The sequence below is a fragment of the Saccoglossus kowalevskii genome, chromosome 13 (assembly GCF_978046115.1).
Source record: "Saccoglossus kowalevskii chromosome 13, keSacKowa6.1, whole genome shotgun sequence".
In the NCBI taxonomy this organism is placed as follows: domain Eukaryota; kingdom Metazoa; phylum Hemichordata; class Enteropneusta; family Harrimaniidae; genus Saccoglossus; species Saccoglossus kowalevskii.
Genome location: NC_140653.1, coordinates 32301502 through 32416692, shown reverse-complemented (window position 1 = coordinate 32416692; position 115191 = coordinate 32301502). Strand labels below are relative to the sequence as shown.

The window sequence follows — 115191 nt, the reverse complement described above, 5'->3', positions numbered from 1 at the left end:
GGAGGATAGGCTAACCATTACACAACAGGAATTGTTCATTCTCAGATACAGGGAGGATAGGCTAACCATTACACAACAGGAATTGTTCATTCTGAGATGCAGGGAGGATAGGCTAACCATTACACAACAGGAATTGTTCATTCTCAGATACAGGGAGGATAGGCTAACCATTACACAACAGGAATTGTTCATTCTGAGATGCAGGGAGGATAGGCTAACCATTACACAACAGGAATTGTTCATTCTCAGATACAGGGAGGATAGGCTAACCATTACACAACAGGAATGATTCATTCTCAGATACAGGGAGGATAGGCTAACCATTACACAACAGGAATTGTTCATTCTCAGATACAGGGAGGATAGGCTAACCATTACACAACAGGAATTGTTCATTCTCAGATACAGGGAGGATAGGCTAACCATTACACAACAGGAATTGTTCATTCTGAGATGCAGGGAGGATAGGTTAACCATTACACAACAGGAATTGTTCATTCTCAGATACAGGGAGGATAGGCTAACCATTACACAACAGGAATTGTTCATTCTCAGATACAGGGAGGATAGGCTAACCATTACACAACAGGAATTGTTCATTCTGAGATGCAGGGAGGATAGGCTAACCATTACACAACAGGAATTGTTCATTCTCAGATACAGGGAGGATAGGCTAACCATTACACAACAGGAATTGTTCATTCTGAGATGCAGGGAGGATAGGCTAACCATTACACAACAGGAATTGTTCATTCTCAGGTACAGGGAGGATAGGCTAACCATTACACAACAGGAATTGTTCATTCTCAGATACAGGGATAGGCTAACCATTACACAACAGGAATTGTTAATTCTCAGATACAGGGAGGATAGGCTAACCATTACACAACAGGAATTGTTCATTCTCAGATACAGGGAGGATAGGCTAACCATTACACAACAGGAATTGTTCATTCTCGGGTACAGGGAGGATAGGCTAACCATTACACAACAGGAATTGTTCATTCTCAGGTACAGGGAGGACAGGCTAACCATTACACAACAGGAATTGTTCATTCTCAGATACAGGGAGGATAGGCTAACCATTACACAACAGGAATTGTTCATTCTGAGATGCAGGGAGGATAGGTTAACCATTACACAACAGGAATTGTTCATTCTCAGATACAGGGAGGATAGGCTAACCATTACACAACAGGAATTGTTCATTCTCAGATACAGGGAGGATAGGCTAACCATTACACAACAGGAATTGTTCATTCTGAGATGCAGGGAGGATAGGCTAACCATTACACAACAGGAATTGTTCATTCTCAGATACAGGGAGGATAGGCTAACCATTACACAACAGGAATTGTTCATTCTGAGATGCAGGGAGGATAGGCTAACCATTACACAACAGGAATTGTTCATTCTCAGATACAGGGAGGATAGGCTAACCATTACACAACAGGAATGATTCATTCTCAGATACAGGGAGGATAGGCTAACCATTACACAACAGGAATTGTTCATTCTGAGATGCAGGGAGGATAGGTTAACCATTACACAACAGGAATTGTTCATTCTCAGATACAGGAGGATAGGCTAACCATTACACAACAGGAATTGTTCATTCTCAGATACAGGGAGGATAGGCTAACCATTACACAACAGGAATTGTTCATTCTGAGATGCAGGGAGGATAGGCTAACCATTACACAACAGGAATTGTTCATTCTCAGATACAGGGAGGATAGGCTAACCATTACACAACAGGAATTGTTCATTCTGAGATGCAGGGAGGATAGGCTAACCATTACACAACAGGAATTGTTCATTCTCAGGTACAGGGAGGATAGGCTAACCATTACACAACAGGAATTGTTCATTCTCAGATACAGGGATAGGCTAACCATTACACAACAGGAATTGTTCATTCTCAGATACAGGGAGGATAGGCTAACCATTACACAACAGGAATTGTTCATTCTCAGATACAGGGAGGATAGGCTAACCATTACACAACAGGAATTGTTCATTCTCGGGTACAGGGAGGATAGGCTAACCATTACACAACAGGAATTGTTCATTCTCAGGTACAGGGAGGATAGGCTAACCATTACACAACAGGAATTGTTCATTCTGAGATGCAGGGAGGATAGGTTAACCATTACACAACAGGAATTGTTCATTCTCAGATACAGGGAGGATAGGCTAACCATTACACAACAGGAATTGTTCATTCTCAGATACAGGGAGGATAGGCTAACCATTACACAACAGGAATTGTTCATTCTGAGATGCAGGGAGGATAGGCTAACCATTACACAACAGGAATTGTTCATTCTCAGATACAGGGAGGATAGGCTAACCATTACACAACAGGAATTGTTCATTCTGAGATGCAGGGAGGATAGGCTAACCATTACACAACAGGAATTGTTCATTCTCAGATACAGGGAGGATAGGCTAACCATTACACAACAGGAATGATTCATTCTCAGATACAGGGAGGATAGGCTAACCATTACACAACAGGAATTGTTCATTCTGAGATGCAGGGAGGATAGGTTAACCATTACACAACAGGAATTGTTCATTCTCAGATACAGGGAGGATAGGCTAACCATTACACAACAGGAATTGTTCATTCTCAGATACAGGGAGGATAGGCTAACCATTACACAACAGGAATTGTTCATTCTGAGATGCAGGGAGGATAGGCTAACCATTACACAACAGGAATTGTTCATTCTCAGATACAGGGAGGATAGGCTAACCATTACACAACAGGAATTGTTCATTCTGAGATGCAGGGAGGATAGGCTAACCATTACACAACAGGAATTGTTCATTCTCAGGTACAGGGAGGATAGGCTAACCATTACACAACAGGAATTGTTCATTCTCAGATACAGGGATAGGCTAACCATTACACAACAGGAATTGTTCATTCTCAGATACAGGGAGGATAGGCTAACCATTACACAACAGGAATTGTTCATTCTCAGATACAGGGAGGATAGGCTAACCATTACACAACAGGAATTGTTCATTCTCGGGTACAGGGAGGATAGGCTAACCATTACACAACAGGAATTGTTCATTCTCAGGTACAGGGAGGACAGGCTAACCATTACACAACAGGAATTGTTCATTCTCAGATACAGGGAGGATAGGCTAACCATTACACAACAGGAATTGTTCATTCTCAGATACAGGGAGGATAGGCTAACCATTACACAACAGGAATGATTCATTCTCAGATACAGGGAGGATAGGCTAACCATTACACAACAGGAATTGTTCATTCTCAGATACAGGGAGGATAGGCTAACCATTACACAACAGGAATTGTTCATTCTCAGATACAGGGAGGATAGGCTAACCATTACACAACAGGAATTGTTCATTCTGAGATGCAGGGAGGATAGGTTAACCATTACACAACAGGAATTGTTCATTCTCAGATACAGGGAGGATAGGCTAACCATTACACAACAGGAATTGTTCATTCTCAGATACAGGGAGGATAGGCTAACCATTACACAACAGGAATTGTTCATTCTGAGATGCAGGGAGGATAGGCTAACCATTACACAACAGGAATTGTTCATTCTCAGATACAGGGAGGATAGGCTAACCATTACACAACAGGAATTGTTCATTCTGAGATGCAGGGAGGATAGGCTAACCATTACACAACAGGAATTGTTCATTCTCAGGTACAGGGAGGATAGGCTAACCATTACACAACAGGAATTGTTCATTCTCAGATACAGGGATAGGCTAACCATTACACAACAGGAATTGTTCATTCTCAGATACAGGGAGGATAGGCTAACCATTACACAACAGGAATTGTTCATTCTCAGATACAGGGAGGATAGGCTAACCATTACACAACAGGAATTGTTCATTCTCGGGTACAGGGAGGATAGGCTAACCATTACACAACAGGAATTGTTCATTCTCAGGTACAGGGAGGACAGGCTAACCATTACACAACAGGAATTGTTCATTCTCAGATACAGGGAGGATAGGCTAACCATTACACAACAGGAATTGTTCATTCTCAGATACAGGGAGGATAGGCTAACCATTACACAACAGGAATTGTTCATTCTCAGATACAGGGAGGATAGGCTAACCATTACACAACAGGAATTGTTCATTCTGAGATGCAGGGAGGATAGGCTAACCATTACACAACAGGAATTGTTCATTCTCAGATACAGGGAGGATAGGCTAACCATTACACAACAGGAATTGTTCATTCTCAGATACAGGGAGGATAGGCTAACCATTACACAACAGGAATTGTTCATTCTCAGATACAGGGAGGATTAGACCACATACAAGTTTTATACAATTCAAACAACGATTCTTTACCATCATGGTTTTTTATTCATCAAGATATTCCAACTGATAGATCCCATGACATGCTCACGGAATATAGAGTACATGTGTACCCCATAAACATTAAAATCACCATGATTACCAAAAATCACCCCAAATGGCATCTATTGTGTTGGTTACTCTGTTAAATCATTCAATTTACAAATATTCAATAAACAATAGAATATTACCCCAAAAAATGAATCCTCTTTGCTTTGCTTGTAGCATGCATGCATGTCAACTCTGATAACATAAAAGTATATAAATAAAGCTGTAGATTCTACTATGAAGGCAAGCATCTCAACACCTCCATTTAGAATAGACGTGTACATAAGGTTACAATACAAGATTTCAGTGGTACATACAGCAGTTACTTTTAAAATAAGTCTTGTAAAGAGGATACTAATACTTGCTTCAGTAATGCGTAAACTGATAAACACTCCACAGTAACAGACTTGATACCATTTTATTAGTAGTAATAAATTCATGGAAGCCACATCCACATTTTTTGTTCCACTGAGCGACATTTGTAGCAAATATTGTACATTGCCTCTGTATTTTACAATACAAGTTGTGTATCAAACAATTATACTTTGTTTACTCTTGCATTGTGAAAATTTCATTATGGTTGCAGTAGGCGATAGGAAATATGCGAAACTGCAGCATGGGTTGGTTACACTGGAACCATGTAAAATATTCTCAATTCATTGATAATTTTAAATGCTGCACACTCAAATCACTCTCCAGATAATTAGAGTCGATGCAAATCTACTTACAAGTTGTGCCCAATCGGCTAGCCAACATGCAGACCAATCTGGGCAAATTGTTGACAGCTTTGTTCTCCACATCAAATTCTGTCTTTTATGAATAATTGGCAATGCTTATGTTCATGGTCTCATTTAAATTTACACTAGTTTAATTACAATCACTGATGCTAGAGTTTATTGTAGGCTTGGGGAGAGGATGTGAATAAATTCATTAACCATTGTTGAACATAACAAATAGAATTGTTAGATACATTCAACTTTCTATGTTCTGTAGAAAACTTCCCACTGAACCCTGCAAGCATCCAGAGAGAGAGCTTTGGTTCTTCAGTCCATAAGTTTGACTTGTTAATTAAAGAAACTAAGACCTTGTTTGTGTCAAGTGCAAGCTCACCTCAGTGCTTCAATGTATCTGGATTTTATTATTTCTTGTGACAGTAATCATTGGTAGGCGTTCTGCTTCTAATTCAAAGTGAGAATGCAACTTCAGTAAGCTACTCTAATGACTGGAGGTGTACCATGAAACCAGAGAATAGTGTAACTGAACACATTACATCATTGCACAGAATGTCTTTTCAGACATTTGTCAGTTACATATTTTGAACTTCATAGTGTCTATGATACAGTTGTACCATGTTGCACAAACCAGACAGCAGTTTTTCCTTGTTCTCTGGTACCATGCTACCAACAGTACAAACAACAATTAGATGTGGAGTTGCTTTCAACACAATGAATATAGCACACAATCACCAGTTACCATATAGAGTACATAGCCATCACTCTTCCAGCTTTGCATCTTGTCAAAATATTAAAAATAGCATGCACATACAGCAGGAGTCAAATTGTGTAAGATATTTGTGTACAGACTGCATTTACAGCCCTTATAATATAGATCCAAGACATCTTAATTGCTTGTATTACTCCAGCATATACACATTCTACTGCCAGAAAAAAATCCAACTAACTTTACACCTAATAGAATTATAATAGCAATATGAATGTATTGACTACTGTTGCACAGTATCATTTCTCTTTACAATATAATTGACAAGCATAAAATGTGTATAATAGAGCAAATTAGGAAAAAAAACATTGTTTGGATTACATGCACGTTTTAAATTATAAATATGTATATGCAATTTGGTATCCCCCTTAAAATGTGGATAAACTGTTAAGAGTATGAGGAACTAGATTATGGCAACATTTTCTAAATGGAGATTGATAGAAACAATTCAAAACTCTGTGTCTACATATATTCCTTAACATAAAAATTATCATAAATTATCAAATTTTTGTCAGAGATGAGAAAATCACTTTGATCACACACACATGCATTTTTGTTTATCATTGTACAACACTGTGGCTGCCAACAAATGTGTAACATATGTGTGTTTCACAGAAAAACAAATATCTCCAATAAAATTCATGGAAGATTACATAAAAGAAAAGCAAAGCAGCTCAACAGCAATGGTGTCAAACTCTTACTTGCAGTAAATCCAAACACTGATAAAAAGAACAAGCTCATTATCTCCCACATAGATTCTCTATTTACAATTCCCACTTCCAACACCCACAGTATTTTTTTTTCAATAATTTCAAGTATTTTTTAAATATAACCATAGATAAGAGTCTGATGTTTACACATGGAATGAGAGTGCAGTTGTAACATTATATTCAAGCTTCCCATACTATACATACATGTTTGTGTCACCCACTATACAAAATGTTTTCCACAGAAACATGTTTGTTTTATCGTGTCCCTAGTCCATTAAAAATGACATTGAGTCATCATTTGATGAAGGAAGCAATAACAGCCCACATGACTTCATGCGCTCCACTTTTCATAGCTTCTATTTCAGGATCCAGATCCAATAATTCACGAACACGTTTCATAGCAATCTGAGAAATAAAGAGTAAACTCAGTTAGATCACTCATGGTTTTATGACTGATTATTTATTCCAGTAAATCATGTTTGTTTGTAGATTGTAAACGCCACACTGGTTAAAAAGGAACTGTAAAATACCCCCACTGGTATTCATATTTTGCTATACAAGTCACTACATGTAAAGTAACAACATTTTGTAGTTCAACAAAGTTTCAAGGTTTTAGAAAAGATGGCAAAGGATGTGGTTCTTGTATATAATCCACATACACTCATGATTAGTGCTATCGTAGCAGCTGTGGCTTGGATCGATACAAAGTCTCTAATCACTCATGTCTGTGGATGTCAACCGAAGCGAACATATTGTGGGATTATACATTTATCACATGCACATTTCACAATAGAAATATTAGATTTGTGGGAAGTATATCTATCAGCTTCCATTTGAATGTGTGTTTTAATTTGTTGCTAACATTTTTCAATAATGTTCCAATGACAGAAGATACACAAAGCTTCACCTCTGTCTGAAAATCACTGTGGGTTGAGCAATTCAAAGCCAGGCAGAAATCAAGACAAATATATTGCCCACCATAATGTTTGATAAATAACAGCCCATGTTTATTTTCTCTGGAAGTTAAGGTGATTTGATAGAACCACTTATTAAATTACTGTAAAACGACTAATTTTCACTGGGTTAAAATTTCGCTGATTTACCATTTCAGGCATATTCAGTGTGTTTTAAATTTACGGTTTTATCATTTAGATAATGTGTTCTATGCTAAATTTTACATATTCACTGGGTTTTAAGTTAGCGCATTTTTCGGGACAGCGAAATAAGCAAAATTAAAACCCAGTGAATAATTAACCCTTTTACAGTACTGCAAATACATTCATATAAATGAATATGGTCCACTTTGTGATTGCATGTATAAACAAATTTCAGTTACTACATTACTGAGAGTATGCAGAAAGTAAATCAACATCAGAAATTAACCAACTTCAAACTAGTTAGTCAATTACCTCATAATCATCATCTGTAAGTGGTGCAAATGCATTTTCAAGTACGTCTGATGCATGTGCAAGATATATAAGTGCCAGCATTCTTTTATCCATCCTGTGTGCATCATTCGTCCACCGACTCAACACAGCATCTTGTACACGCTTGATTAGACGTTGTTTTATTGCTGAATCAACAACAGGATGTGTGGTCATGTCAAATAGCAAGAAGTTTTGCTTCTCTGTGGTCAGGACACCTTTCTCCACCAGATTCTTAGCTAGACGTTCACGAACATTTCGTAGTTGGTAGCGCAGTTTTAATGGGTTCCATGTCTCACCTGTTACCAGATAATAATAACAATGTTATTGAATGAGTATTGAAAACCTCCCAATGTAAACCTGATAAATCAAAAGGGAAATAACATCTTAATTATGTACAAGATGCAAATGTATCTAGATTGGGACCGACAATTTAATTACTGGGACAGATGTGTTTAATTTGAACAATTGGAGATCACTACATGTATTCCAATATAAACTGAAACATGTATAGAATAGACATGTATTGTACATTACAGAAAACAAACAATACACTACAATGTCTATCAAGATGAAACTTAAACAAGCTTATACAAGTTTGAACATGTTTTCACCAGAAAAAATACCAAAAAAAACAACATTTTAGCTATATACCTACCTTACCTTGATATTATGAGGGTAAATGAAATGCATACATTAAATTTTAGGGTCAGAGGTCAACAAAGTTTTGTCCATGTAATACTAGTAACCTCTTGAAGGTACAGCACTGGCATCTATCCATGAAACTACCATAAATTACCAACATTTTTAGTCACAAAGGCAACGATGCAAATTTTGTTTCAGGAACACCAGGTTAAGTAGAAATTTCCTAGTAATGAGACCTAGAGAACCATAATTGTTATATATTAAATGAGCTATGTTGGACTACCTAATTTCTGTTATAACAAATTAATTTTTCTCAAGCAATTCAACCACATGCAACTGCTATCAAACCAATTTGATCAGTCTCCTTGAAATCTTTTTTTATTATTATTTATTTTTCATGCAATAATGCTTTAACAATGGAAACAGTTCCACAGTTTTTCTCCAACAAAATATTCCACACTGGGTAAGAAAGCCCAAAAGTTGTGTCTAAACAATTATGTCACACTTTTGAAAGAATTCTTTGATATTTTTTTTTACTCCTATTAAATAGGATGAATGCCCCCAAATAAGGTATAAGAGTTTAACCATTTGCAATAAATTGTACTCCCAGCCGAACCAATATAAGGATATTGACTTCTAAAATGTTTTTTGGGTTACCTGACAGGTGTATTTAAGTGAATGGTCAATTTGTCAGTATCACAATTATAACACTTATTATTGGTTTCTATGCAGAAGAGATGCTTTGAATAGGTTTCTACCTTAATGCAAACAAAAAATATCATTTCCTTATAACAATTCGGCCACTTTCAAAATTAATTATTTGTTCATGGTCTAATTAATAGAAAGAATAGGGTAGACTGACTGCTGAATGATTGTCACCAGTACAAAACTACACGTCATAGCTGGTGTTAGCAATCACTTTGTGAGAACAAAGTAGCACATCAAAACTTAATCCCACGTTTTCATGATAACTATTGCCATGTGTGGCTAACAGCAATGGGTTTAATCCTTCAGTACATAACTAGCAAGGATAGCCAATGCAAGCATGTGGAATTATCGACAGGTGTATCAGGTAAAACATCATTATAGGAGTTAACTGGGTATGGAAAAGTGATTGTCACTGAAGCATGTCAAGCAGGGCTGGCAGGCAGGCAAGCAGGTTGGGTCTGACCAACATCTTTAGTTGAACATAGGACTGCAGTGTACACACATCAATAACAACGGGATTGCTAACAATGTCTAGATCTGATGGAGACTACACTCCACTCTTCACACAAGGTGCTAGTCGCCATTCTCACATGGCAGAATTCATGCAACCATTTGATGAGATTGCTCTATATCCCAGATGGAAGAAGGTATGGAGTTTCTTACTTATTTGTATTTGTATATAATTTTTTATAATCAATGTCCTTGTATAACCAAAAATAAATTGTCATTGCTAAAAGTATTCTCACTTTAGAAATTATCAAATAATAATCTCTTTCAATTCGATACAGATGTGCTCCATTTAGCATCAATACAAGTGGTTTGAAGCTTACTATTTGTATGCAATAACTGACAAAATTAGAAATGAGATTTGTATACCAAATATTGCATCATATATGTGTTTACAGTTGAACTGTAACCATGGAAATAAATCACTCAAACATGACAAAGTCCATTAGTAAAGCTATTAGATGGTCCACAAACCAAAAGAGCACTCAACTTCACAATACGGAAGTGATTCGTCAAGCTCACTGATTCCATTATCAATATGTTTTTCCATTTAGCAAACCATAGATACACAGGTGCACTGAAACACACAGTATTGAATAACAGTTTCAAATATAGCTAATTCATGTTAAGCAAATCAGTACTTAAAAGAAGTCTATTTTTGTTATTATTCATCACTTAAATGTTTGTTTTTTTTCATGAAAAACCATTATGCCTTAAGTACTTAAGAGTCATTTAAGGTAGCGAGAGGGGAAAGATAATTTATAGTTTAATGGAGTTTAGGACTTTCCTCACCAGTTACTAAGAATGCAGTTATGGCAATGTATATGTTTTCAGAAAGCTGAGATATAGCAGAATACGATCATATGTGTTTCGTCTTGATATTTGCTCAGGGGATTAAGTTACGATCGTTCTCGTTAACCTCCTAAACAGAGTTTTTTTGTGGGATTGGTCGTTTCTCGGTGTTCTTTTTTTCTATGTTTCTGATCTTTTCACTGTTGCTTTATAAGATAATGATCTTTGAGAATGCGTCTCGAAATTGTTATGTGCCCCATAGTTCTGGAGATAAAGCCTGTTGAACTTTATGGACTGAATTTCACGAACGTCTCCATGTTCTCATGGCCGTAACTCAACGGCAACGGCTCACATAAACGTCCATGAGACATATTTTAGCCCATTTTGTGGCGAATAGATTGTGTAATTTGTACATCGTTAGCGTAAAGATAAGTGTTAAAAATATGACATCTTCAATAGTTATGATAGTCAAAAAATTGTTTCCGTAAAAACTCAATAAAACGTTTCTTTGAATTTTGCCATGGATAAACAGCTAATTTATTACCAAATGTTTGCCGTTTTGATCATACTTTATAAATAGACAAGTATATGATAGGCATGGACTGTTATATCATGAAAAAATTGCTGATTATTTCTTAAAAAGTGACAAAACTTAGCAGTTTCATCGAAAGTGTGTGCTAACTTGAGCAAGATGGCGTACCGCGCAGTTAATTTATTCAAGTCCCTTTGTTATGTTGAACAGCGTCAACAGTGCAATCGGTTATCTAAACATAGGGCGGGCCATCGTGACAGCATATATATATTGACTTATGGGATATACATGCCTTCAAGTACAGATATGTTTGCATTACTCTCTGCATTTGGAGAGTGTACCGTTATCGGATTTGTTATAATCAATTAGCAGCACCAATTGTCTTTTCTTGTCCACTCTTTTTCGATGCCAGAAAAATATCAGTCACGGAGTTGCATTTTTGATTCGTGCATTTATAGTAGAGATGACTCCCCCAGCCATGGCGGATGTTCGTTTTTTCTGCCAAAACGACATTCCCCTTTTTACAATGACAGCACATCAATATTTCACAGCCGATTTTATTTACAGACTGTAAATCTACCACGATGAGTGAACCAGCGTCTGTACCCAGGATTTCCATCTCTTCGGCGTCGCCTTCTTCGTCGTCTGAACTGTCAGTGTCATAATCACTCAAGACAATTTTTTGCGCCGAACTTTTGTGGACACTCATCTTCTTCAAACCACTCTGCGGGCTGGCTATAATACGAACCCAGGTCACTTTCATTTAGATACCATTTAGACGGCGTCAGACATTTTTCGGCGGCCAGTTTTTTTCGTCTTAGAACTTCTTCCCATGATATATTATGTTGAAAAGCTTGGAATACTATAGCGTAATGTTTGTCTGTGCTTCGATCGCGATCGCGTAACGAACACTACTTATAGATTACACAGGATATAATAAAGCCGGATGTGTTTAGCCACAACTAGATTTTTTAGAATAAACTGAAATTACGCACCAAATGCATCGCGCACAGTAAATTTGGACAAAAGATAAAGAAAGTACACAATATAATGTTTCATAGTCTGAAATTTTTTGAAAAATGTTTTTTTTTCTGTTTTTTCCCCTCTCGCTACCTTAAAAAACAATAGAAAATTCTAAACTTTGGATGTCACTCAGAGAGGACAACCAAAAATCAATAGAATGTAAATATCTTCCAGTACGAGATTCCAACCTTCATCTCAGAGTGCAACTTTATGGAATAATTTTGATCCAAATTATTCACTATAAGAATCTAATAAAACAAATTTTTAATCCAGTTGAGTACAGCTGTGAATGCATGCCTTAGCACGGAAACCTACATGGTCATAGTGACATAAAAATGGCAGTCAGTCAGTCATATTGAAAAGCATCAAAGGGAAAAAATAAGGTACACCTGCAACTCAATATGTATTCTCCTTCCAAGTCATCACAAAAACACATTCTGGTAATTACATAGAAGACATAACCATTTGAACCAATTGCTTCAATGTGTGATTTAGGCCAATTGTATGACATATTTGATCAGATCAAAAATTAAATTACATGAATATGCATGACATCATATACTGGTAATGTCTTTGAACCAAGTTTGACAGAAATTAGTTGACGCATGTCTGAGAAATGGCCATGAACAGATACATGCACGAATGACTCAATAGTCCATGAGTTTTAACATGCAGGCTCATTACTGTCAAAGATATGTAGTGTTGAACTATAACCAATGGACAGACACTACTTACCACTAAGTAGTTCAATCCATGTTTGTACAGTTTCTGGTACATCAGTCTCCTTTATATGTTTCAGGGATTCATCTAGGAGTACATCCCCTGTTGGACTGTCAGATTTGCATAACAACTTTCTGTTTAATAAACTTTTCCGTCTCATGCCAGCTTTTTCTGTTTCTACTCTTCCTTTGAAGCCTAATTCAACAATCATGCACCCTCTTAGTCCTGATGAGATGCAATCATTCCAAAATGATGTATATCCCTATAATAAACAAAACAATACTACATTATTATCTACTGAATTATTTACATATAAAGCTGTTGCTCAACAACAAGGACACAGCGAAGTAACATCTATCATATTTTCAAAACGTACTTGTCAACTATCGGAGGTAAAAATGCATATTCACATATTTGTTAAAAAGGCAACATTGATCAAACATTACAAACTTGTATACTCAAACAGTGACTCAGCAACTCACATTGCTCAATGTTCATTCTGTTACATTCAATGTACACTGTATTTAGTGCACTGATATGCAAATATACAGAACAGCCACAATGTATGATTGTAAAAATTAGTTTTTCACAAAAAGGCGTGCTCTTTGCTTAAGGGTACACATAAAACCCTCTACCCATGTGATTCAGTAAAATGAAATTTTAAGATCATTGATAATCCATGATCAATGGCCATCAACTGGTCGCCTTTCGTGTGCATGTAAAAACAAAAAAACCACAGATACCTAAAACATTGAATTTAATATAGAGTGATGGAATATTTATAAAATAATGCCTCAAACTAGAAGCAGAGAATAAATGTTGTCACAGCTGATTATGAATAAGCAACTACATTAGACAAAATCAGGCTTAATTCCATCCACAAGCTGATACACATTGCAGTGCTTTGTGCAATTAGAAATGTGTGAACCATTCATAGAATTAGTAATTAACTCATGTAACTCTTCACCCGTACATTGGATTTATTTTTTACTTCAAGACCAATAGTCCTAGCTTCCTCAAACACCAGTCACCATGGTCAACTATATTTATTTATTGTATTGTAACCCAGATCATCAGTCATGGGATTCAGCCTTCACCAGTCACAATGGTGAATTAGATTTATTTATTGTATTGTAACCCAGATCATCAGTCATGGGATTCAGCCTTCACCAGTCACAATGGTGAATTAGACTTGGCTACAATAAATTGTGTCATTTTTGACACTGTTGAGCTGAACTACAAGGACAAAATTTATTCTGAGAAAATGATCATCATTAATGTTTAAAAAGTTTTGTGTTGAGTAGCACATTTTAATTTGCTACATGAATCTAAAAAATATTTTGTTACTTTCTTGTTGTTTGCTATTAAAACAAAGTCTGTCCAGTCTGTGCAAAACATGTTTTTATAATATGTAGCCTTCTAGGAAATGCTAAAAGTCTGATATAATACAAGCCAATATCTCTAAATATGTTCTCTGATTAGAATGTATACTGGTGATTTTACAGGGATCAAACCACCAACATGTAACAATAATTTTATTACATTGTATATTCTCCATGTGTTGGAAAAAGATTACAGAAGTACTATAAAATGACTAATTTTCACTGGGTTTAAATTTCATTGATATACCATTTCAGGCATATTTAGTGAGTTTTAAATTCACAATATTATCCTTTAGATAATGTGTCCTATGCCAAATTTTACATATTCACTGGGTTTTAATTCAGCGCATTTTCCAGTAAGCGAAATAAGCAAAATTAAAACCCAGTGAATAATTAACAGCATAACAGTATTTGAGAATGAGAATCAACAAGTAGTTGGAATGCCAACAAATTTGCTTAGTATTTACAGAAAAAAAAATGCAACCAAGTTGAAGATATAAACATTTATGACAGATTAAAATTTACCAGTTACTAGTACATCATGTTATACTCGTAACAAATGGATGAACCTCTATATTTAATGACTGAATGTTTTTTTATTGCAACAGTACAGTATACACAGAATACTAAGGTTAATATACTAATTATATTGGTAGTGATTAATTTATGTACTTAGTAGTAGTATAGTATATACAATTACAGTAAATATAATTTGAAACTCAAGAATGCAAAATTGAAGTGATGTTTTTTTTTTTTAATCATGTTTGAACATATCTGAGGAAATGGGGAAAATGCTGACATGTGATGTCCTTTTCATTGTTTAATCTGCACATTGTACATGTACATCCATTTGTACTCTAGACAGACAAACATGTAAATAATTTAAGTACATCTCAAGTCACTGATATACATGTATTTGGTATTTTACTAACAAATAAAAGCAAACATCTATAAATTGAGTTGGACTGTTCAGCTCTATAAAGTGACTGATTATTAATATGTGGCATTCCAATCACATGGTATTCACTGATAACAGTTCTCACAACATGTTACAATCTCCTCCTTTGCATAACAATTTTAACATTTAATCCGTTAACAGCTGTTGAAATCAAACAAAATTTGTGTATTTTTTTTATTTTTTACTGCGTCAAAGTAATTTCAAGCCACTGTTCAAATAAAATAGATCATATCATACATGTATGCCTGAAACACAAAACATTTTTGGTATTTTGGTAGCTGTGTTACCGGTACATGATATACAGTGCCAATGATATGGTGTATCTACTATTTAGACCATAAATTAATAATACCTGATAGTCGAAATAACAAAAACAGGAAAAACTTCATAATCCTTGCCACATGGCTTTACAGAAACTCCTAAAAATCAAGAAAAATTTGGAAAAGCACTCACTAAAACTACCGGTAGTAAGATAAGAACTGAGCATCTGACATGACAAAATGAATAACTTGTTTTAGCAGATTGTTATTGTGAATACAATAACTTTCTAATCATACCAAGTACATGCATACTTGTATAAGTACACCACATTGACTGAATGAATATTAGACTACACTAATGTCTGCACATATTTAGCTATCTGAAGAAATTAATGATAAACTTGTCATAATAGCACAAGATATTGTCAAACTCACTTGTGTAGATACAAGTAAGGCCACCAACATGGTAAACAAATTGTTAAACAAATTTTTATTTGAAAAAAACTTACTAAAACTGTTACTAAGTAAAAAAAATTCAATAAGTGCCAGAATGAAAGAAATATATATATATTACTCCAAATTTGGTGGTGGTGGTGGTGGTGGTGTACAAGATTGTATCACATTGGAGCAAGTGGTTGATTTGAGAGAATTTGTGAATAGTGTAAAAATATTTATGTTTATCTCACACACAAAAATAAAACTGCTGTGAACTTTACTGAGCAAGAGAAAATAACAGAAGCGTCAAAGTTATCATACTATGTTCATTATGGGTCACAAAGACTACGCAGCGGTCGTCATACAACAACATGTTTATGTGGGTCCCATGCAAACTCGTGCTGCATGACGATCGTCATACCACGTGTTCATTATGGGTCCAATGTCAATCCACCATCACTACTGAGAAAAGCAAGGAATCATATTTTGTTTCATGAACCATATAATGGATTTTGTAATCCATGTCAAAGAAAGCTAACTCACTCGCCCATACCCGACTACTCACAAAAATGAAATATTGATTGGTTGCTGCAGTTTATGCAGCTCTCTTGGTCGTGGTATACGTTGCGGGGCGACCAGAGAGCTGCAGTTCCCTTCCCTAAAGAAATGCACAGATTTTTAAATATGCCAGTTATGTATCATTAAAATTGTGATTGTAATAAAATTACCTCGACTTGCAGGAAAAAATAGACAAATATGTTCTCACAAATATATCTGTTACTGATTACAGCAAGCTTTAAGCAAATTTGCCCGTGTAAATGAGACTATTTCACGTTAAAACTGTGCCGAAGTAAAACCTCCGATTGAACGCCGCCATTTTGAAGCTGACCTCTATCACGTGACTTGGCTCTTTTAGTGATGAGTGTAATCACGCGACTACAGCAGACTGCCATCGGTGCCTGTCTGGGACAGCGTTCCATGTGACGAAACAACGGCAGACGGCTTTTTATAATTTTAATTTCATTTCACCATTAAGTGACTCATCTTTTTTTGAAAAAATCAAATAAAGTACATGTATTATTAAAAATATTTTTTTCAAGCAGTTTTATTTATATAGTGTGAAAAATAATCTTTTAACTTGCCAACGGGTGTAACAAGTGACAGGAGCAGACAGCATGGAATTGACAAAGGACAAAACTGTTGAGTCTTTTGACCATATTTTTAAATTTGACCTAAAAGCTCAACAAGTAGAAGGTACTACTTGTATTTTAAATAATATACACACATTGGCCATATTACCAACAGGGTATGGCAAAAGTATGATGTATATTTTACCACCAATGCTCCTCAATATTATGCGGAAAGAGACAACAAGCCAACGGGGTAATGGGTTTCAGCTTTAGAACATTCACTAATGCATTGGTCAACAGTTTCTGAGGTTTTAAGTCTAGATGCAATGGATTGCCTGCGATACCCTTTAACTTTCTTCTGGAACTCATCTCCACAATGAATACAAGAACGTGCCATTCTCAATTTTCAGTTAAAATGTCAACTGTGCATGCTTCGTCATTGTCACATGACAGAGGTCATCTTGAAATCAGTCGTTCAATCGATTAAATTACGTTCGGTCTAATTATACACAGAAATATATACTTTTCAAGAAGAAATAGTCCTTCATTTTCGGTCAGTAGATACCTAAGATGTTTGTGTTTGCAAGGATAACTTTTATTCGTTTTAAATTTCATTGAAATCGTTCGATAACATCAAAAATAGCGTGCGCCACGGGATCTCGGGGCGGCGAACTGTGCGGTTCTCAATGGACGCGATCTGCAGCTCTATGGCCGCAACGTAATATCAAAATAGCTTAAGCGGCCAATAAGAGCTGCTAAACTGCAGCAAATTGATTGGATTTATGTTTACTACACAATGCACGTGCATGTATGATGTAGTTTTAAATAACGACCATATGTTTGTGAACTCGCCCATACTGCACATCAAATAAGTTGTATGTTATTCTACAACCAGTACGGTTGGGTTAAACTATGACCTGAATTGTTTACATTGGTTTCTTACTATCTATGTATGTTATAATGCTGACGAAAACGTATAATCTGCGAAGTTAAAACACCCATAGACATCAGGTACAAACGACAAAAGCAGTGGGTACACACTAACTCCACTATGCTGTAATTATGTTAGTTGGATGGTAATCCGTCCGACACGTATACACAGCTGTGCGCCATAGAACAGCAGAGTGCAATATTTACCTCGTTCGCCATACCGTGGCAGCCATGTTGGAAATTTGTCTAAACTCATAGACGTGTCACATATAAATTAAATCACTGTCCTGCGACAAAAATGGAATAAAGTAAATCGTGAACCAATCAAAAATAAAATCTTACTGTCAAAATATACCTCTCTGTCTTTCAAACCGAGTAAAAGTACTTCTTCCATCAGGGTGAGGCGAGTTTCTTTCGAATCGCCTAGGTCTTCCTCTTCATAATCGTTCTGGTTTTCCGTATCATCGTCGGCTTTGCTTTCGTTGGTCATTGTCGCTGTCTTTTTACGTTTAATAAGGACACCGGAGCCAGAGCCCGGCCTTTGCGATAACGACGTCATATTGATATTTTCCCCGGAGGAGCAACGAAAAAATGGTGTTCAACGGTCGACCCACTAAAAATTAAAATAAACACACAGACAGGTCGATCGGCCCAGTTGGTTATGACGTCATCAACATGGCGCTCATTGATTCGCAAATTTGCGAACAAAGCCGAGGAGTGCCGAGTGCACCGACAATAGTGTTACAATAATTACAATGGTAATCAGGTAATCCAACTTAACGGCGCATATCCATGTTACGCCAATCATTCAGCGCAAAATATTATCAATGTTTGTTCTGAAACTTCATCTTTCGTCATTTCAAAGTTAGGCACTTCCAATATGAGAAAATGACAAACTTTACCTTTTCATTTTTTTTCAATTACTGTAAACTGTTGCACAAATTCACCTTCTCTTCGCCGCAGACTCGCAAATTGCAAAGACATCATTGAATTTATTTCCGTTTCTCTACTTTTTTCATCCGGACATTCACTTTAACGCCATTTTATCGATGTTAGAGATGTCTATAGACGAACACTTTGACGGTTATTTTCAATTTGTCTACACTGCTTTGGGTTTTCTAAACAAAAAATCAGAATAAATCAATCAATCGATTTGCATAATTTGGTAATTGACGGTAACATATAAAACATTTTTGCCTACCATCTGAATATCTCAGCTTCGAATCATTTTATTTGGTCCTTAATCTCGTAAATGTATGGCGCACTTTGTACTTCAACTCAATTTTCGTCAAAAAAAAAACAAAAAAACTAGACTTACCTCGGTTGAAATACAATGTATACTGTTGTGCACATCAACTTCTGCATTATTTAACCGGCCAGTAATAGCATGATAGTCGCGCTGTGCGTACATGCCTGCTAAACTTTCCAATACGATTAGCGATTCCGTGTAGGAACTAAATTTATATAAACTTACTTGAAAATCCAAAATTATAAAAAATATTGATAAAACTATATACAAATATGCCACGCAATGAATCGCAGACCTAATTTGGGAATTATGCGAACCGGGTTTTCCGCATCTTGAATTAAGACTACTAGATGTTCTAAAAAAAAAAAATATGTGATACGCTTGTTCCTAGCTCTGAACAGGTACAGGGCGCCCAGCAAAATACCGTATCAATTTTAAGAGAAACGGAAAAGTGAAAAGACTTAAAATTTGGTGTAGCACTGACGCGACCACGGGACATAAATTGGCCCATATTATGTACAAACTTTTGCACGTTAGTTTACCGAATAGTTTCAACTCATATAAATGGAAAATTATTACTAATTCCAATTGTGGGGCTATGTGGAGTAAGAAATGGCAAGGTTCATAGATTATTGATTGAGTATCTTCTCTTTGGCACAAAATTAAAACTGTTATCGTACACAATCTACTGCATTCTGCCCATACTAACATGGCAACTATAATATGTGGTATGCCAAGCGTGGATAATTGAATAAACAATTCTTTTTCAATTTATAAATCCTGTTGTTGTTTTTTTTGTTTTTTGTTTTTTAAAGAATCACAAAACTTGAATGAAACAAACCGACTGAAAACAGTACTTGCTGAATTGGCTTTGAGAATATAACTGTGTTATATAAATAATAGATGCATCATTATAAGAACATAAGTTTTATGGAGTAATAAATTAATATTTATAATGCAAAATTATTATAAAAAGAATTTCCAATCTGAGCTCAATCTCTGTAGTTTACAGAGTTGTAAATAAAAAAAGTCTTCGCTGAAATGCGACAAGTTATTATTATTATTTCGTCACCCTCATAAGCAACTATATAAAGTAAATATAATAGTGAATTCTTTGCTAAGTGATATATAGATGTACTTAGTGGTAAATCTTTTATATAAAAATTTCATGAACAAAACATATTTAGGAGAATACAATTACAATTCTTGTCTTAATCGGGATGTTTTGTCTTTGAACGTCTTCAAGTTGGCGCACTAAACGAAGGTTCAACTAACATACAACTTGAGGATGCGTTAAAAAATATGAGAGTATGAAAGCATTGGTTACCAAACTAATAAATACATGGCGCATGTTTATGTAATGATGTCATATTCTAAATAATAGCTTGTTTATATTAGAAATATTAAAAACGAGGATTCATTCAATAACCCAACAAACAATGTTTTAAACAGAAAGCATATGAGTACCATTTACACAAATGATACACTGACAACGAATGTCAAAACATCGGAATCTTAACTCAGGGGTTAAAAATTACGAAATACCATATTTATTCATATGTTAACACAGGCTACATATTTAAAATTGATTCATAGAAAATGTACACAATGTAATTCAATTAAAGATTTATTGTAACCAAATTAACCAAATTTACATTGTGTTATTTTTTTTCTCAAAATCAAAAAGTCAGTTCAAAGTATAAACCAACTGAAAACAATTTATCAATATATTCACTACAAGCACTATTATTGACAAAACGAGCTGAGTATATTAAAACAGCAACAACAATTTCTCGAATGATTTTCATTATTAACAATTTAGCTTGATAAACGTTTTGAAATAACATCTTAATTAATATATTTAACCAAACCACGGTTACTAAAAATGTAATCGTGACCAAACTAAAAATGTACTGTTTCTTTACGGTAGTAATAATGACTATAATACCATATATTGTAAAGTCGGGATGTCACATTATTATTCATATTCAATCTGAATGTAACCGATTGTCGGCGCATGTTGCCAACAGGGTCCTTATTTGTTTTCTACGTTGATATATCTCGGAAAAGGAGATACCCTGCCGGTGGAAACAGAGGGTATTTACCGAATAGTTCTTTAATTTCGCCAACCTTTCTTTCATATCTCCAATGCCGAAAAGAATGGCCTTGATTTCAAAGATTTTTAGCAAACAAAGCCTGAGGGATGTCGTTGAAATATTTAATATAGTCTACGATAAGTTGTTGCTTTTAACCTTTCCATGGACATTCGTAGTGTGTCCCACCTTCAGTTAAACTGGAAATACTCCCCCAGCAGTGTCAATATCACAGAATACTGGAATATCATCAACAACTGATCGAGAGGAGATAATGATGTCGTTCGTTGATGATGTCGATATGTTTGTCGCCGATATGTAACTTGGTGTTAACGTTATCACTGTATGTATTATGTGTATCCCATAACGCACTGACTATACTTTGACACCGTGACGGTTAACCTAATTACATGTCATGATCAGCCTTGTAGCGCATGTCATTTCAGCATCTGTGACGGTGTTCACAGCCTGCCCGTGTCCTTTAAATGACACGAATTCACGTAGTGAATATACAATTTGTGGTCAACTGAGACTAGCACAGGCACAACATTAAAATGTGCAACATATACAAATAATAAATTTATAGTTTGTTAACTATTACAATACATTAACATATTTTTCCATGCAGACCGTGACATTGAAACAATAATTTTGTACATAGAAAATGAAGAAAAAAATCTTGTTTTGACAAGAAAATAATATTCCATCATGATATAAATCCAGCCTTGTATGATCAATTTCAGTTATATCATAAAATTTACTGATTAATTTTGCTAATATATAACATTTGACTTTTCATTTGAATAAAGCACAGTGTACTGGACTCACTATTTTTTTTTCAGAATTTCAACATCTGGGTAGACAACTAACAAACAAATTCTGCACTGGCAGCTATGTTGCTTGTTCTAATTCAGATTTATCATCAAATAATTTCGGAATGAAAATTTTATTTGTTTTATGAACTTTAAATTAAAGGCTCCACAAATATTTGAACGAGTTCATGACTAAACTGCTTATAGCTAGTGTGCTAATCGGACGGCTTTGAATTAAACGGACTCAAACTATAACCCAATCTGATTAAAATCTGATGTAGTGTACGGGCTTTAATTATTTTGGCTATAAATTTATTTTAATTTTATTTTTGTATTACTTTTGTTATTAATGCTTTTTTATTTTATTTTATTATTTTACTTTGATTTTTATACGTATGTAGGGCGGAATTAAAAAAATCACAAAATCAAAATCAAAATAAAAGTAAAATAATAAAATAAAAAGGCATTAATAACAAAAGTAATGAAAAAAATAAAATTAAAACAAGTTTATAGCCAAAATAATTAAAGCCCGTACACTACATCAGATTTTAATCAGATTGACTATAACCTTGTTTTATTCCGCCGCGGCTGTTGGATAAAAACTATTTAGTATAAACTTGGTTGGTTTCGACGGTTGTTCCGACTACATATCTTTCTACTGATCCATGCTTTTTGTAATTTGTATAACAACCCAATCTCGCGAAACAAGGTAAACAAAATCTGTGAGGTATGGTGCATAGCGCCATCTACGATCTCTTGTAGTTTACGAAACGCATGCGCGATGAACCATTTCCGTTGTAACCAAGGAGACTATTGACCTGCAAAGCGAGCTGAACGATCAGAAACTCTGTTTTGTAAATCATTTGTTTTAATTTGCCTTCTTTCGTGGCTAATTGTTATATTTAACCATGAGTACTGTTAGAACATATAACCCATCGGTCCGCGTGGGCAACTGGAATGAGGATATCTGCCTGGAAGAGGTATGTTTCAAAACATTTTACTTGAGTCAGTTCAGTGTTGTTACACATTGCCCGGGTCGACGGTTGGTAAGAAGGCAGCGATGTTCGTACTGGATTTTCTGTTTTTCAAAATTTGTTATTAAGATTTGTTATAATGATGTTGTGGTGCTTCCTATTTTTGTGTGCAGCATTGCCTTTTATGTTGGTCATGTTCTGCCAAATGCCAACTCCCTAACCCCGTTTCCCAGCCACCCACAGGATGGGGCTCATACAAGGAGCAGTGATGTCACCTTCCCCCGTTCGTAGCACTAGTACACAGGGACCCTTGCGCTTTGTCTTGTGCGAATAGTATATGTAGTGTTCAATTAAATTAATTAATTATAACTGCCATTGAAATTTATAAAGATGAATATTGCCTTTGTAACGCCAAGATTATGGCGAGTATGTAAATTATTTATCAACATAAATATCTATATTTAAAATTCAAACATATGATTTCTTCATGAAATGGAGAGAGGCTGTTCAATTTTCATGATTTTGGTGGTCTATTTTGATGGTTATCAAAATAACACCTGATGGAGTAATGAGGTAATGTGATTGGCTGAGCAGTTGCCACCTGGGTTTGTGTATAGAGATGAGTAGCACATACAATTGGCTATTTGTTGTTGTTGTCCAGTCATGTGAAATACATGGTGGTAATTGACAAACGACCCCCCCCCCCCCCCCCCATAGCTGAGGTGTGGTGGTTGAGTGCTCAAGTGTGGATTACATATACTGATCAATACAAACCCTGAACCGGATTTCAAATGAAAACAGTCAGGGTTATAAATTAAAAAAAGTTTGTATGTAGAAGTATGTTTTTAAGTTTAAACATGTTGGCTTGGTGTATGTATCTTTGTTACATTCAATGATAATCCTATTTTTTGTCCACCTTTGATTTTAGGATACAATGAAGGATTTCATGGAGAAACGAGAAAGAGGTCAACTTTTAATCCAGAAAGCATCACAAATGTCATCTAATATTCTGAAAAAGGTGAAAAAACTGTTCGAATATATATAACCAAATTAAACAATTTTTCATCACCAATAATAATATACTGTAGACTGTGTTTGGGTTGTACATATCTGTAATTGTGTTACAGACACCTGTTGAATATTGTGTTTCCAGGAAAATAATATGAAATATCTTTTATGTTTACAGGCTGAATTATCAATTACTCGTGATGGCTTTGTACATTTTGGTGATGTTGTTATGCTTATGAATGCTGGTTCTAAGGATGTGACCGGGGCAGAATTACGTGGAGCTACTACAATGGCTGTTAACATGAGTGAAAGTCAAATGCATGAAGCTGAAAGATTGGAAGGACCATGTGCTGTATCTGCTACTAAAAGACTAGAACCTACTGCCAGGAACACATTTGTTATAATGCCGTAAGTATCACTTTTTGTACACAAACAGTGAAACTATTATACTCAGTTGCAGATAAACAAACTCATAGATTCCTTATTTTTTATCTACTTTCCATGTGAGCCGGAGCAGACTGTACAAAATAATTTTGTAAATGGTACTAAAAGTTGACACTAGGGTTAATGCACTCTTTCTAGATGAGTGTTCGTTTGTTTGTCTGTTAAGTGAGACTGAATCCTTGGCAATAAATTCAGCTTCATTCATACTGATTCTATAAATATACTACACTGAGTATATTGTCACTTGATTTCTATCCATCAAACGGTTTGGTTTGCTTGAGGTGAATAACAATGATGAAATATTCACATTTTCAAGGGAATTCTAACAGTGCATATTTTATTTATTTGAAACCCAATTAATTGATCCAAACCATCTAGTACTTGTGTCAAATCTAGAAAGTAAATAAGCATATACCTAATTTGTATTGATTTTCAGAGTTGATGATTCTCCTCCTGGTGCACCACTGACACATGGACAGCATTTCATGATCTGTACTGGACCAGGACAAGGTGGCAATGTAGGTTATAAATAGATTAATTCAGTTAGTGTTTAACAATTAATATTAATCCCAGACTAAATATATTCATGCATCACATGCATCACTTAAAGCGACAATAGCTGTGATTTTGAACATTTTTTTGTTTAAATATAACCACAAAAAGATTACAAAATCACACCGAAATATTGTTTTAGACACAATAACATGACCCTATACAACATTTGTCATGTCACCTTTTTTACAAGTGTCTAGATTCAATGACCATTTTTTTTCGGTTATTTCTGTCCATGATTGGATAGAAAAAAGCGAACTACAAATACTCCAAGATTTTTTTGACTTCATTAAAAAATAAAATCGTTTTTGTAGGATGGAAACTTTTTGAGGTCAAAACCCCCCACCCCCAAACTAAAGGAAATAAGTTTTTATCCGACATCGATCTTTTGACGTCGTCCCTTAGTTACCATGGAAAATCAAAATATAGGCACATTTCATAACAATTAAAAAAAAAAAAAACTTCTTAATCTTTTTGGCCTAACCCACTTTTTTTCTCAAAATATTGTTGTTATGTCTACACTTTATTTTTATGTTCTTATCACATGAATTTTATTTTGTAAGCATCACCTCCTTAAATTGTGTTAATTATATTTCAGTTAAAACTTCACAGCGACATTGCAACCTTCACAAAATGTTCCAAAAAATCACGACAACAAGAGGTGTGTTTACAAGAGCAGACATGTTATTTATCTGAATGGAAAGTATTATCATTTAATCCTTTAATTAGAATGGAAACTGAAGGCTTACCAGTCCCTGTAAGTATCATATTATTTCGTGTCTTTATACCACTTTGTTCATCCTGCCAGCAATTTTTATTCTAAAATGCATCCAAGTCATGTATTTTTGCCATTCCTCAACTTGGTACATACATAGGACATTATGACACCTTGATGAACATTTCTGTGTTTTACAGATCATATTCAAAATAGCCAAAATATTGGCCATTTTATTGACGAAATGCTGTTCACATTCAAACTTTCTCATATAGAACTTTAATACACAGTTTCAGTTTTATTATTTATTAATAGCTATTTATGATAGGGACTGGGTTATGTGAATGTGTGTTTTCTTATTGCAACTAGATCTAGTACTGTTAGTAATTTTCAACTAATTGTTAATACATTTATATATTTGCAGGCTAACCAGAAACTTGTGATTGTTCACTGCAAGACCAACCAAGCCTTAAATGTTGTTGGTGATTATGTACTCAAGTAAGTCATTATCGGTGCAGCCAAGAATAGTAATGAAGTTGTCAATAATGTCAGTCAAGTCATATGACAAATGCTGGCAGAATAGAAAGTTTATCTTTGATAGCGTTCTAGCCCCATTACAAATGCAATAGAATGCATGTATGTGAGCCAAAAGTTTATTTTTGTTGTAATAGAAACATATAATTTTTGGACTGTCATGTCTAAATTTGATTTGGTTAAAATGATTATAATACAAACAACAACAAATTTTGGTATATGTATGTTATATTTATGTATAAGAAATGTGATATTAATTAAAACACTTGTGATAGTTTTACTAATAGCATATCATTTTATTTTTCTTTAAACAGGACACCCTTTGGTAGTGAATATGAGATTACTGCCAACACTGTTCTTGATTCACACCGAGCTGAAAAGGACAGCAATCATTGGATATTTTCATCAGGAACAGCACAGGACCCAACCATGCCAGAACAAATACTGCCTGTTGGGGCACGACAATAGATTGAAGGCTTGGTTGTGTACCAATGGAAGAGATGACATGTCAGATACATAGTAATGCATTAATATATTAAAAATACATATAGCCTGCTAAAAGCTTTCATGGAAATAGCAAAATCAATGGTGAAAATGAGTGTCAGAAGCCGATGTATTACAACCATAACAGGCAACATCATTGTTTTTGTTAGTAATAGTAAAAGTACAGGTAGTTTATGCATATATATATTATGTTTTTGAAGTGCATTACTTTTTTTTTAAATAACCATTGCAGCATATATTAACACTTTTAACAATGAATACCAGCAATGTATTTATATCTTTTAACTGTACATAGGATTACTAACACCCCAAATATGTGAGTTACTTTTATTAGTATTTTTGGCTTCTTTTGCCATATTGCCTTAAACTCGTAATTGTGACTACAGTGTAATGGTGTCAATCTTTAAAAAACAGAAGGAGATCAGCCAGTTCTTTTTGCTTGATTTTCTGTTTTATTAATTACCCAAAGTATTATACATGCCTCTGAATTTCTGAATTTTCAGTATTAATCTATATAGCTTTATCCTTTTCATTCATCCCAAGGTTGGAGAATTTTACTGATGCATTGAATTCCAACTTATTAATTAAGTCGATTGTATTATATTCAGCATTATACTTTTAGTGAATTTTAGGTGCAAACCTAAATAAGTATTACATTATACCATTGTCGTTTTCACCATCTAGTCAATGTGATTTTTAGGTGCAAACCTAAATAAGTATTACATTATACCATTGTCGTTTTCACCATCTAGTCAATGTGACTTTTAGATGCAAACCTAAATAAGTATTACATTATACCATTGTCGTTTTCACCATCTAGTCATTGTGACTTGTAGATGCAAACCTAAATAAGTATTACATTATACCATTGTCGTTTTCACCATCTAGTCAATGTGGCTTTTAGGTGCAAACCTAAATAAGTATTACATTATACCATTGTCGTTTTCACCATCTAGTCATTGTGACTTTTAGGTGCAAACCTAAATAAGTATTACATTATACCATTGTCGTTTTCACCATCTAGTCAATGTGGCTTTTAGGTGCAAACCTAAATAAGTATTACATTATACCATTGTCGTTTTCACCATCTAGTCAATGTGGCTTTTAGGTGCAAACCTAAATAAGTATTACATTATACCATTGTCGTTCGTTTTCACCATCTAGTCAATGTGGCTTTTAGGTGCAAACCTAAATAAGTATTACATTATACCATTGTCGTTTTCACCATCTAGTCAATGTGACTTTTAGGTGCAAACCTAAATAAGTATTACATTATACCATTGTCGTTTTCACCATCTCGTCATTGTGACTTTTAGATGCGAACCTAAATAAGTATTACATTATACCATTGTCGTTTTCACCATCTAGTCAATGTGGCTTTTAGGTGCAAACCTAAATAAGTATTACATTATACCATTGTCGTTTTCACCATCTAGTCAATGTGACTTTTAGATGCGAACCTAAATAAGTATTACATTATACCATTGTCGTTTTCACCATCTAGTCAATGTGACTTTTAGGTGCAAACCTAAATAAGTATTACATTATACCATTGTCGTTTTCACCATCTAGACATTGTGGCTTTTAGGTGCAAACCTAAATAAGTATTACATTATACCATTGTCGTTTTCACCATCTAGTCATTGTGATTTTTAGGTGCAAACCTAAATAAGTATTACATTATACCATTGTCGTTTTCACCATCTAGACATTGTGGCTTTTAGATGCAAACCTAAATAAGTATTACATTATACCATTGTCGTTTTCACCATCTAGTCAATGTGGCTTTTAGGTGCAAACCTAAATAAGTATTACATTATACCATTGTCGTTTTCACCATCTCGTCATTGTGACTTTTAGATGCGAACCTAAATAAGTATTACATTATACCATTGTCGTTTTCACCATCTAGTCATTGTGACTTTTAGGTGCAAACCTAAATAAGTATTACATTATACCATTGTCGTTTTCACTATCTAGTCAATGTGGCTTTTAGGTGCAAACCTAAATAAGTATTACATTATACCATTGTCGTTTTCACCATCTAGTCAATGTGACTTTTAGATGCAAACCTAAATAAGTATTACATTATACCATTGTCGTTTTCACCATCTAGTCAATGTGGCTTTTAGGTGCAAACCTAAATAAGTATTACATTATACCATTGTCGTTTTCACCATCTAGTCAATGTGACTTTTAGGTGCAAACCTAAATAAGTATTACATTATACCATTGTCGTTTTCACCATCTAGTCATTGTGACTTTTAGATGCAAACCTAAATAAGTATTACATTATACCATTGTCGTTTTCACCATCTAGTCAATGTGGCTTTTAGGTGCAAACCTAAATAAGTATTACATTATACCATTGTCGTTTTCACCATCTAGACATTGTGGCTTTTAGATGCAAACCTAAATAAGTATTACATTATACCATTGTCGTTTTCACCATCTAGTCATTGTGACTTTTAGGTGCAAACCTAAATAAGTATTACATTATACCATTGTCGTTTTCACCATCTAGTCAATGTGGCTTTTAGGTGCAAACCTAAATAAGTATTACATTATACCATTGTCGTTTTCACCATCTAGTCAATGTGACTTTTAGGTGCAAACCTAAATAAGTATTACATTATACCATTGTCGTTTTCACCATCTAGTCAATGTGACTTTTAGGTGCAAACCTAAATAAGTATTACATTATACCATTGTCGTTTTCACCATCTAGTCAATGTGACTTTTAGGTGCAAACCTAAATAAGTATTACATTATACCATTGTCGTTTTCACCATCTAGTCAATGTGGCTTTTAGGTGCAAACCTAAATAAGTATTACATTATACCATTGTCGTTTTCACCATCTAGTCATTGTGACTTTTAGATGCAAACCTAAATAAGTATTACATTATACCATTGTCGTTTTCACCATCTAATCAATGTGGCTTTTAGGTGCAAACCTAAATAAGTATTACATTATACCATTGTCGTTTTCACCATCTAGACATTGTGGCTTTTAGATGCAAACCTAAATAAGTATTACATTATACCATTGTCGTTTTCACCATCTAGTCATTGTGACTTTTAGGTGCAAACCTAAATAAGTATTACATTATACCATTGTCGTTTTCACCATCTAGTCATTGTGATTTTTAGGTGCAAACCTAAATAAGTATTACATTATACCATTGTCGTTTTCACCATCTAGTCAATGTGACTTTTAGATGCAAACCTAAATAAGTATTACATTATACCATTGTCGTTTTCACCATCTAGTCATTGTGACTTTTAGGTGCAAACCTAAATAAGTATTACATTATACCATTGTCGTTTTCACCATCTAGTCAATGTGGCTTTTAGGTGCAAACCTAAATAAGTATTACATTATACCATTGTCGTTTTCACCATCTAGTCAATGTGACTTTTAGATGCGAACCTAAATAAGTATTACATTATACCATTGTCGTTTTCACCATCTAGTCAATGTGGCTTTTAGGTGCAAACCTAAATAAGTATTACATTATACCATTGTCGTTTTCACCATCTAGTCAATGTGGCTTTTAGATGCGAACCTAAATAAGTATTACATTATACCATTGTCGTTTTCACCATCTAGTCAATGTGGCTTTTAGGTGCAAACCTAAATAAGTATTACATTACACCATTGTCGTTTTCACCATCTAGTCAATGTGGCTTTTAGATGCGAACCTAAATAAGTATTACATTATACCATTGTCGTTTTCACCATCTAGTCAATGTGGCTTTTAGGTGCAAACCTAAATAAGTATTACATTACACCATTGTCGTTTTCACCATCTAGTCAATGTGGCTTTTAGGTGCAAACCTAAATAAGTATTACATTATACCATTGTCGTTTTCACCATCTAGTCAATGTGGCTTTTAGGTGCAAACCTAAATAAGTATTACATTATACCATTGTCGTTTTCACCATCTAGTCATTGTGGCTTTTAGGTGCAAACCTAAATAAGTATTACATTACACCACTGACGTATTTACCATCTAGTCATTGTGACTTTTAGGTGCAAACGTAAATAAGTATTACATTATACCACTGACGTATTAACTATCTAGTCAATGTGGCTTTTAGATGCAAACCTAAATAAGTATTACATTATACCACTGACGTATTAACTATCTAGTCAATGTGGCATTTAGATGCGAACCTAAATAAGTATTACATTATACCACTGACGTATTTACCATCTAGTCATTGTGACTTCAGGACTTAAAAACCCTCAAATCAGCATTACAAAGTTTCTCAGTATAACAATTGAAATTAAATGGAAGACATCTGATTTGTTTAAATTACATTTGTCATGTCATGCCTTCAACAGTTTTCTTTGTCACATTGTGTTTGATCAGTATTTCATATCTGCTTCCTTCAGTATAAACTACCGATGTAATAAGTGGTGCAAATTTGAGTGTTTTGCAAGTGTTTTTATTCTATGATATCTTCCATAGTTTTGTTCTACCAACTCAGCATAACTTACCCTATGCAACTGAATTGTCAGCATTATATTTACGCAGAACATGGCAAAACATGCTGTATTTCAACCATTTACTGCATGTATTAACAACTTCCAATGTGTGTTATGAATAAAATTTACTTCTATACCAATAGTGTGTTGAATTTTGTTTGGGGTATATGGCAGAACATTTTGTTGATTGTTGTTATGAAATGTAACTTCTCAATGGTTTGTCCACAGCTTAGCGCAATTCTCACAACAAACAAGGCAACCCAGAATCGGTAAATTCTATCAAAAGTACATTGTTTACAAGCGTTCACAATTATACTTAAGTATGCATGGCATGTAAAGATGCCTGTTTGATTCATACCATAATAATCTTGTAAAATCACCATGGAAGATATTTCATATTATCTGATTTTAAGTAACTTGCAATATATCACACACATTGATTTACAAATTTCCTGTCAAGACAACCAAATAAAGCTATTTTATTTTGAATATCGTTATATATGACACCAGTTTAGGCTGAGTTGTCACAATCTTATGAGTATAACAATTTGTTTGATATATTACAAGTTACTAGTACTTAATTTAAAATGTAAAAGAGCAGTATACGTACAATCTAGTAAGTTGGCATAAACCATTATATGTCAGACATGTGTTCGGAGGATGCAATTGATTAAGCTGAAATGTATTTTGATAACAAACATAGTTAGATTTAGTGAAAAAACAAGATTCAGAATTGGATCCTTGACAAGAAACTAGTCACAGGAAGCCCAAAACGTCTAGCTATGCACCCTACTCTTAATATGATATCATTCCTCAATCATAAGCAAACAATGAGAAAAGCATTAGCAGACTTGTGCCTTTAACGCATATAGTTGACTATGCTTCATGATAATTTGTTAGCATGGTCGACATTTAGCATTTCCTGAATTTCATTTATTTTTCCTAAAATCAAAAGGTTTTGTTGGCTTTAATTTTTGCAATATACTTTACATATTTGTTGTAATAAAAAATGTTGGCAGCGAAAATTAGTAATAGGTTGTTCAACAATCGGTTCAGTTATATTTCACTGCATTTATGATATTTTGTGTCATCGATATATACAGTAAAATTAAAGTACAAGGGTAATGAACATTTTCAGTGATGTTTTAAACAATAACAAGGAATTCTCAACCCCATATATTAAGTGCTAGAACGACTTTGGATTTATGTAATTTAACATACTTTTATTTTCGGATTTTCTCATCGTTAATTGCTCCTCTTTATTGTGTTATTGTGTATATGTTTAAGGAAAACTTTCGATTATATATAAACGTATATGAACGTCGTAAAAACAAAAAGAAACACATTAAAATTGTAGGAGGGCGCTCTTTAAAAAACAGCTGAAACGGCATGGAAAGAAGTAAAGTCACGTTGTGATTGAGAATCGAGAATGCAAACAAATGTACTGTGTACTTACATACACAAATTATTGGTGGTAGTCTTGAAGAGTATAGGTATGTTTAATGAGTTCCTCTGGTATTCTCAATGTTCATGGCGTGTTATTTAAAGACTACTCTACTGCCAGAAACAATGGCCTTCTCCTGCGTTTTAATTAATTATACACGATCATTCCCCATGGAGGTAGAAAGGAGATGGTCCATCTATAGTACATGTGTCAGGTATTATTATGGCACAGGAAAGCTTTGTCGATTGGTAAATGTCGTCAGCCGTGAATCGTGAATTAATTTCCACGCCCACACAATGCAAATAACCCATGTCAGACAGTAATTAGTGAGATACATTGTAACAATAACACTAGAAATAAATGATGAAATCAGGAAATGGGAGGGTGGCACTCAACAACAAATTGACAGAGGAAATCACTTGTATATATATGATGTATATGTGGTATATGATGTATATGTGGTTGCCCCTTCTCGATGCAACTTCAGGTATCCTTTTTTATTTATTAACAAATAACATCCCACTGGAGCGGATGAAAAAGGTTACAAGTCAAGATATTAGTAAAAGAAAAATAACTACATGAAAAGGAAAGAAATATAAATCAAATATATTAGTTAAAAGAGTAAAAAAAAAGTAGCATATACTTGTTAAATTGTTCACTAAATGTAATTGAAATCAGATACCCATCTAATTCGATCACCAAGTCAATTTTACATGAACTCTATGAAAATATAAACTTTCATTTTTCATTGACAAATTTTTATTTATTTGTGTCTAAATCTGTGTCTAAATTTGTGTTTTCTATTTGCTAGCTGTAACCCTTACAAGAATCATGCCATAACTATTTGTCAGAAGTATGGCTACAAGAAAGATTCTGCAATGTGTGCCTTCCATCTTCCACCAAAATAATGTTACATTCCTTCCATCTGTCTCCAATGGATTACATGTGCATAGATTCAGTGCTGCAACATCCAAAGCCATTGACCAAGAAAAGACAGAAGAAGAAAGCACCAGATACAACCCCATCCATATCCAGATGTTATCGAAATCATTGCATCAACAAATATTCCGAGAAAAGTTTGGAGAAGTTTCAAACACAGAATCACAAGAAAAAAAAATAAACAAGAGTATAAAACATCTAAAACGACATGGATTATGGGGAAAGCAAAGTACTCTCTTACCAGAGGTTGATTTTCAACTTCCAGAGCTTTATGGAGATAATATAGAGGATCACTTTAGAGTTTTGGCTCAGCAACAGAGTAATACCTACCTTATGTTAGCAGAAAGTTTAGCTGAGGCAAAGCTTCCAACAATGCCAACTGAATGGATCAAAGAATATGGATGGACTAAGTATGAATCTAATGGTAGTACAATGTCAGTTGCATATCCTGAAGATAGAGCCCTTGTTTTTGATGTTGAAGTTTGCATGACAGAGGGAAAACTTCCAACCATGGCAGTTGCTGTTTCACAGAATGCATGGTAAGAAGCACACTGGTCAAATAAATTTATTGATGTTGTATTTGTAAATGTTCAAAGTACAATTTATTAAACAACACAGCAATTTAAAATATAGAAAGGTTTGAAATTAAAAAAAATGTAAAACTGTCTTGGTACCAGCAAAATCAGAAAAAAAAAACTACTGTATTACAATAAAAATTCATCCCACAGGTTAGCCAAATTATCCATGTTTAGCAAAACACCTATCCCACAGGTAAGCCAAATTATCCATGTTTAGCAAACACCCATCCCACAGGTAAGCCAAATTATCCATGTTTAGCAAACACCCATCCCACAGGTTAGCCAAATTATCCATGTTTAGCAAACACCCCTCCCACAGGTAAGCCAAATTATCCATGTTTAGCAAACACCCATCCCACAGGTTAGCCAAATTATCCATGTTTAGCAAACACCCCTCCCACAGGTTAGCCAAATTATCTCTGTTAGCCATGCTGGGTCTCATGAGTATTGATGAGGTCATTGAGAAGAAACCGATGTTCAGGGGGAAGAATGTGAACATCATAAACTGAAATGGGGGGCAGGATAAAAATCATTTGGCCAAACAAGAGAACAGGAGTACACAGGTGGCCAAATTAAACCATCATTGGATTATGCCATTATACTTGATCCCAGATGTAGTCTGAAACGTTAACAGGGGCTTATGTTATGGCTTTAGTCTGTCTGTGTGTCAGTTATATGTTTATCTGTCTGTCTGTCCATTAAATCATGTTCCATTTAATGACTGTATTAAATTTCAGGTATTCTTGGTGCAGTGAGCAAATCACAGAAGATAGATTTTCATGGGCTCAGAAGATAGGCTTAAAAGATTTGATTCCTCTAGATCAACAACAATCTGATGGAGAATGGTTGCCAGGAGTTGTTATTGGTCACAATGTTAGTTTTGATCGTGCACTTGTAAAAGAACAGTATTTAATGAAGGTGGGCGTCGGCTTTCATTGCACCATTACGTTCCTTACAACAGCACAAGTATTAGGGTACATTGTATGTGAGGAAGTAGGCCATTTGGCAACAGTATAAAAATATAAATTTTTATATATCAAAATGGCTGTTAGATTTCAAATTGACCAATCCAAAAAATAGTATTGTAACTTCATTGTAAGTTGTACTCAATATTAACAAGTGAGATTGACATCCACAATCAGCAAGCACGTCATTTTGAATAAGTGGGTGGTTGAAATTGCTTTCACTTTTTAAACCAATTTAATTCCTCTGTAAACTGAACATACTCATTCTCATGATTTTATTATAGTGATGTCACTAGCACTCAATGTATTAGTAAATTTTATAAATTGGCAGAGGTCAATTCTAAGGTCAGTTAAATGCAATATAAATAATTTATTCAACTTTTGCCATCACCATTAGGGTCCAAAAACTAGATACCTTGATACGATGAGTTTTCACATGGCAATATCAGGCTTAACAAGTTTTCAGAGAATACTATGGAATTATCATAAAAAGAATAAAAATGTTGGAAATCAAGACGTAAAAGAACACCTAAAAAAAAGTCAACAGCGACTGCAAGGTCCATTGGTAAGTCGAATATTTCCCATTACATAAAAAACCTTTGTTATAATATATGACAAATAATGTAATCTTGTTGACATCTGAAAAACATGACAGCTTTTGCAATTGACATATTGTTTATTCTGCCATTCTGAGCTACATCAATGACACTACTGTACTTTTTGCACATCACTATGCTTTTCTCAGATGATGTAGTTTGATTACTTTGCTTCTGTAATTACCATGGTAATTCAGGTTATTCTCATTTCAATACATTAATTTTTTATGGTGATTATGAGGTTATTATGAGGATACCTCAAAGTATGCACAAAGACAGTACAGCTGGAGTTTTGACCGACGTGCAGCGGGAGTTGATGCGCGGCGTACTGTCTGAGACCATACTTTGAAGTATCCTCGTAGTAACCTTATTATTATACATCTTTTCCTTCCAAGGATGCACCATAGGAAAGCCAAAATCCAAAATGTTTAGAACAGAATCAGCAAATTTCTTTGTGTGGAGTGCTGTCAAACCCTGGTGGCAGCCATGGTTGTTTTTATTATTAGAGGACACTTATGCGCGTAATCATTCCAATTTCACATTTCCTAACATGGTAAGAAGAAAATACCCTGTAAAATACTGCAAAATTACGGCACACTGTAACTTATGGTGACAGATGTATAATACCCCCGGTCATATAAATTATTTGTTTGTCTTATTTTTCATTGATCGTTTTTTTTTTCCCCAAAGTTGATTCCAGACATTATTGTATTGATTTTAAACAAAGATTGTTGTCTAACTTTCAACACATTTGAACATCACTTAATTAAGCATACTAGTTCTATTGTTTGTAGGTACATGACTGGGTTGAAGTGAGTAGTCCCAATAACCTTGGTGACGTATATAGTTTATACTGCGATGGTCTGGCTTTGGATAAGACTGAAAGGAAAGTGTTTGTTACTGGTTCCATTCAAGATATTCGACACCAATTCCAGGTAAAACCAAAAAAAAGATTGTCACATACTTTTTAATTTTATCTGTGAAAATACCTTTAGTGAAGTAAATTGACAGAGTGGTTTTAAAAGAACAGTTATTTGACAAATTAAATATTTCCTAATTGTTTTGCATTTGTGGCATGCAATTCACACCATGCAACACCTGACCACATTTACCATTAGGTCACTTAATATGACTGGATTCACATGACATACAACTCAAAATTGTTCATTGATTGTTTTGTAGGAATTAATGAGTTACTGTGCCAGAGATGTGAAAGCTACACATGAAGTATTTTCAAAAATACTACCTATGTATTTTGAAAGGTATGTCCACTGATGTCAACTTCACTTGAATGTCCAATTCACCACGTTCAATTACCCACCATAGACTCCGGTCAGTCAAAATGACTATTTTGAACTGTAGGCATTAATCTGCGATGATTCATGACGGAGAGAGAAATCTAGGTCAGGGGAAGCCCCATGACCTCAAGATTTTCCCCTTGTGTCACAAACCACATGACCGAGGTAATAAGGTTGCGCGAGTTTTTGGTCTGACTAGTTGTCACCTACGTGGCAGCCGATGCTGTGGCTGGTAGGATAAGCCTTTCTTATTTGTTTACCCCTGTGTCGTCTTTTTGTGTGCAATGCTTACAAGAAAGAGAAAAATTTGGGTGACGCATTTGGCCATGATTTTTGGATCTCTTTGTGTCAGCCTTTTAACTGTAATTCGTTCCTCTCATGCATGTCTTCTTCATTTTTTACCAATGTGTTGTTAGAAATGGATAGCAAGAAGGGCAACACGCCAGAGGCTCTTCACCTTTGTTTTTGTTTTTTTTTTGGTCACCAAAGATCGAGGCGATCGTACGGTAGTTGCCACCGGGAATTACCAGCTTGCAACCTACAGAGCAATGCTATTTGTATTTTGTGTGGGGCTCAGGGTTTTGCCTAGTGATTTTGTTTTGTATCAACTGGGGTTCCGAGGCCTGGGATGCTTTCCAAGGTCGCTTGCAAATTACCGAGACTGACCACGTCGCTCTAGTTTGTAGAAGTCGCGCGTACAGTAATGTGAGCATGAGTGAGTGGAGCTTAGCATGAGCACAAAGTCCTCCTGCTTGTCTACCGGTGCCTTGTATACTGCGGCGACATGTGAGAGGCCCGACAGTGGAGGTCTTGTGATTTCTCGGCCTCCCTGCTAATCAGAGGGCTTCATCGCAGTTTACTCCAATGGGGCCCATTGCAGATTCTTCTGTGGACCTGTCCTCGCACAGCTTGCCTACGAGATTTGGGCTTTGGTTGAGGACCTGCCGGGACAAATTGCGTCCCTTGCAGGTCAGGTAGATCAAATGCAGAGGGAGCAGGTTGCTTCCACTGCAGTGGCCTCTTGTTTTGGCAAGCCGGAAGCACACCAGCAGGCTATATTTGCATGCATGATGCTTCCTCCTGGGATCCCCCCGATCCCAGCCCATTCTTCCCATTTATTTTTGGGAGGCAGGAGGGGTACAGACTGGTGGTACCGGGTCTCTCTGCCAAGACCTAGTCCACAGATGGCCTCAACCTTTGAGTTGTGGCCAGCCCACTGAAACGCATTGTTTTGCCCCGCCAGCACTCAAAAGCAGAATGCATCAGCCTCTTAGACCAGCAGAAACAGCCATTGGTGAGACACCACACGGCTACGCAGGATATCCCACAGTGTCATCTGGCTCTCATGGCTGCCTCTGTACAGCGGACTGCGTTTTTTGCTGTTTTCACTGGACACTTCACCACCTCAGTTATGCCGACTTGACCTCACCCACCCTTCGGGATCCCACTGACCAGTTGGTACACGTTAGACCTCGTTTGGCTTCTGTCAGCGGTAAGGACCCCAAGCTGAGAAAACATAATGACCAAAGTCGACACCCACTGGCCTTCCGGGGGAGGAAAAAGTGGTGATGCGCCTCCCAGGAAGAAGGGACCAGGTGGTGGTTCACCCTTCCTCAGGGGTCACCTACCCAGCTTGCAGGGAAAGCAGGTTTGATGCTTCCGCTTGGGACAAGGTTGATGGGCATATGTTCGGCGGGAGGCAGAGTCGGAGCCTATCAACTTCTACAGGTCTCTCTGGGTTTCACCTCAGCGGAGGAGAGATCACCCCCGATGTCGAATGCCGAACCGATACATCTGTCGCACTCATTGCGCTGGTGTATTCTGGTTAGGAGGCAGCATGTGACCGATCCCTGGACTCTCCAGATGGCAGTTTGCTTACAAAGGACGCTATACACAGGAAGGGGACCCGGCGTTAAAGTGAACCTAAATGCGGCCTTAATTTATGGTTGTGTATATTCTAAACTGTATTCGAAATAATAATGCAGTGGTTTAACTTTGTTTTAATTATAACTGTAGCTTGGATAGACATTTGAAGTGCTTGCAATTTAACACCATGGAGGCCATTCATGGAGGGGAATAAATAACGAACGAACATATTTAACATCCGGGTACTTTTCAAAGCTATGACGTTTTAGTATCTGATTGCACTCGTATACGCCATTGTACATAGCCGTTCATGCTGCCAAGCATTGTGTACTACTAGTATAAACTTAATTTTTATATGCACAATGTGCTTTTTAGAACTTGGGTTAGAGCATTATGCGTTTGAACCACAGTATTCTGAGACTGGAAGCCCAATTACGTTAAAGTACCGTACTTCCCTGATCGTAAGCCCCTCCTGAGTATGAAGCCCATCCCTCTATTTTTACTAGATATTTATCGAGTTGAGGGCATTCATGATTATAAGCCCAGAGTGTTTTTACTGGGCGTCAACGATATTCTTTAAAATATGCGTGTAAAAAGTGTGTTTCATTCGCATCCTTTCTATTCTGTCATTTACTCAGGATGAACCCTGATGTTGCAATACTGGAGTAATCCATATTTCTTTGGGTAGTAGCTTTCGAAAAGACAAAAATGTGATCGTTTTTTTCGTTGGAATCAGTGCTACAGATCACATTTTAAGATTGCAGTAATTCACTTCCGCATTGCGTTAAAAAATTATCGTCAATAATCATTTTGATGGGTTAAGGACAGACATGACCTGTTAGGTCAAAGGAAGTTGTTTCAGGTCAAATCGTGCTGAAACACCTCATGGTGGAAAATTGCTTTGCGTCAAGTTTGCGTATGATCGAAAACATACCAAAACGAAGATAATGATAAATGCCTTTGACTGTTTCCCCACAGACCCTACCCATTATTTCATTAATTCAGACGGTATGTAAATCATATTGTAATAAAATCGCACATCCATAATGTTTGTATGTTGATACACTTGTAAATAACATTAACGTAAAAGTCAAAACAACCTAGTCAATTCACCAGTCCAGCCAACTATGGCTCCCTAAGTTGCTTATATTTAATCAGATACTATTTCGTCATCATACTTTGTTACCTTTCCTGTTTATACCTCATGGGGGCGCTTTTTATGGCAAGATGGCGCAAACGGAAGTCCTTTGCAGGTTTATGGTTTCTCATATTTAAATCATCATAACTCTGAAGATAATAATTTTTTTCAAATTTATAATCAAAATACATAACTTGATAAATACAAACACCAAATTAGGCTCTATTTAGTTCCCCTTTAAGTCCAGGCTTCTACTCGCAAGTATTGGTAATTCCAAAGACTACAGGTGGCTGCGCCCCATTCTGGACTTAAGGTAGCGAGAAGGGAAATTTTCACTTTTTTCTTGATTTTTCAAAAATTGATAAAACGGTTACTTTAGACCTTGATACATCACCCCAGGTTTACAAAAGATCGAAATTACGAAATAACGTTGCTCAAATTAGTGTTTTAAAACACTAGCAGAAAAGACTACAACTGCCGTTTCGTGGATATTTGCATAGTGTTTATCTTTGGAAGGAATTAAATGATAACATCTTATCTGTATACTCTGTTGTTGACGATTCTGATATAACGGGTGATAAGCTTCCAGTCGCAAACAATGCGTGTTTATCTAACGTCCATTGTCACCATTATTGTCAGTCGAGACTTCGTCGGAGAAACATGGTCATACAGTACTCATTTCGCCCAACCTTCCGCTTTTACATCGACCGCTTATCGCTTAATTTCCGACCACGCGGTCTTGTCCGACCGGAAACCGACCGCATTTTAATCGCGTTTTTTTTTTCGCTCGCTCGCTCATTGAAAACATTGACCGCTCGCCCAAACACTGAAAACTGGCACATGGGTGGTCGAAATGGTGGTTTTGATAGTAAAGTGTGAACATACAACCAGTATTAACTATTATTACATTCTGAACGACACTTCAAATCTAATAGCTGTATTACACTTGTATCGTGAAAGCAACTAAACTGGGACTTCTTGTTACGTGTTTTGGGTGCTTGTTCTAGATGTAATATTTTTATTTTAATGAGACAGTTACGTGAAAAAAAGCCTAGGTAACTCCTTTTGACAGAGCAGAGAAACGAGGAAATGTTAGTGATTAATTCCAAAAATAACGATATCGAATCCACATCGGTCCACGTCTGGTAAAATTTGACATTCAATTTTTAAAATTAAGTCACGATCATTGAATGAGCTCGGTCTATACCGTATACATACCGCAAAAGTGTTCCCACACAAAATATTTTCGACTAAAAACGGCCACATGCCCTGAAAAAATCGAACAGAGCTTGACATGTATGAATAATTTATTGGGCTTAAATGAAAAACGTGTCAAATTTAGTTATAGCCATAACTATTTGGTGGCCAGTCGATGAACAATTCAAAGTCCTTCAGGGCTGAAAATCATCGACGCTACTCTGGTTTACTTTATTTCACAACTTGCAGAGAAAACTGATTCGCGTGAGCTCTAATGTATCTTAGCCTAGTATTTTCTTTTTGAACTAAGGTCAAATTCCATCAGTTTGTCAAAATATATGTATTTCAGCGAATAATTTTGAAGCCTGTCACAGCACAAACAACTATTGTCCGGTCGAATTCAACAAGCGGTCGCAAAAGCGAGAGAAAAAGGTGATTGGAAAGCGAAAGCGGGCGGGAGATTGTGCGAAAGGAGTACTGTAACTTTGCACAACTTTCTTTTAAATCGTTTTATTTTCCAAGTCAATATTCTATTTTACTAATACATTTTTTTTCTAACGCAATGGCGAAGAAAAGAAAGAAAGTGTTGACAGACAAGGCAAAGAAAAATCTGCCACTCAGTGTCGCACTCTGACACAGCAATTTTTTTTCAAACATCGGCCATTTTGTTTCACCATGAAAACCGTTTTATTAGATGTCTTATCTGAGACACTTGAAGGATTAGCTTGTTTGTAAACTGTCAGCGTGTACAGTGGGACAGTAATGTTTGTCAGAGGATTATCCCTCGTTGTTCGTTTGCATAACAATGGAAAACCCGAACGTTCCTGGAGTACGGACTCAAATGCCAGCAGTTTTCTTCATTTTTCACGCTCGAGCTTGAAATTATTCATTATCTGACACTCTTTATGAGTTCTATGATATCAGTGGTTAATATGTTTGGCCATTTTTTAGTGTATATTTATAATAATGCAGCAAATCTACAGTGTTTTATTAACCAAAACTGTTTTTCGCGTTTTTCTCGAGTTGAAGTTTTGATCGAGAACGACTCATTGGGACCGCCGCCAAATCAAGTGCGTTCGGACTAGGACATTCAAACTCGCAGTTATCGTTCAAAAGATAATGATGGTGCGAAATATGTCTGGGTTTTTAAAGAAAATGCTTTGTCACAGAATAATAGTCTGTTAAAGGTGCCAAGTATGAAATAATTTGGGGACAAAAAAACAAACCTGCATAGAAATCGGAATAATAGGTCTTTTGATTATCGGAGACGCATTTCAATGGACTTGATTACGGACAATGCATAACTTAAATTTCACCAGGAAATTCCACAGTGTGCTCTTGCAATCGCGTACTTAGTCATTTTTACAAGGTTCGCCATTTTTGATGTCACGTGATAATTATGTAAACAATGTCTGTCCAGTTTGTGCGAACTTGCACCTCTATACTTAGTCTTTTGATACATATAACCTAAATTACTGTTCTGAATGAGACAACAGACAGAGAATGTTTTATTTAAAAACGTCACAAAACCTTCTCGCTACCTTAAGCAGACTAATCAGTATGTGCTTCCTGGAAACGCCGAGCACCGTATTGATTGATTGATTGATTGGTTGGTTGGTTGGTTGGTTGGTTGGTTGGTTGGTTGGTTGGTTGGTTGGTTGATTGGTTGGTTGATTGGTTGGTTGATTAATTGATTGATTGATTGATTGATTGATTGATTGATTGATTGATTGATTGATTGATTGATTTATTTATTTATTTATTTATTTATTTATTTATTTATTTATTTATTTATTTATTTATTTATTTATTTATTTATTTATTTATTTATTTATTTATTTATTTATTTATTTATTTATTTATTGCATCCTTTTTGTAACAGGGGCTCACTATGTAAATTAGGAGCTGCACCAAATAAAAAAAAAAATTACATTTCACTCAAAGGCTAATGAAAAAACTTTCAATAGACAAAATAGAAACTGAGTTACATGAACTAAAATAACAAAATATTACAACAACAAAAACATCTTAAAGTAGAAAAAATAAGAAAACTAATATATAAGAAGTACATTGGAGAAATATTAATTATTATCTGTATACTTCTTTCTACTCTCCATGGCATCAATTAAGAATTTGTTTGTAAAAGAATCAATTTCGTCACACAGGACTGAATTGTACTGCCTTGTGCTGTCACCCAGGAATAAACATAGCACTTCCTTGTCTTTATGTAAATTTATTATCGTTTTTGTTGCATAGAAGCATTTCAATCCCTTCCATTAGGGTTTTTCTCTGTGCCGAGAAACATTCACAAAATAAAATGAAATGAAATGCTCAAGTGCTTCAGGTTCCTTTTTGCAACATGGAAACATACAATCATTATTATCCAAGTTTGCCCATTTCCTTTCCTCATATGCCAAACCAAGAGTGCAGGATCTTGCCTTGAATTTTAATTGGGTGCCCTTGAAGTTGGATAAAGAATTTAAATATTTCTCACAATATTTTAAATTTGTTTTAAATTTTCTATTAGTGAATTGACTTTTGTTTATCTTTATAGTTCTTTCTATATCTTCAATGCTATTTAGCCGTGTTCTGTTTCTACTGGTTAGCCTCGCTAGATTTGAGCGATACTTACCCGCACATACCGATACACCCAGTGAGTCAGCGACTCCCTCGATTCGCCCAGCTGGGCCAAGTAGACAAGTACAGGGTGTTCCCCCTGGGGTTTTGCATGGCTCCATTTGTATTCACAAGAGTGTGGAAACAGGTGATGCTACTGCTGCACCAGTACGCATCACATCGGTACACATCAACGTGTACCTGGATGGCTGGTTGCTACACAACCTAACAAGTGGTGGTTAGTCAAACAGTAAAGCTAAGTTGTGCTTCCTAGGAAATTGAGCAAGTCCCACCCTCAGCCAACACAACAGTTGGTGTTTCTGGGCAGCGAGTTTGACACGGAGGTGGGCTTGGTACAGTCGCCACAGGCCCGTTGCCTAAACATCCTAGCTGAACGCCCAATCAGCAGTCCCTCTGTGTCCCTCCGAGAATTGATGCGAATCATCGAAATGATATCTGCGGTTCGCAGGGTAGTTCCCCCAGGCCGCGTTACGCATCCGCCCATTACAGCGCACCTTTGTTGCAACACAGGGCTCTCTTACAGGAACTGGAGAGGCGAGTAACACTCTTGGACCAAGCGAGGGATGTCTTGCCCTTGTCTATTAATATTGAATATAGCATGAGTATTTTGTTGCTCTAATTTGATAACTGAATAAATTTTGGTTTAAGTGTGCTTCCACTAGAGATATGTGCAGTAGGTGTAGGAGTTGGATTTGCTGGACATGACAGTAACTCTGAAAGTAACAATGTCTAATTTCTTTTTAGGTTTCCTAATCCTGTGACATTTGCAGCCATGTTAGAAATGAGTCAAGTATATCTACCAGTCAATAATAACTGGCAACGCTATCTCAATGAAACTCAGGGTACTTACGAAGATCTGCAGAAAGAGATGAAGTTATCATTGATGCACCTTGCTAATGACTCGTGTGAATTATTGCACAATGATCGGTAAGAAAACATTCAAGGGTTTGTAGAATGAAATCATTATGTGACATGCACAGTCCTTGCACTGTAATCTTGTCCAGCTTGTAATAGTTTTCTATTCTTAGATTTAGGGATGTTTTTCATTCTCCGTATGTTATTATCTTGTTGATTCTGTTAAAATAAACCCCAATATTTTAAGTAGTATCCATTGTGTATTTTTTATGCAAAAATGATGACCATAATGGAAATTTATTACTACTACTAATAATATTAATTTTATTATTCGATCTTTAGAAATAAACATGTTTCTATCAGTATATAGCAACAAGGAATTGAACAAAAAATGAAATCTGTTGTGGATAAAATTACATACTGTGTTTCATTTCTAACTAGAAGGCATTGTGTATAAATTCTCCTACAGATTTGATAATATTTTTATTTGTGTTTTGCAATAAATTAATAATTTTTTTAAGGATTGGTTTATATTTCTATAGGAAACACTACAATTTTCAAAGTGATATAGATATTTGGGTCATTCAATGAAAAAGTGAGCATTGACTACAAATTCTATCTTCTCAAGTTGTTTTTGAATTTGTATGCCTTCTTTTTCAATAAGCTAGGTTATGGTTGCTTGTTCTCAACTTAGCTACTGAAATTTTTTGTCTTGGATTCAGTATAGTTAGTGTTTCTCAAAATTGCATTTTGTTTTAAATGTGGCATCTGTACTCAGTTTAGTTTTTTCTTTCACTATTTTTTGGTTTCAAATCTTCATTCTTCTTATTAAGATAGGATGTTGTAGGTTTATAACACACAGTAATTTTCATTACAGGTATAAGAAAGACCCATGGTTATGGGAACTGGATTGGTCAAGTACGGAACTGAAAATGAAAAAAATTAAAGGGAAAAGTAAAAATGGCAATAATACACAGACTGATGTTGGAGAAGTTACAAATGATGGTTTGTCTCAGAAAAGTCAAAGCATGGTGAGCGCTGTTGATATGAAAGACAATGAAGATGATTGCAACCATGCTTTGAATTTCAAGGAGGCTCCCTATGGCCAGTCAGCTGAAAGTGTCAGGAGTTCTGATGAGTTTGAATTTGATGAAAATAGTGCTTATGAGGAATATGCTGAAAATTCTTTTCTTAGTACAGGAAATGAATGTGATCAAACGATTGAAAGTTTGCCATTCAATACACAGAAACGATCTTATTCCCAAGATGCATCAGTTTCTAAGCCAACTTTTAAAACTTCTGAACTGGTTGCTATAGCTAGAAAGAGGAAGCGAGAAGATGAAAAAAGACTTGAAGCTGAAAACCGCATCAATGATATTTTAGCATCCAAGAACTTATTATATAAACGTAAACAACATATGGTTGGTTATCCAAAGTAAGTAATTGACTATTAATTATTATACTTCATGTGCAAGATTGTCTTGTTGAATAAACAAAATGTGGTCATGTGACAGTCAATAAAACTCAGTAACTCAGAGTCAATAATGAAAATTCAGTGACCAGTTTTCAAAACGAGTATATACCGGTATTTATATAAACATATATTTACATCATTATCAGCCAATATTCCATCAAACCTCAGCAGAATTATTGACCATGGCTGTGACTTGCTTCATTCAAACTTGGCATGAGTACCCTCACACATGGTGAGTTACTTCAGAACATAGTTTTGTTTCACAAGATAAACAAGATATTTCATAATTTTTCACCCAAGTGTTTTCTCTTAGTTTATTTATAGTATGTATTTATTTTCATCCTCATGTATATTAACCTACCATACTTGTAGCTATGGCTTCCGCCATTTCTACCTTGCCAGGCAGCTTCCGCTGCCTTACTAACCCTTACGTGGTTTCGGCTTACGCTGTCTCTGCTAGTATGTGCAGCCTCCACAGCACTACTGATAACTTACTTACCTCAGGTAGTCAATAGCCTTCGCTGTTCTACCAGGTAGTCTTATCTCAGCTACCACAGCTTCACCTCATAATCATTACTGATTACTAATAGTTAACATTTATTTATCTTTATCGCAGTTTGTTTTAAAAAGTTTTCTGTATGTTTTGTTACCAGGTGCTAAAGGTCATTAGTACTGTCACTAACTGATCTATCTGGGGGGTCCGCTGTGGGACACGTTATCTTAGATAGCTTAGTTACAGTTTGTTAGGCAGTCAGTCATTTCCAACTTTGTACAGGCAGATTGTCCCAGCAGCGTGCCCCCCCTTGATGCCAAATAAAGTTCAGTTTACAATATTGAGTGTGTCATAAACAATACATTTATGTGTTAGGTGGGCGCATCCCCAATAACCATAGCAAGCAGTTCAAACCATCTTTCCTTAATTCTTTTGATATACTTTGCTCATACAAGATATGTTCACTTCTGAACACAACTGCATATCAATGATATTTCTGGACACAACTGCCAATGATATTTCTGGACACATCTGCCAATGATATTTCTGTACACAATTGCCAATGATATTTCTGGACACATCTGCAAATGACATTTCTGAACACAACTGCCAATGATATTTCTGGACACAATTGCCAGTGATATTTCTGGACACGTCTGCAAATGACATTTCTGAACACAACTGCCAATGATATTTCTGGGCACAACTGCTAATATAATTTTTAGAAAAAACTTCCAATGACATTTCTGGAGACATCTGCCAATGACATTTCTGGACACAACTGCCAATGACATTTCTGGACACATCTGCCAATGATATTTCTGGACACATCTGCCAATGACATTTCTAGACACATCTGCCAATGACATTTCTGAACACATCTGCCAGTGACATTTCTGGACACATCTACCAATGACATTTCTGGATACATCTGTCAATGATATTTCTGGACACATCTGCCAATGACATTTCTGGACACATCTGCCAATGACATTTCCGGACACATCTGCCAATGATATTTCTTGACACAACTGCTATTATTATTTTTAGAAAAACTTCCAATGATATTTCTGGGCACAGCTGTCAATGTTACTTCTGGACACATCTGCCAATGACATTTCTGGACACATCTGCCAATGACATTTCTGGACACATCTGCCAATGATTTTTTCTGGACACATCTGTCAATGACATTTCTGGACACAACTGCCAATTGTATTTCTGGACCCATCTGCCAATGATATTTCTGGACACATCTGTCAATGACATTTCTGGACACAACTGCCAATGTTATTTCGGGATCCATCTGCCAATTACATGTCTGGACACATTTGCCAATGATATTTCTGGACACAGCTGCCAATGATATTTCTGGACACAACTGCCAATGATATTTCTGGACACAACTGCCAATGATACTTCTGGACACAACTGCCAATGATATTTCTGGACACAACTGCCAATGATATTTCTGGACACATCTGCCAATGACATTTCTGGACACATCTGCCAATGATATTTGTGGACACATCTGCCAATAATGTTTCTGGAAACAACCGCCAATAATATTTTTGGGCACAACTGCCAATAAAGTTTTTCAGAAAAACAGCCAATAATATTTCTGGACACAGCTGCCAAGGACATTTCTGAACACAACTGCCAATGATATTTCTGAACACAGCTGCCAATGATATTTCTGAACACAGCTGTCAAAGACATTTCTGAACACAGCTGTCAAAGATATTTCTGGACACAACTGCCAATGATATTTCTGAACACAACTGCCAATGATATTTCTGAACACAGCTGCCAATGATATTTCTGAACACAGCTGCCAAAGATATTTCTGAACAATGCTGCCAAAGATATTTCTGAACACAGCTGCCAATGATATTTCTGAACACAACTGCCAATGATATTTCTGAACACAGCTGCCAAAGATATTTCTGAACACAGCTGCCAAAGATATTTCTGAACACAGCTGCCAATGATATTTCTGAACACAACTGCCAATGATATTTCTGAACACAACTGCCAATGATATTTCTGAACACAACTGCCAATGATATTTCTGAACACAGCTGCCAATGATTTTTCTGAACACAGCTGCCAATGATATTTCTGAACACAGCTGCCAAAGATATTTCTGAACACAACTGCCAAAGACATTTCTGAACACAACTGCCAAAGACATTTCTGCACACAACTGCCAATGATATTTCTGAACACAGCTGCCAATGATATTTCTGAACACAACTGCCAAAGATATTTCTGAACACAGCTGCCAAAGATATTTCTGAACACAGCTGCCAAAGATATTTCTGAACACAGCTGCCAATAATATTTCTGAACACAACTTCCAATGATATTTCTGAACACAACTGCCAAAGATATTTCTGAACACAGCTGCCAAAGATATTTCTGAACACAGCTGCCAATGATATTTCTGAACACAACTGCCAATGATATTTCTGAACACAGCTGCCAAAGATATTTCTGAACACAGCTGCCAGTGACATTTCTGGACACATCTACCAATGACATTTCTGGATACATCTGTCAATGATATTTCTGGACACAACTGCCAATGATATTTCTGAACACAGCTGCCAGTGACATTTCTGGACACATCTGCCAATGATATTTCTTGACACAACTGCTATTATTATTTTTAGAAAAACTTCCAATGATATTTCTGGGCACAGCTGTCAATGTTACTTCTGGACACATCTGCCAATGACATTTCTGGACACATCTGCCAATGACATTTCTGAACACATCTGCCAATGACATTTCTGGGCACAGCTGTCAATGTTACTTCTGGACACATCTGTCAATGACATTTCTGGACACATCTGCCAATGACATTTCTGGACACATCTGCCAATGACATTTCTGGACACATCTGCCAATGATTTTTTCTGGACACATCTGTCAATGACATTTCTGGACACAACTGCCAATTGTATTTCTGGACCCATCTGCCAATGATATTTCTGGACACATCTGTCAATGACATTTCTGGACACAACTGCCAATGTTATTTCGGGATCCATCTGCCAATTACATGTCTGGACACATTTGCCAATGATATTTCTGGACACAGCTGCCAATGATATTTCTGGACACAACTGCCAATGATATTTCTGGACACAACTGCCAATGATACTTCTGGACACAACTGCCAATGATATTTCTGGACACAACTGCCAATGATATTTCTGGACACATCTGCCAATGACATTTCTGGACACATCTACCAATGATATTTGTGGACACATCTGCCAATAATGTTTCTGGAAACAACCGCCAATAATATTTTTGGGCACAACTGCCAATAAAGTTTTTCAGAAAAACAGCCAATAATATTTCTGGACACAGCTGCCAAGGACATTTCTGAACACAACTGCCAATGATATTTCTGAACACAGCTGCCAAAGACATTTCTGAACACAGCTGCCAAAGATATTTCTGGACACAAGTGCCAATGATATTTCTGAACACAACTGCCAATGATATTTCTGAACACAGCTGCCAATGATATTTCTGAACACAGCTGCCAAAGATATTTCTGAACAATGCTGCCAAAGATATTTCTGAACAATGCTGCCAAAGATATTTCTGAACACAGCTGCCAATGATATTTCTGAACACAACTGCCAATGATATTTCTGAACACAGCTGCCAAAGATATTTCTGAACACAGCTGCCAATGATATTTCTGAACACAACTGCCAATGATATTTCTGAACACAACTGCCAATGATATTTCTGAACACAACTGCCAATGATATTTCTGAACACAACTGCCAATGATATTTCTGAACACAGCTGCCAATGATATTTCTGAACACAGCTGCCAATGATATTTCTGAACACAGCTGCCAAAGATATTTCTGAACACAACTGCCAAAGACATTTCTGAACACAACTGCCAAAGACATTTCTGCACACAACTGCCAATGATATTTCTGAACACAGCTGCCAATGATATTTCTGAACACAACTGCCAAAGATATTTCTGAACACAGCTGCCAAAGATATTTCTGAACACAGCTGCCAAAGATATTTCTGAACACAGCTGCCAAAGATATTTCTGAACACAGCTGCCAATAATATTTCTGAACACAACTTCCAATGATATTTCTGAACACAACTGCCAAAGATATTTCTGAACACAGCTGCCAAAGATATTTCTGAACACAGCTGCCAATGATATTTCTGAACACAACTGCCAATGATATTTCTGAACACAGCTGCCAAAGATATTTCTGAACACAGCTGCCAAAGATATTTCTGAACACAGCTGCCAAAGATATTTCTGAACACAGCTGCCAATGATATTTCTGAACACAACTGCCAATGATATTTCTGAACACAACTGCCAATGATATTTCTGAACACAACTGCCAATGATATTTCTGAACACAACTGCCAATGATATTTCTGAACACAGCTGCCAATGATATTTCTGAACACAGCTGCCAATGATATTTCTGAACACAGCTGCCAAAGATATTTCTGAACACAACTGCCAAAGACATTTCTGAACACAACTGCCAAAGACATTTCTGCACACAACTGCCAATGATATTTCTGAACACAGCTGCCAATGATATTTCTGAACACAACTGCCAAAGATATTTCTGAACACAGCTGCCAAAGATATTTCTGAACACAGCTGCCAAAGATATTTCTGAACACAGCTGCCAATAATATTTCTGAACACAACTTCCAATGATATTTCTGAACACAACTGCCAAAGATATTTCTGAACACAGCTGCCAAAGATATTTCTGAACACAGCTGCCAATGATATTTCTGAACACAACTGCCAATGATATTTCTGAACACAGCTGCCAAAGATATTTCTGAACACAGCTGCCAAAGATATTTCTGAACACAGCTGCCAAAGATATTTCTGAACACAGCTGCCAATGATATTTCTGAACACAACTGCCAATGATATTTCTGAACACAGCTGCCAATGATATTTCTGAACACAGCTGCCAAAGATATTTCTGAACACAACTGCCAAAGACATTTCTGAACACAACTGCCAAAGACATTTCTGCACACAACTGCCAATGATATTTCTGAACACAGCTGCCAATGATATTTCTGAACACAACTGCCAAAGATATTTCTGAACACAGCTGCCAAAGATATTTCTGAACACAGCTGCCAATGATATTTCTGAACACAGCTGCCAATGATATTTCTGAACACAACTTCCAATGATATTTCTGAACACAACTGCCAATAATATTTCTGAACACAACTGCCAATGATATTTCTGAACACAACTGCCAATGATATTTCTGAACACAGCTGCCAAAGATATTTCTGAACACAACTGCCAAAGACATTTCTGAACACAACTGCCAAAGACATTTCTGAACACAACTGCCAAAGACATTTCTGCACACAACTGCCAATGATATTTCTGAACACAGCTGCCAATGATATTTCTGAACACAACTGCCAAAGATATTTCTGAACACAGCTGCCAAAGATATTTCTGAACACAGCTGCCAAAGATATTTCTGAACACAGCTGCCAATAATATTTCTGAACACAACTTCCAATGACGTTTCTGAACACAACTGCCAATGATATTTCTGACACAGCTGCCAATGATATTTCTGAACACAGCTGCCAATGATATTTCTGAACACAACTTCCAATGATATTTCTGAACACAACTGCCAATGATATTTCTGAACACAGCTGCCAATGATATTTCTGAACACAGCTGCCAATGATATTTCTGAACACAGCTGCCAAAGATATTTCTGAACACAACTTCCAATGATATTTCTGAACACAGCTGTCAATGATATTTCTGAACACAACTTCCAATGATATTTCTGAACACAGCTGCCAAAGATATTTCTGAACACAACTGCCAATGATATTTCTGAACACAACTTCCAATGATATTTCTGAACACAGCTGCCAAAGATATTTCTGAACACAACTTCCAATGATATTTCTGAACACAGCTGTCAATGATATTTCTGAACACAACTTCCAATGATATTTCTGAACACAGCTGCCAAAGATATTTCTGAACACAACTGCCAATGATATTTCTGAACACAGCTGCCAAAGATATTTCTGAACACAGCTGCCAAAGATATTTCTGAACACAGCTGCCAAAGATATTTCTGAACACAGCTGCCAAAGATATTTCTGAACACAGCTGCCAATGATATTTCTGAACACAGCTGCCAAAGATATTTCTGAACACAACTGCCAATGATATTTCTGAACACAGCTGCCAAGATAATTTCTAAATGCAATTGCCAATGACATATTGTTGTGATTTGGGCATGTATGCATTTACATTTGGTAAAAATGGAATATATTGAATTAATTATTGTTTTTTTTTTAAGTGTATCTTTATGATAACTTTATTTTGCTTCCAAGCTGGTACAGAGATTTATGTCCAAGATTCAAAGTAGATTCAGATTGGAAGCCTGGTCCTAGTTTGATAACATCACAAGTGCAGGTCACCCCAAAGCTATTGAGATTAACATGGGATGGTTTTCCACTTTATCGTGATGACAAGCATGGATGGGGATATCTGGTTCCAGGCAGACAACATAATATGAGCAGAGACAAACAAGATGCCACTTCACAAGGAGATGCAGAAAGTGTTGACAAAAAAATGGTTGAATTTCCAATTCGGTTAGTACTCCGTCTTAATTATATTTTGTCAAGAAAACCACATATGATTAATTTCACTTTTATAAACAATTTTATATTTGACCTTTAACCCTCTTAGATGCCATCTTTCACAAAATATTGTTGCACAATATCTGTCCATTACATATTTGTTTCAAAACTTTTGATTGAGACATGTCGCTGATGAGAAATTATGTTAATTTGATTCAAAACTAGCACACAAATTTGTTTGAATGAGTTAATCTAAATGAGTTGACTATATATTCTTTTTGAAAAAGTATTTAAAATACCAACAATTTGTTGTATGGTCTAAATAAATATTTTTTTTTAAAACAAGATAATTGTCCAGCTATACCATGTCTTCTTATTTTCAAGGTCTCTCAGAAAATTGATGAAAGATATTCCTAAATTCTCTGATAGTGAAAAAGAAGATGATCTTATGACAGAAGATGAAATACTTTCAAAAATTGAAGAACTTGGAAATGGAAATGGTAGTAATTGGGACAGTGAAGAAATGTTAAAAATGACTAAGGTACTGTGAAATCCAGTGTTCTAACATTTTACTGCCTTAAGCATGGTGTCAAGTGACCTGAAAACAATTCTTTTTTTGAAATTGTCCAAAAATTGGTAAAAGCTATTTTTTATATGGATTATATGTTGAAATGAGCAGTATTCGTGGAAGTTAACAATCTAAATGAGTGTGCTGCAGCAAAAATGTGGTTAGAAACAACAATTAAAGTAGTGGGAAACGTGTTATGACATTTTCAAAAAATTTCTCTCTGTTGACTTATGCAAAACCTTGATTTACCTAATATTGTTTGAAAGCCTGGATATAGAGAAATTAACTCATTTGAACATACCTGTACTAGCTTGTTATTTGTTTACACAAATGTCACATGACAGACTAATTGCTGGGCAATGTACAGAAAACAGTGCAGTATTTACAGCTGAAATTTATGGAATACAATCAGTGTTACTAAGTCCATGAAAATGTGTCTCTCTGTTTTTAGCTCCGCTGTCGACTTTGTCAAGTGGAACTTATCGTATGAGTGATTGTTAATGTCTGTCGTCAATTTAATAATGATAATTAGTCCCCGTTCGGACGTAGTCCGAAAACGGGGACTTGTGTTTTGCCCTGTGTGCGTCCGTGCGTCCATGATCACCTGTATCTCGAACATGCATGGACTGATTAAGTTCAAACTTCACTCATACATCACACATTATATGGGACATACGCACATGCATTTTTCTCATGATCCGATTAACGATAGCCGAATAGCGGCCATTTTAAGGCCGAAAATGCATCAAAATTGCACATTTTCACCATTCCGGACCCGGATCTCAGTTATGCATGGATGGATTTTGTTCAAATTTAGTACATACATTAAACATAATAGGACCTTGATGCACGTCATTTTTTTGGGGGATCGGGTTTGAAATGTCCGACTGGCGGCCATTTTGTTTTAAAGAATTCAGTTCTGGATCCGTATCTGAGACATGCTTGGATTGATCGAGTTCAAACTTCACACACACACAAGGTACATCGTGTCACAAATATGTATGTGCATTTGTTTCATGATCTCATTAACGATAGCCAAATGGCGGCCGCTTTAAGGCTGAAAATGCATTGAAATTGCACATTTTCACCATTCCGCTCCTGGATCTCAGTTATGCATGGACTGATTTCGTTCAAATTTGGTACATACATTAAACATAATAGGACCTTGATGCACGTCATTTTATTTTTGATGCACGTCATTTTTTTTTTCCGGATCAAATTCGAAATGGTCGACTGGCGGCCATTTTGTTTTAAGAATTCAGTTCTGGATCCGTATCCGAGACATGTCTGGATCGATCAAGTTCAAACACACAAGGTACATCATGTCACAAATATGTATGTGCATTTGTTTCATGATCTCATTAACGATAGCCAAATGGCGGCCGCTTTAAGACCGAAAATGCATTGAAATCGCACATTTTCACCATTCCGAACCAGGATCTCAGTTATGCATGGACGGATTTTGTTCAAATTTGGTACATACATTAAACATAATAGGACCTTGATGCACGTCATTTTTTTTTCCGGATCAAGTTTGAAATGGCCGACTGGTGGCCATTTTGTTTTAAAGAATTCAGTTCTGGATCCGTATCCAAGACATGTCTGGATTGATCAAGTTCAAACTTCACACACACATGGTACATCATGTCACAAATAGATATGTGCATTTGTTTCATGATCCGCTTAACAATAGCTGAATGATGGCCATTTTAAGGCCAAAAATGCATCAAAATCACATATTTTCACAATTCCGGAACCGGATCTCAGTCATGCATGGATGGATTTTGTTCAGATTTAGTACAGTGTGTTGTACATATGCAGGTGCATTTCGGTCATGATCTGCTTTGAATGTACATGTCACTCAAATATGAATGGAACGGGGACGTGTCATTGACAATGCCTTGTTTGATTCTGTCTTGTTATAGAAGCTGAAATTTCTCAGAAACGATTATTGCCGTGATTCTCCATCATGGCATGTTGGTAATGGACCACATAATGATGTTGATATACCTGGTTGCTGGTTCTTTAAGATGCCACATAAGGTAAGACCACATATGGCAGTATCAATGTTACCTAATTGCTGTTGTCACATAAGGTAAACCAGCAATATTATGCACATAAAAAAATTGCTAAGGTTAATTAATTACGCATCTCATATGCAATGCATGCAGTCTAAGAGATCTTAGACATGAACACCCTATGAGATCTTCCCTGAGAGTAACAGTCACAAGACTTATACCCTCATCTTGTTACCTCAACTATCCCAAATAGTGATGAAAGTAGAGAATATTTGAAAGGCAATTTGTATCTATGTTTAACATACATAATCAGACTTTGTTCTTTAATAATTACAAACTTGCATTTATATTAATTTACCAATATTTATGATATTTAACCAAATACCAATAGAATAGAATAGAATAGAATAGAATTTTTATTTATATAAAATGACACCATGGAAAAAATTTATCAATTTAGGCTTGAAAAGTCAATAAAGCATAATATATATATATAATAATATATATATAAACATAAAATGTAAATAATATGCTTAATTTCATTTATTTGTCAATTTTAAAAAAATCTGCATGCATCAGGATGGATCTCACAAGAAAGTTGGAAACCCGCTAGCCAAAGACTTTCTATCTAAGATGGAGGATGGTACATTGAGCTCATTTGGTGGTGTTCAAGCCAATAGAATACTAGAAATTAGCAAAATGATATCATTTTGGAGAAATGCACAAGATCGAATAAGGTAATTTATAATGTACATCTTTAATGTTCTACAGCATCACACAACTGCTTGGCGATGTTTGGTTATTGCCAAGAAACTTTTGAGGCAAATGTAAAATACAGCTTTAAATTAAAAAATGAAAACAAAAACGTTGACCTGAAGATTCATGGTAAATAATGATCTACTGCCAGACGTACACACAAAAAAAACTTACTTTTACGTTGCAGCATTGTTTATTATTCAGTCATGGTTTCATACAAACAAATTTATTTCTTTGTATTGTGAACGAATGTATTAGAACATTTAAACCAATCAGAATACAGTTTCCAAATATTTGCAATTGCACAATATATTGTGGAAATAAAATTCATTATTATCAAAGTTGTAGTATGATCAGTTGACCTTAATTTCACTGCACAACTTTTTTTTAAGAGGCTTTTTTAAAAAGTTAAGTAGTTTTAATACCTTGATCATAAAACTAATTATTTTAAAATTTTAGAGTAGTTCCTTTTTGGAAAAAGTCCTAAATTGCATACATGCATGTGTCCATTTGTGCATGTGTTCGTCTGTACATGTGTCCGTCTGTACATGTGTCCGTCTGCATGTGGTCGTCTGTGCACGTGTTTTTCTGTACACGTGTTCGTCTGTGCACGTGTTCTTCTGTACACGTGTTCGTCTGTGCATGTGTTTGTGTGTACACATGTTTGTGTGTACACGTTTCTGCCTGTGCCTGTGTTCGTCTGTGCATGTGTCCGTCTGTGCATGTGTCCATCTATGCATGTGCCCATCTGTACATGTGTCGGACTGTGCATGTGTTTGTCTGTGCATGTGTCCGTCTGTGCATGTGTCCGTCTGTGCATGTGTCCGTCTGTGCATGTGTCCATCTATGCATGTGCCCATCTGTACATGTGTCGGACTGTGCATGTGTTTGTCTGTGCATGTGTCTGTCTGTGCATGTGTCTGTCTGTGCATGTGTCCGTCTGTGCATGTGTCCATCTGTGCGTGTGTTCATCTGTGCATGTGCCCGTCTGTACATGTGCCCGTCTGTACATGTGCCCGTCTGTACATGTGCCCGTCTGTACATGTGTCCATCTGTGCATGTGTCCATCTGTGCGTGTGTCCGTCTGTGCGTGTGTCCGTCTGTGCATGTGCCCGTCTGTGCATGTGCCCGTCTGTGCATGTGCCCGTCTGTGCATGTGCCCGTCTGTGCATGTGCCCGTCTGTACATGTGCCTGTTTATACACGTGTCCGCCTGTGCATGTGTCCGTCTGTGCATGTGTCCATTTGTACTTGTGTCTGTTCATTCCCACTATTCCATAAATCATGCACATATTAACATTCATTTAATTTCAAGTTGTTAAATACTCATTTTTAGTCCCCGTTCAGGCGCAGCCTGAAAAGGGGAGTTATAATTCAGGTTTTGTCCGGTTTCCGTCTCCAACATTTTCTCAGAAATTCTACAGCAGGTATCAGTGAAACTTGGCAGGTTGATGAACAAGTGTATTCCGAGTATGCACGTAATTTTTTTTCCAGATCTGAAAATCCCAAGTGGGTCTTTTTCACGATTTTTATCAAAAATTACCTCTCGCGGCAACATTGACAGAACGTCTGCGCATGCTCAGAATAAATTAATTACTGTAAAATACTTTATTTTTGCTTGCAACATTTTTTTGCTATTTTCGCTGAAGGAATGTTTCAGTTAAAATAAAATCCAGCGAATATTCCCTTTTTCCTATATTTTACAGTCAAACTTGTCAAAAATCAATGAAAATAAATTCAATACAAAAAACAGCCAGAAAAAGTCTTTTCAGCGAATGATAATTCCAGCTGAAATAAAATATTTTACAGTAGATTAGATCTGTGAGTAACGCTACAGCACGTGATTTTTTCATTGCGTGCAATTTATTATAGTACTGTTTACACATGTATTCTGTTTGGCTCAGTGGTCTTATTCACTAGTTACTAGAAGAACTAGTAACCTTATTTGATTTCAAGAACTTCAAGAAGGCGGCATAAGAGACGTGTTTGCAAAGGTAAGTTCTTCAATTTCTACAAAATTGAATGTATTTTGGGGTGCGATTGGTGTACATTCCGTGACGTACGTACGGACATGAATATTATGATGATTGCCAGCTTTATATTCTTGTGAAAAGCCAAAAAAGCAAACAATTGTCTCCAATCTACGAAACTAGTTTGTAAATTGTATACCCTGTCAAATTATTGTACACGGACGATTAATTCATGGGGACATAGTTTCAAGTAAAATCGTTATCCAGTCTTTTGCTTGTGTCGCGATTTCCGAAATATCCACAACTCGGGGGGGGGGTGTCCCTGTGTCGATCAACTTATTCATTATATAATAGTAGGTTGCCTATGATTATATTCGTATTTTTATGTTGTGAGCATTAAACTGTTAGTTGTAATGAAGATTTTGTCGATCTCGTGCGATTCAACATGGCCGATGTGCAGTGACAACACGTGTATAGACGGTCGGTCGAGTAGTCTGCAATGGCCCATGAACTCGCCCGGCGTTTTTTCGGCATTTTTTTATAGTTTTTTTTTAAAAATATTTTAGATACTTCATTCACTCCTGGCGCCTAAAAGAGTCTAATTTATATTGTACCATAGTAGCCATTGACACATTGTGAATAGCCCGAATGGGTAAGCTTCGTTTTGAAGCTGTTATTTCTGCGAACAATGTTAAATTATTCTTTGAATGCTCAGTTTATATTTTGAAAACAACTAATTTTTTGATTAAAAAAAAAATCATGCCGTTTTTCCCCGTCAAAATCAAAGCATAAAGATCTTGCCAGAACATCGGTAAATCTACTACCGCGTTGCGTTCACCACGAGGTCACTGAACCGTCATTAACATATTTAAATGAGCCACGTGTAAATGAGAACATGGCGGATATCGTATCTCTTCGAACATTTACATTCGACCGAAATCATTCGTTTACGATGAAACTAAGTTGAATATTACTTCCAATTTATATAAATTCAACGAATTAAATTTTTGTGCGTTTTTATAATCATTACTAAATAATAATCAACAATTGCAATACTTCGAAAACAAGTAAGTTATTCACTTGCGAAACACAGAATGACCAGATTGTGCTACCGTGATCATTCGCTACCGGTACTAACGACTAAGCAATGTATTCGTGTTTGTATTTATTCGAAACTTCTTTTAGAACATACTTTACTTTTCGTTATCAACAAGATTATAAAAAAATAATGCATGTTACAGTATGTGAATTTTTTGGGAGGATTCAATTCCAACATTTCGCGATGCCTATGAACCAAATCCTGCGTATTGTCTTGTTCTTTTTCAATCCTGCATTTCAGTTACTAGAATTCATACTAAAATAATAGTTTCTGTTTTTCTTCTAATAATTCGGCCACTTTCAAAAACAAATATTTTTCCATGGTCGAAATGCAAGAAGAATACAAAACTACTGTGATTTCATAGCGATACCTGTAGGGCCATTGTCAATTAGTTCGCCTGATCAACACAGCGTTATACATAGGACTGATATTGAATCACGGAGAGTAAAATCTTGTGATACTAATCTCTAGAACCAACACAGATTGGTACATATGTCTTATGAACCCACATGTGTATATCTTTGACTATACTCATTTTAAACTTTTTTTTTTTTACAGTGGTGCTGTGAACTGAATTTTTTCTGGGTTCCTACAACATGGAGTGTCAGGGACTTTATTGAAATGTTGTACACAAATTTCATCAAATCCTGAATATATCTAGAAGTCAAAATTAAATGGTTTATAGTATTTTATACCCATTAATAATTGAAATGCAATAATATCACTGCACTAAAAAGACTTCAAACAATTATTGTTACTTCTCCATTGAAGGTTATGAGCAGACCAACCTTTACTTGCTCTGAAAACATAGCTTTTACAATTGTTTAAATTAACAGATGTTGTTCTATGTACAATGAATACATTTTAAATAATAAACCTTACTGTGTTAATAACAAATTGTATTTGACAACATGAGAATGATTCTGATGCCCAGTGATGATGTTCAAACAAACCCAGGTCCTGGTAATATACTAAGACCTGATTAACAAAGAAGTCATGTACATCAAGGTTCACTCAGATTTATGAATGCAGTTTCTTGAGCAAGTATACATGTATGACAAATAGTTTTGTTGCACTTGTGTACTCTGAGATTCTGAACATGGGTCAGTGGAAGTTTTTAGTTGTCAGTACAAAACTAGATCTTCGGAAATCACTTTATGATGAGTTGTAACCACAAAGAGTACATATTTATTCACCTGTTTGCAGATGTTCTTTGTACAACTTTATAATCAAATAACGGGGACTGTGACATTTCATGTCTTGTCATTATTGAACAAAGGGGACTTAAATCTTTCAACATGTAATTTAGTGGTTGGAGAAGTTATACTTTGACTACTTGCATTTATAATGATCTAATTTGCATAATTTTACTTTATGTCTGAAGTTTCCATACTATCTTTGTGAGATAAGTAGGGAAACAACATTTACATCTTATTTTTTTTTTTAGTTCACAGATGGTAATCTCACTTGAGAGAAGTGAACTTCCAAAGACAGTGACCAGACATGTAGAATATGATGAAGATAACAACTATGGTGCCATTCTACCAAAAGTAGTTACTGCTGGTACAGTAACTAGAAGAATGGTAGAACCAACATGGCTAACAGCAAGTAATGCGAGGGTAAATTTGGACATTATTTACAGTATACAAGTATACAAGGACCCCTGACTTATATTTGTTGTGACTGAACTTACCATGCTTCATGCTGATTCAATTAAAAATATGAGCTAATTAATTAACTAAATGCTTGTTGGTTCAAATGACGGGTAATTCAACTAAAGTTAAACTTATTTTAAACACTCAAGTTAATTCATCTACACACATGAACTTGTTCAACTAAACACTTGAGCTAATTCAACTGAACACTTGAGCTAATTCAACTAAACACTTGAGCTAATTTAATTAAACATCAGAGCTAATTGCCAGTATTGAATTGTTTTACATTTACAGCCTGACAGAGTAGGTAGTGAGTTGAAAGCTATGGTACAAGCACCACCCGGGTATCACTTTGTTGGTGCTGATGTCGACTCACAGGAACTATGGATAGCATCTTTGCTTGGTGATGCCAGATTTGCTGGATTTCATGGTAAATACTTGTGCATATCTGTTTCATTTATTTGTTGAATGTGAAATAAGTATTATGAAGTTTCTGGCCATTATTGTGTTAACTACATTGTAAGTAATATCGTGTAATTGCTTAAAGGTTGTACAGCATTTGGTTGGATGAATCTGCAGGGTAATAAACTTGAAAGAACTGATTTACACAGTAAAACAGCAGATACCATTGACATCAGTAGGGATCAAGCTAAGGTTAGTCATTATCAGATCTCCAATCTTTATCATCCAAACTGACCATGTCAGTGTAGCATCTGATTAGGGTTTAGCTAATAATCATTAGTTGTAATCATGGATTAATAGCAATTATGGAATGTAATCATGATTCAGCTATCATGGCTTATAATCATGGTTCAGCGAGGACCATCTAGCCTTCTTATAGATGAAAAATGTCTTGCGTGGTGTGACTTTGTGCACATGATTGTAATCATGGTTCAGTTATCATGGATTGTAATCATGATTCAGCTATCATGGATTGTAATCATGATTCAGCTATCATGGATTGTAATCATGGTTCAGTTATCATGGATTGTAATCATAAATCATGATTCAGCTATCATGGATTGTAATCATGATTCAGCTATCATGGATTGTAATCATGATTCAGCTATCATGGCTTGTAATCATGATTCAGCTATCATGGATTGTAATCATGGTTCAGTTATCATGGATTGTAATCATAAATCGTGATTCAGCTATCATGGATTAAAATTATGATTCAGCTATCATGGATGGTAATCATGATTCAGCTATCATGGCTTGTAATCATGGTTCAGTTATCATGGATTGTAATCATAAATCATGATTCAGCTATCATGGATTGTAATCATGATTCAGCTATCATGGATTGTAATCATGATTCAGCTATCATGGATTGTAATCATGATTCAGCTATCATGGATTGTAATCATGGTTCAGTTATCATGGATTGTAATCATAAATCATGATTCAGCTATCATGGCTTATAATCATAAATCATGATTCAGCTATCATGGCTTGTAATCATGATTCAGCTATCATGGATTGTAATCATGATTCAGCTATCATGGATTGTAATCATGGTTCACTTATCATGGATTGTAATCATGGTTCACTTATCATGGATTGTAATCATGGTTCACTTATCATGGATTGTAATCATGGTTCAGTTATCATAGATTGTAATCACGGTTCAGCTTCCACTTATGATCTGTGATAGCTAAACATGATCATATGATCCATGATAATTCTGATAACTGTAATTGTGATCCACAATCGATGATAGCTTACCATAACTATGCAGGGCTATAAAAACAAAGTGACAATTATATATATATATTTTGTAGGTGTTCAACTATGGGAGAATCTATGGTGCTGGTCAACCATTTGCAGTCAGACTATTAATGCAGTTTAACCATCGGATGTCAGTTGATGAAGCTAGAAGAAAAGCATCCACAATGTACAGTGCTACAAAAGGCATTAAAAAGTATCAAATATATTTTCATAATCACATATAATTTTAATTACTAAAGTATATAAATTTTACGAATTATTAGAAGGTACACATTGTTATATTTTTATCTGACGTGCACACTGTTTCACAAATATGCTAATAAATATGTTTCTCTGAAACCGACTGGTACATTAATACTGTAGCATAGTTGGCAGATTTATTTGTTTTTGGATGTAAACAAATCTTAATAATTTACCATTTTTTTCAATTGTCCATACCTGTATGGCAGATTAAAAGGATTATGTGTAGATATAGAACAATATTACACTGAATTAGCATAATATGTGGGATAAACATTGTTATTAAAACACTGTTATAGATATTGCTATTCAACAAACTGCCAAGAGATCTGACAACGATGAATTGCAGAGAAAATACATTATTATATTGCAGCTACTAGAACATAGTAATACACCAAAATAGAACTGTGAGAAACAAATTAAATAAATTACTTTAAGTTATGTTTCATTCAACATTCACAATTATGGGACTGCATACCTCGGACACAATCTATTGGCTGTTTATAATTATTTAAAACCAGTCTTCTACTTTCAATTGTTTAGTTTCACAATGCACAAATCAATACTAAATATCACACTACAACTATTCATGTACTTCCACCCATGTATGATGTTAACTATCACATAATCAAGATATGCATAATTTCCCCAAAGCTGATAAAGTACTAGTACTTGAATTCTCTCTCGATTGGTCAGAGAAAAGAAGTATGAAGTTTGCTCTGTGATGCAATTGCTTGTCATATTTTGCATATTGTTTATTTTTATTTGTGAACTTTAATATGCAGAATTGAAATACAAGCATTTTCAACATGCTAAACAATTACTATTTTATCTTTTCAAGCATAACATGTATACTAAATTTTGCAATATTTCAGCATATTTTATTTGGCTCCGAACGGCCCATTATTGCATTCCATTATTACTCAAATAGAGATGTTCACTAATTTGAGGAAATTCCTTATCTTGTTCTGTCCATCATCATGGTCCTGTCCATCAACAGTGGCCAATATGAAATTCCTTATTGGTGAGGTGAATTATGATCAAATGATGTGACTCATCTTGCTTTTGAATTTTGATGAAGATACAAACTAAAAGAAGATGTCAGAGAGATTGTGAGAAAGCTGCTGTCAAAAAAGAAGCAGTCAAGATGGATAACAAATGAGGAGTTGAGGACGTTAAGAAGAAGACTGAAATACACCCTTGAATACAAATATGTGGAGGATATAGAGTAAGTCTAACATTGCAATATAATGAATATTTCCCTTGATTCTGTCATTCAATTCAAAATAGCAAAAGGATGGCCATTTTGAAACTAAAATTGCATCAAAATCAAGCATTTCTGTCATTTCTGAACCTTGGTGGCGTATGAACAAATTGAATCTTTGACCAGTTAATTAACATCCAAGTATTTCTCTTACTAGTGAATATTTTTGTGAAATATGCTTTGTTGGTTTGCATGAATAAGCACTTTGTCGTGTCACTGCTCTAATCTGGCCCTGATTCACCACAATTATTGTTGGTAGGAGTAATATACCACTGACGGATCTACTAGACTACAGTTTTGACCTAACAGAAAAGAGAGAATGGAAAGTTGGAAGGTAATTATAAACCAAGTTATTCTGTAATAATACTAAATATTTCATACTAACATGAAAAGAAAGGTATTTTTCTGACACAGCATGTCAGAAATACCAATTATGGAACATGTTCGATCAGCATTACTCAAACTAAGATGTCAGAGATAGTTAAGTCATGGTAATATTGAACATGTCCAATTTAATGTGATTTTATGTTACAGTGAATCAGAGATGTTCAACCAACTTGAAAGCATTGCCATGAGTGATGAGCCAAGAACACCTGTACTGGGTTGTAGAATAAGCAGAGCCCTGGAACCAATGTCAGTCAATAATGAGGTTAGTATATGGGGATTTTTTTTTATTAAATTTGCACACTACATGGATTTTGAAGTGTTTTTACTCACTAATAAATTAGATTAATATGTTAATATAAAAAACCATTGTCAATATGTCTATTTTTTACCAGCTTCAGATAGTCAGGTTAAAATATATAATGGTTTTATTTGTTTGTCAGTTTCTTACTAGTCGCATTAACTGGGTGGTTCAAAGCTCTGCTGTGGATTATCTTCACTTGATGTTAGTCTGTATGAGGTGGTTGTTGGACAAATATGATATCGATGGAAGATTTTCTATCAGTATACATGATGAAGTACGATATCTTGTTAATAGTAATGATAAATACCGAGCGGCCATGGCATTACAAATCAGCAATCTCCTTACTAGGTGTATGTTTGCATATAAATTGGGTATGTTGGATCTACCTCAGGTAAGAATAATAACAATCTTCTAATTACTAGCCTAGACCAAATGTGGGGCATACCCAACTAATTGTATTACAGACATGCCTGAGTTTAACCTGATACATGTGTCATTTTCCATTTCACTAATATCAGTTTTATTTGTTCTACAGTCAGTGGCATTTTTCAGTGCAGTTGATATCGATACAGTATTAAGAAAAGAGGTCAGCATGGATTGCAAAACTCCATCAAATCCACATGGCTTAGAAAAAGGTTATGGTATACCTGAAGGTAAGAACTAGTTAATGTGCAAATAATTATTAGCCTCTGTGAGGATATATTTTAAACTGTTTAAATTTATCGCTACTAAGAATTTTTACAATTTAATGAAGTTTATGAGAACATTTCAATCTGTTTAGCAACAAGTGCATTTCAAATGTATAATGCCTGTGATAGCTGGTCAGAAAATGCCATGACAACATCTATTATTAGACTACATTCTAATAATCACTCAACAGACCTTTTGACTCAATATTTCTTCTTCATTCATGAGTACATGTATTGCCATCATAATATTTCTTAAAATTAGAAGTGGTTCATATGGCTTTGCATAGATGAAAGTGTTAAACTACTAATTAAGAAGAAATATTGAGTCAAACTTTGATTGAAATTAGGATGTAATTTTCTGTCAGAGGTAATTTCATGACACATACTTTTCCATTTTATCAATTTTCCATTCTTGACCAAAAACACTGTATTTTTCAACTGGCAAGTATTTGTTTTAGATTCTATTATTCGGTGATGTCATAGTGGATGCGTTCTTGTAGCCTTTAGTCTTCCTACAATGCAGGAAATATGACTTTTCATTCGTATGACTTGAAAATAGTTTTTCTTATTTAAACGTCTCAAGTCTGTCAGTGTCTTGACATATCTACTATGCAAGTCAATTCATGGATCACGGTTAATATTCATGTGAAGCGTGGAGCAACTAAAAATACAAATAGCTTTAACTTCACAGCATGAAAAGACATTTATTGTGTGCTTGTATGAAATAAATTGATCTTGGAGAAGAGTTTTACATGTCAGTATGATTATATATACACTGATGTTACAGAGTGCAGAATTAAATGTATGGTTTCAACTTTGAAGTTCTAGTATACATTCAGGGTCTATGTCCCATACATTTAATTCATTCATGACTACATGTACTTGTGTTTAACCCATCATCTAGTACATGATGATTTTATTATCACAGATATTCTCTTCAAACCCGTTTCAAAGCTTTTTTATTTCTTGACAGGTGAAGCCCTTGATATTTATGATGTCTTAAAGTTGACCAATAATGGATCACTGGAAAAACCAAAAATCAGAAAATAATGTCTAATGAATGAAGCAAATATTGTACACGTTTTATTAACCTTAGTTGAATAAAAGAATACCAAATGTTAGTTTTTGACTCCCGTGTGCGAAGCACAAAAGGGAGTCTTTGCTGTTACCCTGTCTGTATGTCTGTATGTCACTTTTTTTGTTCCACCGTTATCTCAAGAACCACTAATCAAATTTTGGTGAAACTTGGTATATAGATGCTCTGGGATAATGCGCAGAGTTGATTAGGTTTTGGTAAAAATCTATGAATATTAATTACCTAATTTGCATGATAATTAGCTGATTTTTAGCTGTTATTCCACTGATATCTGAAGAACCACTCATTGGATTTTGATGAAACTTGGCACATGGATGTCTGAACTAGTGCGCAGATTTGATTAGTTTTGGGTAAAAATCTATGAATATTAATTACCTAATTTGAATGATAATTAACTGATTTCAAGCTGTTCCATGACTATTCCACTGATTTTTGAAGAACCACTCATTGGATTTCAATGAAACTTGGCACATGGATGCTCTGAACTAATGCGCAGATTTGATTAGTTTTGGGTAAAAATCTGTTAATATTATTAATTACCTAATTTACATACCGGTAATGATTAATCAATTTTCGGCTTTTCCACTGATATCTCAAGTACTAATCATAACATTTCAATAAAACTTGGTACATAGATGTCATATGACCTGGTAGTTTTTAGGGTAATATCAGTACATATTAATTACTTAATTTGAATAATTAATTAATTTTCAGCTTTTGATATTTCGAGTAGTAATGATCACGTTTCAATGAAATTTGGGACATAGTTACTTGAGAACTGTGCAAAGACCTAATTAGTTTTTTGGGTAAATATTTGTGCATATTAATCACCTTATTAGCATTAATTAGTTAATTTTCAGCTTTTCACCTGATATCTCAAGTACTAATCATCACATTTCAATGAGACTTGCGACATAGATGTTCTAGGACTATGCAGAGACCTGATTAATTTTGGGATAAATATCTGTGCCTATTAATTACCTAATTTGCACAATTAGTTAATTTTTTGCTGTTCTATGGCTGTTGCACTGATGTCTAAAAACCACTCATTGGATTTCAATGAAACTTTAAAAGAGTATGCATCACATTTCAATGAACCTAGGACTATACACCATATTAGTTTTTGGTAAATATTTATGCTTCTCAATCACCTAATTAACATAATTAATTAATACTGATATCTCAAGTATTGATCATCACATTTGAATAAAACTTGGTACATAAGTGCTCTAGGACAATAGACAGCCTAATTAATTTTGGGTTAAAATCTGTTCATATTAATTCTCTAATTAGAATAATAATTAATATTTTTTTGGTTCTAATCACATTTCACTGAAACTTGGTACATTGTGCAGACCTTATTAGTTTTACACTTAAATCTGTTCATATTAGTTACCTTATTTGCATAATTAGTTTTCTGCGTTTCCATCAATATCTCTAGTACAAGTAATTTTTAATGTGTTCCCAATACTATCAGCACACGGGAGTTCTTTCTAAGCTTTCTTTGATTTAGGTAGATTAGTTTAATAATTTTTGTTACCGGTATCTTGCTAATTTTGATATAACCCATGGTCTGATGAAAGCCTCCACAGATGAGAAAAAACAGCATCAGCACGCGATATTAGATTAATTCTATGGCTATGTGTCATATGGCAAAGACCTTGTATAATGGGGGTTACTGTAGACAATTTAGTTTTCACAGCAAGGAATCATGTTCACAATTTGATGACATTCGTGTAGACAAAGGTTCAGGAAATTCAGTTTTGAGTTTGTCATTACTATATTTGGCTGAAAATTGTCTTCTTTTATACAGTTTATTTATTTCAGTATTAGGTAACAAATAATTTGCATCTGGGTGACCCACAGCTGCTCAAGGAAGAGACGCATGTCATGCTTTCCCAATGACAAGTCAAGGAGTGTATTTTACAAAATACTAATATATTGTGAAACAGACTGTATAAACAATTCATTTTTATGTTTTAATAAATAAAATGAACACTCTCTCAAAATTATGTTAGTTATTATGATTCCACCCAAATACATCCAGAGTTACTGTCAATGATTTGTACAATCTGTTTTTATAGAAACAGTTGTTGCCAACACAAATCCAAATCTACCAAGCCCTGAATTTCATATGGCCTTCTAAAAATAAAACAAATTATATGCAAAACTCAATAAAAGTAATTGTGTAGTTATGATTAAAAGATGCAGCTTCATATATTTTGAAGCCTTTAAGTAATATTGCTGTTTTCTGAATAACTCACCATTTTTTCGGCTGTTACATTTCCATGAAAATATCACCTTGCCCGTACATTAACCGGTATAAAATGTGTGTTCTTTGTGGGGGAAAAAATCAGTTGAGTATTTTGGTTTTTGAGTATATATCTGCAGTTATACATGTTATGACATAGAAGATGTGTGGGATGGCCAAATGATGGAGTGGATAATGCATCTGCTTTCTGGGCTAGGCAAATTGGTGCTGCTATGTGATGTGTTGAGACCAACCCTATTACTTCAATAGCATTAATGTACGAAGGAGTGCCCAAAATCAACCATATTTAATGTAAAAAATATTTCGGTGATCCTAGTTTTTCTCTGATTGATACAATATTAAAACATTACAACCTTGCTCATTGAGAATCTACATTTAAATAACAAATGGATGGATGGATACAAACTAATGGTGAACAATCTTTTCATTGCATAGCAAAAGTGAATCGGGAAGTCCTGAAACAATACGATAATATATACCGGTATATCAAAACATTTTGCACAGAAAATACTGGTTAAAATTTAAATGCAAAGAATTCTAACCAAATATGGAGTCATCATAATTACATAAAAAGATTAATATTCATTTACTGTATTAATCTCCAAGTCCCTTATAGGTTTATATAACATGAATTGTTTAATAGTTCACAAACAAGCCAGATTTGGTGGGAAAAGTACACTGTAGTTTACTACTCTTTTCTAATTGACAGATCTTGGAGAGCACATTAACCCTTATCTGGTCAAGTCAGTGTAAAAGTACATAGGGCTGGCAGGATAATGGATAATTAACATCTGATCCCATTATCAGCAGTATAATTGCGTTCATTATGTCTACAGATACTTATTTCCATATCTTAGATGTTTTTTCAGCCAAATTTTACCCCATCTCTTGTCAAATGTACTTGCTAGACACTCTAAAATTAACATTGGTTGACATTTCATAGTGACTGATGAGATAACAATTGTTACTGTAATCACAAGAATAAGCCAATTTTAAAAAATGTACATAGAACACAACCCACAGTCTAACTTGGCCAAGACTGGTTTATATAATATCCAAGTTTGGAAGAAATTGGATAAAAAGTGCTTGAGTTATTGTAACCACAAGAACATGCTTTACATGCTGACAACAAAGACAGGCCTTTCCCCCTCTTATACCTCAACGTTCATCTACAATGATACAAGTCAATAAATTCTAATGTCTGTTTTTATGGTAGCCAACAATGATTTTGATTAATCTTTTGGTTTTATTATATAATTTCAATTGATTCAATGTAATTCATACATTCATTAATAAATAGATAAATGTTAATGAATTATTACACATTTTATTTGTTATGAAAGAAACTTGAATGTTTTTTCTGGCTACCTACTAATGTGATTACAACAAATGAAATGACAGTTGCAATCATGTCAAATACTAACTGATTATTCATTGTCTGGGCCAGAGGCTCCAAGTTTAGCGATGATATTATGGAGTTTTCCAGACAACTTCTTACTATCAGTAGTTCCAGAAGATAAATCAGAAGAGGTACATGGAAGAGAAGAAGTATCATTATTGTATTCAAAGTACTTGCTTCTTTCACATGGAGCAGGTTTAATACCATCTAGAGAAGTGTCATTTTCAGAGTCACTGATTTCATCAGAAGAACTATGATAAAGACAGTTCTTAAAGCTATCCATTGTTATGCTTTGGCCTGACAATTCTGACAAGTACTTTAGACTTTGTCGCAGACTCTGTTCAGCAGATTCATCAGATTCCATTTTTACCTCTTTCATTGAAGTGCCTTCAGGAGATTCAGATTTATTATCTGTCTTGTCCTTCTCGCATATATCTTCAGAATTCTTTTTTGAGTGCATCTTTTCATCTTCTCCCTCCTCCTTTTCACCATCTTCATCATCTTGGATTTGTAATAATCCATGTTTAATTCTCATATGTCGCCTTAGATTCCCTTTCAGAGTAAACTCACTTGAACACAAAGTACACTTGAATGGCCGTGAATTTTTATGGAGATGCAGGTGACCAGCTAAGTTATGATATCGACTGAATTCTTTGCTGCAGACGTGACATTTATATGGTTTCACCTCACTATGTACAACCATGTGAGCTTTTAATGTCTGTTTCTGGGTAAAAGATCGGTTACAGATTTCACAGCTGTAGGAACGCACATTGCTATGAATGAGTAAATGCCTCTTCATATTTGCATGCAGGGAAAATTCACGCCCACAGATGTGACACCTGTGTGGCTTAACTCCTTTGTGAGTAAACTCGTGTTGTCTTAAGTGATGAGGCTGCATGAATTCCATCCCACACTCTCCACACATGTATGGGCGGATATCCTTGTGTTTCATGATATGGTGTTGCAACTGGCTGCGGTAAGCAAACCCTCGATGACACTCTTCACATCTGTGCACATTGTTATCATGAGAAACAAGATGACGCTTCAACTGACGAAGTGTAATAAAGTCTTTACCACACTCCACACAAGTGTTGTCTTTTACCTGGCTGTGTTTCAGTTCATGTGCACTGAGCTCACTTGGATAAGCAAATCCCTTCTCACATACACTACAAGTGAATGGCTTTTCAGTACTATGTAGTAGCATATGTCTCTTCAGATGACTAACTTGGGTAAACCCTCGATTACATACACTACAACAATGGGGTTTTAAATCTTCATGGGTTAGCTTATGAATATTCAAATGACTCAACTGTTTAAATCGCTTTCCACACTCCAGACAGTGGAAGGGTTTCACACCACTGTGACTGAACATGTGGGTGACAAGATTATGTTTTGTTGTATAGGACTTCGGGCAGAGTCTGCAGTGCCAGCGTTTTTGCTCACCATCTTGAATGCACTGACTGTCGTCAATCTGTACTATAACATCCATTCTAGATGTATCAGCACTATCTCTTTCCTCATTTACTTTCTGAATGTCTTCCATTGCCATAGTATGATCTTCTTTTATATTATCCATATTCACTTCCACAGAATTATTTCCACTTAATTCCATATGTAATTATAATCCTGTAGAATAGAAACCTGATTTGTAATTTGTTCATATCACCTCTACACAATTATTTCCACACAAATCCATATAATTATAATCCTGTAGAATAGAAACCCGATTTGTAATTTGTTCATATCACCTTTACACAATTATTTCCACACAAATTCATATAATTATAATCCTGTAGAATAGAAACCCGATTTGTAATTTGTTCATATCACCTCTACACAATTATTTCCACACAAATCCATATAATTATAATCCTGCAGAATAGAAACCTGATTTGTAATTTGTTCATATCACCTTTACACAATTATTTCCACACAAATCCATATAATTATAATCCTGTAGAATAGAAACCTGATTTGTAATTTGTTCATATCACCTTTACACAATTATTTCCACACAAATCCATATAATTATAATCCTGTAGAATAGAAACCTGATTTGTAATTTGTTCATATCACCTTTACACAATTATTTCCACACAAATCCATATAATTATAATCCTGTAGAATAGAAACCTGATTTGTAATTTGTTCATCGAAAATATCACTTTTTACCAAAAATGACAAAAATATTCACCAAAATTAGAGAATTAAAGATATCATTACAAAATGAACAAATCTGAGAGAGGTCCACATGTAGTACCTATATATGTAATATCAAAGCAATCGGACTTACAGTTTTCAACAAGAAGTATCACTTTTTACCAAAAATGACAAAAATATTCACCAAAATTAGAGAACTGAAGATATCATCACAAAATGAACAAATCTGTGAAAGGTCTACATGTAGTATCTATATATGTAATATCAAAGCAATTGATCTATTGGTTTTTAACAAGAAGTCGAAAATATCACTTTTACCAAAAATTACAAAAATATTCACCAAAATTAGAGAATTGAAGATATCATCACAAAATGAACAAATCTGAGAGAGGTCCACATGTAGTACCTATATATGTAATATCAAAGCAATCGGACTTGCGGTTTTTAACAAGAAGTCGAAAATATCACTTTTTACCAAAAATGACAAAAATATTCACCAAAATTAGAGAATTGAAGATATCATCACAAAATGAACAAATCTGAGAGAGGTCCACATGTAGTACCTATATATGTAATATCAAAGCAATCGGACTTGCGGTTTTTAACAAGAAGTCGAAAATATCACTTTTTACCAAAAATTACAAAAATATTCACCAAAAATAGAGAATTGAAGATATCATCACGAAATGAACAAATCTGAGAGAGGTCCACATGTAGTACCTATATATGTAGTATCAAAGCAATTGGACATGCGGTTTTTAACAAGAAGTCGAAAATATCACTTTTTACCAAAAATGACAAAAATATTCACCAAAATTAGAGAATTAAAGATATCATTACAAAATGAACAAATCTGAGAGAGGTCCACATGTAGTACCTATATATGTAATATCAAAGCATTTGCACTTGCGGTTTTTAACAAGAAGTCGAAAATATCACCAACATTAGAGAATTGAAGATATCAACATGAAATTAACAAACCTAAGAGAGGTCTACCCAAGGTATATATACACCAAGTATCAAAGCATTCAGGCTTGTAGTTTTCAAGAAGAAGTCGAAAAAGTAAAACATTGACACGGACGACGACGGACAATCACTCATATGATAAGCTCCGCTCGACAAAGTCGACAGCGGAGCTAAAAATACTAGTAGACAGGCGGTGATATTTTATATTTTAACTACATCTGACAACTACATGTACATAAGCAAGTTGTGTTCTAGCAGCTTTCTTGTAACCATCTAGAGCATTCTTATCCAAGAAAGATTCTGATCGATTGCCATTCCTGCAGCATCAGAATACAACTTGCGTAGGTAGTTGATTAGATGCAGTACTCAGTCACCATTATCAATTCATGGCATATACATATCGCGGAAGTATGTATGGAACCTCGATAAATCTAGCAATAACCCTTAGAAAAAGCCTAAAAAGCTAATATTCAATACAATCATTTCTCAGGATTCTACAACTTTCAGATTGGGTTGTGTTGGGATCTTAGTTGTATGTTGTGGTAGCTGTTTTGGGAATATAGTTAGTCTGAACAAATTCTAGTAGACTTTACAATTGTTTTAATAAACAAATTAGCATAAATTATTGCTATATGACTTATCAGTTTATAACCCCCCCCCCCTATTTTTCGTCACTTGCAGTTTTTCTGGAGGGGTATCATGGTATGAGCATACACATGTTTCTCCTACATTATATTAGCTTAAAATGTTGGATTGTTAAATTTGCACTCAGAGATCATTATTAGTTTCATTTTATTTTAGGATTATTGTGTGCAATATTAGACCACTGAATTGCAGAGAAATTCTTGGAAATATTTGATATTTAATCTTGTTATGAATAACTGCAGGTTATAGTATAATTACATGTAGGAACACCTAGTGAATCTTAGAATTTTAGAAAAAAAATGAAAAAAATTCTCTTTTCATGAAAAATAATGTTAATATCAATTTAAACAACAACAAAATAGATAAGATAAGCTTATTAAGCATTAAAACTATTGCCTTTGATGTCTCCATGAAATTTAGGTATTACAGCTTTAATATAATTGATTCCTGCAGCTTTAATGTGATACTGTTCATACCTTGAATTTATGTACAATATATAAATATATTAAAATGTGTAAAAAAAAAAAATTCTGGTTATAGCGCAAGTGTGCTTGTCACAGCTTTTGTTGTAGTTTTGTCAGAATTTTAGGGGAAAAAATGAAAAAAAAATTCTTGTTTCATGAAAAATAATTGTAATGTTAATTTAAACAAAAAAACATCAAATTTCAGAAAGCACATTTACTGTACACTACTTTTTTTTCTGGGCACTGTGTACCCTTCCCCAAAATACTATTACTTGTAAAACACCCTATCTGGGACCCCATAACCAGACATACCATGCATGCAATGGATAAAAGGAAGGAGATGGCGGTCGAATGAAAAGCAGCAATTCAATAGCGCCAATAGAAAGTGAAAAACAGAATGATACAATGGAGAAATGAAAGAATGGACGACGCCAAGAATATATTACAAGCACAACATCAGTCAAGTCGTGTCATGAAGAAAAACAGCCCTAGAAACGTTTCACACCTATTAAAGTTCAAAATCCAAAATTTCGGAGTAAATATTAGGTGCCGTAAACTTGACGGGAAACGGTAATTTCATGAGGAGGGGGGGGGGGGGTTGATAAACGACAACGACAAGACGTGAAAGGATTTTGAAGAACAGTGGACAAAGGTCGAAAGACTATTTGAAAACTGGTAATACGATACGCCAAAACATTCATATTCTTACCTGTGGATTATGAACTATAAATGTTAACGGTAAAGTATATTTATGACGAGTGTTATTTGCTACGTAACGAACCAAATCACCTCCATCTTGTTTATAAACAGTCGCGGGTAAGATATCCCTTTTTCAGACACGAGAGGGCGGGCAAATGTAAATTGGAAACTGGGTAGAATCAGAGGTACATTGGGGTTTGCAACTACGGTGACATGATACCAAGATCCCGTTTCAATCTCGCTCTCGCATAAGCGTTCCAACTCAGAAAAATGCGAATGCGCATGCCCGAGGTAACTAGGATACTGGGATGTCCAGGTGGATAATAATAATAATTTTATTAGCCTTTAAAACGGCGTAAAAAGTAACATACAAGTCAACAACAAGAAAAGAAAAGAAAAACAATCTATAAGAAGCATTAATTCATACATGTAAATCATTCAGTTTCTCGTTTCTGAATTTCCATAGGTGGGTGAGAAAGTTTCGGATTTCGTTTGATGTATTATTTCCCAAATCCTTATAGACGACTTTCCCGGAAGTCGAAGAACCGGCTTTTCGCATGCGCGCGCATGCAAAATTGGGGTGTAACGTAAACTTGCACGCGTGATATTGTGCTCCTGGGTGTACCAATCAACGTAACAAAAATAAAATTCTTTACTATCGACTATCAGCAAACTGACATGTTTGTATTTTCCGCCATGACAGAGCAGGAGTATTTTTACACCCCAGTATTGCTACTTCCGGGAAAGTGGTCTATTGATTGCCCATAAAGCATCACTGAAGAGAAAATTAAATTTGAAATTAATTCCTTCTGAGAAAAATCTATGTATAATAGTTTTCACTATTGCATTGGTCAGTGCTAAATAGAATAGTTGATTTGCAAAGAAATAAAAAGTGCTAAACATCCTCCTTTCCATCATTACAAAGCTTACATACCCAGTCACTTTCATAATTTTCCCATCCTGTTTTATTCCCTTCTAAGTCCATTGCATTTGACCTCACCTTAAAGAGGAGTGAAATGCCATGATGATCAAGGGGATCCTTTATATAATTAATCAAAATAACTGCTCACGATGATGATAATTATATTTTCTGTACATTTCCGATGTATTACATTTTTTCACTATGAATGTGGTAATGCATGTTTTATTACAAACCGCTTTTGTCATGTCAGAAGGTCGTAGCATCAGTCTCGCTATCTACGAGATGAGACTTGAATGGGATCTTGACATGATGTCACCATACAGTACTATGCGCTTTGCAAACCCCAAGTAATGTACCTTTGGTAGAATGTATCTGTTTATTTAGAAACACTTGCGCATTCCACTGAGGAACGGTAATGGTCACAAAAACAAATTAAAGTATTAAAAAAATACAGCACTCAACATTTTAATGAACTGTGTCACTTGAATACGCACATGTTCATCACTGAGTAATAAATAAGGACTGTTTATCCATTGCTTTACTGTCAAAATGTTTATATTGACATTCTTTTAGAAAATGAAATTCATTCATGATTTGGTTTTGTCTTTTAAAAGGATTCATTGTGTCGCCATACAATGTTGAGACAATGGTCATAGTTACTAGAAGACTGTGCTTAAACTTTGAACTTATTTGGATTTCTTTTCATGACTGCATTTCACAGTCTCTTTCCACAGGTGTGTTGTACATTACCCAGTTTCAATTAATAATGGTCCATTATTGTTTTGTTTTGGTTTACAGACAGTGCAAATTCTTAAATGTTAACTTTTTGCTTCTGTTTTATTTGTATCTTTTTGTCTTCTGTTCATATTCTCATTATGTTCCTTAATTTAAATAGTTTCAGTGGTATTAAAATATTTGTGCAATGCATACTAAATAATGTCATTTATGAATTATGCTGAATTGATTTCTTGGTGGTTATAACAGTTAGTTGCTGAACAGTAAATGATTAAAAATCTATTTTACAAGCAGCTTTTTTTCTCGATTTATTATTCAGGTGAAGAATAACATCGATACTAAAATATTTACATTGACGGCAGCAACAGGAAATGAAATAACCTTGCATTATTAAAAATTGAGCCCGACAGTCATGACTGTCGGGCTCAATTTTTAATAATTTAAAGATCTAGAGGAAGCCCAATCTGATTAAAATCAGATGTATTGTAATCAAAATAAAGTAAAATATGTAATAAACATATGAAAAAATATATGAAAGCCAAAACTAGGATCTCATTTTAATCAGGTTATGGGAATCCAGGCCATCAATTGGTTACCAGTACAACTACAATAGCCTACCATACCTAAGTTTAAAAACACATTAAAAACTTAAACACCAGTTTTTAGTTCTCAATCAAGAAATTAAGAAACGTGCATCATTCCATTCACAATATTCATAGTTCAACTTACGATGGTCTCAGAAAATCACTTATCTCATCAACTCCATAATTTTCCAACAGGAAATATATGCTATGGAGTCCAACACATGGAGCAGGATGTGCTCACTCTTTCATCTGACATCACTACTTGGCTTTCTGCCTTGAATTTCATATATCATTCTATTTTTTCAAAAAAAAACTGACTGACCAAAACTATTTTATTTTTCTCATAAGAAGGTATGGCAATACATGTTATATACAAAATATCAAGTTGATTGGATGGAGCACCCATGAGAAACAAATGTTGAAACTTTTGGTTATCATTATCAAAACTCCAAGATGGCAAACCAAACCACAGGATTTTCAACATTATTTTATTTTTCTAGAAATGTTACAAGTTAATATTCTGCCTAATGTTTTCTATTCGCAGACTTACTATTAAAGTAATGGTAATTTTGATATCTTTGATTTTCTGACTGACTTCCAATATTTTTGACACAGAAGTTGCGGATGAATTGATTTTTAAGATTTAATATATTTATGACCGTAATGAAACAATAAAACTAATGACGAACCACCGTTACTCTAAACAGTCACTCAGGTTAAACTGGATCTTCACACACCTCACAGCATTTTATTTAAGTTAAAATTATCAGATCTAGATACTGTATTTTAACATTTCAGACACTCAAAATTTCATACAAGCATGAAAAATTGATGCATGTTAATCCAGCATCTTGTAATCAGAGACATGGTTTGCTATACAATGTATCAACATTATTCTCAATGCTTAATCTGAGCTGTTTGCGTCCTCAGTTGTTCTATGGACTGAGTTAAATGTTGTCCAGTATTTTGCAACTCCTCATACTGTCTTGAAAGTTTTTCATTTGATTTCGCCAAATACTCATTCATTTCTATGTATCTCTTGGCCTTCTCATAGCAAGTATCGATGGCGGCTGTTTGATCACTGTCTGCTTCATCATTTGTTGCCATGGCAATAGGAGATTTTCTTGGTGATTGTTCTTCATAAGAGTCGCTCATGATTCCAGTTTGAGAAAATAATGGAGCTGGAAGAAATGATACATTTTCAAATTTGACACTAAAACACAGAAATAACAATTTATTCAATATTTAGAACAAAATTGATAAATTATAAGTTACTATTTAACACAGACTGCAAGAAAAGTAAGTAAGAAAATTATCTGGTGAGATATTGAATCTATCTCTGTGAATAAATTATACAATGTGTTTAAGTGAAATGATGCATTTAATACAGATATCTAAGTTACATAATCTTATAAATCCTTGATATCAAATATCACGACGCATGGATATACAAGTCACATAACATTAATCTTATAAATCTTATAAATAATTCATCTGAACAGAGCAACTGTACCAAGTTTTCTGCTGTGATGGTTATTATAGTTATACATTAGAGAAATGCGGTGTGAAACCATAGACCCTCTATAGTGAAACCTAAAAAATATGATACATACTGTCTGCTGTGTTCTGATAAACACCATAAAAATTGAAAACGATATCACCATCTTCGGCCTTCTCAATATCCTCCGTCATTTCTTGCAAAGATGGAGGTTCTGGACGTGTTGGTAGTGGCATTGTTACTTTCTGCTTTGCCATGTCAATTTCCCTGAAAATAAATGTGAATGAAGACAACAGATAAAGTACCCATGGACCACTTTCCTGTCTGCCACTCGAGTGATAGCGCCCTCAAGACATACTACCTAGGTCGTTGATTCTAAACACTGATAATAGTCTTAGGGTCATGTTTGAAGTTCAAGAAAACATGCACAAAATGGCACAAACGATTCATGGTGTACATGTTTTTATCCCAAGATAAGTGGTGCATCAACTGAATGATAGTTATATTTATATAAATCAATTTGGGAAATAAGTGTGTTAAAATATATCCGATTACCCACAATCCACTGCAACATCATTTTTCAAGATGGCGGACACTGGTGATGATTCTGGAACAAAAATCAATGTGATCGTTAAAACACCAAAAGATAAAGAAACTATCGAGACGGAGTCAAGTGCTTTAGTGCGTGATGTAAGTATCTACCATCTTGGAATGTTTCAGATCCAAATACAGTGCTTATCCGGAATAATCTGTTATAATGATACGTCACATGTTTGCCATGTCTTCCTGATCACGATTAGAATGTCCATTGCATCAATTCTATAAGATTATCATTGAAACAATATGATGCCAAAATAATTGTTTCGATATTGTAACAGCAATTTTCATTTTAGGTTTATTTGAAAATTTTAGAGCTATACAGTATACATTTGTGCCAGCAAAATTTAAAGGTCCATGATTGATTGAATTGTGGTTCAAACTACTAGTACATTGTATTCAGCCGGTAATTTTGTTAAACTAAACATTAATAATTCGGCGAGAGAGAAAATCTGATTATATCTTCAGTGTACATAGTTAATGCATGTGTACAGATATTTCAAAATACTTATTGTATACATAGTAATGTACTTCCTGCTTCGGTTTTGGTATTCTGATGCAAAAATAATTTGTGTTAATGAGTCTTATCAGGGAGCTCCCTGGTATTATTGAATGGCAGTGGTGGGAAGCCATGCAGGGAGGACTGCACAGCTGAGAGGCGACTGGTTGATATATTTCTGTAGTGGTGGTAAATTATACATGTACAATTATACATGCAGGACTATACAATGAATGGGTACTGACTGGTTTACTTATTTTCAAAGCAAGACGTTACTATTCACTTATATGTAATTTGTATTTCCTCATCTTTGATGGTAGTTGCATTTCCACATTGAATGATCTGTAAACAGTGTTCTCCCCAGGAATTTAAACCACTGTGGCGGCCTAATTTGCATATCATTTACATAATAATAGAAATTGACCAAAGCACATTTACACCCACACAATAAACAACATATATTTTCAAAAACAAAGTGGCAGATATTTATTTGCTTTACACAGTGTTATAAACACTTTTATTTTGGGCACTTTTGTAATATTAATGAGCTCCGTCACAGTGCAAATATTTTTTTTTTGGAGTCAAAAAATTACGTTTTACAACTTAGAAGAGTTTGAATTTAAAAATGAAACATTCTCGAAATGCAAATGCTGCAGACTAAAAAGAAACAAATAAATTGTAAAAGGTTAAATGAAACTCATCTGAAACGTTCCAGCCAGGATTATTTTAAGATTTTCATGATCTTATTTACTACAAAATTCTCCTTCAAAAAATCGACCACGTAATTATTTGGCGGATTGCTGGTTATTATTCCGACCATCAGCTTCTACAACGTTTACATTTACAGTAAATGAACGAACAAATAACACTTCCAACAAATAACACTTTTTTTATATGAAAAAAAACGTAAAATTTGAACTAGTTTTATCGGGAAAAATTATTTTTGATCACTCGATCACTTCGTGAAAAACACAGAACCGCCATGATAGCTGTGACGCGTTCGTCGACCACATGTGTCTTTTGACCCGGTGGGTCAAAAACGCCATTAACCAATCAGAATGCCGCATGGTAATGCCGGTAGAACCCGAAGTTTTCCGAATGATCGTGATCATAAAAATCACATTGCGGAAGTAAACCGAAGTCGTAGCACGACGTGTTGGTATGGATTTCAGATGAAAACTGCATGATGGTTTTCGAAAGAGGTGATTAGCAATTTTTGAAAGGTAAAAGAAGTCTTGAAAGAAGAATTTTTACATGATTCACGATGATAACAGTTCAAATGTATTTTACCCAATCACGCAATAAACACGTTGTTTTTTCTTGAGTAGCGTAAACTGATCGTGAACTCCGCTTTGCCCATGTTACATCGGGGTGGAATTGATTTTGAATGAATTTTAGCTATCAATCTAAAGACTGCATCTATCGTCAGAAAATATTTACTTACAAAGAGGTGCTAATTTTACAAAATTGACCTCTATTGTTTAAAGCTGATACCACATCGCACAACTATGTCTATTGTTTACAAATTATTATCCACGACCGTGACTGGCAGGATGCTTGTCGGTCGGTACGCAAGTATAATAACAATATGACAATAGTCCGACGCGTTTCCGTGGTGGTCGCTAATTTTGAGTGCCGGTCGGGCCGACCAGCGTGACGAGATCCCCAATGAAAAAAGCACTGTGGCGGTCTTGCTAATCACCGTGGCGGTGTCAGACCGTGTGGCGGCAAATCAAAGCACTGTGGCGGGACCGCCACGCTGTTTACATCCTGGGGAGAACACTGGTAAAATATATTTCACTGACCATAATCGAGAGTTAGATTTTGAACTGTTCATAAAAAATGTTTACCAACAATCCTGAAATTGATTTTAGAATACCCCCTAAAATATATGCAAATGTCCTTGAGTGATAACAACAATAACAATTTTGTTTAATTTGGTGATTACACGCCACTACATTCAGTATAGAATTGCTTGAGTGCTTGAATATTTCAGCTTTTTGTTGCCATACCAACTGATTTTATAATTTATTGTAGTGATCACAAGAGTCAGTGGAAGGTGTTCTGCATATAATGCCCAAAAACATTGAGAATTTTTCTTTTTTTTGTATACTGGGAGATTATTCTATTATAAGCTATTAACAGTACCGGTAATAAAAATCGTGGGTAAAAACCCAGTTTTTAAAAATAATCATATTTACATATTATGTAGTTAATACACATAATTCTATTTACATTTGAATAGTTGCACTACAGTAATACATGTGTGCTGGAACAATACGTAAACCCTGGGTATCCAGGGGTCTAGTTAATTCAGCCAGGGCTAAAAACAAATTATTTTCTAGTATGAAAAACAACCCCACAAATACTGATATCAAAGCTAAATACAAGCAATATCGAAACATTCTTACAAAACTGTTAAAATTGGCAAAAAAACGTTATTTTAAATATAAATTTATTTCCGCAAATGGGAATACGAGTAAGATTTGGATAACAATTAACAGCATTTTAAATAAATGCAATAATATGACAACCCCTCAAAGTCTTAAATCACGTGATGCTCCCGATAAAGTTTTGACAGGAAGTTACGATATTGCAAATGAATTCAATAATTTCTTTACAAATATTGGCCCTGAGCTAGCTAGAAAAATTCACCCATCTGTAAATTTTAATCACTATCTCACAGGGAATTTTCCGTCGTCTTTTTTCCTCCAAGCAGTCACAGAACAGGATATTATGAAATTTATTTACCGATTAGACCCCAACAAAGCAATGGGACATGATCATGTGCATCCTAAACTTGTAATTGATGCTGTAAAGTATATTTCTAAACCTCTGGCGCACATTCTGAAATGTTCTATAGCTCAAGGTGTTTTTCCTGACTCTCTCAAACTCGCCACAATCACACCAGTATATAAAAAGGGATCTGCCCTGGATGTCGGCAATTATAGGCCCATATCTATTCTACCCGTATTCAGTAAAATATTTGAATCAGCTGTAAATCATCAGCTACTTGGTTTCCTAAATAAGTTCAACATACTCTTGTCCTCACAAAATGTACTGTATTGAAATCTGGGGGAAACACATACCCAACACTTCTTGAACCAGTTCTGCTCTTACAAAAAAAAGTTGTGCGCCTTATCACCTTCTCGCACTTTAAAGCACATTCTGCTCCTCTTTTTATCCAATTACGCATACTTGATATTCACAAACTTTGTAAATTACAAACCTGCCTATTTATCTTCGACCTTAAACACAACAGATATGCACATAGCCTCAATAAATATGTTAATGATTACCCACATTGCTATCCCACAAGTTCAGTGTCTAGCGGTAACTTGTCAATTCCTGTTGCTCAACTTACAGTTTCACAACAAGATTACCTTTTAATTTTCGTTATGTAAATAGTAATTTTCCTTTCCTTTACCAGTAAATTGTAAATATCTACTTGACAGTTTGGGCCATGGACTGGACTAGTCCATAAGGACTATTTCCATGGTCCACGCCGGAATTACTACTATTGTATTTTGTTTATGAGTTCTGTTATAATGGTCATTCTGGTGAAATAAAATAAATAAATAAATAAATTTTCTCATATGAAATGTTTTTGAGTTCATTTGAGTTTATGATGTAAACAAGTTTTTAAAACATTGAAATATTCTGTAATTTTGCACAAAGTTTCCAAGCAATTTCACTTTATACATATGAGTAGGAATAACTCCCCAAAATTTTAATATTGAGGAATTATAAAATGCACTTTTTCATATTAGGATTATGCTTGCCGGGAATGTGAACTTCATCAATGTGCACATCACACAAGTGAAACTGTATTGCACATCCTTAGAGTATTTTTATAACAACCATGTAAATACTGTCTCCATATTGTTGTGTCATACAAGGAATATCACTTGAATATAATGACAGTTTTAAGTTTTTATGTAATTCACTTAGAATATTGATTAGATAGTCTGTTTTGAATTGATGATTGATGGACCAAGTTCAAAGTTACAATGACCAATCAAATCAATGATAAGTTTAAGCAAATAAATAGTGTTATTCTCGGTGAACGGTTTGCAGAAGCCCAACCGTTGGTGACTGGCAATGTTAGTGAAAGATAAGCCGTTGGTGACTAGCAATGTTAGTAAAAGCCCAGCCTGGGCCAAGATATTGGTCACTTGCAAAGAATTAGCAGAAGCCCAGATAATATGTATCAAAGCTTATACTTGAGTAATCAGAATGCATTCAATCTCAGACAAAAAACTTTAAAAAATACAGAGATTGATTGACTGTGTTCAGGTGTACATCAAATCAGTCGGATGAGGATTCTGGGCATACCGTTATAAAGTTCCCTCATTAGTCAGTAAGTCATGAAATATCTTACAAGAAAATTCCCCGTTTGCTTTCTTATAATACATAATTCCAATGATCTTTGTGTGAATAAAGCATAATATAGCCTGATTGTCATGGGGAAACATACAATGTGAAAACAGATGAAATGGTTGACAAGTATTTTAATTATGATGATGCTCAAATCAAAATTCCTGTATTTTGTTTTGTATATGTGTACAATGTAACTAATCAGACTTGCAAATTTCTCTATTTCTTTTCAGTTCAAAGCAGAAATTTCAAAACGATTTAATGCTCCTCCAGAACAGTTGTGTCTTATTTTTGCAGGAAAAATTTTAAAGGATAATGAAACAATTGATCAACATAGTAAGTGCAATTATGGATTTTGCTTTATTCTAGTTTAGTTTAGAATCAATGGATTTGCCTGAACTTTGGTTCATCTTTAGTAAAGAGAGGTAGCCATTATGTTCCATTTTTGGCAAACCAAGTAATAAATCAGTTGTATATTTCTGTTTTAAAAATACAAGTATCCTTAATTTTTTTTTAGTCTTTCAAGCAGTCAGTCACAGGGAATAATTTCCCAAAATGCCTGAACATTCTTGTGTCAGAAGTATCTTAGTCGTGTCCACCTTCATTCTACTTGGGTAAAAGTGTTCAGGCAATATTGGATTATAGTAAAACCGGGGTGAAAGGACGATAAGACAAAGGGAATTATAGGATTAAACTTGGCTAAAACAAAAGAAGTTTAGAAGGATTATATTGGCGTGACTCCTTCTCTTTTTACCTCCATGTTGTAACCAATTAGCCACAAGGGTGCGCTTTTCAAACAAACAAAATGTTCACATGCATTTGAAGCAGTTACAAATTGATTACACAGAGCGTGAATTTTGAATAAAATTGGTTATTGGAAAAATAATTTGCACTGGTGACAAGAATGTTTCTACAACCTAGAAAACATCGCCGGTGATTGCACATTGTAGAAAACATTGCCGGTGATTGCACATTGTAGAAAACATCGCCGGTGATTGCACATTGTAGAAAACATCGCCGGTGATTGCACATTGTAGAAAACATCGCCGGTGATTGCACATTGTAGAAAACATCGCCGGTGATTGCACATTGTGGAAAACATCGCCGGTGATTGCACATTGTAGGAAACATCGCCGATGATTGCACATTGTAGGAAACAGAATGTCCTCCACGGCAAGAAACCTACTAAACATTTCAATGTCAATGTTATCATAGCATTGGAGATAATTTCTTAGCTTGAAAAGGCAAGTTAGTGCTTGTGATGAAGACAGCACATTGTCTAAAACGGAAGCGATATCTAGAGGTCCCGTTATCACCGATGCAACAATGTCATCACAAATATCAATATCAATATACTGTAGAATACTTTATTTTCGCTTGGAATTTATTTTCGCTATTTTCGCTGAAGGGATGATTTCGTGAAAATAAAATCCAGAGAATATACTTTTTTTCCTATATTTCACATTAAACTCATCAAAAATCAATGAAAATAAATTCCATACAAAATGCCCAAAAAGTATTTTCAGCGAAAATTAATTCCAGCGAAAATAAAGTATTCCACAGTATATAAAATCAGAAAAAGAAAGTAGGTCTGGTACATCTAGCTGTTGTGAAAGATTATCCCAAAGGGTGGATTAATTGTTGTCATTGTGTTCGCAATTGTCGTCAAACTTATGGAAACCGTTTGAAATGAAGGTTGACTTGACCTTACCCAAGACGAGTGTATCATGTCGATAGCAGCGATCTCAAAATAAATTACTGTTCATCCAGGCTTTGTTTGCTGCGTAGTTGACAGGAAGGGTATCCAAGTTCACATTTTTAAAATACTTATTAGTCCCCGTTCGGACGCAGTCCGAAAACGGGGACTTATGTTTTGCCCTGTGTGCGTCCGTTCGTGCGTCCGTGATCACCTGTATCTCGAACATGCATGGATCGATTAAGTTCAAACTTCACTCATACATCACACATTATATGGGACATATACACATGCATTTTTTTCATGATCCGATTAACGATAGCCGAATAGCGGCCATTTTAAGGCCGAAAATGCATCAAAATCGCACATTTTCACCATTCCGGACCCGGATCTCAGTTATGCATGGACGGATTTTGTTCAAATTTGGTACATACATTAAACATAATTGGACCTTGATGCACGTCATTTTTTTTTTTGGATCGGGTTCGAAATGGCCGACTGGCGGCCATTTTGTTTTAAAGAATTCAGTTCTGGATCCGTATCTGAGACATGCTTGGATTGATCGAGTTCAAACTTCACACACACAAGGTACATCATGTCACAAATATGTATGTGCATTTGTTTCATGATCTCATTAATGATAGCCAAATGGGGGCCGCTTTAAGGCCGAAAATGCATTGAAATCGCACATTTTCACCATTCTGGACCCAGATCTCAGTTATGCATGGACGGATTTCATTCAAATTTGGTACATACATTAAACATAATAGGACCTTGATGCACGTCATTTTTTTTTCGGATCAAGTTCGAAATAGCCGACTGGCGGCCATTTTGTTTTAAAGAATTCAGTTCTGGATCCGTATCCGAGACATGTCTGGATTGATCAAGTTCAAACTTCACACACACAAGGTACATCATGTCACAAATATGTATGTGCATTTGTTTCATGATCTCATTAACTATAGCCAAATGGGGGCCGCTTTAAGGCCGAAAATGCATTGAAATCGCACATTTTCACCATTCCGGACCCGTATCTCAGTTATGCATGGATGGATTTTGTTCAAATTTGGTACATACATTAAACATAATAGGACCTTGATGCACGTCTTTCTTTTTCGGATCAAGTTCGAAATGGCCGACTGGCGGCCATTTTGTTAAAGAATTCAGTTCTGGATCCGTATCCAAGACATGTCTGGATTGATCAAGTTCAAACTTCACACACACATGGTACATCATGTCACAAATAGATATGTGCATTTGTTTCATGATCTGCTTAACAATAGCGGAATGATGGCCATTTTAAGGCCGAAAATGCATCAAAATCACGTATGGATTTTGTTCAGATTTTGCACAATGTGTTGTACATATGCAGGTGCATTTCGGTCATGATCTGCTTTGAATGTATATGTCACTCAAATATGAACGGAACGGGGACGTGTCATTGACAATGACTTGTTTGATTTACCGAGGATGACCGATTTCAACTTCTCTGAACCCATCCATGTTAGCTTTAAATTCAGGGTGACCCAGTTTTCCAAAGCAAGGTGTTAAAATTGGCTGGACAGGTTAATTGTACCCAAACAGTCTCATATGCATTGTTTATAATGTACCACACCGGATCTTGGCAACAAGTTTTATGATCAGAATTATCAAAGCCACTCAGGCATGTGTTTATAAATGTAAACAACCTATTGTTCTCGGACGAAAACCAAGTTGTTGTAAATAGGTTTTCGCACTAAGCATTGTCGTTGATGCCCATTGCATAGAAATTTAAGCATTTTAAACTGGTTTTTAATTGTAATTTCATTGAGTTCATACTAATGAGGTTTGACTGTATATCTGTTCTTGTCTAGAATTAGAGAGAATTTAATTTGTATTCTTTTCTGATTTAGAGTTAAGAAGTTTGGTTTCATGGGAAACACTGTTAGGACATGTAATGTAATGTAAGTTTTAATTACAGATATTAAAGATGGTTTGACAGTACACTTGGTTATTAGATCAGCAAATAAGGTCAGTCAATACAATTTAATCTAGCCATTGCAGCAACAACTAATCATTTTTTTCCTCTATTAATTTTTAGCTCCGCTGTCGACTTTGTCGAGCGGAGCTTATCATATGAGTGATTGTCCGTCGGCGTCCGTCGTCCGTGTCAATGTTTTACTTTTTCGACTTCTTCTTGAAAACTACAAGCCTGAATGCTTTGATACTTGGTGTATATGTACCTTGGGTAGACCTCTCTTAGGTTTGTTCATTTCATGTTGATATCTTCAATTCTCTAATTTTGGTGAATATTTTTGTCATTTTTGGTAGAAAGTGATATTTTCGACTTCTTGTTAAAAACCGCAAGTGCAATTGCTTTGATATTACATATATAGGTACTACATGTGGACCTCTCTCAGATTTGTTCATTTCTTGATGATATCTTCAATTCTCTAATTTTGGTGAATATTTTTGTAATTTTTGGTAAAAAGTGATATTTTCGACTTCTTGTTAAAAACCAAGAGTTCAATTGCATTGATATTACATATATAGATACTACATGTAGACCTTTCTCAGATTTGTTCATTTCGTGATGATATCTTCAATTCTCTAATTTTGGTGAGTATTTTTGTCATTTTTGGTAAAAAGTGATATTTTCGACTTCTTGTTAAAAACCGTAAGTCCGATTGCTTTGATATTATATATATAGGTACTACATGTGGACCTCTCTCAGATTTGTTCATTTTGTGATGATATCTTCAATTTTCTAATTTTGGTGAATATTTTTGTCATTTTTGGTAAAAAGTGATATTTTCGACTTCTTGTTAAAAACTGCAAGTCCGATTGCTTTGGTACTATACATATTGTTCATTTTCTAATGATGTCTTCTGTTCTTTAATTGAAATGTGCATTGCTAACAGCGGAGCTATCTCAGCCGACAGGCTGCTTGTTTTTTATAAAAATCCCTAAAATCCTAATATTTCCAAATACTAACTGATTATGGTGTCTATTTGTAGGCACAGCAGCAGGCAGCAGAGAGGGCACAATCTCCTGGAAGTCCATCAACAACACCACAGTCTGTACCTAGTCCAAGTCCAGCTGCTCCTAGTAATGAACCAAATACAGGAACAAACCCTGCTGCTCCATTTGGTGTTGGTGGATTAGGTGGTTTATCTGGGTTAGGTGGTTTAGGAATGGGATCAGCTAATTTTATGGAAATGCAACAAAGAATGCAGTCAGAGGTGAGATTAGCAAATATTTTGTTTTTCTTTGATAATATTTTATCAGATTTTTCAGAACTTTCCTGATATTTAATTGTGACCTTTAATCGTGACCTTGTCTTAACTGGTACATAAAATGGCAATTAAAATAATGGGAAAGAATGTCCTTCTAGTGTAAAAAGGTTGGATTCAAAACATTTCGCTGAAGCAAAAGTGGTGGAAGATAAAACAATTAACATAGATAATATAGATAAGTCATTACATTTAAAGGGGAACCGCTCAATCCCATGGATTGCACCAAAGAATCATGGGACACTATTGTTTATGTTGTTTACAAAGTTAATCTATCTTTTGTTATCCATTGTTATTTTAATCCAGAAAGTAAATTTGTTGTGAGATTAGGCTTAACTGGAAGGTGCCCCTTTAATGAATCACATTTGTGATGGTCTAATGTTATTTCATTTGTTGACAGTTAATGAGAAATCCTCAAATGATGCAACAAATCATGGACAATCCATTTGTGCAGAGTATGATGTCAAATCCAGAAATTATGAGACAGCTTATATTAAGTAATCCACAAATGCAGCAGCTTATGGAGGTAACAATGTGTTTCATTCACACAGTACATACAGCCCTACAGTGCAGCTTTCTGAAGGCAAAAAACATTTATTTTCACTGGCATTTAATTTTACTGTTTGAGCCTTTCCACTGGTTCACAAATTTAGCAGAGAAACAATGAGTTCTATTGTTGTTTTACATGTTCATGTGGATTTACTTTCACAGATTTTACTTATCGACAAAAATAGCGAAATTAAAAACTAGTGAATAATTAATGCCTTTATAGTATAGCCCTACAATGCAGCTTTCAGAATTTAGATATAGCCCTGCAATGCAGCTTTCAGAATTTAGATATAGCCCTACAATGCAGCTTTCAGAATTTAGATATAGCCCTGCAATGCAGCTTTCAGAATTTAGATATAGCCCTGCAATGTAGCTTTCAGAATTTAGATATAGCCCTGCAATGTAGCTTTCAGAATTTAGATATAGCCCTGCAATGTAGCTTTCAGAATTTAGATATAGCCCTACAATGCAGCTTTCAGAATTTAGATATAGCCCTGCAATGTAGCTTTCAGAATTTAGATATAGCCCTACAATGCAGCTTTCAGAATTTAGATATAGCCCTGCAATGTAGCTTTCAGAATTTAGATATAGCCCTACAATGCAGCTTTCAGAATTTAGATATAGCCCTACAATGTAGCTTTCAGAATTTAGATATAGCCCTACAATGCAGCTTTCAGAATTTAGATATAGCCCTGCAATGCAGCTTTCAGAATTTAGATATAGCCCTACAATGCAGCTTTCAGAATTTAGATATAGCCCTACAATGCAGCTTTCAGAATTTAGATATAGCCCTGCAATGCAGCTTTCAGAATTTAGATATAGCCCTACAATGCAGCTTTCAGAATTTAGATATAGCCCTACAATGTAGCTTTCAGAATTTAGATATAGCCCTACAATGCAGCTTTCAGAATTTAGATATAGCCCTACAATGCAGCTTTCAGAATTTAGATATAGCCCTGCAATGCAGCTTTCAGAATTTAGATATAGCCCTACAATGCAGCTTTCAGAATTTAGATATAGCCCTACAATGCAGCTTTCAGAATTTAGATATAGCCCTACAATGCAGCTTTCAGAATTTAGATATAGCCCTGCAATGCAGCTTTCAGAATTTAGATATAGCCCTACAATGCAGCTTTCAGAATTTAGATATAGCCCTACAATGCAGCTTTCAGAATTTAGATATAGCCCTACAATGCAGCTTTCAGAATTTAGATATAGCCCTACAATGCAGCTTTCAGAATTTAGATATAGCCCTGCAATGTAGCTTTCAGAATTTAGATATAGCCCTACAATGCAGCTTTCAGAATTTAGATATAGCCCTACAATGCAGCTTTCAGAATTTAGATATAGCCCTACAATGCAGCTTTCAGAATTTAGATGTAGCCCTGCAATGTAGCTTTCAGAATTTAGATATAGCCCTACAATGCAGCTTTCAGAAATTAGATGTAGCCCTACAATGCAGCTTTCAGTATTTAGATATAGCCCTATAATGTAGCTTTCAGAATTTAGATATAGCCCTGCAATGCAGCTTTCAGTATTTAGATATAGCCCTGCAAGGCAGCTTTCAGAATTTAGATATAGCCCTGCAATGTAGCTTTCAGAAATTAGATATAGCCCTGCAATGTAGCTTTCAGAATTTAGATATAGCCCTGCAATGCAGCTTTCAGAATTTAGATGTAGCCCTACAATGCAGCTTTCAGAATTTAGATATAGCCCTGCAATGCAGCTTTCAGAATTTAGATATAGCCCTACAATGTAGCTTTCAGAATTTAGATATAGCCCTACAATGCAGCTTTCAGAATTTAGATATAGCCCTACAATGCAGCTTTCAGAATTTAGATATAGCCCTGCAATGTAGCTTTCAGAATTTAGATATAGCCCTGCAATGCAGCTTTCAGAGTTTAGATATAGCCCTACAATTCAGCTTTCAGAATTTAGATATAGCCCTACAATGCAGCTTTCAGAATTTAGATATAGCCCTACAATGCAGCTTTCAGAATTTAGATGTAGCCCTGCAATGTAGCTTTCAGAATTTAGATATAGCCCTACAATGCAGCTTTCAGAATTTAGATGTAGCCCTGCAATGCAGCTTTCAGAATTTAGATATAGCCCTGCAATGCAGCTTTCAGAATTTAGATATAGCCCTACAATGCAGCTTTCTAATGGTTGATTTGCAACGATTAACCTGTGGGGTTTATTTCAGAGGAATCCTGAGATTTCACACATGTTAAATAATCCTGAATTGTTGAGGCAAACGATGGAATTAGCGCGGAATCCAGCTATGATGCAGGAAATGATGCGAAGTCAAGATAGAGCACTTAGTAATTTAGAGGTAAGTTATAGAAAATATATTTGTTGGAAGAAATAAGTTCCTCTTTAGGGAACGGTATTAGCATCAACTAATATAACTTCCAAATTGATCATATTAAAATTTTTCTGTTAATTCATCTCAGTAAGTTTTGGTATTGGTATTTTAATTTGGGTTTTGTCCATCCTTCCCTGCATCCATCCGACATCATTTCTCAGACATACTTGGACTGACTTAGTTTAAAGTTGGTACAAAAAGAAGTATTAATGGTCTGCATATGCTTATTATTAATTTGTTTTTCATTATTTTGTCTTTGACTGACAAAAAACACCAAATATATCAAGCGTTTCTCATATGTGCCTTTTTTATTCAAACTTGTTTGAACATCATACTATTACTGATGCATATTATTTTTTTGTGCGATTTATTTTCCTGTGTCTTTATCCATTTCTCAGACATACCTTTGCCACTTTTGTTATTAAAAGTAGGCTTAAAAGACGAGACATAATTTTGTTTTCTCAAATGTGATTATTTAATATTTCTTGTTCACAGACAAGGACTGTGACTTTTATTTCTTGCAGATAAATGAAAAAAACTTCAAGATACTAATTTATAATAAGTGTCCATTCCACCTTTTTAGAATATTAATACTTTGTTTGAAAGTAGTATGATTTTTTTTGTTACAGCTAAAAATACTATTTTCCTTATATGCCACAAACAGATATACATGTACTAGTGCTATTAGATACATGTCTTAGAATATACAAAATAAGGAACTCATGGTACACCTTGTAAGTAAAGTTTGTTTACTGTTCATTTCAGAGCATTCCAGGTGGATATAATGCTCTACGTAGAATGTATACTGATATACAAGAACCTATGTTGAATGCCGCTCAGGAAGGCCTAGGATCCAACCCATTCTCAGCATTAATCAACCCCAATGCAGGTATATATGTAGAGAGTGCCCTCTCATAACCTTAATTTTCCTATAGATTCTATGTTAATTTAGACCAAATGATTATAATTTTTTATTGCCTGCAGATAAAAAAGTTTGTTTTTTTTATTGTGAACTATGACTAATGTTTATTTTACATTGAAAAGGTTGGGCTGTGGCAACTTTATTTTACATTTTCTGATTAATTCATCTTTATTTTCAGATGATTCAGGTTCTGTTCAGCAAGGCACAGAAAATGTTGATCCCTTGCCAAATCCATGGGCACCAGCTTCTCAGAGAACGTCAGCGACAACAACCTCTCCTGCTTCCCCTTTAGCCTCAACAACTGCAAATACAAGCACTACAACACCCACTACCACCACAACAGCTAGTGGTACTCAGCCCACAGCTACTGCTACATCAACTACTCAACCAGCACCAACAGCATTTCCTGGATTTCCAGGTATGTGTCTAGTAGTGTCAAGAATGCTACAAATGACATAAAATGATGATAGCGTGTATGACAATGCGTGCTGAAGAATATCTTTTGAATTGTATTTGGTGAATTTAACTTCGAAATATTTTAAACTGCACTACCTGCCTAAAATTTCATTTTTGGTATTGTATAGTTGGGTCATTTTCTCATGGAGTTGAACTCTTCATTACAATACATCTTTCCTGTAGTTGCAACCCTCTAGGTGCTTCTGTGATGTAAATATAGCAATAAATATCCAAATTCTGTTGGGAAATGGGTTAACAAGTGTAATAATGCCTGAACTCACTGACACTGTGTTATTTTATACCCTAGGGGGTGGTATGGGAAGTGGTATGTTTGGAACACCAGGCATGCAAAGTATTATACAGCAGATGTCTGACAATCCACAGTTGATGCAGAATATGTTACAAGCACCTTATATGCAAAGTATGATGCAAGCCATGTCACACAATCCAGACTTAGCCACACAGGTTAGTATATGCAAAGTATGTTGCAAGCCATGTCGCACAATCCAGACTTAGCCACACAGATTAGTATATGCAAAGTATGATGCAAGCCATGTCACACAATCTAGACTTAGCCACACTGGTTAGTATATGCAAAGTATGATGCAAGCCATGTCACACAATCCAGACTTAGCTACACAGGTTAGTATATGCAAAGTATGATGCAAGCCATGTCACACAATCTAGACTTAGCCACACAGATTAGTATATGCAAAGTATGATGCAAGCCATATCACACAATCTAGACTTAGCCACACAGGTTAGTATATGCAAAGTATGATGCAAGCCATGTCACACAATCTAGACTTAGCCACACAGGTTAGTATATGCAAAGTATGATGCAAGCCATGTCACACAATCCAGACTTAGCCACACAGGTTAGTATATGCAAAGTATGATGCAAGCCATATCACACAATCTAGACTTAGCCACACAGGTTAGTATATGCAAAGTATGATGCAAGCCATGTCACACAATCCAGACTTAGCCACACAGGTTAGTATATGCAAAGTATGATGCAAGCCATGTCACACAATCTAGACTTAGCCACACAGGTTAGTATATGCAAAGTATGATGCAAGCCATGTCACACAATCCAGACTTAGCCACATAGGTTAGTATATGCAAAGTATGATGCAAGCCATGTCACACAATCCAGACTTAGCCACACAGGTTAGTATATGCAAAGTATGATGCAAGCCATGTCACACAATCCAGACTTAGCCACACAGGTTAGTATATGCAAAGTATGATGCAAGGCATGTCACACAATCTAGACTTAGCTACACAGGTTAGTATATGCAAAGTATGATGCAAGCCATGTCACACAATCCAGACTTAGCCACATAGGTTAGTATATGCAAAGTATGATGCAAGCCATATCACACAATCTAGACTTAGCCACACAGGTTAGTATATGCAAAGTATGATGCAAGCCATGTCACACAATCCAGACTTAGCCACACAGGTTAGTATATGCAAAGTATGATGCAAGCCATGTCACACAATCCAGACTTAGCCACACAGGTTAGTATATGCAAAGTATGATGCAAGCCATGTCACACAATCTAGACTTAGCCACACAGGTTAGTATATGCAAAGTATGATGCAAGCCATATCACACAATCTAGACTTAGCCACACAGGTTAGTATATGCAAAGTATGATGCAAGCCATGTCACACAATCTAGACTTAGCCACACAGGTTAGTATATGCAAAGTATGATGCAAGCCATATCACACAATCCAGACTTAGCCACACAGGTTAGTATATGCAAAGTATGATGCAAGCCATGTCACACAATCCAGACTTAGCCACATAGGTTAGTATATGCAAAGTATGATGCAAGCCATATCACACAATCTAGACTTAGCCACACAGGTTAGTATATGCAAAGTATGATGCAAGCCATATCACACAATCCAGACTTAGCCACACAGGTTAGTATATGCAAAGTATGATGCAAGCCATGTCACACAATCCAGACTTAGCCACATAGGTTAGTATATTCAAAGTATGATGCAAGCCATGTCACACAATCCAGACTTAGCCACACAGGTTAGTATATGCAAAGTATGATGCAAGCCATGTCACACAATCCAGACTTAGCCACACAGGTTAGTATATGCAAAGTATGATGCAAGCCATGTCACACAATCCAGACTTAGCCACACAGGTTAGTATATGCAAAGTATGATGCAAGCCATGTCACACAATCTAGACTTAGCCACACAGGTTAGTATATGCAAAGTATGATGCAAGCCATGTCACACAATCCAGACTTAGCCACACAGGTTAGTATATGCAAAGTATGATGCAAGCCATGTCACACAATCTAGACTTAGCCACACAGGTTAGTATATGCAAAGTATGATGCAAGCCTTGTCACACAATCTAGACTTAGCCACACAGGTTAGTATATGCAAAGTATGATGCAAGCCATGTCACACAATCCAGACTTAGCCACATAGGTTAGTATATGCAAAGTATGATGCAAGCCATGTCACACAATCCAGACTTAGCCACACAGGTTAGTATATGCAAAGTATGATGCAAGCCATGTCACACAATCCAGACTTAGCCACACAGGTTAGTATATGCAAAGTATGATGCAAGCCATGTCACACAATCCAGACTTAGCCACACAGGTTAGTATATGCAAAGTATGATGCAAGCCTTGTCACACAATCTAGACTTAGCCACACAGGTTAGTATATGCAAAGTATGATGCAAGCCATGTCACACAATCCAGACTTAGCCACATAGGTTAGTATATGCAAAGTATGATGCAAGCCATGTCACACAATCCAGACTTAGCCACACAGGTTAGTATATGCAAAGTATGATGCAAGCCATGTCACACAATCCAGACTTAGCCACACAGGTTAGTATATGCAAAGTATGATGCAAGCCATATCACACAATCCAGACTTAGCCACACAGATTAGTGTATGCAAAGTATGATGCAAGCCATGTCACACAATCCAGACTTAGCCACACAGGTTAGTATATTCAAAGTATGATGCAAGCCATGTCACACAATCCAGACTTAGCTACACAGGTTAGTATATGCAAAGTATGATGCAAGCCATATCACACAATCCAGACTTAGCCACACAGGTTAGTATATGCAAAGTATGATGCAAGGCATGTCACACAATCCAGACTTAGCCACACAGGTTAGTATATGCAAAGTATGATGCAAGCCATGTCACACAATCTAGACTTAGCCACACAGGTTAGTATATGCAAAGTATGATGCAAGCCATGTCACACAATCCAGACTTAGCCACACAGGTTAGTATATGCAAAGTATGATGCAAGGCATGTCACACAATCCAGACTTAGCCACACAGGTTAGTATATGCAAAGTATGATGCAAGCCATATCACACAATCTAGACTTAGCCACACAGGTTAGTATATGCAAAGTATGATGCAAGCCATGTCACACAATCCAGACTTAGCCACACAGGTTAGTATATGCAAAGTATGATGCAAGCCATGTCACACAATCTAGACTTAGCCACACAGGTTAGTATATGCAAAGTATGATGCAAGGCATGTCACACAATCTAGACTTAGCCACACAGGTTAGTATATGCAAAGTATGATGCAAGCCATGTCACACAATCTAGACTTAGCCACACTGATTAGTACAGTCAAACCTGTCTATAAAGGACAGTCAGTGGACTGAGCCAAACTGTCCTTTATAGACAGGTGGTCTTTATATGGAGGTGGCCTAATTTATTCATTCAATCATGAATATTAATTAGGGCGGGAATTTTAAGGGAGATCATAAGCAAAACATAAAAACAAACCTACACATTGTACAATGAATAGGTCTTTTTTAATAAAAGCCACTCATTTTCATCTGGATAATTAAACAGCTTTACTTTTTTACTACAAATTATATCATGTAAATTCACTGAAACCAAGTGATTCTGCCCATGGATTCATTGCTGTATTTAATGCATGAGAACGATTGTCAACGATCGGCCACATTGGTGTTTCAGCTCGGTCTTTCACACTCTCGCCATGCAGTCTTATTCCCCAGTCTCTTACACATATTCCATCACAGGCGGTAATCAGTCCCATTGTTAGCATTGTCGATCGTACACTGTGACAAAATGCACAGACAAAGTTGCCGTGTTTGAAAAAAAAAACAAGCAAGCAAGCATTAAAAATGAAGAAGCATTGGTAATAAATAAAATTTACCAAACTCATAACGATTGCTCCAACTCTCGGTGTTGAATCAGAAAGTCAAACGAACCGGAAATGAAACACGATGATCGTACATGCAATTTTACAGTTATTTGTTGCAACCATCGACGTGTCAAAACTGCCCAAACGAAACGAATTTTCTCGATTGCGAATTATTGATATTACCTTTTATCAAAAAAAGAAGATCAAAATAAAAAACATCTTTCGTTGAGAATAACCCTGAGATGACCCCTCAGTAACAATACGTTTTGCCCATGCGCTAGCTTCATTAGCATAATTTATAACGATCAACAACAAACAACATGGCGGCCATAATAGGTCGGATTTTGCAATCCCGTGATGAAAACGAAATAAACAAATGTTTTATTATTTTGTTTGGATATTTCATATCGACAAGGTAAATAAAACATTTCTCATTTGATAAAACTGGTTCATTTTTCTGTGTTATCGAGACGAGAGGAATTTGCTCTCCATATGCGAGACAATCCAAAGAAGTGCCGTTGGCCAGCTGGGGATCGATAGCACAGTACCGATCGGAAACAAGCTAGTTTTTCATTTCAAACTTTGAATGAAACTGTTTTAATTTGTTGTTAAAATCTTTCCAGTCTCCAGGCGTTACATTAAGATGATATTCAACTTTTTTTTTAACTTTTTCGCAACTTCAAAAACCAAGTTGCGATGGTCACCCCTGTCTATACCCTATAAAGATTGCGTTCTCGGTCATCTGAACGTAACGTATGGCCACTTTCCTGTTAGCGATTCGCAAGTAGCTATTGTCTTTTTGCTGAGACCGCCTGATGAAAATGTTGGTGGTCGTTATACAAAGGGTAAAGTGTGAATAGGTCTACAATAGGGTGGTCGCTGGTCGCATTGGACAGGTGGTCGTTATATCCAGTGTCTTTAACGTGTAAATTGCGAAGGGACTGTACTAAGGTGGTCGCTATGAGCAGGTGGCCGCTCTGCACAGGTGGTCGTTAACACAGGTTTGACTGTATATGCAAAGTATGATGCAAGCCATGTCACACAATCCAGACTTAGCCACATAGGTTAGTATATGCAAAGTATGATGCAAGCCATGTCACACAATCTAGACTTAGCCACACAGGTTAGTATATGCAAAGTATGATGCAAGCCATGTCACACAATCTAGACTTAGCCACACAGGTTAGTATATGCAAAGTATGATGCAAGCCATGTCACACAATCCAGACTTAGCTACACAGGTTAGTATATGCAAAGTATGATGCAAACCATGTCACACAATCCAGTCTTAGCCACATAGGTTAGTATATGCAAAGTATGATGCAAGGCATGTCACACAATCTAGACTTAGCCACACAGGTTAGTATATGCAAAGTATGATGCAAGCCATGTCACACAATCCAGACTTAGCCACATAGGTTAGTATATGCAAAGTATGATGCAAGCCATGTCACACAATCCAGACTTAGCCACACAGGTTAGTATATGCAAAGTATGATGCAAGGCATGTCACACAATCTAGACTTAGCTACACAGGTTAGTATATGCAAAGTATGATGCAAGCCATGTCACACAATCCAGACTTAGCCACATAGGTTAGTATATGCAAAGTATGATGCAAGCCATGTCACACAATCCAGACTTAGCCACACAGGTTAGTATATGCAAAGTATGATGCAAGCCATGTCACACAATCTAGACTTAGCCACACAGGTTAGTATATGCAAAGTATGATGCAAGCCATGTCACACAATCTAGACTTAGCCACACAGGTTAGTATATGCAAAGTATGATGCAAGCCATGTCACACAATCTAGACTTAGCTACACAGGTTAGTATATGCAAAGTATGATGCAAGCCATGTCACACAATCCAGACTTAGCCACATAGGTTAGTATATGCAAAGTATGATGCAAGCCATATCACACAATCCAGACTTAGCCACACAGGTTAGTATATGCAAAGTATGATGCAAGCCATGTCACACAATCCAGACTTAGCCACACAGGTTAGTATATGCAAAGTATGATGCAAGCCATATCACACAATCTAGACTTAGCCACAGGTTAGTATATGCAAAGTATGATGCAAGCCATATCACACAATCTAGACTTAGCCACACAGGTTAGTATATGCAAAGTATGATGCAAGCCATATCACACAATCCAGACTTAGCCACATAGGTTAGTATATGCAAAGTATGATGCAAGCCATGTCACACAATCCAGACTTAGCCACACAGGTTAGTATATGCAAAGTATGATGCAAGCCATGTCACACAATCCAGACTTAGCCACACAGGTTAGTATATGCAAAGTATGATGCAAGCCATATCACACAATCTAGACTTAGCCACAGGTTAGTATATGCAAAGTATGATGCAAGCCATGTCACACAATCTAGACTTAGCCACACAGGTTAGTATATGCAAAGTATGATGCAAGCCATATCACACAATCTAGACTTAGCTACACAGGTTAGTATATGCAAAGTATGATGCAAGCCATGTCACACAATCCAGACTTAGCTACACAGGTTAGTATATGCAAAGTATGATGCAAGCCATGTCACACAATCCAGACTTAGCTACACAGGTTAGTATATGCAAAGTATGATGCAAGCCATGTCACACAATCCAGACTTAGCCACACAGGTTAGTATATGCAAAGTATGTTGCAAGCCATGTCACACAATCCAGACTTAGCCACACAGGTTAGTATATGCAAAGTATGATGCAAGCCATGTCACACAATCCAGACTTAGCCACACAGGTTAGTATATGCAAAGTATGATGCAAGCCATGTCACACAATCCAGACTTAGCTACACAGGTTAGTATATGCAAAGTATGATGCAAGCCATGTCACACAATCCAGACTTAGCTACACAGGTTAGTATATGCAAAGTATGATGCAAGCCATGTCACACAATCCAGACTTAGCTACACAGGTTAGTATATGCAAAGTATGATGCAAGCCATATCACACAATCTAGACTTAGCTACACAGGTTAGTATATGCAAAGTATGATGCAAGCCATGTCACACAATCCAGACTTAGCTACACAGGTTAGTATATGCAAAGTATGATGCAAGCCATGTCACACAATCCAGACTTAGCTACACAGGTTAGTATATGCAAAGTATGATGCAAGCCATGTCACACAATCCAGACTTAGCCACACAGGTTAGTATATGCAAAGTATGATGCAAGCCATGTCACACAATCCAGACTTAGCCACACAGGTTAGTATATGCAAAGTATGATGCAAGCCATGTCACACAATCCAGACTTAGCCACACAGGTTAGTATATGCAAAGTATGATGCAAGCCATGTCACACAATCCAGACTTAGCCACACAGGTTAGTATATGCAAAGTATGATGCAAGCCATGTCACACAATCCAGACTTAGCTACACAGGTTAGTATATGCAAAGTATGATGCAAGCCATGTCACACAATCTAGACTTAGCCACACAGGTTAGTATATGCAAAGTATGATGCAAGCCATATCACACAATCCAGACTTAGCCACACAGATTAGTATATGCAAAGTATGATGCAAGCCTTGTCACACAATCCAGACTTAGCCACACAGGTTAGTATATGCAAAGTATGATGCAAGCCATATCACACAATCTAGACTTAGCCACACAGGTTAGTATATTCAAAGTATGATGCAAGCCATGTCACACAATCTAGACTTAGCCACACAGGTTAGTATATGCAAAGTATGATGCAAGCCATATCACACAATCTAGACTTAGCCACACAGGTTAGTATATTCAAAGTATGATGCAAGCCATATCACACAATCCAGACCTAGCCACACAGGTTAGTATATGCAAAGTATGATGCAAGCCTTGTCACACAATCCAGACTTAGCTACACAGGTTAGTATATGCAAAGTATGATGCAAGCCATGTCACACAATCTAGACTTAGCCACACAGGTTAGTATATGCAAAGTATGATGCAAGCCATATCACACAATCCAGACTTAGCCACACAGGTTAGTATATGCAAAGTATGATGCAAGCCATATCACACAATCTAGACTTAGCCACACAGGTTAGTATATGCAAAGTATGATGCAAGCCATGTCACACAATCCAGACTTAGCTACACAGGTTAGTATATGCAAAGTATGATGCAAGCCATGTCACACAATCCAGACTTAGCTACACAGGTTAGTATATGCAAAGTATGATGCAAGCCATATCACACAATCCAGACTTAGCTACACAGGTTAGTATATGCAAAGTATGATGCAAGCCTTGTCACACAATCTAGACTTAGCCACACAGGTTAGTATATGCAAAGTATGATGCAAGCCATATCACACAATCCAGACTTAGCCACACAGGTTAGTATATGCAAAGTATGATGCAAGCCATATCACACAATCCAGACTTAGCTACACAGGTTAGTATATGCAAAGTATGATGCAAGCCATGTCACACAATCCAGACTTAGCCACACAGGTTAGTATATGCAAAGTATGATGCAAGCCATATCACACAATCCAGACTTAGCCACACAGGTTAGTATATGCAAAGTATGATGCAAGCCATGTCACACAATCCAGACTTAGCCACACAGGTTAGTATATGCAAAGTATGATGCAAGCCATATCACACAATCCAGACTTAGCTACACAGGTTAGTATATGCAAAGTATGATGCAAGCCATGTCACACAATCCAGACTTAGCCACACTGGTTAGTATATGCAAAGTATGATGCAAGCCATATCACACAATCCAGACTTAGCCACACAGGTTAGTATATGCAAAGTATGATGCAAGCCATGTCACACAATCCAGACTTAGCCACACAGGTTAGTATATGCAAAGTATGATGCAAGCCTTGTCACACAATCCAGACTTAGCCACACAGGTTAGTATATGCAAAGTATGATGCAAGCCATGTCACACAATCCAGACTTAGCCACACAGGTTAGTATATGCAAAGTATGATGCAAGCCATGTCACACAATCCAGACTTAGCCACACAGGTTAGTATATGCAAAGTATGATGCAAGCCATGTCACACAATCCAGACTTAGCTACACTGGTTAGTATATGCAAAGTATGATGCAAGCCATGTCACACAATCCAGACTTAGCCACACAGGTTCGTATATGCAAAGTATGATGCAAGCCATGTCACACAATCCAGGCTTAGCTACACAGGCCAAAAACGTTTTGTTTCCTCTAGAGAAAATTGAAAAATGATGCAGTGATGTTTTTGGTATTAATGTTATTTAAGTACAACAAGATAGAGAAAACAAAGGTTTACCTATTTTACTGTATATGTGGCGCACTTTACCAATACAGACTTGCAAAATGGCCTGAGGCTCAGGTTTACAAACAGATGCATGCAAAGGTGAGCAACGCAAACATTTTTGTTGTTGCACAACTGGTTGATAATCATTTATTCCTGATTACTTTAGATTCTTGTACCTAGAATAATATCTGAATTATTTTCAATGAATAAATTTTACTAATTTGCTAATTTTGTTGTGATTTCAGATTCTTGGTAACAATCCATTGTTTGCTGGAAATCCACAGTTACAGCAGCAACTAACACAACAGATGCCACAATTTTTACAGCAGGTGAGTGATTAAGACATTAACAAATAATATTTTTAAAAATTATCTTATTATATGCCATCATTTCATTAATCGTTATCCACAACACTAATTACTACTGTCTTCTGGCTGCTATCGATAATTGACATCCACAATAACTTGCATATTTTTTTTTTTTATGCACCATAGATGCAGAATCCAGAAGTACAACAAATGATGACAAACCCTCGTGCATTACAAGCTATTTTACAAATACAGCAAGGAATGCAGCAGTTATCACAGGAAGCACCTGGACTGGTGCCTGGGTGAGTAAACTGACATAGATGTGTATGTAAGATAGATTTCTGTACTGTCTGTGGTTGCATTGGTAAGCTGGACTGGTGCCTGGGTGAGTAAACTGACATAGATGTGTATGTAAGATAGGTTTCTGTACTGTCTGTGGTTGCTTTGGTAACCTGGACTGGTGCCTGGGTGAGTAAACTGACATAGATGTGTATGTAAGATAGGTTTCTGTACTGTCTGTGGTTGCATTTGTAACCTGGACTGATGCCTGGGTGAGTAAACTGACATAGATATGTATGTAAGATAGGTTTCTGTACTGTCTGTGGTTGCATTTGTTACCTGGACTGGTGCCTGGGTGAGTAAACTGACATAAATATGTATGTAAGATAGGTTTCTGTACTGTCTGTGGTTGCATTGGTAACCTGGACTGGTGCCTGGGTGAGTAAACTGACATATATGTGTATGTAAGATAGGTTTCTGTACTGTCTGTGGTTGCATTGGTAACCTGGACTGGTGCCTGGGTGAGTAAACTGACATAGATGTGTATGTAAGATAGGTTTCTGTACTGTCTGTGGTTGCATTGGTAACCTGGACTGGTGCCTGGGTAAGTAAACTGACATAGATATGTATGTAAGATAGGTTTCTGTACTGTCTGTGGTTGCATTTGTAACCTGGACTGGTGCCTGGGTGAGTAAACTGACATAGATGTGTATGTAAGATAGGTTTCTGTACTGTCTGCGGTTGCTTTGGTAATCTAGACTGGGGCCTGGGTGAGTAAACTGACATAGATGTGTATGTAAGATACTTTTCTGTACTGTCTGTGGTTGCATTGGTAACCTGGACTGGTGCCTAGGTGAGTAAACTGACATAGATGTGTACGTAAGATAGGTTTCTGTATTGTCTGTGGTTGCATTTGGTAACCTGGACTGGTGCCTGGGTGAGTAAACTGACATAGATATGTATGTAAGATAGGTTTCTGTACTGTCTGTGGTTGCATTTGTAACCTGGACTGGTGCCTGGGTGAGTAAACTGACATAGATATGTATGTAAGATAGGTTTCTGTACTGTCTGTGGTTGCATTTGTAACCTGGACTGGTGCCTGGGTGAGTAAACTGACATAGATATGTATGTAAGATAGGTTTCTGTACTGTCTGTGGTTGCATTGGTAACCTGGACTGGTGCCTGGGTGAGTAAACTGACATATATGTGTATGTAAGATAGGTTTCTGTACTGTCTGTGGTTGCATTGGTAACCTGGACTGGTGCCTGGGTGAGTAAACTGACATATATGTGTATGTAAGATACGTTTCTGTACTGTCTGTGGTTGCATTGGTAACCTGGACTGGTGCCTAGGTGAGTAAACTGACATATATGTGTATGTAAGATAGGTTTCTGTACTGTCTGTGGTTGCTTTGGTAACCTGGACTGGTGCCTGGGTGAGTAAACTGACATACCGTACTCGACCGCGTTAGCGCCCATGCCCGGGCAAGCGCCCACCCCCTACTTTTGCGCAATTTTTATATTTGGGGTCACATTTGGCAACGCGCCCACCCTTTCAAAATGCAACTAATTTAAAACTTGGTCTTGCGTAACAAAACTTGGTAATCGTTTTTATATGATACAGCGTGGATATCGACCGCTGTGAACATGTTGTGAATGCGTAGAACACGGTAACCGTGTGTAAACTACGCTTCGACAATGACCTGTTAATACAAGTAAAATGCGGTAAATATTTCATGCCTTATTCAGTTTACCTCTCAAAAATGGCTAGTTACTAGTTTTTTGGAAAAACCATGTCGTTTATTCGCTGAAATAAATTCCAATAGATCGTACTTCGACATCGATAATTCACTTCCGCATTGCGTTACCGGAAAGTTTTCGGGAATTTCCGAAGAATTGCGTCAGTGCAACACAGCATTCTGATTGGTAAATAACCAACTTGACCCATTAGGTCAAAGGATGCTGCTGCAGGTCAAATGCAAATGCATCATGGCGGAAAGTGATTTTCATCGAGAGTTTGCGTACGATCCAACACCTTCGTCAGTGGAGATAATATGACAATTTTGACTTTGACTGTGTTCCAACAGACTCGAATGTTTTTAATTTCATAAATTCTGGTGGTACGTAATTAATATTGTAATAAAATGTGCATATTTGTTGTGATCATTTTTGTTTCTTCCTTATGAAAATCAGTGACGACTCAACTAATTTCGTAATTTGATTTTCCCTCAAAGACGTAATCTGTCACTTGATGAATCAAATTTTTCATTTGCACTCTTTTTCGAGGGGGGTGCTCGGGTAAGCGCCCACCCCTAAAAAATCATGATTTTCTGAATTGAGGCCCCTGGGCGCTAACGCGGTCGAGTACGGTATATGTGTATGTAAGATAGGTTTCTGTACTGTGTCTGTGTTTGCTTTGGTAACCTGGACTGGTGCCTGGGTGAGTAAACTGACATAGATGTGTATGTAAGATAGGTTTCTGTACTGTCTGTGGTTGCTTTGGTAATCTGGACTGGTGCCTGGGTGAGTAAACTGACATATATGTGTATGTAAGATAGGTTTCTGTACTGTCTGTGGTTGCTTTGGTAACCTGGACCGGTGCCTGGGTGAGTAAACTGACATTCTGGTAGATATGTATGTAAGATAGGATTCTATACTGTCTATAGTAGGCTTCTCTGAAAGCTGCATTGCTCTGGTTAGACACTTATGAGAATACACCAAAGCAGTATGAAAGCAGGCAACCTGTACTGTATCCAGTACTGCATGGATACATATTTTATGGACTTTTTAGTCCCCGTTCGGACGAAGTCTGGCAGCCATCTTGTTTTTTGAAAATGTCGTATTTTGAACATGCTTTGTCAGTTTTCATTCAAATTTAGTACATAGATCATACATGTTAGGATACATGTCTCCAACCGTCCGTGAGTTCCTGAGTCTGTCCGTCCGTGGGTCAGTCTGTCCAGAGTCGTATTTCAGAATCCTGTGGACAGATTCCGTTCATTCTTTGCATGTGCCGAGTACCTTATGTGGGACATATGCACATGCAGTGGTTTAGCAATTCGTTTCAAAATGGCCGACTGGCAGCCATCTTTTTTTTTGAAAATGTTGTGTTTTGGACATGCTTTGTCAGTTGTCATTCAAACTTGGTACATAAATTATACATGTTAGGATACATGTACATGACAATTTATTTCGCAATTGGCTCAAAGATGGTCGACTGGCAGGCATCTAGTTTTTTTTTTTTTATGCTCTGTCAGTTTTCATTCAAATTTTGCACATACATGTACTTTATACATATTAGAATGCATGTCCATGACAATTTGTTTCAAAATCTGGTCAAGGATGGCCAATTGACAGCCATCTGACTTCTTGGCCGTACTACTATATTTCCACAATTTATGTACCATTTTCATTCGTATTTGGCACATACATCATACATATCAGTGTGTTTCATAATCAGATCAAAGATGGCCGAATAACGGCTGTTTTTATTTTTGGCCATATTACTACTACACGGAACGCATGTTTTGATGTAAATAAACAATCTGTTGTATACGCCACTTGGAACTCAAGTTTCAAGGACACGCTCCCGACAACCCCTCTGCTTTAATATGACGAGCACAAACTTGATTTAACGGGGACTGTGTAATTTTCAATGACTTGTTTTTACTTATAATCATAAATTTAGTGAGAGAATAACAGATGAAATCCCCGTGAGTAAAATGAGATATTATGTACTATGATTAGCATTCAGGGACAAGATTCTGTTTGTGTCATGTTTTAGATTGTTGTTGTGTCCAGTGTAAACAAAAGTGTTTGAATGGGATTCACAGTTTTCAGTGTGAAATGAGGAAGTCCTGTAATCATTTTGATGTCTGACCATGTATAACAAAGCGAACTGATTACTTTCTGCAGCAGGATTCTGTTCACAAGTTTACAAACTAGCTGTGCTTTCTGACAATCTCATAAACTTTAAGCTATAGTCATGTGTACATATGTATAATACCAACCTTGATACTTTTTCACAGTATGCCGGGTATGTCAGGACCAAGCCCCACAGTTCCCCCAACTACAACATCAACAACATCATCATCACCAAGTCCTGCTGGATCAACAGGAACAACAACCACCACCACCACCCCCACACCTACTTCTACTAGCACCACCAGCAGTACAGCACCATCATCACAACAACAGCCAGATATGAGTCAGTTGATGGCACAGATGATGCAGACATTAGCAGGAATGGGTGGGACAGGCATGATGTCGGTATGTGTGACTGTTTTCTCTGTGTTCATTCAAATAGTTATTATGTTAATATTAGTATCGAATTCTGCCGTAAATTTGCTCATCCGAAAAATCGCCCTGGGCAATTTCATGGCTGGTGGGCCCTTATTTTGGGTTCAAAATTTCAAAAAATGATCATAACATTTTTTTTTGGGACTTGTATTTTCATTGAAAAATCCACCTACGCCCTATGTTTAATCATAAGTTTTTGAGACGTGTGAAATCTTTTATGTCATATCCTTAATGCAGCAGTTACCTATCTCAGACTTGTTTCCATAGATTAATTTGTATTTGAGTTTGCAGCATCGAGTCACTGGATTTTTCAGCATCTTAGGGTGTCATTCTTTCAGTGAATTTTTAACAACTTATGGGTTCATTAATTGAATTTCAACATCACTGAATTTTTTTACAATTTTTAAAGACATAAATTACAAATTTAGAATTCAATAAGATTGTGATTGTTTTTTGTTCTTTCTTTCTGGATAGCCTTTAGAAACCAAGACACTGTTACATCTGTACCGTTAAAATCCTATTATAAACCGCATACCTAATAGTAACCGCACCCCCGATTTCGGCTTCAGTGTTAAAGAGTTCTCAACAAAAATTGAAAAACATGAAAAGTACCTATTACTAATCGCACCCCCAATTCAACAAGACCGTGACTGACTTTGTTTCAACCAGCTGTTCCAAAACGGCATTGTTCCTAATCCTATTCATTTGTTTCAACAACGTGCCTAAAAATATTCACACCTATTTATTGTTCAGTAGTGTTAGGATGTCAAACACGCAGTGAAACTGCTTTTGTCTTGTGACAACTTTTGTCAATACTCCTTATGAATACGTCCACATGTCGCAAGTTTTCGACAATTAACTGTTATCACCAAAAAACTGTTAAATGCTTTTTCAATGCTCAGTTTATCTTTCGAAAACAACTAATTTCTTAATTTAAAAAAAAAAGTCATGTCGTTTTTCCATGGAAATCAAAGCCAAAATATCGCACGACATTATCGGTAAATCGCTTTCGGGTTTCGTTCACCATGAAGTCGGTGACCTTTCATTAACATATTTAAATGAACCAAGGTAATTTGAACACGTGGGCACCATCCAGCATTTTGATTGGCGACTTGACCTATTTGGTCAAGTAACGTCTCGTGTGCATTCAAACTACATGGCGGATGTCTTATTGCATCGATCGTTTACATGTAACCGAAATAATTCGCTTACGGTGAAACTAAGTTGAATTTTACTTGCATTTGATAACAATTCAACGAATTTATTTTTCGTGCGTTATTATAATCACTACTGAGTAATAATCAACAATTTCAACACTTCGAAAACAAGTAAGTTATTCACTTGTGAATCGAAGCATGGCCGGATTGCGTTACCGTACCTACGGTACCGTACTTTTTTAGTGCTTGTTTTTATTTGATACTCCTGTCAGAATATACTTTCTATTACGAAGAAAATTAAAAAAAATAAATGCATATTACACTAAAAATACTGAGTATTTTTTTTTTTCATGTGAACAGTCTTTTTGTGACGTGATGCTTATCACTCTTCACTGACATCTAAATTGGAGTTACCCTTATATTCAAAAGATGTACGGTGTATTGTTTGTTTTGTGCAAGTGATGTGGGAAAAAATGACCACGCCCATTTAGTGATTGCAATATGTACGTAATAGAAACCGCACCCCGAACTTGAGCTGTTGATCCCAATTTTTTATTTGATACATTGTAATATAAAACGTGGTTTATAATAGGATTTTAATGGTAGTATTGTTTATTTACATCCAGTTGACCTTTCTTTCAGGGCCAGCCACCTGAGGAGAGATTTCGAGTTCAATTAGAGCAGCTCAACGCAATGGGTTTTATAGACAGAGAAGCGAATATACGTGCATTACAACAGACTGGTGGCGACTTAAACGCTGCTATTGAGAGGCTACTTGGAGGAAATGGAACCATGGCGTAAAATCCAACATTTAGTATAATTTACATAAAATTAGAGTTAGATAAGTTTCTCCGAATGATAATGCTGTTTAGAATAAATAAATGTAATCATGTAACATTTGGATGACCTGTAACCCCCCCTAATATGACTGCTTCTAGCCTTGTGCATATTATTATATACTGAGATGTGAATTCTCCCTTTTATGAAAAAAAAGCATTCCTTTTGTTTTAATTGTGTCTTATACAAAGGAATGGAGAACTGAATTGTCATTCCTTGTGTTAATGCACTTTTTTACACTACTTTTGCTTTCAAATTTGTTGTAAAATTTCTGAGTACCTTTTGTCAGATTTGAAATGAGATGAAATTTTGTTGAAGTACAGCATGAGATAGGCACTCAGGATTGAAAAAGGACAAACTAGCTGGCATGCTGGAATATATACATTGGCTACCGTGTTGTACAGTACATTATGGAAATTACACATCTTTGGAACTCACATTGCATACGTTTCTGAGCGGTGTATCACTTTATTGTAGTCTGTAGCTAGTTTCTGTTTACTTCACAATTGTCCATAATCAAGACTATATAAACAATAAATTCAAACTTTGGTAACATCATAGCGCAAGGTTGACAATGTTTGAGTGCTTTTCTGACTTAAAACAGAATGCTTGATGGTTTCACCACCCATGCATTCTTGCTGCCATTCTTTAACCCTGAGTTATAGTACCCAGAATCCCATATGTGTATTCATTTACATACAGAAATCTGTATTCATTTACATCACAGCCATAAAAAAGCACTTTTGAAATGAATTGTTTCATATTGACGCTCTTTATGCATGCATCTCTTGATGCTCATCTGATATTCATTCTGTGTAGAAGTCTGTAGCAAAGCACATTTCTCTCATTGCAAGCAATATTTCTCATTGGAAGGCACATTTCTTACATTCCAAGCAATATTTTTTATTGGAAGGCACATTTCATTGCAAGGCACATTTCATTGCAAGGCACATTTCTCTCATTGCAAGCAACATTTCTCTCATTGGAAGGCACATTTCTCTCATTGCAAGCAACATTTCGCTCATTGCAAGCAACATTTCGCTCATTGCAAGCAACATTTCTCTCATTGCAAGGTGCATTTCTCTCATTGCAAGGCGCATTTCTCTCATTGCAAGCAATATTTCTCTCATTGCAAAGCACATTTCTCATTGGAAGGCACATTTCTTTCATTGCAAGCAACATTTCGCTCATTGCAAGGTACATTTCTCTCACTGCAAGGCGCATTTCTCTCACTGCAAGGCACATTTCTCTCATTGCAAGGCACATTTCTCTCATTGCAAGGCACATTTCTCTCATTGCAAGGCACATTTCTCTCATTGCAAGGCACATTTCTCTCATTGCTAAGGCACATTTCTCTCATTGCAAGGCACATTTCTCTCATTGCAAGGCACATTTCTCTCATTGCAAGGCACATTTCTCTCATTCCAAGGCACATTTCTCTCCCATTGCAAGGCACATTTCTCTCCCATTGCAAGGCACATTTCTCTCCCATTGCAAGGCACATTTCTCTCCCATTGCAAGTCACATTTCTCTCCCATTGCAAGTCACATTTCTCTCCCATTGCAAGCAACATTTCTCTCATTGCAAGGCACATTTCTCTCATTGCAAGGCACATTTCATTGCAAGGCACATTTCTCTCATTGCAAGGCACATTTCTCTCATTGCAAGGCACATTTCATTGCAAGGCACATTTCTCTCATTGCAAGGCACATTTCGCTCACTGCAAGCAATATTTCTCTCATTGCAAGCAATATTTCTCACATTGGAAGGCACATTTCTCTCATTGGAAGGCACATTTCTCTCATTGCAAGCAACATTTCGCTCATTGCAAGGTGCATTTCTCTCACTGCAAGGCGCATTTCTCTCACTGCAAGGTGCATTTCTCTCACTGCAAGGCACATTTCTCTCACTGCAAGGCACATTTCTCTCATTGCAAGGCACATTTCTCTCATTGCAAGGCACATTTCTCTCATTGCAAGGCACATTTCTCTCATTGCTAGGCACATTTCTCTCATTCCAAGGCACATTTCCCTCCCATTGCAAGGCACATTTCTCTCCCATTGCAAGGCACATTTCTCTCCCATTGCAAGGCACATTTCTCTCCCATTGCAAGGCACATTTCTCTCCCATTGCAAGGCACATTTCTCTCCCATTGCAAGTCACATTTCTCTCCCATTGCAAGGCACATTTCTCTCCCATTGCAAGGCACATTTCTCTCATTGCAAGGCACATTTCATTGCAAGGCACATTTCTCTCATTGCAAGGCACATTTCTCTCATTGCAAGGCACATTTCTCTCATTGCAAGGCACATTTCTCTCATTGCAAGGCACATTTCATTGCAAGGCACATTTCTCTCATTGCAAGGCACATTTCTCTCATTGCAAGGCACATTTCTCTCATTGCTAAGGCACATTTCTCATTGCAAGGCACATTTCTCTCATTGCAAGGCACATTTCTCATTGCAAGGCACATTTCTCTCATTGCAAGGCACATTTCATTGCAAGGCACATTTCTCTCATTGCAAGGCACATTTCTCTCATTGCAAGGCACATTTCATTGCAAGGCACATTTCTCTCATTGCAAGGCACATTTCTCTCATTGCAAGGCACATTTCTCTCATTGCTAAGGCACATTTCTCTCATTGCAAGGCACATTTCTCTCATTGCAAGGCACATTTCTCTCATTGCAAGGCACATTTCTCATTGCAAGGCACATTTCTCTCATTGCAATGCACATTTCTCTCATTGCAAGGCACATTTTTCTCATTGCAAGGCACATTTCTCTCATTGCTAAGGCACATTTCTCTCATTGCTAAGGCACATTTCTCTCATTGCTAAGGCACAATTCTCTCATTGCTAAGGCACATTTCTCTCATTGCTAAGGCACAATTCTCTCATTGCAAGGCACATTTCTCTCATTGCAAGGCACATTTCTCTCATTGCAAGCAATATTTCTCTCATTGCAAGTTTCATATGTATTTATACCATACTACTGAGGTCCAGTAAGTTAGGCTCATGAAATAGTGAAAAACGGATGGATTGAAAGAACTGAAATTCTACAAATTTAAGTAAAGTTGAACTTGATGATAGTAAAATGAGAAAGTGGTATGATAACTGTTCAGGTGCATAGGAAGTTAAACCCAAACTGAATATTTCGTTCACTGCGAGATCCTGTGTTGTGCGTGAAATCGAAAAACAAGACAAACCAAGGTTAGGTGACGTCAAAAGATCATGCAGGATTCGACAAAATCTAAACTATTTTTTTGTCAATAATGTGCTATACAAACTTGTTGATGGTCTATTTTGATGAAGTATGGGAATCTTAATGCAATGTTCCTCCCTGAAAGATTGGCATTTCAACATTGAGCTTATAAAAAAAAATGAAGTTCAAAATCGTTTGATCAGCGCCTTTCACGCAATATGGTTGATTTTGCAGTGAATAGATAATATTAACAAACCAGAAAGCATTCTCTCATTTGGTTTGTTCGTAAGTAATCATGTAAACGTTATCAGTGAAAAAACAAATGCTGTCATTAGGAAGAATATAACACATCGCCTGTTGAATGCCTCAGTGAATAGCCAAAATGAATGGGAAAATTTTGTTGGCATATGTTGTGTTAAATAAAACATTAAACGTCTCAAGAGAACCTTGGTATATGGTGAACATTCAAGCACTATTCTTGGACTATTCACAGAATGAAAATAACATGCACTGATCTGACACTTCACTAATTTTTTATGTGTGACAATTTGTCAGCCTTCCGGCAGTTTCTGCTTTTGTTCAAATATTTGGCATGCCCCTGGAAAGTAGGTACAATTTGCAACTGTGATAAACTTCTCCAGAGTGGAGTTCTTTTGAAAACTCTTGCTTGTATGATGGCCAATAAATTTTAATTGATGTCAGTGCATGGTTGCGAGTTGCTTATGTTTTCTTTTTATAATTTTTAACTAGTATGTATTTTGTAATTTATTACGGTACATGTACATCTTATTCGTTTCATTCTGGGGACTTGCGGATAGACCTTGCCTGCATCTGCCTGTCCAGCCATTGCTCACAAATACTCGACCCGACCCGATCAAGTTAAAATTTTACGCATACATCATGCACTACATAGTATGATGGACAATCTAAGGCAAAACATTTTTCAAATTATGCATCTTGGACGTACCTGGACCAATCGCATTTAAACTTGAACATATCAGACAAACCCATGCCTGCCATCTTGTTTAAATGATTGAATTGTTTCCATGGAGCCATATCAGCAAATAAATTTGAAGAAAATATATTAAAAATGAGTAAACTTGTATTGAAAAAGCCAGAACGAGGATCAGATTGATCTGCTGGAGG

At 35.9% G+C, this 115191-nt stretch overlaps 6 protein-coding genes across 6 annotated transcripts; 3 read left to right on the top strand and 3 right to left on the bottom strand.

Moving 5' to 3' along the window:
- Positions 1-6737: 6737 nt before the first annotated feature.
- On the bottom strand, positions 6738-18745 carry LOC100369662 (Golgi phosphoprotein 3-like). The gene is made up of 4 exons (XM_002733817.3): positions 18440-18745; positions 13005-13251; positions 8048-8361; positions 6738-7043 (listed from the first exon to the last, which is right to left on the bottom strand). Exons 1-4 carry the CDS (start codon positions 18641-18643, stop codon positions 6933-6935), a joined length of 876 nt encoding a protein of 291 aa, XP_002733863.1. The 5' UTR covers positions 18644-18745; the 3' UTR covers positions 6738-6932.
- Positions 18746-23032: 4287 nt separating this feature from the next.
- LOC100370551 (cilia- and flagella-associated protein 161-like) lies at positions 23033-27708 on the top strand. Its single transcript, XM_002733823.4, has 7 exons — positions 23033-23218; positions 24141-24230; positions 24399-24628; positions 25101-25182; positions 25815-25973; positions 26356-26429; positions 26780-27708. The coding sequence occupies exons 1-7, from the start codon at positions 23147-23149 to the stop codon at positions 26931-26933; spliced, it is 861 nt and encodes a 286-aa protein (XP_002733869.1). The 5' UTR covers positions 23033-23146; the 3' UTR covers positions 26934-27708.
- Positions 27709-32823: 5115 nt separating this feature from the next.
- Positions 32824-67423, top strand: LOC100370404 (DNA polymerase subunit gamma-1-like). Its single transcript, XM_085507227.1, has 22 exons — positions 32824-32957; positions 33720-34386; positions 35163-35343; positions 35788-35955; positions 36781-36921; positions 37169-37248; positions 44867-45049; positions 45855-46412; positions 53377-53637; positions 54010-54166; positions 56119-56235; positions 56791-56948; positions 61483-61654; positions 61985-62120; positions 62238-62344; positions 63475-63614; positions 64743-64889; positions 65185-65259; positions 65460-65574; positions 65753-66004; positions 66149-66266; positions 67276-67423. The coding sequence occupies exons 2-22, from the start codon at positions 33764-33766 to the stop codon at positions 67350-67352; spliced, it is 3966 nt and encodes a 1321-aa protein (XP_085363353.1). The 5' UTR covers positions 32824-32957; positions 33720-33763; the 3' UTR covers positions 67353-67423.
- Positions 67424-69358: 1935 nt separating this feature from the next.
- On the bottom strand, positions 69359-76697 carry LOC100370252 (uncharacterized). The gene is made up of 2 exons (XM_002733821.4): positions 76014-76697; positions 69359-72695 (listed from the first exon to the last, which is right to left on the bottom strand). Exon 2 carries the CDS (start codon positions 72679-72681, stop codon positions 71098-71100), a length of 1584 nt encoding a protein of 527 aa, XP_002733867.2. The 5' UTR covers positions 72682-72695; positions 76014-76697; the 3' UTR covers positions 69359-71097.
- A 2275-nt stretch (positions 76698-78972) lies between these two features.
- Positions 78973-80090, bottom strand: LOC100370103 (uncharacterized). Its single transcript, XM_002733820.3, has 2 exons — positions 79858-80090; positions 78973-79425 (listed from the first exon to the last, which is right to left on the bottom strand). The coding sequence occupies exons 1-2, from the start codon at positions 79997-79999 to the stop codon at positions 79142-79144; spliced, it is 426 nt and encodes a 141-aa protein (XP_002733866.1). The 5' UTR covers positions 80000-80090; the 3' UTR covers positions 78973-79141.
- Positions 80091-80305: 215 nt separating this feature from the next.
- Positions 80306-111403, top strand: LOC100369959 (ubiquilin-1-like). The gene is made up of 13 exons (XM_085507226.1): positions 80306-80432; positions 85449-85551; positions 88872-88921; positions 89908-90132; positions 90584-90709; positions 92936-93064; positions 93863-93986; positions 94198-94437; positions 94783-94940; positions 104210-104293; positions 104459-104574; positions 108579-108819; positions 110649-111403. Exons 1-13 carry the CDS (start codon positions 80328-80330, stop codon positions 110805-110807), a joined length of 1860 nt encoding a protein of 619 aa, XP_085363352.1. The 5' UTR covers positions 80306-80327; the 3' UTR covers positions 110808-111403.
- The last annotated feature ends 3788 nt before the right edge of the window (positions 111404-115191 follow it).

Excerpts from the sequence above, each read along its gene's own strand:
- LOC100370103 (XM_002733820.3), bottom strand. The coding sequence starts at position 79,999 with ATGGCAAAGCAGAAAGTAACAATGCCACTACCAACACGTCCAGAACCT. Across the intron at positions 79,426-79,857 it reads TTATCAGAACACAGCAGACA|CTCCATTATTTTCTCAAACT; the intron begins GTATGTATCATA and ends CATTTCTTCCAG.
- LOC100369959 (XM_085507226.1), top strand. The coding sequence starts at position 80,328 with ATGGCGGACACTGGTGATGATTCTGGAACAAAAATCAATGTGATCGTT. Across the intron at positions 80,433-85,448 it reads CAAGTGCTTTAGTGCGTGAT|TTCAAAGCAGAAATTTCAAA; the intron begins GTAAGTATCTAC and ends ATTTCTTTTCAG. Across the intron at positions 90,710-92,935 it reads AAATGCAGCAGCTTATGGAG|AGGAATCCTGAGATTTCACA; the intron begins GTAACAATGTGT and ends GGTTTATTTCAG.
- LOC100370252 (XM_002733821.4), bottom strand. The coding sequence starts at position 72,681 with ATGGAATTAAGTGGAAATAATTCTGTGGAAGTGAATATGGATAATATA.
- LOC100369662 (XM_002733817.3), bottom strand. The coding sequence starts at position 18,643 with ATGACGTCGTTATCGCAAAGGCCGGGCTCTGGCTCCGGTGTCCTTATT. Across the intron at positions 13,252-18,439 it reads TCGGTTTGAAAGACAGAGAG|GGATATACATCATTTTGGAA; the intron begins GTATATTTTGAC and ends TGTTTATTATAG. Across the intron at positions 7,044-8,047 it reads TTACAGATGATGATTATGAG|ATTGCTATGAAACGTGTTCG; the intron begins GTAATTGACTAA and ends TTTATTTCTCAG.
- LOC100370551 (XM_002733823.4), top strand. The coding sequence starts at position 23,147 with ATGAGTACTGTTAGAACATATAACCCATCGGTCCGCGTGGGCAACTGG. Across the intron at positions 24,231-24,398 it reads CATCTAATATTCTGAAAAAG|GCTGAATTATCAATTACTCG; the intron begins GTGAAAAAACTG and ends TTATGTTTACAG. Across the intron at positions 26,430-26,779 it reads GTTGGTGATTATGTACTCAA|GACACCCTTTGGTAGTGAAT; the intron begins GTAAGTCATTAT and ends TTCTTTAAACAG.
- LOC100370404 (XM_085507227.1), top strand. The coding sequence starts at position 33,764 with ATGGCTACAAGAAAGATTCTGCAATGTGTGCCTTCCATCTTCCACCAA. Across the intron at positions 65,260-65,459 it reads AGAGAATGGAAAGTTGGAAG|TGAATCAGAGATGTTCAACC; the intron begins GTAATTATAAAC and ends TTTATGTTACAG. Across the intron at positions 65,575-65,752 it reads CAATGTCAGTCAATAATGAG|TTTCTTACTAGTCGCATTAA; the intron begins GTTAGTATATGG and ends TTTGTTTGTCAG.